Source organism: Arvicola amphibius, chromosome 6 (genome assembly GCF_903992535.2).
Source record: "Arvicola amphibius chromosome 6, mArvAmp1.2, whole genome shotgun sequence".
Classification (NCBI taxonomy): domain Eukaryota; kingdom Metazoa; phylum Chordata; class Mammalia; order Rodentia; family Cricetidae; genus Arvicola; species Arvicola amphibius.
The window spans coordinates 106,421,524-106,565,702 of record NC_052052.2 but is presented as its reverse complement, the minus strand read 5'-3'; the positions used below and the strand labels follow the sequence as shown (position 1 = coordinate 106,565,702).

General features: G+C 43.8%; 2 protein-coding genes and 1 long non-coding RNA gene across 3 annotated transcripts; 2 read left to right on the top strand and 1 right to left on the bottom strand.

Annotated features, from left to right (window-relative positions):
- Positions 1 to 26,954: 26,954 nt before the first annotated feature.
- LOC119817379 lies at positions 26,955 to 34,751 on the top strand. Its single transcript, XR_005285891.1, has 3 exons — positions 26,955 to 27,309; positions 33,805 to 33,952; positions 34,428 to 34,751. It is a non-coding gene; the product is annotated as an uncharacterized LOC119817379 (long non-coding RNA).
- A 7,795-nt stretch (positions 34,752 to 42,546) lies between these two features.
- On the bottom strand, positions 42,547 to 140,310 carry Itih5 (inter-alpha-trypsin inhibitor heavy chain 5). The gene is made up of 14 exons (XM_038333708.1): positions 140,162 to 140,310; positions 123,421 to 123,465; positions 106,340 to 106,503; positions 105,182 to 105,283; positions 101,224 to 101,474; positions 88,051 to 88,220; positions 87,100 to 87,216; positions 60,354 to 60,522; positions 57,749 to 58,058; positions 54,800 to 55,359; positions 53,354 to 53,407; positions 50,488 to 50,604; positions 47,145 to 47,522; positions 42,547 to 45,069 (listed from the first exon to the last, which is right to left on the bottom strand). The coding sequence occupies exons 1-14, from the start codon at positions 140,249 to 140,251 to the stop codon at positions 44,738 to 44,740; spliced, it is 2,859 nt and encodes a 952-aa protein (XP_038189636.1). The 5' UTR covers positions 140,252 to 140,310; the 3' UTR covers positions 42,547 to 44,737.
- LOC119816761 (protein transport protein Sec61 subunit gamma) lies at positions 61,442 to 61,859 on the top strand. The gene has a single exon (XM_038333707.1). It carries the CDS (start codon positions 61,493 to 61,495, stop codon positions 61,697 to 61,699), a length of 207 nt encoding a protein of 68 aa, XP_038189635.1. The 5' UTR covers positions 61,442 to 61,492; the 3' UTR covers positions 61,700 to 61,859.
- Positions 140,311 to 144,179: the final 3,869 nt, after the last annotated feature.

Genomic DNA, 144,179 nt, shown 5'->3' with positions numbered 1-144,179 from the left:
AAGGAGCTCCTTGTGCTTCATCGCCAGGATGATGAGATGCAGGTGACAGCTCTCCTCAGACCACCCTGACAGCAGTCTGCTCCAATTAATATCAGCGCTGTGATGGCGCTGCCTCTCGGGTCCTCAGGAAGGGGACCCAGACACACTGAAGAGAGGAATTCAAGCAAGCACACCCCTCTTCCCACCTCCGCGTGGCTCTACGCAGGGGAAGAGCATCCCTTGCTCAGGTTCTCCTCCTCTGCCCATCTCCGTCTTTTCAGGGCACCTTCCTATATGTGCTGTCTTCACCAGGGTCCTCTGCCCAGGTTCCCCAAGAGCACCATTTAAATTACTTTCACAAACTCTTTTAATTGTTCCCTTACATTTACTTACTTTAAAAAAAGATTTACTTTATCATTGTTGCTATTATTATTATTATTACTGTTATTATTGTTGTTGTATGTGAGTGCAGACTTGGGAACGCACACATATACGTTGGATACACTAGAGATGGAAGTACAGGTAAACTGCTGCTATGGGTGCTGGAGACTAAACTCTGGCCTTTTACAGGAGCCTCAAGTGCTCTTATCAAGATGCTGAGCCTCTTCAGATCCTCCAAAGCATTGTTGAAAGATACAGAAGAGGGAAGGATGTAGTGTAGGGACAAGAAAGAGTGTGTACAGCCTCTGAGACAGGGGATGCAGCTTCCCAGCATAAGGAAAGTCACCCGAGACACAATCGAGGTTGGCGTTTAAGAAAGACAGACGACAGGAAGTAGGTAGGTAGATGATGATTGATAGATAGATAGATTACAGATAGATAGATAGATGATAGATAGATAGATAGATAGATAGATGATAGATAGATGATAGATAGATAATAGATGCTAGATGCTAGGTAGAAAGATGATAGACAATAGATAGATGATAGATAGATAGATAGATAGATAGATAGATAGATAGATAGATGATAGATAGGTAGATAGAAGATAGATAGATGGATGGATGGATAGATAGATAGATAGATAGATAGATAGATAGATAGAAATATAGATGATAGATAGAGATAGATAGATGAGAGCTGTGGTGGGCAACTGGCTATTGAAGGAAGACAAGCTATGTTGACTAAGAGTTTAACTGATAGAGATTGGACCCCTTAGTTCAGAAACTAAAATATTCAGCTGGAAGTCATAGCAGAAAATGCCTTGGCACCTCTTCCTGGAGGTGTTAGAGACTCCTGCAGTTTACCCCAAATAAGCCATTCTAAAATCATTTGTGATTACTTACTGACTTCACCCTGTCACCGTGCTTCTTGGAAAGGACCCTGGACAACAGTCTGTCTTGTGCACTGGTGGGGCTACCATGGGCTCGCTTAATTACAATGCCACATGCTTTAAAGATTTTCACTGAAATCGATTAGGCCACAGGGAGAGAGAGTCTGAGTAACAAGGGGAGCTGGGGGAAAGGCCCTGGTGGGGGGGGAAACGGAGATCTCTTCAAAGGCTCCCTCTACCCCCGACCCCAGGTTGTGATTAAGAAGTAGGAGGAAGGAAAACCCTTCACAAACAGACAGGATAGAGGTTCTGATCTTTGCTTCACACTCGGGCTGACTTTTCCCGTGTCAATAAGTCTGAGAACATAATTGCGGGACTCTGATTTTTTTTTAACTTTCTCTTGAAGTAAACCCTATGAAGGCAGCAAAGAACAAAAGATGTCCTTGGAGACTGAGATTGATCGCTTGATCCAATACACGGGACTGATGGTGACCCAAAGACTGCTGGCTGGCAGAGTTTCTTCCTCGGTGACATTTTTGTTTAGCTGCATGTTAGTCTGGAGGGGTAAAAGAATGGTGGGGGAGGGGTATTCATTGCCCTTAGATTATACAATAGCCTTCTATCAAAATAAGTTGTTCTGATTCTTGTTATATGCCAAACACGGAAGCCGAATGAGATAAAGCCAGTGTTTACAGAAGCACAAAACTAGTTATCGTTAGTTTTATTCTTATTATCCCTCTACCCCCTCCCCCGCTATTTTGACAGAGTTTCACTGTGAAAGTCAGGTTGGCTTTGAACTCAAATCCTCCTACCTTAGCTTCTCAGGGCTGGGAGGACAGCCGTGCTCCATGGCACCCAAACCGTCTGCTTCTTTTGAACTCTCATTGGTCTGCGTAGCTTTCCGATTGTGCAGATGCTACTCCACCTCAGCCTCCTTATTTTTGTGAGAGGAAAATGGCATCATTACATACAACCAAGGTTATTGTGAAAAGAAATAAAACACACATCTTTCCATCTGGTTCCTACAGTGGAATCACTGTGGCAGACAAAAAAAAAAAAACAAAACAAAAAAAACAAATCTTTCCACAGAGAACTGTAATACATAACCAAAACTGGTTGAATTGTCTGTATACATAAATAAGTTTCAGTCATTACTACAGTAGGCAATAGGCTAAAGTAGCAGTCGGCATCTGAAGTTCCTATGACTGACACAGTAGCGCTTCTTCAATGGACTGATCCTACCCCGTCATGACACGCTTGCCTTTCTTATTCACCCTTACCAGGTGAGGAGTCTTCAAGAGAACACCTCAGAGGGTGCTGCTCAGACATGCTCCTTCACCTTTGCTCTAGGAAGAAGTTTTGTGTGTTTCTCAGTTTTCGGCAGTAGTCCAGTTACGAGAAGCAAGACAGAACTTCACAATGACATTCAATTGTGAAAACCTGGGTCAATTCCTACCGTTTCATTGCAGAGCCTATACTAGATTTGAAGCACAGAAATTAGTCTGTGCCCTCTGCTTGTGGCTTTGTGCAGATTCCTCCCATCTTATCTGTTTGTTCCTAAGGATAGTCAATTCCTTAGTACTCCTCCCTTTAAAGAAATATCCATTCATCAATTCACTTCTTCAGCAGATCTATATGTATCATGAATTATTTGTCAGGCACCCTGTTCTGAGTTTCAGGGGGTAAAACAAGATTAAAAACACCTGGTACAAGTTCCTGGATCCGTGCATCCGAGGGGAGAAAGACATCAATCAAAGGCTCATCAGGAACAAATGCAAAATGGGCACACATGCCTGCCTGGGGAAGGGCACAGTGTGTCATGTGATCACAGGACCAAGGAGAGCAATACCAACAGGACTTGAGATCCTAAGACAGAGAAACTACATCAGCACAGAGGGGAAGTGTTTCTCCCACAATGCAGGGAAGAGCCTGGGTGAAAAAAGAAAAGCATGCGCGCAACAGAGAGACAGACAGACAGACAGACAGAGCGTTTCAGCAGGGAAACCACAGAAAAACCTCCTTCAGGGCAGGGCACACAGAGGGGGTTTCCGGAAAAACACAGACCCTCACCCGAATCTGTTACTCCAGGGATTCCATATGCCAGAGCCAGACCATGAGAATGCCCTGCCTCTTTGCATCTTACAGACGTGCTCTCCTTCCTAAGCAGACAGCAATGGCCCTCGCCCTTAAGCATTGCTAGCTGTTCTTTGTAATACTTTGTACAGAGTAGGCCGAAGCCTCAGGAAGGAACTTAACCTCTGACGGCAACAAAAAGAAAATGGGGATTTTTGTGAATTATCTTTCTACAATAAGCTATGAAAACATGCTGCAGTAGGTGAAATGGGGGAAGAAATTAATATTATGGACTTCTAGAATTCTCTTTTTTTTTCAGACTATTCTCTTCCCTAAGTCTTCTCCAGGTCTGGAAATGTTGGCTCTTTTTCTTCCTTGTTGTTGTTGTTGTTGTTGTTGTTGTTGTTGTTGTTGTTCTTCTTCTTCTTCTTCTTCTTCTTCTTCTTCTTCTTCTTCTTCTTCTCCATCTTTTCTGCATCTGAATATTTTCTTTATTAGTTTTTAAGTAAAAATTTTAATTGATTCTTTGAGTTTCATATCATGCATCCCTATCCCATCCATCTCCCCATTCCCTCATGTCCACTCTCCATCCTTGTAACCTTCCCACCAAAGCGAAACAAAATTCAGAAGAAAAACAGAAAACACACACACATACAGAGAGAGAGAGAGAGAGAGAGAGAGAGAGAGAGAGAGAGAGAGAGAGAGAGAGAGAGAGAGAGAGAGAGAGAGAGAGGGAGAGGGAGAGGGAGAGAGAGAGAGTCTCTTTGTGGAAACTGTAGTGTGGTCCAGTGAATCGCATACATATTTACTTGTAAGTATTCTTTGCAATGAGTCACTGGTCTGGTTTAAGGCCCCTGATACTGGGCCCTCACCGGGACTCCTCTTAGTTATCTTGTTTTATGTAATGGAGATTCTGCAGTGTCGGTTTTGCAGGTGTGGCTCCTTCCCATGCTCTAGAAGGTCATAGATAAGGTGGATGCTGGGCTGACCAATTGATACCATGAGGGTAAGCTCTTCAGCACTGCCCTAGGTAGCTCATTCGCTACAGCAGGCAGCGAGAAGTAGAGCCAGTTCTCCTGCTCCAAAGCCCTTCAGATCAGCTCCCATGCAGTCACAATGCCAGGGCCAGCTCTGCGGCTTTGTCCAGGTGAAGTGCAGGGCCGGCTCTTCCAAGGGCTGCGGTTGGCGAAGTGCAGGGCCGGCTCTCCCACAGGCTGCGTTTGGTGAGGTGCAGGGCTGGTTCTCCCACTCTCATGCTCCCAAAGCCAACTCTCCTGCCTGTTGCAGGTGAAAGCGGGGTCCGGGGAGCAGAGATGGCTAAGAAGGACATCTTTCCCTCACCCATGACGTGGAGCGCCAGACGATGAGGGGCATGGTTTCAGGGCTGACTCACCAGAACCGACAGGGTCAGCTCTAGTGTGCTGCCCAGGTGAGGTGGATGACGGGCTTTCCCGATTCCTGCAGCTGTTGAGGAGCAGGTTCAGCTTTCCCACTCTCATGACCCGAGAAGCAGCTTTCCTGTCTGCAGTAGGAGTTGAAAGGCAATGGAGGAGGCATCTCTCTCTTACCCACACCCCTGCATGACAAACAGATAATTGGCCAGATCTGCCACTCCCATGCCTTCAGGGCAGGCTTACCTGCACCCCCACCAGCCAACAGGGTCAGCTCCACTTTGCTGCCCAGGCAACGGTACCTCTCTTCTTTATCCAAAGACAAAAGGAGAAAGATTAACTCGTTTAAGTGGCATGAGGTGGTTGTTAGCAGGCTGGCTTCACCTATTGAGCCTTGAATTTTTTTTAAATATTTATTTATTTATTATGTATACAATATTCTGTCTACATGTATGCCTGCAGGCCGGAAGAGGGCACCAGACCCCATTACAGATGGTTGTGAGCCACCATGTGGTTGCTGGGAATTGAACTCAGGACCTTTGGAAGAGCAGGCAATGCTCTTAACCTCTGAGCCATCTCTCCAGCCCGAGCCTTGAATTTTTTTAAGAGGCTTTATGGAAAATATATTTATCCTACTTGGAAAATGTTTACAGGTATCTTTTTGTGGCCAAGGTCTGTGAGCATCCGCATAGCAGCTCCAGCCCTCTCTGCTCTTTAGTTACTGGATTTATTGTTTTCCTCCTCTTGTCTGGAGTGACGTTAACATCAGGGTGGCAGACAGAGGCGCTGTTCCTTATTGGCGTGGAGAAGACAGCAAATACCTAGGAAACGCAGTTGAGTACTTTTAGACCGTGACACACAGAAAGAGAAATGGGTGTGGTGTTTCTGTTTGCCCCAGGGCTTCAGCTGAACGCCGCACAGGGTGGACCACCAGAGCGGATTCTTTGTCTAGTCACTGCTGCTCCTGCACTCAGCTAAAAGCAGTTCCAGGGGTTTTAGTGAGCACTTGACCGTGTGGTCAGAGTTTGCTTGAAGAGTGGAGTGTGTTCAGCTCGTTGAGCAGAGAACGATTCATTACAAGGTACTAAACGAATCCCAGAATTCCTAGTGGGATGAGAAAGCTGAAGAACCTAACTGTACCTAAAGCTGTGTTGCCAAAAAGGGCCACCAAGAAACTAGTTTCATCATCAGAAAACAGTTTGTCATTGCAGATGCCCTCCAGATGTCCTGTTTTTGTAGTGTCTCTGCCAACACAGTGCCCCCTGGCTCCCTCTTTACGTCAGTTCAGAGGCTGCTCTTGGCTGGTGGAACTTAAGTCGTGTTCAAGATTTGACAGTAGTCAAGATTCTCTAGAGAAACAGAACCAACAGGGGAGTTACTAGCTCACATATTAATGGAACTTTGGCATGTCCAAAGTCTCTAGAGTTTCTTAGCTGGGTGTACACACAGACTGTTGATGATGTAGTTTATTGCCAAAGACTGTCTGCTCATAGAATCCTTTCTGACTTGGAGGAATCTGACTTTTGCTCTACCTAGGTTGTGTCCAGGTCAAGTTGACCGTTACATTCCCATTTGCCATGGGAACTGGCATGTGTCTCCATCCTCTTCAAACACACAGTACAGGAAGTTAACTCCAGAGAGTCTGCAATAGATACTTTGCTAGGTTGTCTGACACTTCCAGGCATCTGTGGCGAAATCCTGAGGATGCTGGAAAGATTCTTCTGGAAACACGAGGACCTGAGTTTGATCTCCATCATCCACGTGAAAAGGCAAGGTATGGTAATCCTGGTGCTGGGGAGGCGGAGGCAGGGGGATCCCTACTCTGCCTGAACAGCCATTCTAACTGAATCTGTGACCAATTTTCAAGACTTTGAGTGTCTCCCAAGATCTCAGCGAAATTTCTCCTTAAGCAAGAACCTTGAATTTTCCAGAGAGTTGACCAGCCCAGCTCTCAAAACTACTGTCTTAATTACTGTATAGCTCCAGACTCCATAGGCGCTAATTAAAATACACACAGTAGGACTTACCCCATCCTGGGTATGCTTTGTGTTTGGAAACAGTTTGTATCTGCTGTCTTCTTTGGTTTCCAGGCACGGCAGTCCCTGCGTTGATGTTTTCTTTCTGTTTTCTCCTCAGATGAAGAGAATGGAATCTGGGGTACCTGAAGCGTGTTCTCTGTAGTATGGTGTTCGGCAGTGAAGGCAGCGCTTCCACATTCTTCTCTACTTTGAGTCTCTTTTTTTCCTTAGCTCAAAATCTCTAGATTATTTCCCAGCACAAATCATGCAACTCTAGGCTACAAGAGTCTCAAGACAGCAACTCTTGGGGAATTCTCACCTTTAGTGTGCAGCGCCACGCACGTGGTGGCCCTGACAGGAAGTAGAACTTATCAGAAGTTAATTGAAATTCACTTTCGTTAAAGTATATTTGAGGTTAATGCTCGAGATAGACCTTTCTCTGTTTTGGTATTTCTCAAGGTACCCCACAAGGGGGCAACAGGAGTTCTCAGAAGGACCGAACAATGTAGCAGTCTTCGGACAGTTTGTTAGACATTCCTTATTTCTAAGCAAGCCAGAAAATTGTTTTACCATGAAAATTCAAGTATATTTGCTACAGGTAACTTCATATTTGCTACAGGTAACTTCATGGAAGTTCTATTTTAGCCCATTAATTTTACCATTTTCTCATTAGAAGTATATATTAAATACTAAGGTTTATGTTAAATGTAAGGTTTACACATTTACCAAACCCTTTTTCTTTGTTTCTTCCATTTTAGTTTTTGCTGGAATTATCTGATATTTTCTTATGATCATTGATAAGCTCTTTGCCACCTTTTGGCACGATGAGCCACATGTAGGACTCAGTGTATGTCGGGCAAACAAGCAAACCAAAAACCCAGACAGCTAAGATCACCATTGTGTTGATTTAAGATTGGGAGCTCCCTCCTTTAAGGGAAAGACCGCTGTAGCATGGGATCATCTTGGCATCTAGGTTATAGAAAAGCTGTCCTCAAGTAATCACTCAAGCCCTTGTAGGATGCAGAACAAAGAATAACCTAAAGAATGAGTGACTGAGTTGGCCGTAGCTCTACAGGCAAGACAGAGGAGGAAAATGGCAGACTTTTGAGTCCAGTTTCTGGAAACCATGACTACAGCTATGTCTAAAAGATGGAGGTCAAGAGGTACACCAGATTACAATTTTGAATGATTAAGAGCATTTTCTTTGCACCAATACAAAAAAGAGACTATTTTTGTTGTGGTGGTTTTTTTGTTTGTTTATTTTATTCCCTACCGAGAGTCTTCCCGCAGATTTACCTTTAACAAGGACTTTCTGAGAGTCTTTTTGCCTCTGTTACATACTGCACTTTGTGGAATTGTGGCCAAGTCCCTGGAATACATGGATACCCATAGACCCTCTGTCCATTGGTGTTACTGGATAATAAAGTCACCTGCAAATTACAAAAGACATGAAGAAGCTTCTCCAGAATCAAGCGGCACCTGTTAATATTTACTGAGCACCTTCTGCATGCTGGGCAGTGCCCTTACCACGTGACACTTACCCCTTTTAGCATCCCAGCATGCAGCAGGATAAGTGGTCTTTTCCTTATCCCGACAGATGAAGGAAGGCAGATCCTCCAGGCTCTACACTAAGGCTAGATTTCTGTCTCCGGGGCTTCTGGATCCGTGGTTCTAACTCCAGAGCTTTTAACCACTGTGCAACCCTGCTTTCTATTTAAAACTCTGTTTGGAAGGTATTTCTTCAAGCAGTGGATTTGTTTTTGAAGTTTTCTGAAACTTAGCTGTTGTCATCAAATCCAGGTAGACTTGAGCTGGCCTTGGTAGACATCCAGACCTTGGAAGGCTAAGAGAAAGACTGACCAGAAAAGCCCTGAGTCAAAAAATAAAAACAAGAGCATTATGGTGTTCTGAGAAAAGACTGAAAACAGCCTTCCTGCTGGGATTCTGACCATTAAGCCAGGTGGGTGATGAATATGGATTAATTTCTAGTTTGCCATGTAGAGCTCACCAAGCAGGGATAGCTCTCTGATACCACCAGTTTTGTTGGTTTGTTTGTTGTTTTTATTTTGAGACAAGGTATTATATTACTATGTAGACATGGCTGGCCTGGAACTTGTTATGTAGACCAGGCTGGCCTTGAACTCATCTGCCTGCTTCTTCGCCAGAGTGCTGAGATTAAGGATGCGTGCCAACACATCAAAAGCCCTGGCTTTAACCTTGCTGAGTTTTCACGTTTGTAATCAATGACATTATCATAGCAGAGAAGTGGGAGGAACCCACAGGGACTAGCAAGGGGAAGGATGTTTGGCTTTAAAAGGTGACAGATGTGACCCACAGCCAGCCCCAAGTATGCTCAAGATCTGGAATTTGCACACAACAGCAATATGGACTAAGTTGGAATCTCACCTTTATCTCTGAGAGCCATAGGAAAAGGAAAGAAAGTTTGGATAAAGGGGCAGGGGCAGTCACAAGGGTCTATCCAGAGTCCAGGGAAAGGGAATATGGGGTAGCAATGAGACTAGAAAGGGGTTGGGGTTGGGTGCTAGAAGTATCATTTTATCCATTTTTCTGGAAAGCAAAACTTCAGAACCCATTGCGTAAAAGCCTTCCTCTGGAAGCAACAATATCATTTAATGTAAAGTGGGCACCCTCAGGATAGGTAACCTTCACCATCATGAAACAGTGGCTCACTCTTCTCCAGTGCCAGCCTTCCTTTAAAGATAACACTTATTATTTCTAATTGTGTGCTTGTATGTTTGTCTATGTATGAGCATGTGCACATGAGTGCAGGTACCTTTGGAGGCCAGCAGCCCTGGTCCCCAATCCCCACTGATCTGGAGTTTCAGGGCCCTTGTGAGCTGTGAAGCATGGCTCTTGGGAAATGAAGTGGGGTCCTCTACAAAGGCAGTAAGTACTCTCAAGTGCTGAGCCTTCCCTCCACCCCCCCAGTGGCGACCTTCCTTCACTCTTTCCCTCAGCGGGGGTTAAGCGGTTCAGTCTCTCCTGCCCACTTCAATTGTAACCTTTCAAGGCTCACTCCACCTCCCCATGCCTCTTCTGGCTGCATTACTTGACAGTACTCGCTCCCTTGGTTGAACTTTGGCTCTCTAGATCACTGACTGAGCCCTACAGATGATTTCTCCTATTACAAGTTCATTTTCCTGTGTGTGTGTGTTCTCCATTCAAGTAGATAATAAGCGCTGGGCATCTCTCCCAGTGCCCTGCACAGAATGGCCATTCAATACACACTTCTTGATTAGATTATGCACTCATGACTCCACTGTAGAGTTTGTCCCCCTGGGTCACATACCGATGTGGAGGGAAACTGCAGTCCTATGACCGAATGTAAACTTCTTGCATCTCATTCGAGTGCTCAGTTGCCCTTCAAACAGGAAAATAAAGGTCAGATTTGGCTTGTTTGTCTGATCTTCATGCAACTGTGGCTTCATACCTCTGGGGACAGAAGAATCGGATCATTTCATAACCGTTTGGAGTTAAGCGTAAAACACTATGTGTGAGAAGGGAAATACCTAGGAAGGGCCATGATGAATGGAATCTGGTTGGGTGATCCTCACTTTTTCCCTTGTGTGGGAGACATGCAGATGGTGGGCGGGTGGAGGAAATGGCTTTTTCAGGTCGCTCCACCATCAGGGAGTGTGTGGGAATAAAGGTGCTAGCTGGTCAAGCTACTGCTGCTTATGGGTGCAGACGTTAATGAAGGCAAATGTTGGTGGTTATTTCTTTGGGAGAAGTTTAAAGTCCTTCTGGCAAACACCCCAGCTTTGTTTAATGTAACAATTTATCACAGGCAATCGTCATGGACTGAGGGAGGCTGTTTTCCCCGTAGACTGAAGATTGTGGGTCTTCCTGAATCCAAACAGCCCGAGATGAAGAGAATATGTTTTTTCCTCTGATTTCCATGTCTTAGGACCCTGCTCCAGCTGGCTCCAGTAATTGTCTTTGCAGGAGAGATAGCAGACACCCCTCCCTAACCCTCAGGGGCTGAAGATAGTCTCCCAGTCAGAACTGCGAAAAGGACCACGTAATACGTCCAGTATCCTGGAGATAAACAGAGGAAGAGGTTAGCTGGAGACCGAGATGACTCCAAAATACCCGAGGATTTCAGGGAAGTGGAGCAAGCCCATCACTTCTGCAAGAAGTGAAAATCCGAATTCAGTTCTTTTGGGTTTGCCATGCTACCTGATGCTCTCATGTCAGCGTTTCCTGCTCAAATTGTGCTTATTTTATGCTACAATTTCCTTGGGTTTTCTAAAGCATATTATTACCTATGGCATATGTCTCTCCTGGACATGTGCTGGATTGAGGAGAGATGCCAGTTATTGCTGCCAGTGACTTGCTACCAGTTGGAGCAGTCAAAGACAGCAGTTTTCTGCCTCTGACACCCTCCTCTCTTCATCTCTATCCTCTCCCTCCCCTCCCTTCTTTCCTGGTCCATAGGTGATGAGTATCAGCTATGAGAATCCAAAGGTAGGAACAGTCTATCATCCCAGCGTGTTATGAATGTCACTTCGCTCCTTTCTATTTTACATTTTAGAATAAACTTATTTAATTGTTCCTTTGTTTATTCACTGACTCGTTTATTTATGTATTTAGGGGACGTGACACATGTGGATGTCAGAGGACAACTTGCAGGAGTCTTTTCTCTCCTTCTACCGTGTTCATTCTGGGCACGGGTCAAAGGTTGCCAGGCTTGGTGGCAAAGATTTTTATCTGCTGAAATGCCTTTCTGTCCCTTTGCTCATATTTGTAAGATTTTATTTTAGTTTTAGTTGTGCATGCTTGTGTGTGTGTGTGTGTGTGTGCATTGCACACATGCATAGACACATACACGTGTATATGCACATGAGGACAAGTGCCTGTGGCGGCCAGAAAAGGGTGTCTGATCACCTTGAACTAGAGCTACAGGCAGCTGTGAGAGCCTTGACATCAGCGCGGGGAACCTGTGGGCTCTGATCCTCTGGAAGAGTCATACACTTTCTTAACTTACTAAGCCATGTCACCAACTCATCTCCGTATTTTTAAAGGAACATTGAAGTTTAAGGAAACTTATTGAATAGTTTGCCTTTAAATTCTTTTAAAAACATTTTTTTATTCATTATTTATTATTTATTTCAGAGGGCATTGAAAGGAAGTTGGCTCTGGCCTCTGTCGCTTAGGCCCTGGGGGTGGAGCTCAGGTCATCAGGACAAGTCATCTCACCAGCCCAGCATTTCAAAGACAGGTTAATTAAAGCAGAAGCAGTTGGTCTCTAAAAGGAAATCATATGGTATCCATACGACACCAGCATGACGGGCACACGGGTAATAGAAATTCACTCGTACCATGTACAAAGAGTAAGAAGAAAGTTTAGCACAGATTCCATTCTGTTTCCAAGAAACCAAACTCTATTTGTATAGATAAGCGCAGAACTGAAGATGCCCCTGGCTCTTGCTCATTTTGTCGCCCACAGCTGTATCTATAGGTGTGACGTGAGATCTGAGAGTCACTCGAGGTCTGAAGAACATGGGGGAATCCCAGTATGCATACAGCGTGCTCTCTGTTCACAGTTAAGCCCTGTGAGCATGTGTTCTGCCAGCTGCAGAGACAGAGGTTCTGTCAGTGCGTTGCCATGGCACCAAGCTATGTTTCCATAACACAGCCTTCCCACATGCTCACAAGCCAGCTTGGATGTTTTTGCCCTGCCTGATGTTACTGAGGCTGGGAAGTGAGAAGGGACCTTAGGGGAATGAATGATACTCTGGTTTGTGTGTGTGAAAGCTGAACTCTGGCTAAAGCCGGGCACGCACAGCCCAGGCTCATATCTAAAATGGGAAGAGCTGTGCACGTTTTTTTTCTCTAGCAGAGGCTTTGCTGAGCCTGCTGAATGTTCCAAGCACTCTGGCTGTGGGATGTGTCTGTGAAAGCGGAGTAGTTTAGGGAGAGGGTTGGAGGACAGAGGGCAGTGAACTCATGGCTGATGGGCAGGCAAGTGCTGGCTTTCATGGTCCAAGATTTTAGAAAATGATTTGCAAATTTTTCTAATTTCCTTGAATTCCTGAATTCACAAAGGAATTCAGTAACTCAATGTGAACTTGAGTGGAAGGAGATTTTTCGTGTCTTGGTCTGAGCCAACCACCCACCATCCGGTTTCCTTGTGTTATTGAAAAAAGAGTACACCTTTCTCAGAGTGCTCAACATTGCTGAACATCCTTGTGGGAGCTCATGCTGATCCACAGCTCATTGGAAATCAAAACCCAGAAAGCACGTTACTGTGCCTTCCTCAGAGCCAGAGAAAAGCTTGGACTTCGGTGGAATGAACATTTTGCTGATCAAGTGTTGGCCGAAACTTCTGTCCTGTCAGCGGGTTCCCAAATAACCACTCAGAGACTCATTATTAATTAGAAATGCTTGGCCAATAGCCTAGGCTTGTTACTAACTAAATTACAACTCAAATCAACCCATTTCTCTTAATTTATGTGTTGTTATATGACTCATAGCTTGTTTTCTCATTGTCTACATGCCCTGCTCCCTCTGCCACTGGCTGGTGACTCTGCCCTTCTTCCTCCCTGCTGCTCTCAGTCTGGCTCTCCCACCTAACTTCTTCCTGCCTAGCTATTGGCCAGTTAGCTCTTTATTAAACCAGTGAGAGCAACACATCTTCACAGTGTAAAAAAGGATTATTCTACAGCAACCAAGAGTCACCTAGAGCCTAAACAAAATATTTCTAGAATTGGGCCAAGGTGCTGTGGGATCCCTGTGGTTGTTCATGCCATTACTATCTTGGTCATGACATCCCTTCTCAGGTTGAAAGAATGACCTCTTAATTTGATGGTTTCTCTCCCACCTACCAGTTCCTGAATAACCACTCAGAGGCTTAATATTACTTATAAATGCTTATTATTAGGTAGCTCTTACATTTAATTAACCATTACATTTAAATTAACCCATTTTTAAAATCTATGCTTTGCCACATGGTTCCTGGCTTGTTACCTCATTTTCTGGATGTCTACCTTCCTCGGTAGCTGGTCGACATCTCCCAGATCCTTCCCTTCTTCTCCTGTATCTCTGTTTGGATTTTCTGCCTGGATCTATCCTGCCTTGCCATAGGCCAAAGTAACTTTATTTATCAATTAATGAGAGCAACACATATTCGCAGCACACAGAACGTCTATCCCACAGCATTTCCCCCTTTCTGTCTAATCAAAAAGTAAAGTTTATACTTTAACATAGTAAGATTACATTTAATAAAACAGTTATCAAGTAAGAATTACAGTTATAATACCTAGTCTATTTGTATTTGGAAAAATTAAAGAAAATACTTTATCATCTATCCTATCTTTGTGAGTCTAAAGTTTCGCATTTAATTTATATCTTATCATAACTAAGGAAAACTGCAACAATCCATCAGAGATCCCAGAAAGATGTAATATTATCTGAATAAACAGGAAGTTCATTGCTAGCAAACTTCCAAAACTCCAGAATTGACAGAGACATCTGGCTACCTGGGCAGTCACCCAAAGTTCTTCTGTAACATAGGCCTAGAGTATCTGACAGACTTTTTAGTAAAGCAGGAAATTTAAAGGACTTTCCTGCCTATTTTGGCAAAGTTTGTCAGTCTTTTTCCTCTGTGTCCTGCAGAATGTCTGACAGTTTCTTCTGTGGAGCAGGAACCTGAAGGACCAAACTGCCTTGTTTTGACAGAGTTTAGAAGTCATTTTCCTGTGGGTGCTGTATGTCCAGTTTATACAGCAAACTGTCAATCAGACCAGGCAAGAGCAGTTTCTTGCCCAAATGCCTAGCCTTACCACATTAAAAGTAAACTCTATAATAAGTTTCTTTGATGTCCATCAGCCTCTCTGAAGTAATTGGTGCTGCCAGAAACAAATGTGTCTCATTTTTGAGAAAAGTCTAAGTTCTTAAATAATTTTAAACGCTGTATTCTATATAGGTCTTCGAAGTATCTGAAGACTACCTATCTAGTTAAAATAAATGTTTGTATACCTAAAAAATCCTAACCAACATGACTATAAGTTTGACCATTCTAGATGGCTTACTGTATTTTTGTAAATCTGTATTTCTTAATTATTCATTAAAATTTTAATTGAGCTGTATAAACATAATACCTTAAACAAATATAGAATAATACATACAGTATAACACAATTAACTTTAAATTTGTATCAGTAAACTAAGATCCATACCAATGTAAATTGCTTTGAGATTAACAGTTGTTTTTGGATGAAAGTAGATTCAATAATCTATATATTTATCCATCATAATAATTTACCCTTTTCTTCCAAATGTCCTGTATCCCCTTTCTTCTTTTAGAAAAAATGACTATGACCAATAACAATTTATACTCAACCCCCTTTAAATGAAAACAAACATTTATAAGCAATATTTTGGTAATTTGGGTATAGTTATACAGACTACTTCCTGCTGATTGATGGGCATTGGTAATCTTATGGGGACCATGAGAAAGTTTGAGATAATGGCCAAGTCCTAGGAAGACCAGTTGTAACCTTTGTTGATTATCACCAAGGTGCGTGAGGTCTCCCTTTATTAAACCTGCTCTAAAACCTGGGATGAATCCATAGCCTCTTGTTTCCTGTAGAAACAAAAGCAAAGCTGCTTCTCCAAAGCAATGCATTATTTATGTTCCAATTTACAAATATATTTTTGACTTCTGTTTTAAAGTTAAGGCATTTTATGCTAAGACCAAGGTCCTCCCAACTCCCCCCAGGTCCAGGAAGGTGATCGACCAAGCTGAGAAGGCTCCCACAGAGCCCGTCCATGAAGAACAATCAGAGCCCAGAGCCATTGTCCTTTGCTTCTCAGTCAGCCCCCGCTGTTGGCCACACTCAGAGAGACGGGTTTGGTCGCATGATCCGTCTTAGCATAGAGTGGGGAACCCTGATGGCTCCTTGGCCTTGAGAGGGAGGGAGGGGAGGTATGGGTGGAGGGGAGGGGAGGGAAGGGGGAGAAGGAGGGGAGAGAAAGGGGAGAAGGAGGGGAAGGAGGGGGGAGGAGGAGGGAAGGAGATGGAAATTTTTAAATATAAAAAAAAATAAACCATGAGAAAAAAAAAAATAAAGTTAAGGCATTTTAAAAGCATTTAGATTGGTGCATTGTATCAGTCTCCCTTTCAATCCCATGTGTCCCAGCAGCTATCTCTTGCCTATCAGCCATCAAGAAATTCAAAATCAGCACAATCACATATAGAATCCAGACTCCCTGTGTGTTTTCCATCTCTATGTGGCTTATATTTTATTATTTAATTTCTCTCGTATAAGACTTTATTATATTATTTTTGAACTATTTGATCCTTTCTATAACTGTTGATACCTTTTTATTTCTTTCTTAAGCCTACCAACATTGTAAAGCACAGTGAAAACTGTTTAGAGGTTTTTCTGTCTGGATCTCTTTTACCATGCATAGTTTAGCCCTTTTTTTGACCACATGAGCAAACCTTTAAACTGCTAAGTGCTGTGGACCTCTGCCTGATGCTTTGGTGGCTGGCTCTGCCCACTTCTTAGGTTGTGGAGGTCTAGCCTAAAGTTAACTGTCCAGTTAGAGGTTCATGGCAGAGAATTGCATTAAACCATTCCTAGAGCTCTAGAATACAAATGCTTGCGCTATGGCAGGCATTTTTATTTAATTTTTTGTTCCTACTTAATATACTAGCTACTCATGGGCTCACTGTCCTGCAGAAACTCTTAAAGAAGCCATCTCCTCTTTTTTTAAACTTTCTCAAGCCCTATGGAAATTCAAGAGCATCACATTGGTATATGCCATTTGTATTTGGAGGTTTCTATCCCATCTGACAGTTCCCCAAAATCAACTCAGAGGTTTAATATTACTTATATATGCTTGACCAATGACTCAGGCTTATCATTAGCTAGTTCTTACATTTAAATTAATCTACAATTTTTTTTACCTATGCTTTGCCATCTAGCTCATGGCTTGTTACATCATTTTCTACAAGTCTTGCTTCCTCTGCAGCTGACTGGTATCTCCCAGACTCTGCTCTTCTTCTCCTGTATCTCTGTTTAGATTTCCTACCTGGTTCTATGCTGCCTTGCCGTAGGCCAAAGAAGTTTTACTTATCAACCGACAAGAGTAACACTTACTCACAGCGTACAGAAAGACTATTCCACAGCAGATCTCATTTCTACCTTGAGCTTCTTTAGTATTGACTGACTCTGTAGTCTGGCTTAGTTACTAACATGGGGCGGATATCTAATTTTTTGGAGTAGGTGTTTTGTGTATGATTTGTTTTGTTTCAATATTTAGCCTAGGCTGGTTTAGAAAGAACTAGTTTGTAGTCCACATGGATCTCTCTCTCTCTCTCTCTCTCTCTCTCTCTCTCTCTCTCTCTCTCTCTCTCTCTCTCTCTCTCTCTCTCTCTCTCCCCTACCACTACACCACACCCTTCTTTGATGAAACAAAGTCATATGTATGCCATGCTGTCCTAAAACTTGTTGCATAGCAAAGAATGACTTTGGACTTCCAATCCTCCTGCCTCTACCTCCCAAGTGTTGGGATTAGGAATTAGGAAGGAACCATTTACCTGATTTCTATGGTACTTGGGACTGAACTCAGGACTTTGTACATTCATCCATGTAAACATTCTACTATCTGAGCTATATCCTCAGATTCTTTTTTTTTTCATCGTTGTTTTTGAGACAGGGTCTCTTGTTGCCTAGGATAACCTCAACTTTGCTATATACTAAGACTGGGTTTGAACTACTGACCCTCAAGCATCCTTTTCCTGTGTTGGGATGACAGGTGTGCTGATTTTAGCTTTCAACCCTTCTACCTCATCTTCCTGAGTTCTGGGATTATAGACATGTGGCATCACGCTTGACTCTGTTTTCTCAAACTCTCCCAGTTAATAGGGTATCACATAACTGTTTATTAGTCTTTTCTATCTACTATATTTAGCAATAAGTTTCTTGAACACAAATACCATTCTTGTCCATATTTGTATCCCCTAAATAGATTTTGTGTTTAAGTAATAAGCATATGGGGAGCATCTATTTCAGTAGCATAAGCCAGTGTTTGAATAATGCACATGTACTATAGAGAATCACCCAGCAGGTAACAGTGCTACTGGAGAATGTCTTAGTCCACCTACCAGAAGCATCTTGATGAGTGTGTAGATGATATTTTCCCCTCAAGACATTTGTTTTCATATATTTGGGGAAAACAACTTTATGAATCTGTCATCAGTATTTACTTTGACCGTAGATTGGGTTGATAGATTCTGACTACTTAGTTACTTTGATGCAATTCTGTTGGCAGAGTCTGCTTGTTCATTTCCTGGCACCCAGACCCGAAATAACCACATAGAAACTGCATTAATTAAAACACTTCTTGGACTATTAGCTTATGCATATTTCTAGCTAGCTTTTATATCTTAAGTTAAACTATCTCTATTAATTTGTGCATCACCACAAGATCATGGCCTACTGGCAAGGTTCTGGCATGCTCCCACAGGTATTTTTCTCCTTTGGCAGCTACATGACTTCTCTTTGACTCTGCCTACTCTTTCCTCCTCTATGTGCTTGAAATTTCTGCTTTGCCCTATTTTGTGTTGCAATAGGCCCAAATCAGATTTTTTATTAACCAGTGGTATTCACAGCATACAGAGGGGAATCCTACACTACAATTTTATACATAGACCTGGGAAAGTATCTTATCAATAAAAACAGTTAGCAGTAAGCACTGGTGGAGATTTGAGCCTGGATGCTTAGTTATTGGCCCTAACATTGCCATATTGCTCAAATGATCATTAGAAAAACAATTGCTGACTTATTCAATAGGCGACAGTGATGGCTTTTCTCTATCCCCATATAATTAATATTCAGTCTATAAATGACTTTGGGAATCCAGAAGAAAAGAGTCCTGAAATGCCACTTCTCTAGTAACAACATAATAAATGTCAGTTGTGTCTGGTTCAAGTTCTTAGGCTTGGTAAATGGCCATCAATGAGTCTAAAAGAATGAACAAATCAAACTCTCAAACTGACAGCATGAGTGTGGTGTCCTTATATTTTGGCCATCTGGTTCTTCTGCACATACACAGCTTTGGGAGACTTCCCCACTTTGCAAGATTTGCCTCCCATGTGGATGCATTGGAGGAAGTTATTTCCAGGAGTCAAGATGAGTCTGAAAGTTCAGTGCTCTCTCCCTCAGTGGTCTGTATCCCAGGGCATGTTCCTCAGGAAGCTTTCTTGAAAAGAAAGATTGCAAACTCAGAGTATGCCCATATATGTGATGTGAGTATACAAGTACATATATACATATGTGTTCACGTGTATAGAGGCCAAAGGTCAACATCAGATGTGGTTAGTTCCTCAGGAGCCACCTACTTTGTTTCTCAAGTTAGAGCTTCTCATTTGGAACTGGGACCCATGGGTTTGCCTCAACTTGTCCAGCAAGCTCCAGGAATCTTCCTGTCTCTGCACTGAGATTACAAACAACGAGATTACAAGGATGTATCACCATGCCTATATTTTTTGTAGGTGTGGGGATCAAAGTAGGACCTCCTGCTTATGTGGCAAGCACTTTACCAACGGAGACACTCCCTAGTCCTAGAAGGATGGATTCTTAGGAAAAAGTTTTAATCTTGACACATTTTGATATTTTTGGAGCTCTACAATCTTGATTTTCATTAGCAGGAAGCAGAGTTGACAACTTCTTGGAATTCAAGAGATCTTGAATTTATCTGTCTTTCCATGGTGGTTTGAATAAGAATGACCCCATAGGCTCATATATTTGAAGACTTAGTCTTCAGGGAGTGGCATTATTGAGGATTAGTAGATGTGGCCTTATTGGAGGAACTGTGTTATTGGGGTACAGGCTATGAGGTTTCAAAAGTCTAAGGCAGGCCTAGTATCACTTTCTTTGCACGTTTCTCAGCCCATGAATCTGTGTTTAAAACTTTCAGCTACTTTTCCAGCACCACGTCTGCCTGTGTGCCACCATACTCCCTTCCATTATGATAATGGACTAAACTCCTAACACTACAAGCAAGCCCTAATAGAATGTTTTCTTTCTTAAGAGTTGCTATGATCATGGTGTCTATTCAAAGCAATAAAACACTGTCTAAGACAGAAGTTCATACCGGGAGCAGGGTTTTGCTTCGACAGGCTGCTTGTTGGAGAAATATGGAAGACTTTGGAACTTTGGATTAGAAAATTGGTTGGACGCATTAAGCAAGTTTTAATGGGATTATCCAAGTAGGAGCAGGGAAGACAGTAGTGCAGAGGGTTCTGTGAAATGTGGAGGCCTTGCTCAAGAGACTACAGAAGAGTAGACTAGTAGTAAGTGGTGGTATGGGAGCCCCCTCTGTGTGTTGCTTGTATTGGTTAATGAATAAAGAAACTGCCTTGGCCTGATCGGGCAGAACTTAGGTAGGAAAAGAAGACAGAACTGAATTCTGGGATGAAGAAAGCAGAGTGAAGAGAAGCCATAGACCCGCTACTGAAACTTTGCTGGTAGGCATGACCTCGTATGATATACAGATTAATAGAAATGGGTTAAATTAAGATGTAAGAGTTAGCTAATAAGAAGTTAGAGCTAATGGGCCAAGCAGTGATTTAATGAATACAATTTTTCAGGGCTAAGCTAGCCAGGCAACCAGGATGAACAAGCAGCTGCTCTCTCTGCCACAAAGTGGCCTAAGGATAATTCTTGTGATATATTGGTAATGAATGTGACTGCTTTCTGACATTGTCTAAAAAAACTCTGCTTGAGGCTAATGAAGTGTTTTTGGATTAAAGATGTTGGCAGAGGAGATTTCAAGGCAGCCTGGCATTGACTTTGTCATGTGGTTATTAGTATTACGAAGACCTGTAATGAAAAGGAGCAAACAGTGAGTAATAATGCAAAATTTACACTTTGAATAGAAAAAGATCACCAGGAAGTATAATGGAACTAAATCCAATGCTCAAGGAGATAAAAAAAAACATATTTAAAGAAAAGCCTGATGCTAAATATAATAAAGGAATTAGTGACTTTGGGGCAATACCCCACCCAGCTAAGCTTCCTATTTGTGGGTTAAACTTTAACCCATAAAGAAAAGTTTAAGCAGTGAAAGAAACCAACAATGGAAAGTTGAGGCAGATGTAATTGAAAGAGGGAGTCAGGTTCTATCCCAAGCAAGCAGCAGAACTTGGTAACTCTGGCCACTTGGTTCTAGCTTTAAAGTCAAGGGTACAAGAAAAAGCCTTAAGGAATTTCCCTCTGAAGCTAAGGAAATCCACTGAGGCCAGCATGTGTCAAGAATATCCCTGCATGGTTGCCCAGAGAATCCATTATGTAAAGTCTGGATCGTCTTGGATACCTTAAGATATTGGAGATGCCAGAGTCATGGAATACCTGCCAAGGAAAGCTGATAATAGGGAGTGAAAGAAGCCAGAAAGAGAGAAGTGTGTTGCTGTCACCAAAGCTGAAAGGAGTTGGAGATCTGACGTGTGCTTTGACATACGCCAGACATGGAGAGGCAGAATTTGGAATTTGCTCTGCTGGTTTTCATTCTTGCTTATGATGCAGTACTTCCTCACTGTGTTCCCTTTCCTCCATTTTGGGACAGCATTTGGGATATACATTCTGTGCATGTTGGAAGTATGTGATCTGGGTTTTTTTTTTATTTATTTACAGGATGTTACAACTAAGAGATTGCCTTGTGTGGCAGAAGAGACTTGGAACTTTGGACTTTTAAACAGTTTTGAGACTGTGAAAGACTACGGGGACTTTTGAAGTATGAATGAATTCATTTTTAGCATTATGGTGTTGCTACAAGTCTTTGAGGACCAGGGAGTGGAATGTGGTGGTTTGAATAAGAATGGCACCCATAGGCTCGTGTATTTGAATGCTTAGTCATCAGGGAGTGGCACTACTTCAGAGCAATAAGAGATGTGGCCTTCTGGGAATAGGTGTGACCTTGGTGGAGGAAGTATATCACTCGGATGGTCTTTGAGGTTCCAAAAGCTCACGCCTAGTATCTCTCTCTCTTTTTCTCTCCCTCTCTCTCTCTTCCTGATGCCTATCTAGTTGTAGGACTCTCAGCCACTTCTCCAGCACCATGTCTACCTGTGTGCCGTCATGCTTCCAGCCATGATGATAATGGACTAAACCACTGAAACTGTAAGCGAGCCCCAATTAAATGCTTTCTATCATTAAGAGTTGCCGTGGTCATGGTGTCTCTTCAAAGCAATAGAACACTGATGAAGACACCTTTCCAACCCCAAACCATAACCTATGCTTTACCATTTTCTCCGGGTGATTATAGGCATTATTAACATTTGAGAGGACTGGCTGAGAGAAAAACCCAGGCAGCAATCCTCAGACTAATGGGAAGTGGTTACTTGACCAAGTCAGATGCAGACACTTGGCACAGCCTCACAGAAGACAAAAAATTCCAAAAGGATTTAGCAATAATGATGTAGTTCCAATACAAAGCATCATTGTAGAAGCTACTGGCTCCCTTACTTGCAAATGCTGGACAAGTCAACAGTTCGATTAGCCCCTGCCAAGTCAGGGCAACTTGTGAAAGGGTGGCTGGGAAAGAGAAAAGGGAAAAGACTGTGATGATTTTCTTATTGGTTCTAAAGCAATTCATATGCACTGTACATTTTCCAAACTCTAAGCAAATATGTAGTATGCAGCTTCAACAGAAGAATTGCTTCCTCCAAGACTGAACTAATCACACAAAAGCAGTTCAGGCTGCACGCGGGAACCAGCGTGCACCATGGGAGCAAGCGCTTTGTGTGACTTCAAGAGTTCCCTGAGCTGTAGAGTTAACAGCTGGGGTGTTGAGATGATTCCAGTCGAAGCATGTAAAGTTCTTTTTCATTCTGGTCCTGGGGTGGCTGTTATTCTAGTAGCTGAATGATTTTTCACATTGAAAACTTTGATCCGTGTGGTATTTCAAAGTAAGAATGACAGTAGGGTGTTAAGAATTCCTTCACCCTCTCTCTAGTTTAACGATTTGTCGGTTCGACCACCATCAATAACTGGCTCATCTTTCCGCATGTCTTATGCATGAATTATGTCATCCCTCAAAATATGCTGATTCTTGTACTAGAGATTTCTATTGCTGTGAAAAAGTATCTTGACAAAACCAGCTTAGGGAAGTAAGCTTGTTTTGGTTCACAATTCCGTGCTATGGTCTTTCATTGCAAGGCAGGGAATTCAAGACAGCCAGCATTTGAAACAGTTGGTCACATGACATCCACAGCCAAGAGCGGAGAATGAATGTATGCATGCTGGTTCTCAGATCACTGTCTACACTCCTACATAGTTCAGAAGGAAACCTAGGGAATGGTGCCTCCCACACTGGGCTAGGTCTTCCCACACTAACTCATGTAATCTAGACCAACCCCAGTAGACACATCCACTGGCCAATCACATAAGGCACTCCTTATTGGGAATCTATTCTCAGGTGACTCTAGACTATGTAAGTTGACAGGTTAAAATGAACCATCACAATGTCCAAACTCCAGTATTGTGGATTATGACCTTGTTTATAAATTGGGTTCTTAAAGATGTGAATCACTAAGATGAGGCTATACAGGGACAGAATTGGACCCCTATCCAATACCAGACTAGTCTCTTTATAAGAAAGGAAAAGATAGAGACATAAGGGAAGACCGCTATGGTAGAGATAAAGGCAGGCATGAGAGTGATTCTGCCATAACCCAAGAAGAACCTGGAGCCCCCAGAAGGCATGCCTCTCTCCAGTTGGTGGAAACATGTAAAAACTGCTAAGGTATAGGGGATAGTTTATAAATTCAAACCACAGATAAAACCGAAGGCTGTGTTGGGAGAGAACGAAGTCTCAGTTCCCTGGCTTAGAATATGTGCTTTATAAGGAGTATTGGTGAAGTGGGTAGAGAAAGTGCCAATGCCAAGTTCTATTTCACTAGAGGAAAGCAAACCAGCGTGAAATAATGAATGACAATCCAGGAAGTAGGAAGCCTCCTGGGGGGCTAAAGGTAGCCTTTGGGGCTTAGCATGTGACCTCCTTTGTGGTATAAACAGGGATGCATTTCATAGCATCTAAGCACCAGGAAATATGCTTTTAATTATCACTTAAGATGTAACCTGTCAGGGGTATTCCTATCACTTATATTTAATGAGAATTGATTTTGGATTGTATTACCCAGGAAGCCGAGGATAATGGAAAGTTCTGGATCTTTTCTGAGACCTTCGGTCACAGACATGTCTCTGTGCTGATGATTCCTCCACCTCAACCGGCACCAGACATTTGATCTGCCCACAGGCATCCTAAGCAGAGGCCCCCTAAGCTTGAAAGTGGTTTTTAATGAATGAGAGTCCTCAAAGCCGAGCTCAGCCTGAGGGTCTCATTTGCAGAGTGAGGAAGCCCCAGGGAAAACTGCTGAGGTGTTGAGTTTTCACTGAGGTCTGCAGGCTGGTCTTGTCAGTCTGGGGGCAAAGTGCAGAAGTGATGTGTTAGTAGAAGTGTCCAAACAATCACAGCTGAACTGACCTTGTGGTGCGTGTTTGTCTGCATCCCTATTTGCTTTTGCAGTGCTGGGGGTGGGGTGGGGGGGGGGGAGGGACATCAAATGTGGGGCCTGGGGCTAGCACTCTACCATTGACCTCTAGCCCTGGCTCTTCTGAGTCTGTGCTACTGTGTGTTAAATTGCTCAAGCTGTTCTTAAACTTCAGAGCCTCCTGCCTTGGCTTCCCAAGTAGCTAGGATTACAGGTGAGAACTTTTTGACTTGCCCAAAATGGTGGGTAGTTCCTGTAAAAAAAAAAAAAAAAAAAAGACCAGGGTAGCTATGCTGTAGACACCATAGGGAAATAAAAAAAAAATACATGATTATTTCCAGTGTGTTCCAAATTCGCCACTTTTGTTCCATCTGTCCTTGATTTATTTTTCTTGATCAAAAGGTAATACTTCCATAACTATTTGGCTAATATTTCCTCAAGGGTGGCTTGGCTAGCGTTTAAATTTTGTCTTGCAAGGGCGATTTAAATTGTGATGTTATGGAGGTCCATCCTACACGTCTGAAGACACAGCATCTTTCAGCTGCAGAGGGATGTTGCTGAAAGCTTGTGGTTTTGCCGTATGGGTTTAGTGATTCCTTTAAGGTCATGGATATTTGAGAGGCTCTAAGGCATGGAAAAGGGACCTGGGATTTCTCTTTTTGTCTTGCCAGATTTAGAAAGATTAAAACTTATTTCAAGGAGAGCTTATTTACCCTGGGATCCCATGCTATTGGTATCTGTGTGTAACATAACAAGATTATGCTGGGGGTGTCAATATGAGGAAAATAAAATCTGTGTATGATTGTGTAGGGACCATGATGGAGGGCTATATACAAGGAAGTTGGGAAAGGTGGACTTTCAAAGACAAGATGAAGAAGTAAGAGAAAGCAGATCCCATGCATCAAATCATAGCTTTTCTCAATCATACATTAAATAGTTTTGTTTTGAATATGCATTTGCATGTATGTGCATTTTATGTACATGCATGTATGTGCAGATATGTGTGTGTGTGTGTAAACAGAGGCGAACCTCAGATGCCTTTCCACTTGATTTGACAGTCTTTCATTGAATTTTGAGCTGGCTATTGGACTATGCTGACTGACCATCAGACCCCAGAGATCTCTTGTCTCCACCTACCCTGTTCCAGCACTATAGGCACGTGCCACTGTGTCTGGCTTTTTATGTGGGTCCTGAGGTTCTCAGTTTAAGTCCTATGCCTGTGCAGCTGCTGTAGTGACTAAGCCATATTTCTAGCCCAGAAATGCTGTCCTTAAAAGAAAATGATAGGATCTGGAGAGATGGCTCAGTGGTTAAGAACACTGCTGCTCTTCCAGAGGACCCGGGTTCAATTCCCTGCACCCACATGGCAGCTCACTGTCTATAACTCTTGTTCCAGAGAATCCAACACCCTCACATAGACATATATGCAGGTAAAACACCAATGTACATAAAGTACAAATAAAAAAAAAGAAAATGTGCTTGTTTATAAGCCTAGAAACCAGGAGGGTAGGGTAGGAAGGTAGCAGGTTTGAGGTCAGACTGGCCTACCAAGTGAGACTTTCTCAAACAATAAAGGGGGAAGGAGAGAGGGGAGGGAGGTAAGGAAAAGAAGGAAGGAGGGAAGGGAGTGGGGGAAGGAAGAAAGGAAGGGAGGGAGGAAGGAAGGAAGGAAGGAAGGAAGGAGGAAAGGAAGGAAGGAGGGAAAGGGGAAGGAGGGAAGGAAGGGTGAAAAGAAAGGATCAGAATTTAAAGTTGTCCTCAGCTGATTCTCTTGAGCTCTCAGTCCAGGTTATTAGATTCACTTGGTATGTACTAAGGGCAACTATGCTAATACAACTATGCTAATACAAGGCACTGTTCAATATGCTGGAGTCATAAGGATGTGCTGTCCTCAAGGACCTTGTACATTTCACAGACAGACAGACAGACAGGGTAGATGGAGAGCCATGAGTCTAGCCAGGAAGCCGGTTGAATCCACTTCTGAGCATGGAGTGAATACTCTAGGACAGAGTGGTTTCTAGGGTATCATGATGATGATCTATCCTTGGTATGGGGAAGTAACATTCGTTGCTATAGCAACATGGGCCCACTGTCTCTGGACTTTCTAGATAAATAGACAAGCAGTGTACCCTAATTTTGTCAGTATTTTGTGAACTGTTAAAATGGTACTCGGGTATTTAGTTTAAGATTTATTAAGAGGATTAATTCCTTGATAGGCTGCTGGAATAAAATGCTCTGATGAAACCAATTTAAGGATGAAGTATATGCTTCGACTCATAGGATGAGAGTACATTCCACAGTGGAGAAGAAGCCATGGAGGCGGTTGGTCACATTGCATCCTCAGTCAGGAAGATGAATGAGAAGGTTGAATGTCCCTGCTCAGGTAGCTTCCTCCTCCTGTGCCATTCAGGACTCAAGCCTGGGAATAATGCCTCTCTCACCTTTAAGGTGAGTCTCCCCATCTCCAGTAACTTTGTCAAGATAAACCCTCATGAGCAGGGCCGGAGACCAATCTAATCTAGATAATAGGGATTCCTGGAGGCTTGTTTCCTGGGTGACTCCAGATTCTGTCAAGCTGACAACAAACACTGTCACAGAAGGCCTGGTTACTGAAGTTCCAAAGCCAGGTGGAGTGATTTCTCAATACTAGGCTGAGCTCTGGGACTCCTGATAGCTTCTGTAAACGCACCCCTGAGCGTCCTGCGGGGAGCTACACTGCAGGAGTCAGTCAGTGGCACCTGCCAGGTCGCCTTCCTTACAGTAAGAGCATCATGTCCAGCAGCTCTTGAGGGCGCACCCACCAGCTCGCTGGGCTCATCTCAGGGCAGGCCACAGGAAGAACACTGGGTAGCATTTCTGCCAACTTTGTAGCTTGCTGTTCAGAAGGTGGTGAGCTTCAGGACCAAGAAAGGGATGGATCTGCCAAGCTGTTGACTACTTAATCACAAGTCAGAAGGATTCGGCATGATGCTGCTATTTAGACCAATTCTGTTCTTAAAATGGATTGAAGACACTCCATTTTATTTACCATGAAGCGGTTCTACATATTAAGGTAAAAAATGGGCTATAATCAGGGTTCCCTTGAGGTTGGGAGGCACTTGCAGGCTTCAAGGCTTCCCCTAAGGGCTCATGTCTTTGGATAGCTGGGAATTTCAACTGCTTGATTTCAATGAATTGTTTTGAACACCACTGCTTTTGTTGGTTGTTTTCTGTGTGTATGTGTGGGTCCGTGTACATGTTTGTGAAAGCAGGGTATACATGTGTGCAAATGAATGTAGAAGCCAGAGTTCAGCTTTGGATGTTGTTCCTCAGAAGCTGCCCATCTTTAAAAGATACTACATTGACTGGTTGGTTTGTGTATTGCTTTCTTTTCCAGTCAATACACATGCATCTCAACCCATGTTTTTGAATAGTCTCTAATAATAAAGTCTGGCATATAGCTATACCTTAGTCAATGCTCCTCATCGCCTTTTGGTAAGATTTTGTATTGGAGTTATCCCTACTCTGGCTAGAGTAGCGGCGTAAGATGAATTTTTGGCTCACAAAATTACAGACTACTTTTCTTGAAGCAGGACATAAGTCAAGAAACAGACATGTGTTAGAGATGAAGCTATGGCCAAGCTGCTTTTTGGACAGATGGCAACAGTTTTCCTTCGCATCATTACAGTCTCCGACTATCCACTCTGTTCTGTATGATTCCATGTAATGGTTGCTAGAGAGGGTTTCAAAAGGGAGGCTGGGTGGTGATGAGGAAGGAAGAGCTGACCAAACAAACGTGTGCAGACTCTAACTTATGTGAAGACTGGAATAGGAGCCAAAAGTTCTGAGTTCAAGGCCTTTGCCAACAAGTTGTGTGATAACTTCAGTTAACTTAATTTTTCTGTAGTTTCAAGTCCTCCTTTTTTCAAGCGTGCATGTTGGGTGACGTGTGTGTGTGTGTGTGTGTGTGTGTGTGTGTGTGCACCACAAGCATGCCTGTTGCCCAAGAAGGCCAGAAGGAGTCAGACCCTCTGGAACGGGAGTTACAGATGATTGTGAGCCACCATGTGAGTTCCGGGAATGAATCCTAGGTCTTCTTGAGAGCAAGCTGTGCTCCTAAGCACCGAGACATCGCTCGAGTCGTGACCTTCAGCTCCTCCTTGGTTCTGGGATCAGAACCCCAGTCCTCACGCTTGCACAACACCTGCTTCGTCTACTCAGCCATCTCCCTGGTTTCTTCAGTCTCCTCTTTAATGAGATAGGTGACGAAATATATGGCTTCTCTCAGGCAATAAGACTTCCCAAAGTTAAACTTCTACCTGCTCTGAAGAGTCTATGTATGGGAGCTGCTGAGCCCTCTTCTACTGTGGGTAGATGGCAAGGCACCATGACACCCGTTCTCAGTGTCCTGGTCATAGCATACTCTTCAGGTTTCTGAAGACTGGCTTCCCTCCCTCTCTGCTGATAGGCTCCCATCTTGGCAGGAATATTCAAGTTCAGTTGGCTTATAAAGCATTTGTTACTATGCTAGTATTCCCTTCTAAACTGAGAGAGACCTGAAGGGCCCTGAAGTATGGGACAAGCTGAAGAATTCCTCCTGTTGGTGGTCACAACAGGACCCCAACCCTCCTAGTTCCTATCTGGATGCTTTCTGTGTATGGCTTGTCGCCTAGAAGGCTCTTCCTTGACTGCTCTGTGAAATTTATAGATTCAGCAAAGAGGCCGAGTCTTAACCACGCGTGAATAGTACTCAGGAGCTCTCAGCCTTACCCAGGAGAAATGGGGTCTCCTAGATGCTTCAGTTGCAAGGACAAAAAAGACAAAGGCAGAGCATCTCCGTTTATATGGTAGAGAATGATGAGGTGAGGCAAGGGGGGGGCAGGTCAGGCACAAGGGGTGCAGGGTTATACTTCCCCTGTCTACCCCCACACTCTCCAGGTAGAATGGGTCCTATGCATTGCTTTCTTCTCAGCTGAGCAGTAGACAGAGGGTCTTCTCAGTCTGTCTCCGGATGTGAGTTTCTCAGGACAGCAGCAGTATCATTTGGAACAATGTGTGGGGATAAAGTATCTTCCCCGAGCTCAGCCTGACCAGGAAATACTCATTCTCATCTGCTCAGAGGTACGTGAGAATTCTTTCTGGTGGTTTGGTCCAGAGAGTCACACCCTTCTTTCAGTAGAGCAGAAAGATAAAGACACAGGGAGGTTTCCCCCACATCCTCACAATTCACACTGTTGTGTCTCCCCCCAAATCAGTTTCCCAAGAGGCAAACGTGTGATAACAGAAGCCAAGTCAACAACAACAATAATAACAGCCATCCAGGAATGAGCCGGTCATTCCTTGGCTATGGCCAAGGCTTTCATCAATGTAGACTATGACTAGCGCCCTAATTACCCACAAACCTGGGATGACACAGCGTTGTGCGCTCAGTCTGCCTGAATGGAAATTCTGCTGGCCTAACATGTTCTGATTGATGCCCGTCCTTTTTTTCTTTAATACTTGATCTGCATTAGGCTCTCTCTTTACATTGACTCATTGATTTTTATCCACAACTAGAGCACAGCCATCAACATGTTCATGGTATTCATGAGGACACTTTCAAACTGTTAAATGACTTCCCCAGGTTGGTTACTGCTTGGGTAGGAATAGGAAGCCTGCGCCTTAAGTTGCTTCTTGAATGCTCTTGCTAACACAATTTCTTTGTCTTTTGTGTGCGTCATGAGGGGCAGTTTCCAGATTACTTTGATAAACAGAAAATCCAGTAATATTGGTCTATTATGACCCAAATCTTTGTTTCACAATTTAGGTTAAATGTCCGGCATCTTACTGTATCCTTTTGTTTGTTTGTTTAACATTAGAAAGAGAACCCAGGGACCTGCTAGGCAAGTCACTGTGTTTTATCTCCAGGCCTGAATCTCACTTCTGGCCCCTTTTATAACCGCTTATTGGGTGTACTTATTCCCACTGTCAGGCCAGGTGTTTTGTTTCTCATAGATAGTCTGGAAACAGATCTCCATTCAAAGCCTTTCCCCCTCCCTCCCCACAAAAGTACCTAAAAGAGAAAAAAAAAATACATCCAAAAAGAAACGAATTCTTTGCAATCATCTGTATTTTCCAAGGCATTATTCTTTCCTAAACAATGAATATGTATTGTTCAGCTTCCCCGCGCGCACACACACACAAGCTCTGCTTTGTCTGTCATTGAAAACGGAAGACTGTCTATCAGGCTGCCTTGTAATGGAAGCAGAGCCGCAGCTCAAACCCATTCTCCGATTCCACTTCTCAGGTGCCTGTTTCAGCCCGAGCTCTGAGGTCAGCAGCGTTGCTGCAGTGTCTTCCGAACAGGAACAAAGCAGCTTCTCACGTTCATTATCGCCTGAAAGCTACACGTGGGAAGAGAGCGACGCCGAGTTAGACACTGAAATATTAGAACGGAAAGCCTGCGGGGGCGGGGGGTGTTTGCAGCCTAACCTTAGGAGTAGCGCTGAGAGTCGGAACCGCTGTGGGTCTCATTTCACTATCTGTATGGACTTGGAACTTTACTAGCTTTCCGACAAGGGAAGAAGGAAGAGAGGGGAAGGGAGGAGAGAGGAGGGGAAGGGAGAAGCTGCATGCATCCTCCACACTAGCTTATCTCTGGTCAGTGGCCTTTGTCTCCCTCCTCTTAGTAATTACAATGACTCTGCTAAGGACATACATGTACGGGTACATGGTAGCTGTCACTTACCATGCAATTCAGGACATTAAGCACATTCACATCGTTAGCATGAACTCCCAGGACTGAGATTAGTCACTTAATTCTGAATTCCACTGACAGAGATGACTGCTGTCACAGCCAGACCAGGCCAGGGGAAGTGGGACATTCGCAAGGCCGACTGGCCTCCCGCAGGAAGGTTTCTCTCTAGTTAGCATAGGTGAGTTTGGCAGGCAGAACCATCTCTGGGTGGCTCCAGTCACAGCCACGAGTGGCAAGGTCTGCAGCATCTCAGATGCAGGTCTTAACTCCAGGCTCAGCGCTTTCTGCGCAGACCTCATTAAGTCATTAGAGCCTGGTGGGCTGGGCTGAGCGAAGTTGCCTTCTGGCAAATGTTCCCCCACCAACCACTCCGCTCACCACTCCTCGATTGCCCTCTCCTGTCTCCAGGGTGCTAAAGTTTCCGACTGTATTGGGAGAGGGCAGTAAAGTGTTTCTGGGTTTATCAGAGTTCATCAGGCTGCTGAAGAGCAGGCGCCGGGCTGCCAGCATCCCCTTGACTTGAATTTCAACCCCCTTTCTCTGCTTAACACCTCCCAGGTCTCCCCTACATAATAAACTCCATTCTTTACCAGAAAGCTGGGAGCCACAGTAGCCTGGGATCTACTTTGTGGGGATAGGAATTGGCTCTACTTAACCTGCTGAGTTTTTTCTCCCCCCCTCCCCCAGCTCACTCAGCTGTAATCCTAGTAGACCCCAGCCACAGGGGGCACAGAGGCATTTGCCTCTGGGAAGGATTAACCTCACAGGGTGAGACGCTGTTAACTCAGCTCTCCTTTGCACTGGCTGTGTGGTCATCTGTGGGTCACTAGGTGTGGCTTGAACCTTGACCCTATAACCTAGAAAGAGTAGGCTTGCCTCCCCTGACCTCACAGGGAGGCCTTTGGAACTGAGGCGGTCTGGTCTAAACGCTAAACTGCCCTGGAGGCAGGTAACCGAAGAGGTCTGGTGGGGGGAGCAGTGGGGGGTGAGGTTGTCTGAGGACCTACGATGCTGGATGGATTAGGCTTAAAACTGGACGGGGAGGTAAGGCTGGGAGTTAAGTCTGGTTGTCCTTAGACTACGGCAGCAAAGAACCCGCTGCTGTAGATAGCTTTAACAGAATGCCTTTTAAAGTCCTTTACCTAAGAGGCCAACTTGCTATTGTGTATATCTCGAATCTCTAGACTTCATACCCCAACACACGTTACCCCAACAAGCTTTTTATTATTTTTAACATGTATTCTGGAGGGTCAAGGTCAGGCACTCAGGCTAACAAGGCGAGGATTTAACTGACTGAAGGAATTCTTTGCCCTCTAGACTTCAGATTTCCTCAGATACTGAGACAACTGCCCAGTACACAAAGGTGGCTGAACATGACATCATCATCCCAACTCCTTTTTGCCCTTTGAGCCCCTGTTGCCTAGTGAAAACTAACTGGCTTCTTTTCCCTCCCATTGATGATCGCTTCACTCAGACCCTAGGACTGTTTCTCCCAGTGGAACCATCGGCTGCTGGGCCTTCAACGGAGGCATTGGACAGGACTGATTCCCAGACAAGGGTACGGGAAGAAAGGGGGAAATAACTATTGTGCATCAGCCTTGTACCAGAAGCCAAAGCAGGGGTTCCTTATAGATCTTCAGAGACTGGTTGCAGTTTTCAAATTTGTTCCTTGCCAATTTCATTTGGCAGCATTTATGTGAGGGAGCTGTGATGACCAAAGGGAGATTAACAATTCTGCCTTTGGATCACGGCATTCTTTCTACAGTTATTTAACAGGTTGTGGGGTGTGCATGAATGTATATGGGGTACATATATATATGTACACACACATATTGGTTTTTTGAGACAAGATCTCTCTATATAGTCTTGGCTGTCCTGAAACTTGCTATATAGCCCAGTTTGGCCTCAAACTCACAAAGATCCTCTCGTCTCTGCCTCCCAAGATCTGGGGTTAAAGGTGTAAGCCACCACACTTGGCCCATGACACTCTTACAGCATGCCTTGCTCTTCCTCATTCCTGCCTTTCCAAACACTGGGAACATAACTCACGAACATCCAACCCCATCTCCAGTACACGTGCACCGCCTTCGTCTCTTCCTGCAAGACTACCGGGGACTTGCTTATCTCTTCCATAAAAACTAGGGCACAGCATGTCCCACAGCATAGCTGCATGGCTGACAAGAAAGGAAGTTCCTCTGGCTTCTAAGGCTCAGCCTCTCAGCCTGCTGCCCTCTCTGCCAGGTGCCTCCCAGTGCTCTCATTAATCATGCCAATAACGGCATTGTTGAAGCTTCTCACTGGAAGACAAGTGACATTTCAAAGGCCTCTCAATATGCATATGAGCCTGTCTGCCTATTTCTGCATAGCTAGCACTTGGCTTGCTCTCTGTGGCCTCCTTCCCAGCTCTTCCGTGTGTTTCCATGTCCTTCCATCTTGCAGTGCTTTACTTCCAAAATCCTCAGAGTGAAAGACATGTCTCAGATGGTGCGTCTGTGGGAAACTGAGAGCGAGGAGCTTCCAGCAGGTCTGCAGTACCCAAGTCTCCTGGGACCTGAGGGATTAAGTTGAGAGAGTACCAATAAACCATGTAGCCGGCAGAAAGGTCTAGCTGCCTGGATGAGGCTTCTCTACCCAGGAGCCACATTGTTCCCCCCTTTCCAGTCGGTTCCTCCTTCATTCAACAGCAAACACTTGGAAACCAGTGGCCATCCTTCCTAATAACTCCTCGTGATATTTACCTGTCAGAACTCATGGCAAACCCAAGAGCAGCAGAGTGGTCGCTGGCTCGGGACACAAGAACACACACTTACCACATCTCCCTCACTCTCCTAGACCTGTGATGAAAAGCACTGGGGTCAGCTTGCTCTAGACGCCAGGACCCACTGAAGCCAGAGAGAAGCTCTTGGTGTGTTGTGATTCCCCCCCCAAAGAGGACACTCACTGCAACCAGGTTGGCCTCAGCAGGGGATCTGGGTCTGAGGTGAGGGCGGTTCTTCACATTCTCTGCAGTTTTGCCTCTTTTAAGCAATTTATTTCCCTTTTCCTTGGCGTTCTGTGAAGAATCTGTAACATCCCTGGGCATTGCCCCTTCCAAACCAGTTCAGGAAGATCTAGATCAGAGGTTCTCAATCTGTGGGTCTTGGCTCCTTTGACAAACTTCCACCTCCAAAAATATTTATATTGCAATTCGTAACAGTAGCAAAATGTTACAAAGTAGCAACTAAATAACTTTATGGTTTGGGGTCACCACACCATGAGGGACTGTATTAAAAGGTTGCAGCCTTAGGAAGGTTGAGAAACACTGTGATATATGAATTAGCAGTTCTTCTTTGCCTAAGAGTATAAATAATCACTCCACTTTAAATTCTTATTTAGCCCCCTATTTCTTTGGTGCTCTGTAAATCGGACTGCTGCCTGTTACCCTAACTAATTAAGTTCTTCTCTGGGCTGCGCAGGAAGATCAGCTTACACCCTCCACTCACTGAGTGCTCCAAACATCCCCCTGAACGGATGACGAGGAAGGATGTTCTGAGGCGCTTTCTGTGGCGGAAAACTGCTGGAACAGAACAGAATGCTAGTGTCACTGAACGATGTGCAAGCTTTTCTTCTGTGTTTCCCTCTGCACCACAGGCTCTCGGGGAGAAATGCTACAGTGTCCCAACCAGGCAGACGAAGAATTCAAAGGAAAAGTAACTGTTAACAAATTCTAGAACATTCAGCTTCTAGAACATGCCCAAGCTTAAAGTTTTTTTTAATAAAAATAAACACATTTCACTTCATAAGTGTGTGCATATGTTGATTCTGTGTGCACACGTGTAGAGAGGTCAGAAGTCAACCCAGGATGTCTTTCTCATCACGTTCCTCCTTGGTTTTGGAGACAAAGTCTCTCACCTTCTCTCAGAGCTTGCTCACCCGGAAGTCTATTCTGGGCAGCAAATCCAGGTCCTCACACTTCCTGGCCGAACACTTACCAACTAAGCCACCTCCCTAGGTTGGCACTTCACTTTTGAATTGAGTCTTGAACTGTTTTTGCCTTTCTGTGGAGAGGTTTGCTTCTCTTGTGGCTTTCCATATGAACCTACAGCATAGAAGCTGGACTTCATTGTTCGAGCATTTATTTATTTATTTTTAACTTTTTTTTTTTTTTTTTTTTTTTTTTTTTTTGGTTTTTTCGAGACAGGGTTTCCCTGTGGTTTCTAGAACCTGTCCTGGAACTAGCTCTTGTAGACCAGGCTGACCTCGAACTCAGAGATCCGCCTGCCTCTGCCTCCCGAGTGCTGGGATTAAAGGCGTGCGCCACCACCGCCCGGCCTATTTTTAACATTTTTCTGAGCTCATCTTAGCTTCACGCCTGAAAGATCACGGGAACAAGGGCAGACAGGAACAGGAACAGAAACCTAATAGGATGAACAAGCATGTGTCTATCCTTCGGGCCTTCATTTGCACCAGTGATTCTCAACCTGTGGGCCAATGGCCCCTTGCGGGGTTCACATATCAGATGTCCTGTGTAACATATGTTTAAATTACAATTTATAGCAGTAGTAAAATTACAGTTATTAAGTAGCAATGACATAATTTTATGGTCGGGATTCCCTACAGCTTGAAGAACTGCATTAAAGGGTCACGTTACTAGGAAGGTTGAGAACCATTGATTTACACTAAGCTATTTCAAATACTGTATTTTCTGCCCTGCTTTGTAAGTTTGAAAAAAATGTTTTAAAATTCATATTAAAATGTTTTCAACATGTTTACACTCATGGTTCAATGAAGTTCTTTTGTAGCCATGTCAATAAACTTTAAGTGAGATTTTCACCTTATATAACCAGAAATTCCCAGTACGCTGTCAGAATCCTGAGTCTTCTCTCAGACAAACACAGCTGTTGTCTGGAGAAAATAAAATGATTAGGGAGAGGAACAGGAGGAGGGAGAGTCAGCCAAAACTAACGCTGTATGAAGAAGCCTTAAGGAAATCTGATACCTGAAAACTAATTAAAAGATAAAAATACTAAAAATTAAAAATAAGATAATACAATTAGCTGAGAATTAAGCTCCCTATGAAATGCACCCGATCATAAATATGAATAGTTACCTTTACTGTAATATTAAAAATAGCAAAGGATAATGCTGGGATTTTTCCTTCCTTTCGACTCAGATTCCCAGATCCAAGGTCTCACTAAATTATTGGACACTTTGAAGAAGGAACGTTCGCTTCAGTTCCTGAGTTTGAGAAAAGGACAGCAACTACTGGGAAGTGATATCTGAAGTCCACACAGCAGAGCAGACTCAGGAGCCAACTGTGCAGAGAGAGTGGATCAGATCACTGAGGGGTGTGGGTAAGAGGCCCAGGAGCAGCCCCGGGGCAAGCGCAGTCAGAAAGAGGAAAGAAATTCATCAAAGGAGACTAGGAAAGGTGTAAGAGACACTGGTAAAAAATAAGAGACCCAGAACCACAGGAAAGAGGAGATCCCAAATCCAGCTGGAGTTGGACATGATATCAGGGATTTGGTTCCATGAATATGAGGGCAGAAGCTTGAATCTGAGCTGTAAACAGTGGGTTAGGAGGTGGGAAAAGAGGAGGGTTCAAATGCAGCCCCCAGAACAACCGTGATGCAGAAGTAAAAGGAAGAACAAAAGTGACCGGAACAAGAGTCTCAGGCCGGAACAAAACTGTCATGGTAGGTGCACGGATCCTTGGCTGGAAAATCCGACTTCTAATATGAGATCCATCTGAAGTCTGAGTCTTCTAGGCGAATGAGAGATGATCCATCTGTGTTTGAAGTCAGGGGCCCCGTACCTAGTAGGGAGCGAGAGTCGGAGGGAGAAACTGAGAAAACCCCTTAAAGTAACAAAGATAACACCTCTTACGGAGGGGACTGAAGGAGGGTGGACAGCCATGCTGAGAAGGAGGAGGGCTGGGGCTAAGGGAAGACAGGATGGTGCAAACAAAGGATCTCCTTCCTCAGTTTCCTCGCAAAGCCAAGGTAGGGTTCCTGTGGACAGCTAGTGAGAAAGCAGGAGCCCTTAAGACCGATGCCCTAAAGGATTTTGGGTAGTTGCCGTTTTCGCATGCGTTAGCAGGAGCCCTGTTGTCAGAGCCAACCTTCCGTGGAGTTGTGTGTTCTCCCAATCCCAGAAGCAGGAGACGGTGGGTGTAATGTGGACATGGACTGTGATTCATCAGGCACAGAGTAGGATTCCATTCAATGCCCGCTATTGTGGCTTCATGGAAACTGCCAAATAGCTACATTTCAAACTGAATGGAGTAAGGAGATTGGCTCGTGTAGGCGATGCCCTTAATTGTCTAGCATCCTGGAAAACCTATCTTAATCTAGCGTGTCCGTATATGCCACTCTCCCTTGCGACTTAATTCTCCACCCCTTGGGCCATTTCTCTGGTCCTATTCTCCTAACTGTCCCTACTCTGTGCTCAGCCTTCAGCAAAGTTGTCATCTGTTATTGCTCACGCTGTCCTTAAGCTTCCGCTCTCTGTGTCCGTCCTGTTCTCTGAGCTGAAAATTCTGCTCGGGAGGGACTGTGGTTCTCTAGTGTTTCCCTGAGCCTGGCGTAATGAACCTCGAATGTATCAGGGCTACTGAACGAGACTGTACTACTTACCACGGAGCAGCTCGGGAAGCCGCTTGCTTCATTTGAAGGCAGATGATGGCGTCGGCCTAGCGCTCGCAGCACCCCGAGTTAAACCCTCAGTACAGAAAGGAGAAAGAGTCAGGGGAAGGGAACCTAAAGCAAAAGACAATGAGCAGGGCCAGGGAGATGACTAGGATGTGTTCGATCCCCAGAACACATGTAAGAACGCCAAATGCCGTGGCCCACATCTGTAATCCCAGCACTCCTACTGTGAGATAGCAAGTGGAAACAGGAGAATCTGCCTCAAGTTCTACAGTCCACTAGCCTGGAGTACGCAGCCAGAAACAGAGACCCTGCCTCTGAAACAAAGAGACCCTGCCTCAGAAACAAAGAGAGCCTGCCTCAGAAACGAACAGACCCTGCCTCAGAAACGAACAGACCCTGCCTCAGAAACAAAACGGAGGAGAGGAGGAGAGAATTGACTCGAGAAAGCGAGGAAACGTTCCTCTGACCTCCCTGTGTACACTGTGAGTTTGCGTTAGGTTTTTGTTTATTTGTTTGTTTGTTGTTCAATTGTTTGGTGGCTTGATACAAAGGAGAGTCACCTGGGAAGAGAGAAACTCCAATTTAGAGATTGCCTCCATTAGATTGGCCTGTAAGCAATTCTGGGGGAGGGATTTTCTTGATGCTGTAGGAGGGCCCAGTCCAGTGTAGGTGGAACCCACTGGGCAGGTGGTCCTCGGCTGTATTCAAAATCAAGGAGAGCAAGCTACAGCAAGCAAACCAGTAAGGGATATTTGTCTGTGGCCTCAATTTCAGTTCCTGCCGCCTGGTTCCTGCTTGAGTTTCTGCCCTATCTTTCTTGCGATATTTAGTGTCCGCTGCAAGATGAGATAAAGCCTTCCTTCCTCAAGGTCTTAGGTCTTAGGTTGTGCTGCTTATCACAGTAGTAGAAAAAAAAAAACAAATGAGGACATCATTGCACACATGTATACACACTGTGCATGAACACACACAGGTGCACACCAATAATGTCTTTTTTAAAGATAAGGATCAAAAGGTCTCAGAGCTTATCTAACCCAGGTCCTTCATTTATAGCTGAAGAAGCCGAAGCCCAGAGAAGTCAACTTGATATCAGTCAGTGGTTTTCTCTTGACAGAGCCAATGGGTGATGTCACTCTAGTGTTCGGTGTTGATTTTCATCCTAACCCAGTGTTGCTTTATTCAGAATTTAATATACTTCGATGAAATCTAAACCAAATTTGGCTGAACTACTCAGACCTGGAGGCAACAGTGTCAGAACCAAAAGCTGGACGTACCCTGAATGGAATAAGTTGGGAGGAGAACCGTTTGTTTTGGTTCGCAGTCCCTGGGGGATTGAATACATGCTAATGGGGAAGCCATGACAAAGACAGCGGGCAAGCGAAGCATGGTGGGAAGAACAGAAGTTGGATGATCACATCCAGTCAAACCTAGGAAGCACAGAGAAACAGCAAGAGGGACTGAGCTCTGAAACCTCAAAGCCTGCCTCCAGGGATATACTCTCGCCAGCAACCTCCAGCTCCTAAAGATTCTAGAACCATCCTGAACAGCAACATCATCTGGAGACCAAGTGTTCACACACATGAGCTAGTGCATGACAGGGACTTTCATATTCAAACCACAACAGTGTCCATGGAGAGGAAATTACTTGCTTGGAAGAAGCACCAAGCAAGATGATGGACATAGTGTGCGTGACTGACTGGCCCAATAAGAAAGGGATGGGAGTTGGTCCCTCTCATGTATTTGGCAGATTTACATGAACACAGGGAGGATTGGAGAAGAGATTTAGCAGTAAAGGGAACTTGCTACTCTTCCAGAAGACCCAGAATCAATCCCCCAACACCCACACTGATCTGCTCACAACTTTCTGGACCACAGCTCCACAGGATCCAATACTCTTTTCTAGCCTCTGCTGGCATCAGCAAACATACACTTGTGCACACACACAGGGACACACATGTACATGAATAAAAATAAAAGATCACAGGGATAGCTTCTGGAAATTTTCTGTTCTCTACATTGCTCTTCCAATGTCTCCACTGACGCATTGGATATATAATTGCATGCCACTTAGTGATGAGATGCATTCTGAGAAATGCGTTGGAAGGTGACCCCTCTTGTGTTAACATCACATAATGTACACATCCATGCCTAGATGGCATTGTTTATTATTCACCAATGCTACATGGCATATCTTATTGCTTCTGGAATATAAACATGTATAGCTGCAATTATGAATATGAATCCTTTAAACAACTAGAACACAATGGTAAATATCTGTGCATATGTATACATCTAGACATTAAAAGTACAGTAGCAATACTGGGCAATAGAATTTTCAGCTCTCTTATAATCTTACAGGACCACTAACACATATACGGTCCATCACTGACACGAGAATACTTATGTTCAGGACTGTAGTTCAGAACTTTCTACAGACAAGCAGTGCGGTTAGAATTATCAAGTTTTATTCTCAGTAGCCCCGGTTGCATTTTCCCTTAAAAAATAAACATACTATACTGTTTGCTTTTAGACATCATTTTCTTACAAGCTCTTAAGAAACAAAGCCCCTTGAGATGTGGACAATCTGTACCCTACTTATTTAAAACAGGCTAAAATAAATATTTAACATTGCATCTCTAAGTATTTGGTTAGCTGTGTTATTGTAATTGCTGTTTATTTTAGCTGGATCGTGTCCTTATGCTTCCAGGAGTCTTTCTGATCTTAACAACAGCTTTGCTTTCAAATTCTGGATAGCCCAAATAGAGGTGAAAACTTGTACTTTTGATGCTTTATTGTTTCAGCAAGCCTGGGTTGCTATATGAAGAATACTAAAAATTGGGTGGTTTAAACAAAAGCATTTGTTGCTTACAGGTCTGGAGACTGAGAAGACACGAATCAAGGCACTGATCTGGTGTCTGCTGTGGTTCCTGGCTTCCCCACGGACACCATTGTGTTATATTTTTACATAACAAGGAGAAACAGCTTCATGCCTTCCATGTCTTCTGTGTGCGTGTTCATATGTGTAGGTGCACATATGTGTCCTAGTGTGCATGCACAGGTGGAGCGCAGAAGATAACCCAGGTTTCCATTCTGCAGATGCCATTTTCTTTCTCTTTTAGAACAGATCTCTCACTGGCATGGAATTCACCAAGTCCACTAGATTGGCTGACCAGCAAGCCTGAGGGATCCACGTACCTCAGCCTCCCCAGTATGAGATCAAGGGTGTGTACCCCCATGCCCGACGTCTTTTGAGTTCTGGTGACTGAACTCGGTTTCTTCTGCTTGCAAGGTGAACACTTTACCAAATGAGTCCCTCGCTTATTTTTAACAATGATTTTGTGTGTGTGTGTGTGTGTGTGTGTGTGAATTTCATATGCGAGTACTGTATTTATATCATTCCCATCTCTCTCTCTCCCACCACACCCTCCTGTGGTATGTCTCTGCTCACGAACACTCTAAGCCATGTCACAAGTCCTTTCTTCCTGGGAACTGATTCTTGCTGAAATATTCCATCTGCAGGGACCATCACAGTGGGGATGTACACTTAAGCATGTGGATTTGGGAAAGATGCTTTCAATCCATAGCATTCATTTATACAAAGAACCCTGCTCTGATCTATCTGTGAGGACACACAGTTCAGCTTATAACGCACAGGCACACATGTGCATATACACACACATGCTCACATATGTGCTGATTTTTTTTTGAGACAGGTTCTTAACATAGCCCTCTCTGTGGCTGTCCTATAACTCACTATGTAGACCTGGCTGGCCTCAAAGTCATAATTCTACCTGTCTCTGCCTCTTGAGAGCTAGGTAAATATTGACTATGACTCCTGATAAGAACCAGGAACTGTTGTCTCCATTCCCAGCTTCCTGCACCATCAGGGCGACTTCTGGGCTCTCACAAGGGATGTCACGATGCTTCACCCTGCCAAACATCCTTAGCTTCCATGGGATGGGTGGATAGGGGTATTCAGATCATTTCATATGAAATGTTAATGAGAAGACTCTTCAACATGACCCATTTCTATGCCTTTCTTCATTAAAAAAAAAAAAAAAAAGGCATGACGGGGTGGCTGGAAGCCAGAGCCTGACTTTACCCAACAATTCAGTCCACTGATTCATTAGCGCTAGCTACTGCAGTAACTGCTTGATTTATCTCATTTAACTTCAAGATTTTCCTCCAGCCCAGTCAATTGCTTATTTAGTAACCCCCCACTCTAGCTTTTACAAAACACTCAAGGAAAATAAATGGTTGACCAAACGAAAAAAAAACATCAAATCTAGCATGTGAATTCGGCGGTTCAGCTCCACTCCTGTTTTGTGTCTTATATAGCTTGAAGAAAGTGGCTCAGCTGCCTCGGGTTCCCCTTTGGAAAGCACCGTCCTCTCCTTCGCTGTCACATGAGTTTTCTATCCATAGCACGCATGCCCAGTCAAATGAAGACTCTCCCGTTGTGTGGTTTGGGGTGCCCAGACAGGACTTCCTAGCTTTATCAGATAATTTAGATCATTGAGTAGTAAAGCTTTTTGAAGAAAGAGAGGAGAGAGAGAGAGAGAAAGAGAGAGAGAGAGAGAGAGAGAGAGAACTGTTGTGAAATATCTATCTAAAGTTGTTTGTTTTTTTAAAAGTAACTTCTAAGTGAAATCTGTCACCTTTTAATTTGATTTCTTTGCTAGAAAGGAGAGGGAGCCATGGGCAATGAGTGGTGGGTGTCTCCCTGGCATCTCCCGTGCGCTTCTACTCTTAGACAAAAGGCATAGAAACTAGGCATAGAAACTGCTCTTGCCTAATGATATCTTTCTGTCAGTGGTGAAGCCACCATCGAGAACAACACACCCATATCATCGCTCTGAGTGCAACCCAGTGGGCTGGCCCTCCCACCCCTGGACTGCCCCTCCCACCCCTACCCCTACCGCCTACCCCTGGCTCCAGAGTTGTCTCTCCAGCTGGGATTTATGTAATAAGAAAGTCCCTGGAACATGCAATGGGACCAGCACTGGTCCCTGAGATCCTCTCTTTCTCTAAGCCTGAAAAGATGGAAACATCTGGCAGCCACACGGGTTGCTCATCTTTGCACTCCTGGCTTGAAAACGGACAGATGAGCCTGGGAACGCAGCGAGTTAGATAAATAGCACAGCTGACCCGCTGTGGCCTGGTGGGTTCATGGACCAGAAAGAGACTCACGCAGCCCTAGCTGGCTCTTGCGGCTGCTGTGGGGTCAGACAAGAACATGTGAATGCCATTGTGCTCCCCAAATGCTTCCCACAGGAAGGAGAACAATTTTCTTGATGCGAATTTCTCTGCGAGTGCCAACCAGCCTTCCTGTTTTACTGCAGAGGTCGCCTTGGCGCGGTGCCTGATGGGAGAAACCTTCTGTAGGGGACAGCAAAGAGCCTTTTTCATTCCGGTCCACATCAAAACTCCGTTTCCCCCAGGCACGTTCTTTGCCTTCCTCCATTGTTCGTTTCCATCACTGCCTGCTCACCCCTTTCCATGCCGGCCCCTCACAATCAGCCCCGAGAAGCCCAAGCACAGCAAAGAACGGCACGACGTGGAGGGATGGCCGCTCCAGGGGCTCCCGCATCTTCCTTGCTCTTGGATGCCATGGGCAGGCTTGTTGGAAGAGAGTCATGATAAAGCTACACTTGCTCATCTTTTGAAGCCTCCTGACTGTAACCTTTTTCTTAGGGGGCTTCGAGCCATCTAAGTCCGACAACTAAAGCTCACACTGACCTCCTAGCTTGTGCCCATCTGAGACTGGGAACTATTCTTGGGTTTTCTTTTATTTAGTGTATTCATTCCCAATTTCAGCCATATCCCTAATGTACTCTGATCCCACTCTGACACTTCCTGTGATCTTTCCTTATGTCTTCCTTCATCCCCATGAGTCTCCTCTTATTTTCCTGTCTCTTACATGGATGTGATTCACTGTATTCAATTAGGGTTGTTGCTTGTTGTAAACTGGTGGTTATTTTCTTGAGCAAGGGTACCTTACCAGCAGATATTACAACTGAGAAACACAACACCCCTTTCTCAGGCAATTACTAACTCTGCCCATAGCTCTTTCGGCAGGAGTGAGGCCTCATGATCCCGCCCCATTCGTGGATGGAATATTGACGGGCCCTATCTTGTGCAGGTATCCAGTACTGCTGCTAGTTCATGGAGCGACAGCCATGCTTGCCGGCATGTATCCACTTTCTTTCCGAGAATGTAAAGGTGATTCTTCCCACAGGTAGGCTGAGCCGATCACCCTAGGCTAGGTCTCTCTCTGCCGCCAGCACTGTTCTCATAAAATTTACTAATTCCTGGAATCCAAAGGCAAAACCACAGGTGTTGGGCTTACAGAAAAAGCTGAAGTACTCTGAGCAAAAGATTTATCTTTTAACTAGCTGGCTCCCCAAGACAGGTCAGTAAAAATCACCCACAGGGAGTTTTCCTATTTATTAAAAGCATTTAGCTTATTAGAATAAATGGAAAGCACCCACCAGCCAGGTCAAGAGACCTGGATAGCCAGTCAGGAAGAGATTGGGATCTGGGATATTGAGTTTCCTATTTTTAACCAAATTTTTTACAATGGAAACTAGTTTTTAAAGGTAAGATTTCACAACAGAAAAAAAAAAACAATCTTCTGCTAAGAAAAGACTTAGGTGTTCAGAGCGATCCAATATGTGGATTACTGATTTGCAAGATTGGTGGCCTGGCCTCAATGTAAATAACCTTGAGAGAAGAAGTTGAGAGCACCATCTGAAAAGGGGAACTGAAGAGATTCCTAAGCATGAATATAGGGCAAAAAGCAGAGTGCCCAAACTCGGACAACCCTCAGAAAGGGTTACTTTGCGGTAGACTAAAATGTGCTCGATCCAGATGCTACACAATTTTACTTAATTAGACCTCCTCTCCTCTTGGTGCCATCATTGTTGTCTGTTAGAGGTGGGGTGAGGAAGGTAGGAAGGGGAAGTAGAATGTAGCGTTTTCACTCCGGCTTCCTGTCCCGACTCATTGCTCTAGCAGACACTGGACCTCCACTCCACCAGGGGGCAGGCTACAGAGTGCGGCTCATAGCAAGAGCTAAGGCAGGTGCAGGTAACTAGGCAAGCTGCATCCAGAGTAGACCCAAAGTCACTTCCTTGTTAGACTCTCTCCTCAAGAAGACTGCCAGTCTCATCTCTCTGAGACTTTCTCAGGCCCAGTGTATTCTCTGTGTCAAATGGGTGAGACGCCAAGTAGTCCTTATACGCCCCGTCAATCAGCTTGGCGGCGTTGTTTCTGTCAAACCAGCAGTCTACCTGCTCTTGCCCATTATAAATCTTCCTTTGTTTCCAGACCACTGGCACTCGGCGCCCCTTCACGTTTAGGATAGCCTCGGGCACCCCTTCTGCCTGAGGAAAAGGCTGATTACTGAGATTCTTGCCAGACACTGCAGGACCTTCTATGAGTTTGGCATCCTGGTTCAGGAACTGACCTGCGAGAGGGGAAAAATGGATTTAAGTTGAATTCAGACAGCAGCTGCTACCTAGTGTTGGTATCAGGGGCAGGAGGGTTTTTCATGGACCACTGTCTTAGGCTAGGCCCCACGCCCCCGGCACTCATTTATTGCCCAGGCTGTAACAAAGCCTGTGTACCAGACATGGGTGGAGAGAGTGAGATTCTCCTCATCACGGTCTGCCCCTTCTGGAAACTGCCCAGTTGCTAAAGGCTGAGCCAACAAATGGAGTTAATGCAATCTTGGCTAAATTGGGAGGACAGCGTGGTAGCTGATAAGTAGGACACAGGGCCATGTCTTTCCTCTGCTTTCCTTGGTAACAGATCCCCCTCACATCATCCCCTCACTGCTATGTACTGGGGTAGAGTAGTGGAAACAGTCAGCTCAGTTCGTCCCTGACACTCAACCTCAGAATTTTCCAGGTCAAGCGAGGGCATTGCTCCGGCCAAGAAAACGTGGATCTGCATCTGTGAGACAGTGCTTGTGCTTGGCAGCCAAACACAATGAAATACACCAAGCTCAAGTGCCAGGAAATCCTGCCTTCTAAACCGAGCTCTGAAAATGACTCAGTCTTTAGTTTTGGGCAGAGGGCCCACGTGAGATTGCACGTTGAGGAAGGCCAGCCAGCATGGCCTTCCCGCCGCTCACAACAACACAGATGACTCCTGGGAAAGGCATCCGCCTCTCGTGCTCAGGGCTGGACTGCCCTGGATCTGCTTCTTCTTGCAGAATGGCAAGAAACCAGCTCTTTGGATGACTGCTCCCATCTCTTTAAGTTCTCGGAAGTCCAGTGAGAACTGGTGTATAAGACCCACCCATGAAACAAGAAATACACTTTTCAGGGCTGGGGAGATGGCTCAGTCAGCAACGTTCTAGCTTCACAAGAATAAGGACTTAAGTTTGGTCTCGGGAGCACATCATAAAGGCGGGCATGGTGGCATCTGTTTGTAAATTCCAGAGCTGGCTGGGTGTGGGGTGGAGACAAGAGACTCCCTGGAATACCACGAGCCAACTAGTCTATAGCTACACAGAAGTTCTAGGCTGGTGAGAGGCCCTGCCTCAAAGAAAAAGTAGAAGGCATCTGAGAAACGATACCAGATTTGTTCTCTGACCCCATATGCACATGTAGCCCACACATACATGAACACATGCATACCAAAAAAGTAAGCTAATTTTCCCATGATATATGAAGTCGGGCTTTCTGCATGTGAGGTTCTGGCATCTTTGTCAATGCAGATTTAATATACATGGGGGAGCATACAGTGGTACTGAAAGTGTGGACTTCCTTCTTGTCATTATCCCATAAACAATGCAGTCCAGCAACTACTTGCATTGGACTCACAGTGCTTTGGGTATGGTAAGTAATCCGGAAGTTATTTAAAACGGAGAGAGGAATGTTAGTAGGTTTGATGCAAATACTTGATGGAGCATTTATTTATTAACTCTCATTGGTTAATAAAGAAACTGCCTTGGCTTTTTGATAGGGCAGGATTTAGATAAGTGGAGTAGACAGAACAGAATGCTGGGAAGAAGGAAGTGAGGCAGATGGCTCAGTCTGACGCATGCCTCTCCTCTCTGAGACAGTCGCCATGAAGCCAGCCACCAGGTCAGACATGCTGAATCTTTCCTGGTAAGCCACCACCTTGTGATGCTACATAGATTATTAGAAATGGGTTAAGAAAAATATGAGAGTTAGCCAAGAAGAGGCTAAATATAATGGGCCAGGCAGTATTTAAATAAATACAATTTGTGTGTTGTTATTTCGGGGCATAAGCTAGCCAGGCAGCCGGGAGCCAGGTGGCGGGAAGCTGCCCGCAGCTCACATCACTACAAATGCTGCATGTTTTATACAAGGGACTTTCAAGCATCCTTAGAGTTTAGTCTCTTGAGAGATCCTGGAAATACAGCCCCAGAAGATGCTGAAGGATAATTTAACACAGAAGGACCACACTCCCGCTGTAATTTTCTGTCAAGCTCATATTGGCCACATGAATGCCCTTCCAGGAAACCTAGTTCTATCCTTTGATTACAGACTGAGATATGCAGCCACCTACCTAACAGGCCATGGCAATTGTTGGAAAGTCCTTTGCTATTGGCAATATAGAAGCCCAGGTGGTTTCGCTGGAAGGGTGCTGGCTTTTTGTAGAGGTGAATGAGGATGACGAAGGCAATGGTACCCTGGATGGTGACAGTGACGTTGGCGTTGGCAGACACCGACACCTCCAGTCCCCGGCTCCCTACCACCACACTCTGGTTGCAGGGGAGGACCAGCCTGTCTCCGCCATCCAGGACGACCCTGTTCGGTGTGATCTCAAGGTAAGATCTCTCCGGCCGGTTGATAAGGATGGTGATGGTTCGGAAGTATGTGCGCTGTTTCTTGTGACCATTTGGAGGTGCTGGGGCCCCAATAAGCTCTCCATTCACAGTCACACCTCAAAGGCCAAAAAGAGAAGAGTGGTTAGAAAAATCATGCCCATTTCCTGGCTAAAGGCATCTGTTATGGTTTGCATTTGAACTGCCTCTCCAGAGGCACATGCCAAGGGCCAAGCTCTCAAATCATGCTTCTATTTTAAGAGGTCATAGAAATTAGGAGGTAGGGGTCACTTGGAGGGAAGAGGGTACTTGGAAGATGAATCCTTGGGAGTATCTTGTGCCACTCTATTATTTCTCTGACTCTCTACTTCCTGTCAGCCATGGTGTGGAGACCCCTGTGTCTCATTCTTCTACTACCATGATTCTTTGCCTCACCGTGGGCCCAGAATTGATGGAACCAAGTTATGAACTCTGAAATCAGGACCCAGAATAAATCCTTCTCCCTTAAGTTTTTGATGTCACGCATATTGTCATTGATACCGAAAACCATTGGCAGTATCCAATGAATGTTCTTCTACCTTTCTTATCTTTCTATCTGTCACCAAGACTATTGTCTGGACTATACCTCTGGGCAGCTTAGTGGTTGCTGACTGAGTAAGTGAATGCAGAAAAGGCATGAATGTGTTTCCTTCCATGCTGAAATATAGGATATAGGAAGGGAGATGTAGGTTTGGGTCAAACTGTCATAGAAAGTGATGAATATCTTCATGCACTTGCATTCTTGTGACATTCTAGTGTCTGCTGGTGTCGTTCGGATGGACACTGTGTCTACAAGCTGTCAATAATCATAATTTAGATCCTTTGATGTCGCTGAGCAGGATTCAAAGCTCAGATGCCTTATTTTTTATTCAGAAGGCCACTTTCTTTTACCTAATATGAGTTCGCCCTTGGAAAAGTCAGCTAAAATTTGAATCTGAAGCTTCTTGTCTTATAAAATGTGGGAGGAGTATAAAACCTAAGAGAATTGGGAGGTGGTATCACAGAAAGAGGCTTGTGTGAAAGCCATTAACTGCCCTTGAGTGCACCTTCCTCTCTGTTTACTATATCACAAGCACTACTGTGCCTTTCCAGCCTCTGTGAGACCTGGGAGCTGGATCCCAGCGTTCAGCGTGGTGCCACTGCACAGTGAACAGATGCCATTGCACATGGGGTGTTTGGAAATGACTTTGATACATGTTGTATGCTTTGATTTCAGGAAAAGTAACTTTCATTAATAAAAGGCTGGTACATAATTCTCATTTTTTTTTGTTTTTAGATAATCTTAAATAAATCTTGGAAACTCCTTAGCTATCCGATGACAAAAGGTTCTTTGATGAAGCAAAGTTGTGGGAAATTCCAGCCTGAGTAGAAACCCTGACCTTGGGCCTCATGGTCTAATACCTACAAACTTACTTCATGTCTTAAGACACCACTGTGAATATAAAAACCAGAAAAGAGCTCCTTTGGCTACTGTAGCAAACGTCTGTGTGAAATCAGAATGGTTTCTAAGGAATAAGAGTGGTTTACTTTGGTTCACGGCTTCAGAGGGATTTCAGTTCTTTATGGTACAAAAGGCATGGTGACTCAGTGCTCTTCATGGTAGCGGGACTGTGTGGCAGAGAATCTCAATGAGGGTTGGGACCAGGAAGCAGATAGCATAACGGCAAGGAGCCACGTAAAACATACGTGTCCCTTCCCATAGACACAATAGTTAAAGTGACCCACTTCCTCCAAGTAAGCCCTATCTCCTGAGCTCTGTAGCTTCCCCCAAACAGTGCCATCATTTGAAGACAAAGCATTTAAAACACAAAGGATGTTACACAGTCAAATCTTATTCAGCTCTTTAGAAGGAGTGTCTCCAGGGAAGGATATGGTTAGATCACTGACTCAATGCCAGCTGCCTTTCTATTGAAAAATATTAGAGATTTAACTTTGAGGCTAGAAAGAGCTATGTGATAAAGAGCCTTGTCAAGCAGACACAACCTGGAATGACCTGGGAAGAGACTCTCCAGGACAGACTGTCTACATTGGGTTATGTGGGGGGGGGGGCATGTCTGCAGGATATTGTCTTAAGTTGATGGATGTAGGAAGGCCCAGCCTACTGTGGGCAGCACCATCCCCTAGGCAGAGGGTCCTGAACTGTATAAGAGCGGAGACATTTCTTTCTGTTCTTGACTATGGATGTGCTATGACAAGCTTCTTTAAGTTCCTTCCTCTTTTAATTCCTCACAGTAATAAAGTATAACCTAGAATTATGAGATAAAATAAGCCCTTTCTCCCCAGGTTACTTTGTTCAGAGTGTTTCAGCACAGCAACTGAAATGAAGTGAGGACAGCTTTTAAGAAAACCATCTGATAAAAGAGATCGGGAAAGCAAACTTCATGTAATTCCATCACAAATGCCACCTGTGGGCTATAACCTGACTTGCCAAGACACTTACTGCTGAGTACCGAGCAAGACTAGAAGGCGCGTGCCCAAGCCAGTCCTCACTGTGCTGTGCTGTATTGCTGTCCCCACCCATGTCACCCACAGTGTGCTCAGAAAGCACTTCCTATGCTCATTTCTTTTCCTTTGTCTCTCAAGAGACCTAAGGTAGCCAAATCTCTGTTCATATACATTCATAAGCTGTGCATTCACTGTTTGGGCTTTCAACAGAAGTCTCCAGGGACTATGACCTCCCTACCACCACAGCTTCTGAGTGGACAGATGACAGTAAGATGTGATAAATTACTATAGCACTTGAGTATTCTTACCCATGATTCAATAAAATCTACTATGTAATAGCCCATGAGACAGAACATTACAACCTCCATTTCACATGATGGCCACTACAGCTGCTAAGGTGCAGGCCCAAGGCCACAGTGGGGTATAAAGTAAGGGTTTGCTTCTGTGTCCAGAAACCTTGTGTAGTGCCCTTACCAGTCAGTACAGGCTGAGCATCCAGGATGTCTTTCTTCTATAATTGGCTATTCACCTTCAGCACAGAGAATGAAATGCCCCATCCCCGGGCTTTGCCTAGGTACCACAAGGGAAGGTAGAACTTACCAGAGTCCAGGTGATCAGAGACCAACCGTAGGATGTCCCCAGGCTCTCCGTCAATGTTAAAGCAGACAGTGAGTTTGCTTAAGGGGAAATCCACAACAAAATGGGGATCACCATCCACTACCAGGAGCAAGAAAAAAAGAAAAAAATGTGTTTTGGATAAATACTACTTTATGTTATCAGATGGATCATTTCTTTAATCATAATCAGAAGGCTGAAAGAATAGTATTCTCAATTCTAAAGAAGGAAAGTATGCAGAAGTGTAATGATACCCCAAAGTTATGCAGCTTGTACATGGTGAGGGCAGACTGACTCCTGGTCTCCTGAATTCAGATGTAATAGTGTTTCCATTGTATTTGAGACAGTTAAGCCTTGAGAGGTACGAAGATAAGAAATGAGAAGGGAGATGTTTTACACATTTCCAACTGCTGCCAAGTCTGACTTCCCACTGGTATATGCCTATCATTTCCCTTGTCCCTTAACTGCCTCGGTGAGGAATGACCAGAGCTGAAGGGATGGGTCGGTGGCTCAGAGCAGTGGCTGGCTTGCCGAGGATTGATTCAGGTCAGTTCCCAGCACCCACATGGAGGTTCACAGCCACCGACAACTTCTGTTCCAGGGAACCAGACACCCTCCCCTGGTCTCCGTGGGCCCAGCCTGCTAGTAGTACATAGACATGTAGGCAGAACTCTCAAAGTCATAAAATAAGAATAAATACATCTAAAAGAATGAAAGAGTGGAGATCCTTTCTCGTCTATGCCAAGAGTGCATGGGGAATAATCCTTCACCAAGGAAGTCTGGAATATCCAGTCCTCACCCTGAGGATAGGTATGAATCAAGCCAACACAAAGTTTAAACTTACTTAAATTATTATAGTTTTTTGAATGCGTATAGCCAAATTCTCCTGTTTCTGTGCCCATGGCACTGGAAATCACAGGTATAGTGTGGCCACATCTGGATTTTGACACAGCTGCTAGGATTCAAACTCAGCTCCTTAGACTTGTGCAGTAAGTGCTCTTCCCCACTAAGCCATCACTAAGCCCATCTCCCCAACCTCATCAGGGATTTTTCTTCCCTTTCAGTAACCCACCTGTTAGTTCTAGACTGTGACTCTGTAAATTCTGTAGACCGCACATCATGTCACAATGTCAACAGGTTGGACACTCCCGCTACACAGTCTCATTAACTACGTACTGTGGGCTGCTTGTAACACGTGGCACTCATCAGTGCCAGGCAGAGTGTGAAAATCACTAGAAGGCCATGCAGTACCATCAGTGATGATGGCAGAAGTCTCCCTTTCGGGTCACAGAGATGGTATAAGCCTCGGCCCTCTAGTTTCCATCTCTGCTAGAAATACGCAGTGTTACCTCCTCCTCAGCAGACCCTCCTGTGAGTCAATACCCATCGTCTTCTCTTATTTCATAGGAAATTCAGTTTCTCTCTGACTTATGCATAAGACCACGTGGTTGGGAATATCTCTCTGCTTGGTGTGAATATGTGGACTTGCCGCGGGTCGTGCGGGGGCGGGTCGTGCGGGCGGGGCGCGGGGGCGGGGCGCGGGACGGGGCGCGGGGGCGGGGTTGGAACTGTGTGTCTGGAGGAGTTCAGTCTTTTCAAGCTGCAAGGAAATTCCTGTCTTCCCTGTGATTGCTGAACCCCCCTTTCCTCCAGGACTGTCTCTCAGGAAAGACAGAGAGAATCCCATATCTCTCACTGTGACGAGCCTCAAGTCCCACGTGCATGGAACATAAAGAAATACAAGGTGAGGATGGAGCCATTGCCTCCCAAGTCTAGGGGCCTGAGTTCAATCCCTAGAAAGCCAGGTGTGGTAGCCTGTGCTTTTTAATCTGGATGACGGTGAGAGAGGTGGATCCCTGTAAGCTGGACATCAGCTACTCTCCCTACCTGAAGTCCTGAATCAGGGGAGATCCTATCTCAAAAGAAAGGTGGAAGGTACCTGAGAAATGAGTCTGGAGGCTTTCCTCTGACAGCCACACACATGTACACACACACACACACACACACACACACACACACACACACACACACGAACATATGGGGGTGGTGTTGTCGGAGAATACAAAGTATCTGCCTTGATGGTAAAAACAACATATCTAAAAGAGAGGCCTTTCTTGCTGCCTTTGGCACAGGTGTGTAAGACATAGCTTGCCTGAACTTTGTCTGGCAGTGTCTACCACACTGAAAACATCATTTCCACCCTGATCCAGTACAAGGGAAGTTGTTGCTTGTTCCAACAGTGTGTGGAGGAGTCCAGCAATCATCACCACAGACAGCGTCCCAGAGAAGGTTGACCTGCATTCCACAGCACATCTGCGCGTTAGAAAGTGCATTCTCTCCGTGGGACACTTCGTGCTTCTAGCCCCACAGCTAATCACTGCGGTGTTCCTGGCTTTGTGAACATGCACGTCTGGCCATTGGGAGAATAAAGCCCAGATATTCTTTCATCCAGATTCTTACTATATTATATTCTCAGAAGATGCTGCCAAAATTTTTTTTTTACTATGTCTTCAGTCTCTGCTTCCCTTCAAAGCCAAGGATTCAAAAATGGCAAAAAATTTAAAAAGAAAAACTCTGCCTATACACCATTTTTATCTTTGGGACAGCAGAAGCTGGATGCATACTTCAGCTTTCTAAAACCCTGGGTCCTTTAAATCCAACAACGAGCAAAAGAAGCTTCCGCGCGCCATCTCCTCTCTTGGGTCACCTCTGTGGTGTTCATAAAATGACTTGTGTTGGTTCTAGTTCATGTGCTTCATACTGCTGAATGAAACAGGTTATGGGGACACATTCTGTGAGCTCCTGTTTTTACTGGCTTCACAGAATTCCAAAAATTCCTTACTCATCTTACCTGATGTTTTAGTGATTTTAATTCTTGGGCTATATGATTTCTTGAGAGCAGGTCCTGAAAAAGACACAGAAAAGAATAGTTGTTATGTACTAGAGATGTGTGGAGAGGCACAGAGAACAGCAGCTGGAGATGAGGAGCCCGTTAACAGGTTTCAGATATGTGTGTAATAGCTGTAAGCATCAAAAAAGACAAAGATCACAAATTCCAGGCTAGTCTGGGCTATATAGCGAGACCCTATATCAAACAATGAGACAAAAATAAAAGTAAGAATTAAAAAGACCCTGTACATGTAATCTAGGGCCAGCAAGATGACTCGGCAGGTAAAGGCACTCATGTTGACACCGAGCCTGACAACCTGAGTTCAATCCCTGAGACCCACAGGATAGAGGGAAAAACCCAACTCCCTCATGCTGTCCTCTGACCTCTCCTTGTGTTCGGTGAACCACCATCCCACAGGAGCGCACACACAATAAATGAATGCGATAAAATAAATAAACAAAATAACATTTCAACTAAGTAAATCAGAATAAAGAATCCCTAACTTTGCCAGCCGAAGCTGCATCTGAGACAGGAAGAAGCTTGCACTTGTGGACCTGAAATCCTCAATTCCTTTCGAGAACTGCACACCCCAGGGGAGAGAGAGACTGCTAAAAGTACTAGAACACTCATTCTATGCCAAAGGACTCGGAATGAATAGTCAGTCCTGCCAATGGACCTTCATGGAACTTATTATTATCCCCACTTCTAGGCAAGCAACTGTACTCGCGGGGAGGTCCACAAGTGTTCTGGATTTCACAGCTGCATAGGAGGGTCCAGGGATCCTAACTTCATGTTCTCTCTGCCATTGAATTTTGTCAGAGCTTAATGTGAGAAATAAATTAGCCAGCATTTGTGGGATTCTGGGAGGGCCTGGTTAACTTCTGTCTCCTCTCTAAGAGATGAGCATTTGACAGGAACAATAAAAAGCGTTATACATGAAAAGCCAGGCCGCTTTCCATGTGCTGGTGGTAGTAACATTGCAACCCTTGGCTTTGTTTAAACTTCCTCCTGTCACTTAGGACTCTGTCAACTGGCATCAAATGGCAAGTGTTCACACGTTTTTTTTTAAAAATGCATATATAGTATTTGTTTCTATTTTGTTGAGACAGAATCTGACTACATAGGCCAGGCTGAGCTTGAACTCACTGTCCTTCTGTCTGAGCCTGAGGCGCTGACGTCAGTGGGCAACATTTCTCAGCCTCCTGCCATTCTTTTCACGGCTCTTATGAGCTACGCTTTATGACGAGTTTAGCTATTTGAGAGGGCATCTGGTGAGTGTGCACTTCATATATGGGCATTGTTTATAAGAACTGCAAGATGTGAACAGAAAACAGACTTCTGTTGAGGTTTCCTTGGCCTTATAAGGAATTTGCACCCACACACAGGCTACTCCTGAGGCTTTGCTACCTGGCTGCGTGTCGGCTCCTCTCAGGCTCTGCACCACCGTCTCAGGGCCTGTGGCTGCAGACATGCCGCGGCTCTCCTCCAGCCCGCCTGTGTGGAGCCCTGGCCTCTTCAGCTTCATGGAGGTGAAGGGGGTCAGGAAGTGGTAATTCAAGGCTAAAGCCTGGGCCTTCTGCCTCAGCTGCTCCTTCTCTTGCTCGCTGCTGCTCTGCACCCAGGAGCTCAGCAGTTCCTTCACAGTGAGGTAGCTCCAAAGACGCTCGATGTGGTTGGGGTCCTTCCCACCATCACTGGTAGGCCCAGGAGCCACTGTGACGTCATTCCCCAGCTTTTGAGACTCCACGGGGATGTCTTTCTTCAGGATGACAAATTTCTTACTGTTGCTTGCAGTGACCTCCACGTGGAACTGATCAAACTTCCTGTCTACCATCTTCCCAGCAATGATGATCTCAGAGCCATTAAAGTAGTTGGGAAACAGGGTTCTGGTGGCATGCTCCACTACATCCGGGGGATAATCGATGCGGATGTCAGAGAGAAGCGGGGTCCGAATCTCATCATAGAACCTGTAGAGGAAGGACAGAGAGAATCAGGAGTTGGCTGGGCTACAGGCGGTCTGTCCAGGAGGAAATCGGGCTTGCAGAGGGTGTGGGTCTGACTATGCGCAGGATCGTCCCCTGCACTACACTTAGCGCAGGATTCTGATAGCAGATGGCGTAGCAGTCTCTGGAGCCCCTATACTGAGTGAGCCTTGGCGCCTTTACAAAGCGTCCTGGGGCAGCAGCCTCCTTGGGATTAATCAAAATCTCCCACTGCCTACATCACCTACATCAACCTTTGGTTTCTTGAAATAGTCTTCATGGGGCACAACTTCAAAATTCCTCAAAACATTTGCTATATTTCCTTTCTACACACCTAAGTTTCTCCGAGGTCTACGCATCATTTCTTTCTTGAATTCGAATGCGTGTTACGAAGGTACTTGAAGCAGCCCGTTAATCTTGGGAACTCTTGTCTTGACTCTAAGAGCTTCTGAGGGACACAGCATGTTTCCATTAGCATTTCCTGTGGGCCTGAAAGGACGTGACTGACACTCCCTTTTCGAGGACCTAGACAGTGAAGGCTGTGGGGTCTGTCTCCACCACCCTGTCCTGGGACATGTGGCCCCATTTCCCCCAATGTCACCGGTAGGACTGCAAAGTTAACAGTATCCCTTTCACAGCTACTAGCTGTCTCCCTAAGTCCATCCTCTCCTTTTTAAATCGTAGTTTTCTAACAAGGCATATGCACATCTACCTACAAAGGAAAATCCCCAGATTCTGTTATGGACGGTTATGGCCATGAGGTCACACGTTCACCCATGAACAAGAGCTAGGAATTGTATGTACATCTTCCAAGACACTGGCATCCAGGAAGATAGCTTGTGCTCACTTTTGTGGCTTTTATTCTTGTTCGGACAAAAAAAAAAAATCAGAAAGGACATAGACTTAATTACAACATTGCAGATAAGGTAAACTCCTAAGGAAGTGAGGCACAGAGCGATGAAGTCCTGGGCCCCAGAATGACTGTCTGTAGTAGAGGCTAACCTGCATCAACTCTTAAAGGAGCGTTAAATAAACCACCTAGAAAGCCTTTACGGCCAGAGGTGTCTGTACGGCATTGTAACTTCTACCTTATCTACTTATCTTCTAGAAATCTATGAGGATCATAGAGATGATGGAAATACAAAAAAATGTGTAGCTAATTGTTTCAATGGAATTGCTTTTCCCTGTGACCTCCTGATTTTTGTTCTGTGGTGCAATAAGTTTTCTCTCTTTAAATCTGGTTTTGAATAATTTCCTATGATGTAGGAAGCAGATCTATGTGCTCACTTAACTCTTTCATTGAAATCCTAGGAGAAAAATGGTGGCCAGTCCCTTAGCAACCACCTGTGTTGATTGCATAGCTCAGAGACTGTCAGTCGGGCTTACGATTCATAAATTTCTTTGATTGTGGCTACCAAAATCTAGATAAAGCGGGCTTTTCCTTTGAAATACACCCCATATTTGGACACCGAAGTTTGAGTTACATTGTGCTGAACCTGGAGACAGCACTTAATTCAACCAACAACAAAATCATATGTTATGATCAATAACATGTTATCTGAGAAAAGGTAATTCTGTCTTAGGAAATCTAAGTTCTAGATTTTTCTACCACTATTTTTTTCACAAAAAATTGTTTTGAGTTTTCATCAGTTTTAATTGATTATTTTACTGCAAATTATAACATCATTTCACCAGTTATTTAAACTATCATGCTATCAATTATAACCCTACATGACATTAATGTGCAATAGTCACTGTGCCAAAACTTTATTTAACTTTTCTCATTAACAACCATCAGTTATAACCCTTATGTTGCAGAAGAAGAAACTGAGGCACTGGCAGTTTTAAAAGCCTGCCTAAAGTCACATATAAAACTCCAATCAAACTGGTTTCAAAGCACATTGTGAGGGAGGCAGGGTGGTACACCCAGGTAATCCCTGGCTACTGTAGGAGCTGAGATAGGAGGGTCACAAGTTCAAGGCCATATGAGGAATTTAGCAAGACCCACATCTCAAACTAAAATAACAGAGGCATTACCTCATAAGTGGGTGAATAGTTTACTTAGCATACACAAGACCCTAGGTCTAATTACTAGTACCACAAAGTAAATAATTCTTTAAAAGAGACTAAAACACATTGCAATATTCCTCAGTGCAGTGAGCTGTCTTCATTTCCAGCAGATGTGAGGATAAGGCCCAGACAAAGACCTCCTCAGCCTCTGGTTACAACATTATCCTTAGCTCTGAATTCTTAGTGCATCTATCCTCAGCCCCTGCCCTGGCCTCTGGTTACATTATCCTTAGCTTTAAATTCTTAGTGCATCTATCCTCAGCCCCCGCCCCAGCCTCTGGTTATGAGAAGACAGACAACAGACCCAATGAGTTGTGCTCCTGCTTTCTCCTCCTCATGAACGCGCCGTGTAAGGCCACAGTTCTCCAGCGAAAGTTTCTCCAACAGTTTGAAGTCCACGTCATTGCCGATGCCGATGGTGAAGATGCAGATCTGACCTCCAGTGGCTTCCTTGGTGTTGCTCAGAATCTTCAGGGTATTGGTCTCCCCGAAGGTGGGTTTCCCATCCGTGAGGAAGACGATGAGGGACACGCTCCGATCTTCAATGTCGTTCTGGGCCACGTAATTGTTGAGCAGTTTGATGGCCTTCTGCAGGGCCCCATTGATGTCTGTACCTGGAGAACACAACACAGGACAGTTCATAGCTTTGCAGTCACCTTCTCCCTCTGAATGTACTGTCACATGCATGTAGCAAAGGCCTATCAGGGCTCAGAATCACGGCTGTTCTGAGGCATGGCATCTTCTGTCCACTCACCAGCACTGGGTCCTCTCAACAGCAGAGTTGCCCAACCATTCCTCTGAGAGCTCACTGGATGCCCAGGGACCAGAAAGGGGACTATTCAGTTGGATAAAAATCAAGACCACACCTGACACTTAAGGAGAACAGACCCCTTATCTGCTGAAATAGTTAAACTATCTCACTCTGAGAGCCAGGTTCTTGCCACCCTCTCACTTTATGATGAGGAAAGAGGTAAATGGCTAATAGATGGTGGAGCTGGAGTCAAAGCCAGGAAACCAAGCTTCAGGAGCTGTGCTCCAACCTTGAAAGTACATTTCATAGAGAATGTAGAATCCTCTGATGTGCTCAGCAAAGGGCTGGGCAATGAAGTGTCAAGAAAAGAAATAAATGAGAGATAGCTTAGTGGTTAAGAGCTCTTACTGCTTTTGTGGAGGACCCAGAATCAGGCAGCTCACAACTGATCCAGGGAACATTGCCCTCCTATGGACCACATGGGCACCTGCACACATGAGGTGCACATAAATTCCTAGTTATACACAAATACATATAAGAGAGAGGGGAGAGAAAGAGGAATAAAGAAATAAGAAAGAGAGAGAGAGAGAAAGAGAGAGAGAGAGAGAGAGAGAGAGAGAGAGAGAGAGAGAGAGAGAGAGAGAGAGGAAGAAAGAGAGAAAACAAATATGGATTCTTAGGTTTGGGTTCCAAATGAATATAATATATATTAGCTATTTTCTAAAGATGTTTATTGCCTCTCGGTGAAACACACCATTCTAATAGCAAGCAATACCATTAGCGTAAATCAAATTAGCAGCTAATCACTGAGCATGCATCGTGTGTTTAAAAGCATGTTGAGACTTAGGGACTAGAAAGAGGAAGGACTTCACAGTCTTGTCAGTTTCTGCTAGAGATAATAACTATGATATTAAATCTAATATTTAATTTCCCCTGTCCAATGATAAAATAGTTCCAATATCTGGATGGAAAATGACTATGAGGAAATGGAAATCTCCAGATGGAGGAAGGCTGGCCTGAGTGTTTTGCATACTGTTTCCATATACTGAAAGTAGAATTAACAGATGTGAGAACTCCACAAGATAGCGTATCTGCCTTTGAGAAAGGGTCAGATGGGAGCTGGTGAGAAGGCTCATCAAGTAATGGCATCTGCTGAGCAAGTCTGACAAGCTCAGTTCAGGTCCTGGAACCCACATGCAGGCTGAAGGAGAGTCAACTGCAAAGACATCCTCTGACTGCTGTGTGACTGCCATGTTACACACATGCTCTGCCCTCACATCCTCTGACTGCTGTGTGACCGCCATGTTACACAATGCTCCGCCCCAATAATAATAAATTTAAGGTGTTTTTCTTTTAAGGAAAAGAATCACATACAGCACAGTGGGCAGCAGAGTGCTCGGTTCTGGAATCTTCGAAAGTTCGCTGTCTCCATGCCCCTGTCCTAACCTTCTACACACACAGCAGGCACCACACTCAAGGTGTGTGTGCAGTGACCTGGAGACCAGCCCTCTCCTCCTTCCACTCTCTATCCACAGCACAGCCCAGGGCATCTGAGGTTCATGCTCTCTCACCATGTTGCAGCTCGGGCAAGAGCATAGCTTGTTTTACAGGGCAGTTCCATCTGCCACTGTTCAAGTACCTAGAAAACACTGGGTCGCGCACTTGGCTTCAATTCTCCATCTTAGGGAGAGATGACTCAGCAGTTAAGATCACTTCCTGTTCTTCCAGAAGATCCAAGTTCGGTTCCCAGAACTCACATCAAGTGGCTCACAACCTGTAATGCCAGCTCCAGGGGATCTGATGCCCTCTTCTGGTTTCCAAGACACTCCCACATAGGTGTCATCAATTTATAGAAACAGGTGCATACAAGTAGATTAAAAATAAACCAAAAAATATTCTCCAACTAAGAACAATTTACCAAGACCAGTTTCCTTGTTCAGGATCCAAAAAGGGGATGGATTTTTCCAATTATAACCTGACTGAAGGTCTAGGGGTTGAGAATTTACAAACTTGAAGAAATATAGGCACCTGAGTATATTGTTATCATTGCTTTCTTTGTTAGTATCAGCTTCAACTCTCAAAGCCTTGTTTCTTTGCAGAAAACAAACCTCTGATCCTGTCAAGGCTGGGAAGAAAGGCTGGGAGAAATCGTTCTTACCTCCAGTGGGAGACAGGTGGTAGATGTACAGCTTGCCATTCCTGATGTTATCGGGAGTCACTGGCAGCAAGTGGTCCTTCCACGCTTTAATCCGGTTGGAAAACCCAATGATATTGAAATGGTCCTGGGGTCGGAGGTCATTGAGAATTGTGACGAGGGCTTCCCTGGTCTAGGAAGAGACAAAACTCAACTTGGTCACATCTGGACACTTGTCACTGGCTGGAACATGGTATAAATATGTGTCAACTGAACAGGAGACATGAATGAATGTTTTACTCAATACTAGATCTCATGCTGCTACCAGGCATGGTGAATCAGATCAATGCATCTTCACATTCTTTCCTAAACCTTTCAAACTGAGGTTTGATTTTGTATATGAGTGAGTGTGTATCTGTGTGTCTGTGTGTATGTGTATGTATGTGAATGCACACTTGACATGTCACACGAGTGGGTGTCAGAAGACACTTTGTGGAAGTTATCTCTTTCCACCATTGTTGACTGAGGTTTCTGTCCTGTCCGGTTCCTGCAGTTGTTAAATCCCAAAGAAATCACACAGAGGTCTACATTAATTATAAACTGATTGGCCTAGTATCTCAGGCTTCTTATTAACTCTTATAACTTATATTAGCCCATAATTTTTGTCTGTGTTATCCATGTGGTTTGGGACCTTTTTCGGTGAGGCAGTCACGTCTTGCTTGCTCTGTGTCTGGCTTCCTCTCTGCCTGGGTGACGACTGCAGACTAAAACTTCACTCTTCCTAGAATTCTTGTTGCCCCATCTCTACTTCCTGCCTGGTCACCCCACCTATACTTCCTGCCTGGCTACTGGCCAATCAGCATTTATTTAAAATACAAGTGATAGGGTACAAACTATTGTCCCACATCACACCATATGAGTCCTGAGGGTTGAACTCAAGTTATTAAGTTTAATAACCTTCTGAGCTACGCACAGGTCCCAACCACCATTCTCTTGAGCTAGAATGTTCTTCCACATTGTTTTGTCCCTATATTTCACCTAAGAAGCCACTCATCATTGTTAAGTACCCAGAAAGATGGGCTAAATTCTCACTATGAAAACTGTCGAGTCCTCTCCTAAGCTACGTGTCTCTACCTTCTCAAGCCGCCGTCCCGCAATCAGTCATGGATCAGGTAATGCAGTTTGTTGAGCCAAGTCGGCAGTTCGTAAAGGACTCAATTCGGCTGGTTAAAAGATGCACCAAGCCCGACAGAAAAGAATTCCAGAAGATTGCCATGGCCACAGCCATAGGATTTGCTATCATGGGATTCATTGGCTTCTTTGTGAAACTGATCCATATCCCTATTAATAACATTATTGTGGGTGGCTGAGTGCTTTCGCTTCGCTGGAATTAGGAACAAATGAGGGTGTGAGAAGCTTATGAAGTAAAAAGTTGCCTGTATACTTTGTGTTTTTCTCTCCTTTTCCCCTCCACAAGAGGTTTTGTATTTCTAAACTAAAAAGGTTTCAAAATAAACATTTTTCCCATGACAAAAAAAAAAAAAAAAGAAAGAAAGAAAACTGTCCTCACTGTTCCAAAGAGACCTGCCCTTCCTTCCTCTAAACTGGTCCTCAATTTACCATACTGCTGTTATAAAGCACATTTCAGAGTAATGATGGCTTGTTTTATGTCTTTTTCCTGGAACAGATGTTAAGGTTTCTGCAGGTGGGATTCACTCATTACCCTATCACCCAGTAACATTCAGGAAGTGGCAGACACAGGTGTAGTGATGAATGAATTATATAATAAGTAACAAATTATAAAATTAAAGATAATAAGTATATTTGTATTAATTTGAATGAAAATGGTTGCCATAGGCCTTGTTGTAGTAGGTGTGGCCTTATTGGAGAAAGTGTGTCACTAGGGGGTAGGCTTTGAGGTTTCAGAAGTTAAAACTAGGCTCAGTGGAGTGTTCTCTCTCTCTCTCTCTCTCTCTCTCTCTCTCTCTCTCTCTCTCTCTCTCTCTCTCTTTCTCCCCCTTTCTCTCTCTCTCTCTCTCTCTCTCTCTTTCTCTCTTCTTGCTGTTTATGTATCATGATGTAGAACTCTCAGCTACTCTCCAGCACCATGTCTGCCTGTATAACATCATGCTAATTTCCATGATATCAATGATCTCTAAACTCTAACTCTAAAATCTAACTCTAAATCTAAAATCTAACTCTAAATCTAAAATCTAACTCTAAATCTAAAATCTAACTCTAAATCTAAAATCTATATCTAAAAAAATCTAAATCTAAAAATCTAAATCTAAAATCTAAATCTAAAAAATCTAAATCTAACTCTAAAATCTAAAATCTAACTCTAAATCTCTGAATTGTAACCCAGCCCCAGTTAAATACTTTCTTTTATTTGAGTTGCCATGTTCATGGTGTCTCTTCATGGCAATAGAACTTTGACTAAGACAATATTATTTTACAAACTTTTATGACATTTATTTATTTATGTGGGCATATTAGTTGTGTGTGCTTGTGCAGTATCATGTGTAGAGATCAAAGTATAATTTTCAAAAGTCAATTCCCTCTCCCCACTATGTAGGTGCCAGGGATTGAACTCAGGTCATTGGGTTTGGTGGCAAGAGCCTTTATCCACTGAGTCATTTCTTGTGCTGCTATCATGGAATTTTAAAATATTATGAAATCTCTGAAACAGAGTGGCATGGGGGATACTCTATAAAGAGATGAATTTGAAGCTGGACATGGTGGTGCACTTTTAACCCCAGCATTGAGGGCTCGTGTCAGAACGGAGGCTAAGGCCAGTTTGAGCTACATGGTGAGGCTTTGTCTCTAAGAGCTGAGAGAGAGAGAGCGGGAAAGAGAGAAAAGATAAGAGGATGAGGAGAAAAGAGGAGAGGGGAAGAAAGGGGAGGGGAAGAGAGGAGAGGAATCCAAGACCAGATTCCAGACAGAACTAGGTAGCATAGAGAACAGAAAGCAAAAGGGCTAAGAAGGCAAACACCTCAAGCATAGCAAAGAAGGAGGCCAAGCGAATTTGAGGGGTGATAACTGGATAAAGGTAACTTGAAACCATAAGAATCCGAGAAACAGCTGAAGCCTGGAGAAGAGATTGTATAACCACGCAGAGACAAAGGCTGCCAGGCCTCGTGAGCACTGCCATCAGACATTTAAAGAGGTTTGGTGTATGAAGTTAAGGACCCGCATTACACAGTCACCATAGCAATCGCTCTGGGCATATTATTTACCCTCGGTTCAGCCCTGTACAGGACATTCCATGGCATACAATGCTGCTCCTAGGCTATCTTGTCAGCAGACTCAGGATAACAGTGCCTGCCCCATCCATCATGAAGGTTAAATCAGGGACACAACGAAAGGTGCTTGGAAGGGAGTAGGGAAGATGGTCAATGTTATACTGGGTTTACTATTATGTGGTTCCCTCCAGGAAATGCAAGGAGAATACAGAGAACCAGTGGCTTCTGGTGTGTGTGTGTGTGTGTAGGGGGATGTTTACAGAATAATGCACGGTATAGAATGCATGTTTGCTCTAGCATCCCGCCGGCCTTTCCCTGGGTTTTGTGGGACTTGCTGCATAGCCTGGATCAAGACAGTACTGTTCTTTCCACCCCTGGGAAACCCCCACCACTTTCAAATTGTCCCTTCTGTGTGTGTCCCTCTTTCTCACTCCCCTGCCATCTTTCCATTCCCAGAACCAGTGCCTACTCTAAGATCTCACAGTCTAACTCTTGTATGTACCCTGAAGGAACCTCCAAAGTCCACTGGGTGTGTCTATGCTAAAACTCTCCATTACACCCTCTCTCACAGAGCTTATGAATGGAGAGCTTCTATTCAGAGCGTGTGTCTGCTCAGCTCCCTTGAGATCCCTGCTGCATTAGTGCTCCTTACCTTCGCACCATTTCTTCATTCTGAAAGACTGGGAAAACAGCAGAGTCTAAAGATATCACTAGACGTAGCCGGGCGGTGGTGGTGCACGCCTTTAATCCCAGAACTCGGGAGGCAGAGGCAGGCGGATCTCTGTGAGTTCGAGGCCAGCCTGGTCTACAAGAGCTAGTTCCAGGACAGGCTTTTAAAAAAAGCTACAGAGAAACCCTGTCTCGAAAAACCAAAAAAAAAAAAAAAAAAAAAAAAAAAAAAAAAAAAAAAAAAAAGATATCACTAGACGTATGGAGAAGACAGTGACGGTGGCAATATTAGCAGCGAGTATCAATGCCCACTAGCTAGCATGCTGAAGGCAAGATGATCAGCCAGCTCACGGTCACCTGCGGCAAGGCCTCTATCAGTATTCCCACTTTACAAACGATGCAGCTGCGGTGTGGAGGGATTAAGAATCACACCCCACAGGACGGTGGATTAAAACGCAGGGAGTCTCATGCCAGGGCCCACACTGGCATCCAAGACAGTGGCATCTGCAGTTTCCAAACCGCTGGAAGCCAAGTATCCTGAGAGCCTTTCCAGTGTGCAGCTTGTTTCGGGAGCCCTTCCAGTTCTCCTGCCAGGCTGTTTCTTTCAGTTCAGTTTTTGGTAGCAGCTAATGAACTCATCCTTTATAGCATCCCTGCAGAAAGCACTGCAGGAATTCCATATCCAGCCAGGAATGAGAACAATGGCACAGTTCCTTCAGCCCATCTCGTTATCCTTCCCTGGGCTGCCTCCCACTCCCAGTTCTTCCAGGAAAAGGGAAGCAAGGAAACACTAATCGTCCCTCATAAAGTTAGGACAGCCCCCGTTCTGCCTCTTCCCTCTTCTGGCTTCTCCCAGCTCAAGGCCTTTTCTTCATGCAGAGGGTTTACATTCCCTTTCTCAGTCCTGAATCCCATCCCCAGGAAATATGGCTGAGTGTCCTGAGGCAATACACAGAACCCACACTCCAACAAGCCAGCACTGCCTCAGAGACATCTGTGAGATGCTCTGCCATGAGGGAGCTCTGGTTTCCGGAGGTTCCCTCCCACACTGGTGATTCCATGGTCTTCCCCCCAGCACGTCCTCTTGTCCCTTTGATGGAAGAGCCATAGAATGACTTTTAAAGCCAAATCTCCAACTCAGTCTTAGTTCCACACGCCAGCAGATTTATCAATATTCAGGGTGTAACCACCAATCCTCACCTCCCAGATTTCCAGATTCCCCTATGGAATGTACTTGTCTCTAAATTCAGGACAACCTGCCAATCAGTTCTCCAGGCAGGACCCTTGGGCAGCTCAGACTCAACTTGGTGAAACTGGAAACTTTATCTTCTTCCTCAGATCCTCCACTCTTTGCTCTTCTTTCTCTCTCCCAAGCAAAGGAACCTTCAGCATCCCTGAAGTCCAGCTATGGAAGGTGGATATTGTGTCCAGCTTTCTTCCTGCCCTACCTGCAAGTCCCAAGTTCTTCAGCACTCAATGCTGGGATTTCAGTAAGCAGAGTGTTCTCCATTTGTTCTTGTCTTTTATTCTGTTTAATAACTTAGATACCTGTTCGCATACCTTATTGGAGACAATGTCTCACTACGTAGTCCAAGCTGGCCTGGAATCTAATATACAGCTCAGACTGGCCTCCAACTCATGGATTCTCCTACTTCAACTTCCCCAGTGCTGAGGTTCCAGGCATGTGCCAGCATGCCTGGTAGTGGTGGCAGTGGTGCCAGCTCCTCCTTTTCTTCCTCCTCCCCTTTCATCTCCTATTCTTCATTTTCTTGAGTCTCACTATTTATCCCTAGTTATCTGGCTAACTCAGAATTGCAGAGATTTCTTTCAGCCCCTTTTCCTTCTTTCCTCTGACTTCCGAGTTCTTCGATTAAAGGTGTTATGTTACCATGCCATCTTGTTCCTTATTTATTTATTTATTTGTTGTTTTTTCGAGATGGGGTTTCCCTGTAGCTTTGGAGCCTGTCCTGGAACTAGCTTTTGTAGACCAAGCTGGCCTTGAACTCACAGAGATCTGCTTGCCACTGCCTCCCAAGTGCTAAGATTAAAGGCATGAGCCACCACCACCCCAGCTTTGTTCCTCATTTTTAAAGGAATAGAAGAAAAACGTAAAGCTCACACAATCCCACTCAGCTAGGAGTAACCACTGGTAAAATGCTGCGTGCTCCATGGTCCTTCAGAAACTTTCCTGTCTCTCTGTGTGTACAGGAGGGAGACCAACAACAAAAAAAAGAAGAGAAAAATAAATGGACTTAGGAACAGAGAGAAAAAAAGACAGGCAGTTTTGTTAGGGAATGCAATGAGTGCAAGAGAGAAAACCAAACTGATCTTTTGGAACTGTGGTAGTTAGTGGCCATTGTTAACTTGACCGAATCTATAATTGCCTGGGAGATGGGCCTCTGGGCATGCCCATGGGTAATTATCTTGATTATGTGTTGAGGTGGGAAGACCCACTCACTGTGAGGAAGTCAGGACTGTAAAAATGGAGAAAGAGAACTGAGCATAACAAGCATAACAAGCCTCCCTCACTCTGCTTCTTGACAATGGGCGTGATGTGATTAGCTGCTTCAAGCTCCTGCCGCTTGACCAGCCTGCCATGGTGGCTGCACCCGTGAACTATGTATGAACCAGAAGAAACCCTTCTGTCTCTGGCTGTTTTTGTCAGAGTGCTTTATCCAGACAGCAACAGGAAAAGAAACTAATTCAGGGACCACGATCAGAGAACACTGAGCAAAGTCACAAGTCACTGAGATGTGAGCAGTAGGCTCATGATGGTTGAGGCACAAGCTTCAATAAGAATACGTAGTTAGATGTCTGTACTCTGCCCCTGTGAATGGGGAGCCCCAGCACGCACATGGTGGCCTCGTGCAGAAAACGGATCATCCTGCTATTGTTCTTGTTGCTTTCTTTTGTTTGTTTGATCACTGATTTTGTTTTGATTGACAGCTAGCTCACCAGGCATGAACACAAGTCATCAGGAGTCCTTCCCTATCCAAGCATCTAGACCCCTGAAGGGTCTGTAAGGCCCTGGCAGAGAACGTCAATAACCAGGTATTCTCGTTATTTAGGCTGTGTCTCTGGGAGCTCAAATCCACAGCTCTGAGGGATGTGGAGCTGGCTAGGCTGTGACTCATGGGCCCTTGTCAAAAATAGCTGTTTGTTTAGCTGCTGGTATCTCTAGGGACTCTTAAGCAGTATCCTAAAAACCTTGGGAGCAATCAGCCTGTCTCCTTTGTGGGTATTTTCCCCATCGTGCCGAATGTTCTCTGTAGTCATTCGGTCTCCCTACCTTCCTCTTGGCTCAGTTACTACTCATTCCTCATTACCTTGTAAGGCCTCAGCTATGACTTACCCTCATGTGAACCCAGGGAAGGAGGGCCAGCAGCCCATAGTCCCTCCATTTCCAGTCCCATTAGAGCTGCCTGGGGGAATTTCAGAGGGGCTCCCACAGAAATCCCATCACTATTTAAGATCTCAAAAGTTAAAGATTATTCTCTATTTAACAGTATTTTATTCTGACAAATTCCTCGTCCTGTGTGAACTCTCCCTGGATTAAAAGAAGAATGAACCATTTTCTTTAAAAACAACATCTTAGAAATCTGTTCCAGGTCTGCCTTAGGCTGACTATGAAGTAAATCTTTCACGCTCCATGAAACTCATGCAGGCACTAGCCAGGATCTAGATAAACCAAAGCACACCCTTGGCTTCAAATCTTCCCCCCGTTCCTATGGATGGCAGGGGTCCTTCTTGTTCCAATGGATGTAGATGAGGAACATCCTTTGGTCTTCTCAATGGTACCCATGGACAGTCGAGCTGGGCTCCTATACATCAGCCCCCTGTTCATTCATGGAAGGCAACATTTAGAGACAGCTCTGTCTTGCACACTGTAGGTCTTGTACTAAGCTACACTGAGAGACAAACGTTAGAGCTTGCATTTCTCTTCCTGTTCATCTTTCCAACAAAACTGCATCCATGCAGCTGCAGGCCCTTGGCACAGTCCTCAAAGACGGAAGCAATTCCCTATGATTGCTATTGTGCAGTGAATGACATCAATGTCCAATAAGACCCTCAAAGAGAGGTCAGTGGAGCCCATGCCAAGGCCAGCTGCTGCCCACTCCTCCCCAGTACTTCCATCAGGGTACCCACTGACACAGCTCTGCTCAGATAGCTCTGCATCTGTGTCAAAGCACATAGGAACCGACACAGAAGCCTTTTGTACCACAAGTCCTAGTTTGCTGGGCAAGGGCAAGGAAAACCTGTGACATCATGGATGAACCCAAGTTCAAGGGAATGAGTTATTAGCCACACTGTGTTTTCAGTACAATGACAGTGTTGTCTCCCCCAGTTAGTCACCCCCCACACACCTCATTCTAAAATGTTTACCAAGGAGCTGACACTTTATATTTAATTGGTTCCCCATGGCCCGTTTTGAACCAACCCAAGAGAAAAAAAAATTAAAGGGCATAGTTTAAAGTAATCCCACAAAGAGGTCAAAGACTTTGTGGAAGTCTGATCAGAACCATAGAAAGGAATGGTAATCAAAAAAACATACACCCCCATGACTGAGAAGCAGTGGAGGAAACGGATGCCCCCAAGATGCACTGGACTTCAGATCCAGATGCATTTTAAACACATTTGAAATGGATAGCGTGGACTAAAAGCCGTCAGGTCTCCAAGCGTTTGAGAACAGTGTGATTCGTCTGCCTCTGCTCACTGAGTGCAGGGATTATGGGATGTGCTGCCATCATTGTGCTGATTTCCTTTTCAGCCTCACTCCACTGTGAGCATCTCCTGAAGTGGAGTACATTTCAGAAAGCAGTCTCTCCATTAAGCACTGAGCCTTCTCCTCTGCCCAGGTCTGAATGTCAAAATCGGTTCAGGACCGAGTCTAAGCTAGAACGACAGTTGGACATAAAATTCTGCCTAAATTCAGCCTTAACATTTGTTAAAGGCTGAAAATGTTTAGATCCTAGAATAATTTCTGCAAAATAAGTGTAACTCGATCTTTTTAGTCTTTGTGTTTGAATGACATCATCGTAATGTGAGGGACAGATTGTCTCATCATCCTTCTGGCTCTCATTAAGACAAGCTTCTATTGCTTTGACTTTGCTTCAACAAATGTGTCAAACATTAACCTAATGATGTCATGGTACATATTTCTAGAAAGTGCTTTGCCAGTAATATTTCTTTACATCTTGACAACATGCTGGGAATATCCATGGCTTTCATATTGGATATGTCAAATATTCAAACATCCTAACAGTTCTGCTTTGGAGACAAGGTCTCATGGATCCCAGGCTGTCCTCAAACTCATGTAGCTGAGGAGGATGACCTTGAACTTTTGATCTTCTTGCTTCTACCTCCAGAGTGCTGGCATTAGAGAGGTACACCTCCATACTCGGTTTTATGCAGCGCTGGTTATCAAAGCTAGGGCTTTGTCACGTTGGCAAGCACTCTACTAACTGAGAATGTGTGTGTGTGTGTGTATGTGTGTGTGTGTGTGTGTGTGTGCATTCCCTAGAACTGAAAATAGGTTCCTTTCCCTGGTTCCCTTTTTGTGGAAGGTTAATGCTTATGACAACTTATTCTCATGGTCAATTTCATAGCTCTCGCCCTAGCCAGATTTTAGCCTGACCATATGGTCTTGTTTGTCCTATCAAAAATACAGCCCATCTTTATCTTTAGACTTGTTACAGTTTGAATATTAGATACCCTCCACAAGCTTCTTTATTAGATGGTTGGTCCCCAGCTGGTGACACTATTTTGGGAGACTATGGGAACTTTATGAAGTGGGCCCTGGTCGGAGAAACTGGCCATAGGTGAGGGTGGCATACATTTGAAGGTCGGGCCTATTCCCAGTCTCTTTCACTTCTCCTCCTCCCAGTGCTCCTGGCTGCTTTGACACTACCTCAGCAGAGGCTTAGGATCAGCGTAGCCACTGGGAACGGAACTGTCTGAATTATGAACATAAAGCTTTCCTCCTTCAAATTCTTCTCTCAAACATGCAAAAGTCATTCACTCAAGGCTGTGGGTAGCCTTCCCTGGGTATGGCGTCTTTCTTCAGCAGAGTGCTATCAAGAGAAATTTGCTTAGGGATGAGCAGATGGCTTGGCCTGTAAAGTACCTGTTGTGAAAGTATGGGCATACGACTTTAGATTTCACAATATTGATGAAAAGATGTGGGCGAGGCATCATATGCTTGAATCCCCATTGCAGGGCAGTCAGAGACAGGAGGATCCGTGAGGCAGAACTGGTGACTCAAGGCTCAGTGAGAGATCCTGTCTCAAAAATATAAGGTAGAGGGTGACTAAGAAAGATACTTCATATTACCTACATATATCTGTACACACACATACACACAAAGAAACACACACCTAAACACACACATGGTTTCCATGACGTACAAACCTCCCTGGTATCAACCTGACAAGCGTCCTGACTGAAATTATGAAATACCTGGTCCCTAGTGTCTGTTCTGAATCCCGAAGGCTATACTGCCTAGCTGCAGGCTTGGGCTGTGGACCCCTGCCTCTTTCATTCTGCAGATTTTTGATGTCTAACTCTGCAGCTGCATCTGAGCCATTCGACTGGCCTATGCCCCATTCAACTTCCCCTTAGGTCTTGCATTCTCATGGTTCCTGTTTCTCTGGTGTGTGTCTACGCTTGGGTTCTCACTCTAGAGTCCCAGGATGTGGAATGCTGGAACCATCAACGAGGGGAACACAGAGGCTGAGAAAAAGCCACACTCAATGTGAAATTGTTGGACTATTATGTAAGAAATAAACACAGTTTACCAAAGACTTAGATTGTATATTCAGGAAATAGTTAGAGGACGTGGAGCTCTCGTCTGTCAGGCAGAGAGAGTGACGCAATCTCTGAGTCTCCATTCATCTCATGCTCTTAAGGCCGCCACAAAAGTTGGACAAGTACGACTTTTGTTATTGAAGGGAAAAGATCATAAGGCCATTTTAATCGTTAATAGAGAGTTAATTGTTTTCCATCTTCTGCTTTTGTTCTAGGGGACTGAATCCAAAAAGAAGAGGCAAGGGTTTTCTCACGTATATGGAGGGGGCGCAAAACTGAATCCTTACAGACGTGAGCTCCCTGACTCAGCTGCCTGAGCGAAGTGTATTAGTTATTTTCTTGTTGCTGTGTCAAAATACCTGATAGAAGAACATTCAAGATTTCTTTTAGCTCACAGTTGGGGGGTCTCGTCCACTGTGGCAGGAAAGAAGTGGCAGAGAAAGCCGAGAAGATTCCTGATCTGCTGCTATAAAAACAAGCTTTGGTCATGTGCTCCCCACACCTTGATCCCCACCATGTCTCCTCTGTGATGAAACTGTGAGCCCAGATCAGCCCTTCCCCCTTCACATTGCTCAGCCGGGGAACTCTGTCACTGTGATCCAAAGGAAACGAATGTCCCCGGGTTTGCCTTCTGGGTACCCGCCTTGTTCTCAGGGTCTTGCAGACGAGGAGAGGTGCCTGGTGATCAGCTGGCTTCTATTTGGTGGTCAAGTCCTACACTTGTGAGTAAAGAGTTTGGTATAGCCTGAGGGAATTGGGATGGGCTCAATTTTTGTGTATCTGCTCCTCATACTTACATTATAACCACGCTCAAGCTAGAAGGAGATTTCAGAGGATCAAAAACACAGTGTCTAGCTCAGGAATTATATAACTCATCTCTTCTTTAATCCCAGTTCAGACTAAGGGCCAGCTCAATAGTGGTGTTGGATGGCAAGAAAGTCAAATGCTAAATGTTCATCCAGGAGAGGCAGGGTTTGGTCCTCACGGAAGCAGACCTGCCGGAGCCAGACTCTAGAAGATTTTACCCAGAAATTGGGAAGTCATAACATGGCTGCTCTAGAGCCACGATTTTGCCATGGATTGTTGTGGCTTGTGTGTTACACAAATGTGCTTGTGTGAATGTGTGCACATGTATGTGCAGCCATGCATGCAAGTGTGTTCATGCATGTGGGAGCCTTATTTTTTTTGAGACGGGGTCACACATTGACTCTGAAGCTCAATAATTCACCTAGGCTGGCTGACCAGTGGACCCGCCCAGCTCTACCTCCCCGGCACTGAGTGACAGACCTGTAGAGTCACAGTCAGCTTTTCTCATGGGTAATGGGAGCCAAGTTCAGGTCCCTGTGCTTGCATGATAAGCACTTTGCTAGCTAAGCCATCTCCCCAGACCTATTCCTGGTTCTTTAGCCTCAAGACACATGACTATAGAAGCCCCAGACTTCTCTCTAGTGTATCTACACAGCACTGTGTGCATCAGACACTAAGCAGGTTCCATGCTACAAATTGAGAGATACAGAAGCAGGCTCTGGTACTACTAGGGGCATGGCCACATGAATGCACATGGCCAGTTCCACAATGGAGAAGGGAGTTCAACAACCGGATCACCACCACTGGACAGTAGTGCCATGAGAAGGGCTTTCGTTGTCATACTAAATTCCATTTCCAAAATATCCCTTCATTCGTTCTAGAATTATTCATTATACAGACAGCATTCCTTTCCTTCATCTACCTTTTCTCCTCTCTCTAGAACCCCTCCATAAGGCCTAGACTCTCTCCCTCCCTAAAGGGATCTCATCCATTCTTAGCTACTACGTCTGTTTGGAGATTTCTCAAGTCTACACTCCAGGCCTGATTTCTCTTGTTCTCCTTTCTGGATAATCCTGTCACCTTTATCTTAGTCTTCTGGAGACATAATCCATGATATTCCTAAACACAAAGCATTGCCCTGCTACCGGCTTCCATACATTAAAAATGGTTCCAAAGTCTGCAGCAGCCTCTTTCATTCTCCCGTTCTGCTGTAGCCAGTTTTAGGGGAGAGAGGAGGGACATCTGTGGTTTAATATCTTCCGAGAGGATGTCACTAGAGAGGAAGCATGGACATATATTTCCCATAAGCTTCTACTAAGAACTTCTGGCTCAGAAGCCCTTTATATATGTTTTCAGAGAGTTCCTTGACCATATGACTATATAGCTTTATCACCAGCTACAGGTCTATTTTACTTAAAACTCATGGTTATGAGTAAAGCTCCCTCCCCCATCCAGGCAGGTCCACAGACTAGACAGGTAAAGTGTCATTTGTGACACATTAGTGAGTAGAAGTTTTTCATATTATAGGGAGGGGTGTGATCCTTCAAAGGAATCGGGTCTCTGCAAGGTCTCCGGCTCAACTCTTCATCTCAGAGGGTGCAAGGTCTTAGTATCTGCTGTTCTTATGGCGATGCTTAAACCTTGAACTCCTGAGACTAATACCCTAGAGAGGGACATCACTTAGTTTAGATACTCACCAACTGCTTTTCAGTGATCCTTCCTTCCTGCTTTCCTCCCTTCGCCCTCCCTCTCTCTCATTTTGAAACAGGATCTCACTCAGAAACCAGCCTTCAACTTGCTATGTAACTCAGGCTTGCCTCTGACTCATGGCACTTCTCCTGCCTCAGCTTCCAAAGTGCTGGGATTAGAGGTGTGAGCCACCTCTTCAGTGGTAGATACTATGACGTTGTTTGCTTGTCTAGCAGCCCAGCTATACACTTGAGGTCTTGTTCTGATTTCACTTTCTTTACAAATGTTCATGTCAAGAAAGCTTTCCTATGACCTGCTCCAAACCTATCACCCAAGCCTTCTGATTACAACATGTTCATTCTTGTTTTCAGCCTTTCTCCAAAGTCATCCCTGTGCTGCCAAGAAAACTGCACCCAACGACAGCCCCTTCTTACTCCCCCGTCATTCTTTTTTGTTGTTGTTTTGTTTTTGCTGCTCAGCTCTTTCTCATCCCTAGAATTCTTTCACTGTCTACGTGGCAGAATAGATTTGAATAATGTACAAATGTTCGGCATTTCTCTTCACCAGCAAAATGCTGTCCTGCATTAAAGTGGCTTACAGTTGGATAATCTTTCTGAATCTCTGTGGATCAGTTACTCTTCCTGCTGCTATGATGAAGCGCACTGGCAAAAGCAACTTCAGGTAGAAACTGTGTATTCTGTCTCAGAGGTCACAAAAGCAGCCACAGACAACAGAAAGTGATGAATCTATGCATAGTACATGGCTCGCTTTCTCTGTTTTCTGCAGGATCCCCTGTGTAAGAAACAGCCCCACCCGCAATTAAGATGGGTCTTCCCACATCAATTAACATGTAATCAAGATAATCTCCCACAGACATGCCCAGAGGCCCATCTCTCAGATAAGTTTAGAGTCTGGGATGTTGGTGATTAACACTGGCATCTCCCTCCCATATTCTCGTGCATGCTACCTGTTTGTTGGCCCAGGTCTTCCCTCCCATCCTTACCTCACTTGCTCAACTAACTTCCAAGGACCTTCTAGACTCACCTATGCCATCCCCTAAGCGTTCCTCTCCACCTCCCACCACACACATACACCACTTTTATTCTTAAGAACTGGTCCCCACCTTATGGCACAATAACCAGAGCTTCCATCTCTATTCTGCTGACCACTTGGCTGTAGTGATATTTTCTTTGTATTTTAATAAACAAAGCTTGCCTGAAGATCAGAATGCAAAACTAAAGCCACTGCAGGCCAGGAAGTGGTGTCACACACTTTTACTCCCAGGACGCGGGAGACAGAGGCAGACGGATCGCTGTGAGTTCAAGGCTACCCTGGGCTACACAAGGTAGATCCAGAAACAGATCCAGGTGGTGGTGGTTCACACCTTTGACCTCAGGATTTGGGAGTCACACACCTTTAATCCCAGCACTAGGGAGGTGAAGACAGGAGCAATATGGCTGGTGGCGAGAGGAACATACAGGGAAGAGACAGGAACTCAATGGCGTGTGGAGTCTGAGGTTTGGTGGAGGTAGGATGGCTCATTTCAGTCTGAGGTAGAGGTAAGAGCCAGTGGCTGGCTGCTTTGCTTTTCTGACCTTCAGCTTGCACCCCTCTCTCTGTCTCTGGGTTGTTGTTATTCGTGCTACACTTGCCCTGTCGGTTTTCTCTGATTCTCGGTTTCTTTTGGCTTCTTATGAGAAGAGGCTCTCCTTTTTATCTGCGAATTTCCTCATGCCCCACAGTACACAATCACATGTTTGTTTCATTCTCGAAGAATCTGAATCTGGAGTCAAAGCCAAGATGAAACTTAGGGGAGAATAAGGTGTCCTGAACAAGAAAAGGGGCTGGCTGCACTCTGGCAGCCCTGAGGAATTTACCCAGCTGCCATTCGAATCACCCAGCCAAGGCTGTGAAGTCCCTGGATTGGCAAAGTCTTCGGACACCCAGATAAGCACTTCCAGCCTGGTTATCTCTTTTAATTCTCTCTGACTCGCAGTGTTTATCTTTCTGTTACCTGAAGTGGTTTCCTTTCAGCCTCTCTGTAGCCCTTTTGTATAAAACCCTGCTGATCCCAGCTAGAGAGCTGGGGGCAGACTTTTCAGGAAGCCGAGCTCTAGGTCCAGACTTTCCATTACCAGCTGGTGCCATGATTTCAGACGCTGACAAACTGCAACCTGAGTGGCTTTGGGCACCTCTCCACAAGCTCTCTTTGTACAGCAGCCCAAGGGTCTGTGCTCAGAGACGCTCCGCGTTTGTAAGCCAGCCCTCATTTAGGGAAATCTTCAGTTGCCTCAAAACCAAATTTTTAAATGGGGACCTCCCAGTTATTTAAAGTTAGTTGCGCTATTGCAAGATGGGTTGGTGGGTAAAGGCACTTGCTGCCAAGCTGCGTGACTGGAGTTCTAATTCAGGAACCCGTATGGTAGAGAGGGAGAGAGCCTTCTCCAGCAAGTTGCTTTCTGACCTCCCCTGCAGTGTTGTTCACACTTGCAGACAAACACACACCCACTGAATAATTAAGGTTAAAAAATTAGCTACAGAGCCAGGCGGTGGTGGCGCACGCCTTTAATCCCAGCACTCGGGAGGCAGAGGCAGGCGGATCTCTGAGTTCGAGGCCAGCCTGGTCTACGAGAGCTAGATCCAGGACAGGCTCTAGAATCTACAGGGAAACCCTGTCTTGAAAAAAAAAAAACCCAAAAAATTAGCTGCAGTGTTGTTCACACTTGCAGACAAACACACACCCACTGAATAATTAAGGTTAAAAAAATTATCTATCTTATCAATGTGGGAGAACAAGTTTTTCTTGGAACTACAGATCTCAGGGTTTACAAATGACCCAAGGAAAGTATTTTGCCCTCTGCTCATATATTAATTACTTCATATCATGGCTCAGACACAAACACACACACACACACGTTTTCCTCACTGTCCTCTGTACCCTGCCCTATGTCCCAGATCTCTATTTTGAAATATATTCCTGAAATATCCATCCCCTAGTGGCAAGGGCAGCTAAATCAGAGCATCGAACTGAAATGACTAGTCCCGTGCAGTCAGTCATTGCACTAGGTGAGAGGTCAGAGAACTGCGGCCCACAGCAGAACCCGATCTCAGCTTGTGCTGGGAAATGAAGTTTTACTACAATATGACACTACTATCTCCGCATGTTGTCTGTGGTTGCAGGACAGTAGCAGAATTGCTGGGCTGGAATCGCAGCTCAGTGGTAGAGTGCTTGCCTAGTATGTGTGAAGTCTGGGGTTCAATCCTCAGTACCACCCAAAACAACCAAGCAGGCATAAGCAGTGGTGGTAAGTAGTTACAAAGACTTCCGGGGCTGCAGGCAGGGCTCAGAGATCCAGGGTTCTGGCTGCTCTTTAAGACCTCAGTCTAGTTCCCAGAACTCACACCAGCTCACAACCATGTGAAACTCAGTCCCAGCAGACTCGACTTCCTCTTTTGGTGTCTTCAGGCACCCGACAACCATGTCATGGACATACATGTATATTCAGGCAACCACTCATACACATGAAATAAAGATAAATCACTTCCAAAAGTAGTTACAATGTAATAACCGGCCTGAAGGTATTACTCCTTTCTAGATAGTTCACAAATCCCCAGAAACCAAAACCAAGGAGGCTAGGCTCCTTTGTTATTTCCTAAGGCCACAGGACTGCTTTCAATGTAGATACTTCCAATGAGGTCTAAGATCTAAACAGGCCCTTAGGATACCTGGTACTTCATACTAATTTTCTTTTGTATGATGCCACAGTCTTTGTCTTCTAATCCTTCCCAGGTTTTTTTAATTTTTAAAATTTTTTTAAAAGATTTATTTATTTATTTATTTATTTATTTATTTATACACGCCTGCACACCAGAAGAGGAAACCAGTCTCATGGCAACAGATGGCTGTGAGCCACCATGTGATTGCTGGGAACTGAACTCAGGACCTCTGGAAGTCCCTAACCTCTTAGCAATCTCTCCAGCCCCCTCCCAGGTTTTAAGACAAACTCTCATTTGATACACTTGCAACATGCCTTCTTTCTGAGTCTTCACACATTCTGGAAGCTTCATCTTCCTGAGCATACCACAAGTCTGGGGAGGCCCTTTGAATTCCACTGCTAATGCCCTTCTCACACCTCCCAGATGTTAGGTTACTGCACACTCCCTCCCTTGATCCCCAGATATTAGGTTACTGCACACTCCCTCCCTTAATCTCAGATGTTAGGTTACTGCTCAGTCCCTCCCTTAATCCCCAGATGTTAGGTTACTGCTCAGTCCCTCCCTTGATCCCCAGATGTTTGGTTGTTGCACACTCCCTCCCTTGATTCCCAGATGTTCAGTTGCTGTGCACCTACCTCCCTTGATCCCCAGATGTTAGGTTACTGCACATTCCCTCCCTTGATCCCCAGATGTTTGGTTGTTGCACACTCCCTCCCTTGATTCCCAGATGTTCAGTTGCTGTGCACCTACCTCCCTTGATCCCCAGATGTTAGGTTACTGCACATTCCCTCCCTTGATCCCCAGATATTAGGTTGTTGCACATTCCCTCCCTTGATCCCCATCACCTAAAAGCTACTTCATTTATACCCTGGTAGCTTCCAGAATCCTCCCTTTCAGAATGTGGCAGGCTCACAGTTTCGTGAAGACCTGTGTGCTAGAGTTCTAGACATTTCTGGACTCCACAGTCATGCTCTCTCTTAGCATCTGCATGGTCTTCATGCTCAGCTACAACCTGGCCAACCAAATCACAGAGGAGAAAGAAACAGGCACCCTGTTTTTACCCAGGTGTGCTTCATGTTAAATAAGAATAAGTTGTTCATTTATTCTGTGCATCAAAGCAGAATCACATCATTAGTTATTTGTAGTACCCAGCTGCTGGCTAGAACCCTGAGAAAGTGATTTCTGTGTGCATCTACCTGCACCATGCAGCATTCTCCATTACTATGCGCCAACAAGAACAGATGGGGGCTCAAAGTTTGAGAGGTGGTCCACGACTAAGGTTACCTTCAGGGGCTTAAGAGTGAGCTTGGGGTAGATTTGAATCCTAGCTCTCTTCTTTTTAACTTTGTGTATTGCAGATGGGTATGACATCATGTTCCTGCCCATCACCATATCATAGATGTAAAGAAGGTGATAAAATCAATTTCTTCTTTGACTTGCTGAAAAAGTAAATGGTGAATTCACTGTGGAACAATCTCTGTACACTGTAAATTTGTATTACTCTTATTGGTTAATAAAGAGCTGAATGACCTGGAGCTGGGCAGGAGGAGATTGGGCTGGAAAGCCAGATTAGGAGAACTCTGGGGAGAAGAGGGATGGAGTCTCAGGAGCTGCCAGTCAGATGTGGAAGACGCAGCATGGAAAGTCCATAGATGAGGTAAATGAGCCTTGGGGCAGCATACAGATTAATATAAATGGGTTCATTTAAGTTATAAGAGCTACACAAAAACAAGTCTAATCTATTGACTAAGCATTTATGGTTAATATTAAGTCTTGGTGGTTATTTGGGACTGGCTGGTGGGACAGAGCTGATTGTTGGTCCCAGAAAAAATAAATAAATAAACTTCACCTACATGAGGTGTATAAAAAGTGATGCTGGGGAGATCATTCAGTCAGTATGGGCTCGGCATATAATCATGAGAACTTGTGTTAAGACCCTAATACTCACATAAACACACAACTGCCCATGTCTACAATCCAGGCTGGGGAGACAGAGGGAGGGCCTCCAGAGCTTGCTGTCCAGCCAGTCCAGTCTAATAGCAAGTCCAGTCCAGCCTCAGTGAGAAATCCTATCTCAAAAAGTATGATAGAAAATGGTTGAGGAAGACATCCAGCATTAGCTTCTGGCCTCCATAAGCACATGTACACATATACACATACACACATACATATACATAAAACGTGTGCTTGGTTAGTAAGTACTCAATTATATGCATTGTACCTTTAAAAAACACGCAAAGTATTGCTGGGTCTTGAGGAAGGTTGTTTCCCAATTTTCTGAGGAAATCACCACACTGACATCCAAAGGGGTTGTACCAGCTTGCATTTCCACCAGCAATGCAGAAGTGTTCCCTTTTCCCCACAACCTCTCCAGTATAAGTTGTCATCAGTGTTTTTGATCTTGGCCATTCTTACAGGTATAAGATGGAATCTCAGAGTTGTTTTGATTTGTATTTCTCTGATGACTACAGATGTTGAACATTTGCTTAAGTGTCTTTCAGCCATTTTAGATTCCTCTGTTAAGAGTTCTCTGTTTAGGTCTGTACTCCATTTTTTAATTGAATTATGTGTTCCTTTGATGACCAATTTCTTGAGTTCTTTGTATATTTTAGAAATCAGCCTTCTGCCTAATGTGGGGTTGGTGAAGAACTTTTCCCATTCTGTAGGCTGCCGTTTTGTCTTGTTGACCATGTCCTATACAGAAGCTTCTCAGTTTCAGGAGGTCCCATTTGTTAATTGTTTCTCTCAGTGTCTGTGCTACTGGGGTTATATTTAGCAAGTGGTCTCCTGTGCCAGTGCATTTAAGTGTACTTCCCACTTTGTCTTCTATGAGGTTCAGTGTGGCTGGCTTTATGTTGAGGTCTTTGATACATTTGGACTTGAGTTTTGTGCATGAGGATAGATATTGGGTCTATTTTCATTCTTCTACATGTTGATATCCAGTTATGCCAGCACCATTTGTTGAATATGCTTTCTTTTTTCAATTTTATATTTTTTTTGCTTCTTTGCCAAAAATCAGGTGTTCAAAGGTGTGTGGATTAATATCCAGGTCTTTTGGTTCAGTTCCATGGTTCTCCCGTCTGTTTTTATGCCGATACCAAGTTGTTTTCAGTACTGTAGCTTTGTAGTAAAGTTTAAAGTCTTGATGTAAGGGATTGTGAAGCCTCTAGAAATTCCTTTATTGTACAAGATTCTTTTGGCTATTCTGGGATTTTTGCTTTTCCATATGAAGTTGAAACAATCTACCTCAAGACCCAGCAATATCACTTTTGGGTATGTACCCAAAGGATGCTCAATCATACAACAAGAACATGTGTTAAACTATGTTCTCAGCAGCATTATTTGTCACAGTCAGAACCTGGAAACAACCTAAATGCCCCTCAACAGAATAATGGATAAGGAAAATGTGGTGCATTTACACAATGGAGTACTACATATCAAAAAAAATGACATTTTGAAATTTGTGGGCAAATGGATAGATCTAGAAAACACCATATTGAGTGAGGTAACCTAGACACAGAAAGACAAATATAATATGTTCTCACTCACAAGTGTCTTTTATAATGCAAAAAAAAACCAGCCTACAGTTCACAATCCCAGAGAACTTAGACAACAAAGAGGACCCTAAGAGAGACATACATGGATCTAATCTACATGGGAGATAGGAAAAGACAAGATCTCCTGAGTAGATTGGGAGCGTGGGTATCATGGGTGAGGGTTGAAGGGGAGAGGAGAGGAAAGGAGAGGAGAGGAGAAAAATATATAGTTTAATAAAAAAACAATTTTAAAAACCATACAAAGTAAATCTAATGCTTGGGTGATAAACGCTGGGAATACATTCTATAATAATTAAAGCCAAGATGCCCCCAAGTCCAGGGAGCTCAGACTGTTCACCTGGAAGGTAACATCAAAAATAATACAACTAGCTCCTGGGAGCTGGATATCAAATACTATGGAAGAAACTGATACAGTAAAGCATAACACATGCCCATTAATGGAGCACAAGCTGTTATACAGGACACTAGAACAAGTCCTCCCCCTGCTAATCCATACTTTCCCTAACTTCAAGGCATGGATGACAGCCAAGGGATGCTAGGCATGTTGCTTATCCTCTGATTTTGTCTACCAAATTAATGAGAGAATGAAGACAACTATCCAAGCTACCTGGGAACCCAGGACTGGCACAGAATGGTGCAGAGTGACAAGGGGGTCCCAACATGAAAACATCTACGAAATGATCCGTTCATCACTGTATTTGTTAAAGAGATCCCAGAGCCAGGCCTCATGATGAAGAGCAACGGATCCAGTCGTACAGACTGGAGGGCTAGAGAGGTGGCTCAGTGGGTAAGGTGCCTGTCACAGGAGTGTGGAGCCCTGAGTTCAGATACCCAGAACCTATACAAAGCCAGATGAAGTAGTGAGCAACTGTCACACCAGCGTTCCTATGGTGAGGTGTGAGGCATAGACAAGAGAGTCGCCAGGAGCTCAAGGGTCAGCTAGCCTGGTACATTCGGTGGGAGACAATAAGGCAGTTTCTCAAAGGAAGTAGAAGGGAGGGGCCAACATTTAAGGCTGTGCTGGGATTTCCACTGTGCCCCTGGCACCTGCACTTGTGCGCTCTCTCTCTCTCTCTCTCTCTCTCTCTCTCTCTCTCTCTCACACACACACACACACACACACATATGTACCAATAATAACAACAACAATAACAACAATATCAATAGTAATAATAATAATTGTACAAAGTTGAAGGGAAAGTGTGGGCTTTGGTCAAGAAAAAATGTAGTTTTTGAAAACATGCTTACATTTATTTATTTGTGGGAGGGAGTGAGGTTTAGGGGGGTCAGAGGACAGCTCTCAGGAGTCAGTTTTCTCCCTCCATGTAGGTCTCAGGGACTCGAACTCAGTTCATCAGAAATGACAGCAAGTTCCTTCACCCTCCGAGATGTCTTGCCAGCCCAGAAAACTCTACCTAGTGGCCACAGTGTCATGGCCAGTGTTCCTTAGGACAGACATGTTTGCAGATGCTCATGTCTTAGTTGTGTAAGTCAACTAACAAAAGACAAGCACCAGGCACATGGCCTCTCTTCCTGCTCTCCCTCCTAGCTCCCACTTCATTGAGCTTTTGAACTGAGTAGCAGAAGTCTGTCCGACCCAATGTCAGTCATCTCTCAACACATTCACATGGGAGAGGAAAAGCCAAGTGTGTGCTGCGGCCAGTGGGAGGCCCTGTCTCTGCTCTCACACTGGGGAAGCCTTAGCACATTTCCACTGCACTAGGAAAAGAATCCGAAAACTCTGGATGCATACAGATTTAGGGGCTCCCGGGTAAAGACATGCCCCCTACGGAGTATGCTTTTTTTTCAGGTCAAATAAACTTCACTGTTTGTGTGGGGAGGGTGTGTATGCGTGCATATGTATTCATGTGTGTACTCACAAGTGTGGAGGCCAGGGGTCAGCAGCACACGACTCCCTCAGTCATTCTTCACCTTATTAATTTTTTTCTAGATAGCCTTTTACTGGGCCTGGAGCTCACCAATCCTGCTATACTATCTTGCCAAAACCCCACAGAGAGCTTCCTGTCTCTGCCTCCCTAGTACTGATAGTATAGGCAAGTGCCACCATACCCAGCTCCTTTTACAGAGATGCTGGGAACCAAAGCCCAGGTCCTCATTCTTGCATGGTAGGCACTTGGCTTACCAAGCCTCCCCCACCCCAACTCAATCTTTACAGTTCTTTAAAAGCCAATTGTTTGAGTAGTTATTTTTTAAATTAATTTTTGTATGTGTATGTGTGTGTGCATACGCACCTCCATGTGTCATTGTTCCTGTGTAGAAGTCAGAAGACAACCCTAGAGGGACAAACTCAGATCATCGGGTCTGCATGACCACAGCCTTCAATCAATGAACCATCCCTGCAGCCCTTGAGAAATTATTTAATACCAACTATACTCTTAACCCCATGATAAGAACAGCAAAACTGTTCAAGTCTGTCAAAGTTTTGAGAAGCCAAAAGCATGGAGAATGACTCCTAACAGGATCCAAGTGGACCTGTGTCAAATGTCTCATGTTGCCAAGCCTATTGACCGAATACGAAATCCCGGTGCTTGGGAAAATTGTCTTTTTCATCAGTTAAACAACATCGTTTATGAGACTCTCCCACAAGCCAGCTGAGCTTTTCACCCAGTGCTGTGGCATTGGAGAAATTACGGATTGCTAAAATAGGACTTGCAAAACCACTCAAGGCAGCAAGGGGCTTTGCAAATTGCTCAGACATGTGTTTGGCTGTTCCAGGGTGGTTCTCCTGGAAAGAGGCCATGCTGTTGCTGAGAAGCCAGGAGAAAGAAGCGTGCCAAACTGACAGTGACTAGCAAGGAATAGGGTTTCAATGTCCAGAAATGACAGAAGAAAGGAGCGTGGCGATGGTCTCACATCAGTCATTGGATTGTTCTTGCATAAGGAGGAAGCTCATGCCTTCCAGAGTGCAGCCTTCTCAATGAAGTCTTAAACTAAGAAATAGCACTGACCTTGCATCCATCCACACCTCTCTTGGCTGCACGCTATTGCTCGCATAATGGTGTGATAGTTTCATGGTTTGGTTTATGGGCTTCAGGGCAGACCTGGAACCAAAGCCTGAACCTTAATCCACTTACAGGCCAGGCTATGCACCTGTACAAACCCTAGGCTTTCCATCAATAAAGTGGGATGATAGACTACTTCCACAAGACATAATTCATGTACTACACTTAGGATAATGAATATCATGTTGAATATGTGCCCTGTTATGTTTTTAAGAGGTCTTCAAATGTCTGGAGAGATGGTCGAGTCTGTAAAGCGCTTACCAGGCAAGCATAAAAACCTAAAGTTCATCCCCAGCTCCAACATAAAATCTGCACACGGCAGCACATGTGTGTAGTCGCACCCCTGGGGAGGCAGAGACAGGAAGATCCTGGCAGTCAGTCTAGGCATTCAGGGAACCCCATGCTCAATGAGAGACACTGCCTCAAAAAGAATCAGGTGTGGAACGATTAAGGAGGACACTGTAAGTCACCTCCCACCACAGTGTGTATACACACAGGTGTATCGACATCCACATGAGAGGCCCCTGCTTATTTTATTAGTAAAGGTGAATTCAGAAGAGCCTTGATTCATACTTTTATTTGTTTGGTTGATTGGTTGATTTCTCTATGTGGCTTGAGTAGGATTTACATTTACTTTTCTGGAAGTTTTTTGGCAAGATTTCTTTCTTTCCCCTCTTTTATTTTATTTTATTCTATTTTTTTTTTATTTATTTTTTTTTTTTTGGTTTTTCGAGACAGGGTTTCCCTGTAGTTTCTAGAGCCTGTCCTGGAACTAGCTCTTGTAGACCAGGCTGGCCTCGAACTCAGAGATCCGCCTGCCTCTGCCTCCCGAGTGCTGGGATTAAAGGCGTGTGCCACCACTGCCCGGCTTTCCCCTCTTTTAGTATTTTAGACGGTGTTGTGCTACATAACCCTGGCTGGCCTTGAACTCACAATCCTCCAGCCTCACTCAGTCTAAAATACTGGGATAACATGTCGACAACAACCATGCTTATAGATAGGAATATCCTTGACCATCACCCGGTCAGCTGTGGAGGATCACAGGTCCGAAAACTAGCTGGTCTTGGACTCAGGCTGTGAAGTAGCTCGGGTGCTCAAAGATGAGCCCTCTGAGCAGCTTCAGCCTTGGGGACAAATGATCTGAGTGAATGGGATAGTGACAGTAGATTGGCCGAGCATTTTCCCACTTCGGTACTTCTTAATACTTTATTGAGAAATAATGTAAAAATGGTACTTGTGTAGTACACTAAAATCCACATTATTCAAAGTGTCCTTATAAATAATAATATTTATAGTTTAAAACTATGGAGATAAAAATAGTATTTCTTTTTATGTTTTTTTCTTCTGTTTTTCAATAAGCTCCCGTGTATCCTTGACTGACTTGGAACTGCTATGTAGCCTTGAATTTTCGATCCTCCTGCCTCCACCTCCTGAGTGCTGGGATCACAGGAGTGTGGCACCACATCCTATTTATGCCGTGACGGAGGTTGAAGCAGGACTTAATGAACGCTAAGCTTCAAGCACCCAAGACCCCGTCAATAGCTTTTCTTTAATTGCTAATATGGTTGCCTCCCTTTTCCAGATTCTTCATGATTTTTTTCTGGGATTGCCTCACATCATTTGTTCTCTTTCTTATGAAGGTTTATGTCTTATTGATATGAATAGTTCATTGACTATGGATGAGAAACACTTGCCTTTTTCCTGCATACAACTTTCCAGTCATTTATGATTTTTGTTTTTCATTTACAACAGAAATTTACATTTTTCTTTTACCTGAAATAACTGTTTTTTGTAGTCATTTTTATCTTCTATTTTTAATCTTTAAAAACTTGCTCTTTGCCGGGCGGTGGTGGCGCACGCCTTTAATCCCAGCACTCGGGAGGCAGAGGCAGGTGGATCTCTGTGAGTTCGAGGCCAGCCTGGTCTACAAGAGCTAGTTCCAGGACAGGCTCTAAAAAAGCTGCAGAGAAACCCTGTCTCGAAAAACCAAAAAAAAAAAAAAAAAAAAAAAAGAGCTAGTTCCAGGACAGGCTCTAAAGAAGCTGCAGAGAAACCCTGTCTTGAAAAAAAAAAAAACTTGCTCTTTGCTATAAACTAGTTAATAATGAACCTATTTTTTATAGCTTTAAGTGTGGTTCATTTATTGTCTTTACTTAGCTCTTTAGTACATCTTGAACAGGTTTATGATTATTGTTATTATTTTTGTTGTTGTTGTTATCATTAATAATCAATATAGTCTTTCTAAGAATGAATGCACAGTAAATTCCTTTCTTCCCTCTGAAATGGTTCAGACTCCCCTAGGGAACGATACTGCCAATAGTGGGGAGTATCTTCTCACCTCAGTTAGCATAATAAAGATTCCATGAGAGATGCATACAGGGCAACCTCATCCATCCAGATCCACGCTGACCGTGGCTCCCTTCCTAGTTAAGTCTAGATAGAGACCAGTTGTCAATGAGAGCTAACATCACACCCATGAATCCACAATTTCATAAAGTATGAAAAGAAAACCTCTCAGGAAGAATAAATAACAATCCATCATTCTAAAATTGAAGAAACAAATATGAAAGAGAAAATCACAAAATCAGACACCAATAAATAACGCCTCCAAAGAGAACAAAAGTTAAAAAATTTACTGTCTTTCAACAGCAATGCAAATGTCTTCTTGTGACCCCTCTGAACTTGGAGCTGTGGGAACAGCTGCAGATTTTGTTAGAACCACTTCTGAATTATCGAGACCTGGATTCTTTGATGTGTGAGTATGCCAAAGGGACTGCTAAGGGTTCTGTTCCACTGTTGGCCAAGGAATCCCCACTGGACATGTTTTTGTTGATGTGGTACTATTCTGTCTCGTTTCATTTTGCCTTGTTTAAGTCAGGTGTCTCTGTGTAGTCCAGACTGTCCTGACACTTACTGTGTACCACAGGCTAGTCTCGACTTTGTGTTCCTCTGCCTCAGTCTCCTAAGTATTTACATTCCAATATACCTCACCATGGTCAGGTGACAACACTGTTGAGTGGCCCTCTCATTGTGTTCCTATATCACTCGCATTATCCTCTCTAGTTCCCTCTAGCCTGTCCTTCTGCTTTCTTCCATAGAATCTGTCAACGACTCACAGGAAGCAGTTTAAGGATGCCTGTAAGGAGGAACATCTGGATGGTAAAACAGACATTTGACATCAACTGAATGCCATTCACAAGGCAGATCACCATCCCAATCAGAAACTTGAGCAAGCAATGGGCAGGCAGCACTCACTCACCTGCTGGAGTTTAGCTCCCACCATGGAGGCACTGATGTCAAGCACGAAAACCACATTCTTGGGTAGAGGAGGAAGGTCTTTGGGAGCAAAGTAGTGCACAAAGTAACCATTCAGAACCTGGTGGAGGAATTCAGAATAAAGAAGGAGATTACAAGAACAGTTGTTAGAACTTCTAGAACACAAAGATGTCATGAAACACAAATATGACCTGAGACAGAGTGTCTAGGCTTCTACACCAAGAACAAAATTACTACAGTCTTGATTCCTCCAAGAGAACTAGCGTTAACTAATATAATAAAGTAGAATCATCTCTTTTAAATGTATTCATCATGGACTGGGGTGAAACTCAGTGACAGAGCGCTTGCCGAGGGTATGTAGACCCCTGGGCTGAATCTGCATCACCTTGAAAATAGTATAAATGTATACATGGCTATAGATACATAGACCATGACAAACCACTGACTTTAATTATGCATCTTCTTCTGACCTTGCTTCTTGAGAACCCTGCTTCTTTCATTATCTGTTTTTTACTAAGCGTCCTACACAGGGAGGTGTCAAGGTTGTCTGCATTCTCTGCGTACATCCACATATTTTAATATTCTCACCTTGTCTCTGCAGCAATACAACCTGAAGGGAAATAAGCTCCGGAACAGTCTCTTTTAATTAAAACTGAAGAGGTGCTAAAATTCTAACCTCATCTAAAACACCACAGGGAAAATTATATTATAGATTTCATTTGCTGTCCAGGTTACTAAAGCACGAAATAGGTACCCTTGGCAGCCAACAAGGGAGCACCGCTGGTCTCTTTGAAGACATATTTGGGGTTTAAACCATTTTACCGAGAACCAGAAAGATCTTTCACTTTCAGGTAAGTATTGGAGTCCATAGTTCTGAATTGAACAGAAAGGATCATGCTCCACACACGGCGGCATCACGCACGGAAGCCATTACCTGGATATCACCAATGCTCTGCTCTCTCTTCACATCGTATCGAATGATGAAATCTCCCAAAATTCCATTCTGGGCAATCTTAGCTTGTTGGACCACAGTCGGCTTAAAAATAACTTTGGCAAAAGTTTCATTTTGGTTGATGACTGTAGAAGGGGGAGGACCCGTGTCGCCTGCAAGTAAGATAGAAACACAACAAATAGCTGAAATTATAAAGCCTTTTCCTGAAAAGAATTACCTTTTTGCATAGACGCAGGATGTTAGACTTCAATCTATTGGATGTTTGAAGACCTGGTATCTTCTAAGAATGTCTGTCTATTTCTCAAGGCCGAAAGGGTTTGTTTGGGCCCATCGTTTGTGAAGACACTTAATGGAGGGGAAATGTCACATTGCAGCCAAGATCAGAAAGCAGAGAGATGAATGCCTGTTCATCCCACTTGCTCCTTTTAATCCAGTCCAGGACCCCATCCCATAGAACAGTGTCACCCATAGTGAGGGTCATCTTTTCCACCTCAATAAAGCTAATCTAGAAGATAGTCCTTCACAGGCACGGAGGTTTGGTTTGTCTCTTGGGTGATTCTGGGTCCTGTCAGATCGACAATATTAGCATCACAGAGAGTCAGAAGAACTTGTGTTAGGATACTGATTTCCTTTGCACTGGGTATGAGTCCTTGCATAGGCTACCAAGCCATCTGTAAAATACGTTAATAGGAGTACCGATGCCATGCTCTGGAGAAGCTCCAGTGATGTGATGTACTTATGTATCACCATCCTAGCTTGTGCTAAGCACCACACCGAGCAATGCTATTACCAAACTTAAGCATCTGCAAAGTAGGAGGAATTCAATATGGCATTATGGACATGTCACACTTGGGATGACCCATGACTGCCACAATGAAAGAATCTACAGGTGATGCTGACAGTCTTGTTGAGGGACAGCGTCAGAGGGTGGAGAATATATTCTCTATTCTTCACTTACATAGAGTTCAAAGTCAAATGCAACTTATCCAGAGGCAAGTGAAGTAGGGCAAGTGCTCCTTTGGGAGGACAGGTGCTAAGTTAGATAGAATACAAAAGAAACTTCAATGGGAAGTATCCTGTTTGATGTACACAATGTAGCAATATGGGTGTACTTAGTGTAACTGTGTGAAAGTGTGTGTGTGTGTGTGTGTGTATAACTCATCAACACTTAGGCATAAGTTTTATGTCCTTTATTCTCTTGTTTTACTTTAAACATGGGAGTAGGAGAGCAGAATGGACTGAACATAACCAGCATTTTGCCAAGTGAACACTTCTCTGTTCTTTTCCTTGGAGTAAATGTGCTTGTGGAGCCTCTTTTATGGGAACTAGGGGGAGGGACCCACAGACGTTACAGCTGGCAGAAATGAGATGGGGCTAAGAGTTACTGGGAAGCACTTGCCGTGCCTTATCAGTTACATCGGGGACCATCAGCTGCCACCCCTCACTTTCCTAGGGTCCAAGCAAAGGCTGAAGAGTCACCTACAGTGCGTCAAGCAGGCCTCAGCCTCAGAAGAGTAGCATTAGCAACGCCTCGGAACCTTCTAGAAATGTCAGTTCTCAGGCCCTTCCCAGAAACTCTCAGTCAGAAACTCTGGAGAGAACTTTAACAAGCCCTGTATGTGACTCTGGTTTCTGACAGTGGAAAATAAGGGACATGCCTTTCACCCAGATCTCATACCATATATGCAGGTCATAGCCATGGCCTTTGCAGTATGTAAGTAATCCTAATATTCTGCAATAATCCAATGTATTATCTTTAAACTACCAGCATGCACCCACTTTTTCTTGCTCCAAATCTCTCTCATAAAAATGTCTTTTGACAAGTTCCCCAACTTAATCCGTTCATAACAAAATGAAAGTCCTGGGAATTTGAAGACTATAACTTCTTTCTTCTGATTTATTTGACTAGGTTCTTTGATACAGACCACGAGAAAGGATGTGTATTATTTTTGTTGCCTGTTGACCTCTGGTGTTCATTCATGATGAAAATTCATGAGTTTCATATAAATGCTTTATTTCACAGGCCCAAAGAGTGGGTGAATTCTGTTTGGCTCTTCACCAAGAAGCCGAATTCTTGAGACTGGCTCCCGCCCACTACGTGCCATACAGTAAAGGTTTTCTACCACTATGGGGAGCAACTCAAAAGCAGTACCTCTTAAAAACTATTGTTGTGCAGGCATGCACAGGTATGCCAGGGCACAGGTGCAGAGGTCAGAGCTCAACTTTCAGGAGTTAGCGCTCTCCTTCCCTCTTTGACTCCAGGGATCAAACTCAGGTTGTCAGGATTGCAGGGCACGCTCTTTCACAGTCTGACCTGAGCCACTTGCCCATATCTCTAGAAAATGACAGTGCTCTGGGCTAGGAAGGTGACACAGCATGAAGGCCCGAATGCCCATCTTCAACACCCATGTAGAAAGATGGGCATGACAATGAGTGTCTGTAATTCCAGTGCTGAGGTGTGGAGATGGGGCTCCTGGGGATCTCTGACCAACCAATCTCGTCAATCAGTGAGTTCCAGGTTCACTGAGGAACGCTATCTTTAAAAAAAAAAAAAAAAAAAAAAAGGTGTACAGCAACAGAGGAGTTGACTTCTGACCTTCACACGCACAAACCTGTGCACAAACGCAGGTGTGCACACCTACATACGCAAACACAAAAGAAAGGGGAAAATAAAATCCTCTGTTCATTAGAGAAAGGGAAATCTGATAATTCTACTAATATAGACTTCCAGCTACTCATGTAAACCCCAAAGCAAAATAATCCTATTTAATACTATTGGCTTTTCCTTGCTCTGAACTAGGGCTCACGCTGCTGGCTGTCACACAGGACTTCATAAGCACAGTGAGCTGAGTTCGCAGGGCCCTTCCCCGTGTTCTAAAGACAACGAATCCTGGAAAGGAAGGCCTTGCAAGCTGACCAGAAGAAGGAAACCGCTGCCACACCTGTCTACTAAGAGGCCTTGTTTGTTTCCCTCCTCTTTGTTTTCTGCCCACTTGGTTAAGGGGAAGGAGTGAAGTTTGGCAGCTGCCACAGTTAAGGGCACTGTATCTTGTCAACTGCCATCAGGAAAATGTACTCGCTGCTCTCCGTGACCAGGGACTCCTCTCAGGCCAGCAGCCTTCCCGTGAGGCTGTCCTCCTGTGTACAGCTTGGACTTCAAAAGCAAGAAACAGTATTGTCTGTGGGAGCCATGCAATGGCAAAGAAAGTCGGTGCTTGTGGTTCCCAGACCCGACGCCACTGGCTCAGTGTTTCAGTTTTACGTCTGGCAAACTGGAGCGCCACCAGCATGCACCATCGCCAGGACAATGTTGATCATGGCTCCCGGTACGTAATAGCTGTCCAGTACATAACCACCCATGTATTCATTAGTTTTCTAGTATAGTGTGAAAAAAATGCCTGATACAGCAACTTAGGGCAGAAAGGCTTCATTTTGACTCAGTACTAGGGTACAGTCCATCACCGGATAGGGTATACAGTCCATCACCGTGGAGGAACCACAGCAGAGGAGGCCAAGTAGCTGGTCACATTGTATCACTTGCTTTCTGCTTTTCTCCTTTTATTTTCTACAACCCCAGCCCACTGGATGGCACTGCCGCCAGCACCCTGCAGGTTTAGCCTTTGGTCCTCAGAGGAAGGACCCTGGAAGCCCCTCACAGACATGCCCAGAGCTGAGTCTTTTGGCGACTCTAAATTCAGTCAAGAGAGTGATGAAGCTTAACCACTACAGACCCTCTCTTTTGGAGTCATTTCCTGTACTCTGCCCATTACAAAAGACATATTAAAAGGAAAAAAAAAACTATTATCTGTTGATGACTGCTAGTCTGCATTTGGAATCTCAGTTTGTTTACCCATGAGAGCTTGATGAAAACAATAATTTGGAAAGGCCTGGTAAGTCCTTATGAACATTACTGATCTGGAATTTAAGAGTGTCTATATAAAGAATAATTTTATAAAGTGCAATGAAGGTAGCTGCTTCTTAGAGAGCCCCCTGAGAGGGTGTGCAGAAGTCTCATATGAATGCATGCATACTCTTTTCAGAAATGAAGATTCATAACTTCTGCTAAAGAAATTCAAGTTTATAAATGCTATTTCATTTTCTCTGTTTGATTCTACCCTTTAGAGACAAACCACACTTTTGGTTGGTATATATAATATATTATATATTGTTTCATATCTAGAGAGAGGTTCAGAGGTTCCGAGGACACAAACTTCCAGTCTTGGCGTTATGCTAAACCACGGATGCTAGTCACAAACAGATATTCTTTTAGACAACCACAAACACTGGGGGAAGGAAGCCAGTTCCTACATAAAGTGTCTAAAGGTGAAAATACATAGGGGCCAAAGAACCATGCTCAAGGACACCGGCTGGAAGCTACAGCCCCAAGAGCTGATGAGCTGAGGGATTTCCTGGATTCTGTTTCCTGTGGGTTTTGGGTTTGGCTACTGTCAACCCCGAAGCTGCCAATACCTGGGCCCTCTACAAAAGGATTTCCAAACAAACACTGCCTGCTCATTTCCCCTGAAAAGAGGCTAAATGGCCTAGGTTTGGTTATAAAAATTCATCAGCTGAGACACTCAGTTAATTTCCAGGCAGTCAAAAATACCGTGACTTACTGGGCAGCTACAATTTCATGGTTCCAGTAAAGACAAAAGTCACGCAGATCAGCTGAGTATTGTAATAAAATTAAAGCAGAGGCAATGAGAAGAAACTGGTTACTTTTTACAAATCTCTCATTGAACAGAGTTTTCTTATTGGAAAGGATTCTTCTCATTTGTTTGATGTGATGGTTACTATTGATTGTCAGCCTCCCAGGACCTAGAGTCCCCTAGGAGACACACTTCTGGGCCTGTCTGTGAGGCCTCATCGGTAGTGAGCTGTGATATGAGAAGACCCATCCTGAACATGGGAAGCACCATCCAACAAACTGGAGGCTCAGGCTGACTACAAAGGATGAAGAGAGCCGAGATCTGCTTTCTGGTTCCTGACTGCAAATACAATGTGACCATCTGCCTCACCCTCCCATCTCCATGGCTTCCCCACACAGTGAACCCAGCCCCTTGAACGGGAAGCTGGAACAACCCCTTCATCCTACACTGCTGCTTGATTAGTTAGTCTTAGCAATTAGATAAAAGTAACTTACATTGTCGGTGTGGTTTTTTTTTTCTTTTTGGAAAAAAACATTATATAAGCACAATAGCATCATATACATAGCATAGAAGAATAATGAAAATTTACATTTTAGAACTCAAGAGGTCTTTTTTATAGTTAAGTGGTGTTTGCCCAGATTTCTTAACAAGTTCGCATTCTTCGCTACTTCTTTAAGTTTCTTTCTCCCTTAAATAATATATTGCAGACTCTCGGTTTTCCATAATCGAATGTGAAGAAAGCTCATTCATGTTGACCATTTAACATGAGGGAGATTGCCATATCCATAGGTGGTTTCCATGAGACAGCTGAAGACACTGATTGTGGAACTATGTAGGCAGACACAGCAGAGGCCGGCCTGACTCTAGCCACAGCTGTGACTAATGGCATCCACCTCACACACTAGAAGAATCAAGAAAACAAAGAACCAAAAAGTGAAGTCCTACAGGAAGAACAGGCTGTTCCCACTCCCTACCTAAAGAGAGAACGCCAGGCTTTGGTGACACACTCATCTCTTAGCATGCTGTCCACAGATGGCCCCAACCGAACTCCAGTCAGAACAAGGAAGGTGACATGGGCTTCCATGCCAGGATGAAGAAGGAAAACAAAGCTCACTCTGGAGCCAAATGATTCACACCTGAGTCACCACTGAGCTAAACAACACCGAAACGCTTCGCATAACAATTGCTTGCTTTCCTGGCAAAAGTTCAGAGATCTCACCAAAGCCTAATCGGGCTATGCCCTTCAGCTGCTGAAAGGCAGCCGGATCCGAGGAAGAACATAGAACTGGGGGTTTTGTGGTGAGTCACAATACTGTCCTTTAGTAACGGACACTTGCCGGATTTAGAAAATCAAAATACAGGATGTCCGCTTCTACTTGAGTTTTGGACAAATCGCTAATAGCTTTCAGTATGTCCAGAGTGTTGTACGGCATCTGTGGCTTCCCCACAAATAAAATGTAAGTAGGCATCAAGATTTCACCCAGCAGTCCTAGCAAAGAGAGATTTAATTTAGAATTTTTTTTGAACCAATTTCTTCTAGAACCAAAATGGGTAATTAATATGTCTGCCCTCTAATCCCTCCATGATAACAAAAGGAGAGATAGGCCCAAGACCTGGCAAAACTAAAACAGTAAACTGTTGAAAACTTAATGGCTCTTTAATACAAAGCTCTTTCTTTCTTAATTCATTGAACAAAACTTCATGGGCATCCATTCCATGCCAGGCACTACCGCAGAGGACTGAAAATATACTCTCAAGAGCCCTGACAACCAAAGATAAAGTCAGTTGTAAAGGCAATAAAGAAAAACATTTATAAAAGTTGAGGGATAGATTTGATTCAACCCTCCTGAACACATGGCACTGTGTTGGTCTCAGGTCAAAGAGCATAGACCTTGCAGCACAGTGAATCTCTGCATCTCAGATAGATGTGTCAATAACTTCTACTTCCAGAGCAAAGGGGAGTGAAGCTGTCATTTAGTGATTCTCTTCTTTCTAGTTAAGCTACTCCGTCTCCAGGGTTATTGAAGTCAAGAGAGTATAGGAAGTTTTGAGGGGGAGGGATTGAGACAACTAAACACAGGCTCATCTCAGATCTTTTGCTTCTCTGTCTCTAGTGCCTATGATGTTGAGTCAAAGCTGGGATAGCAAAAGGCAACTTCTATAGGTTATGTAAGCAATTCTGAGTTGACCTGATTCCAATAGTAAAAACCTTACTGGTAAGAAGGCGAACAGCAGCCAGGCGGTGGTGGCGCACGCTTTTAATCCCAGCATTTGGGAGGCAGAGGCAGGCGGATCTCTGCGAGTTCGAGGCCAGCCTGGTCTACAAGAGATAGTTCCAGGACAGGCTCTAAAGCTACAGTGAAACCCTGTCTCAAAAAACAAAACAAAACAAAACAAAAAAAAAAAACAAACAAACAAAAAGAAGGCGAACAGCAGATACTTTTTAAAAGCTCTAGAGGCAGGTTGGGGAAACAAGGGATTCAGCAGGATGGGGGAGTGAGAGATGGAAGGGATATTATGAGAGCAGAATATGCATTCACGAAATTGCGAACACACAGGGTTGTTTTTTTTTTTTTTTAAAGATCTAAAGTCAAGATTATTGTGAGGGTTTCATGACATCCCAAAACAATGCTGCTTCATTTAAAAGCTGCTTCTTTTGGTCAAAATCCTGACCTAGTTGATGTTCCTAAATTCTGCTGGGAAGCCCAAAGTCGTGACTCCAAGCCTTTGCTTGAGAACGACAGTATAGTTATGAAGACATCTGCCTGATATCTAGAGGACAGAGAGATGAGTGGGTGCCTGGGGTTAGGGTGGTGACCGGGTGACTGCATATAGATATTAGATATCTGGGGAGTGCTACAAGTGTTCTAAAATTAGTTTGTGGTGATGGTTGTGCAACTATGCAAACACTAAAATGCAATGAATTTCATCCTTAAGGTAAGAAATTTTTATAGTATGAAATTAAACCACAATTAAATAAGATGGACATAGCAGTGCATGCCGGTAAACTCAACAGTACGGAGGTTGATTTAGGAGGATCCTTTGGTTCCTAAGTGAGATCTATCTCAAGGAAACAAAACAGAAAAAGGAAAAATTGGCTGGGGTAGAACCCTGCTAAGAGTAGTAGGTTAGGTGCTATGAGCCGAAGAGAAGGCTGATTATGAGATGAACGTGTTAGCATGCTGTGTCAGTTACTTCTCTCATTTCTTTTTTTTTTAATTTTTTTAACATTTATTTATTTATTTATTATGTATACAATGTTCTGTCTGTATGCCTGCAGGCCAGAAGAGGGCACCAGACCTCATTACAGATGGTTGTGAGCCACCATGTGGTTGCTGGGAATTGAACTCAGGACCTTTGGAAGAGCAGGCAATGCTCTTAACCGCTGAGCCATCTCTCCAGCCCTACTTCTCTCACTTCTGTAACAAAATACGTCACTAAAGCGACTCAGGAGAAGAAGGTTGACTTTATCTCACAGTTTGAGAGTACAATCCATCACGGCTGCGGAGTCAGGAGAATGAAGTGGTTGGTCACTGTGGTGGATGCAGAATGGCCCCCACCGGCTTCTGTATTTCAATACTTGGACTATTTGGGAAGGATTCGAAGGTTAGCCTCATTGGAAGAGCTGTACCATTAGGGGTGCCTTTGAGGTAGCTTCTCTTTCCTGCCTCTAATTTGTGGATTGGGATGTGAGCTCTTAGTTCCTGCTCCAGCACTCTCCCGGCCTGTCTGTGGTCATGCTCTCGCTAAGATGCTCATGGACTCTAACCCTCTGGAACCATGAACCCCAATAAATATTTTCTTTTATAAGTGTGTCTCTTCACAACAATAAAAAAGTAATCGTCCAGATTCAGGAAGCAGAGGGAGATGAATGCTCATGCTCAGACTTTCTCCTTTTCATTCAGTCTAGGGCCCCAGCCCACGGGAGAGTACTGCCACGTTCAGAGTGGATCTTCCCCACTCTGTTCAACTTTTCCTGGGAACATCCTCATAGATAAAGACAGAGGTTGCTTCCAAAGTGATCCTCAAGCCAGTCGAGTTGAATACTGTGATGACTCGCCACACAGAGAGAATGGAATAGAGACCCCTGAACCCACACACATTTGAAATATATGCCTCAGTGCACACCTGGAAGAGCATTCATCCCAGCTAGCTATGTCCCAGGAAAGGCTTCGTTTCAAATGCTGACATGTGCTGCATAATTAATACTGAGGCACGTAACAGACCATGTGCCTATGTGACAGTGGCTCTGTAAATGCTGTGACAAAGCTGAGGGACTCCTGCCACTTAGGGACACTGTGGTCTGCGATCATTCTAAAAGTGCAGTATACTTCATGACCCACGCTTACAAACCCATCCATCTGCCACCCCCTCACACACACCACACACCCCATGACCAGCTGCACAAAAGTAGAACATAGACAATTATGCATGTTGTTCGAGTAGGTGTGGTCTTGTGGAAGAAGTGTGTCATTGTGGAGGCATGCTTTGAGGTCTTGTATATGCTCAAGCTGCACCCAATGAGACAGTCTATTTCCTGCACATCAACAGGTAGCAGCTTTTTCTCCAGCACCATGTCTACCTACATACCACCATGTCCCCCTAAGATGATAATGGACTAAACCTCTAACACTGTAAGTCACCATCTCAAATATTTTCCTTTATAAGAGTTGCTGTGGTTAAGGTGTCTACTCACAGCAATAGAAACTCTAAGACCATAACCCCAATAAAATGAGTGATTTCTTAATCACTCATTGACTCACCAAGTTGGACCTTGGTGGTATCCATACTTTGGTCTGCTGTGGGTCTCCTATCTAGGGTGAGTAGACGTGTGTGTTGAAATACCCCGGGGGACAAAAGTTTTTCAGACAACATCTGTAAGGCTTGCTTCTTTATAAAGAAAACAAGCATGAAAAGATATGGACTAACGAGGTTGTTATAAAAACTGAATGAGACTACACCATAGGCAACACTCTAACAAAATGATGCTTAGGCCAGATGCATCCTTCAAGACCAATACAAGCAAAAATCATACTATTCATTGAAATAAGCCAGACTCAGCAAGATTAATCTACGTGGCATTTCTTACATGCAAAATCTAGATTTAAAATCATACATGTTTGCATGTGTGTTTATGCGTATAAGATATGGAACTGGAGAGGGAACCCTGAGAAAGAAGAAAGAGATGCTGACATAGCCAGAAACTACAGAGAGTAATGGAATATTTGTGGGGGGGAAGGAGAGAGGGAGACTAGCCTGACGGATGAAAGGGAGAGAGGGGTGTGAGGAGAGGGGAGGAAGGAACAAAAAAGAAGGAAGTCTAATGACACATGTGCACGAAGATGCCATGATGAGACACACGGCTTTGTGTTCTGATCTAAAAATAAATAAATCATTTTTTAAAAAGATGAAATGGAGCCATAGGTCAGAGACTCATTTAGACAAATTGCAAACATCTGATTTCTTAATCACAGATAGAACTGTCTGAAAAATGAACACCCAGCCTTGGGCCAGGCTCTCTCCGTTCCAGCTCACGTTCTGGGGCAAGCCTGACTCTAGTGTGATCTCTACCCTAGATTTATTTTGGAAACACACAAGGGTGTCCAGACAAAACCACAACATCCTGTGTTCCTTGCTGCTGGGGTCACCATTCTCAGAACAACAACAGCTGAGCTGGAAAGACCAACGGGGAATGTTAGTGAGCAAGTCTGCCCCCTGCGTGGGGCTAAAGGACACCCCAGTGAAATCTCCAGGTTCCGGAAGACAGAGATCTGCTTTGATACAAGGAGTTGGGGGGAAATCTTAAAAATAAACAGGCCTGAAGAGATCAATGGTCAAGAAACAATTCTTGGAGATACTAAGAAGCTCCAACTATAAACAATAAGCAACCGACAGTCATAACTCATACCCTGCCCAAAATACACATGAACAGAGGCACGCAGCACATATTCAGCTCTGTAGAGTCATGGGGGTTCTGAAAATCAGGCAAGCATACATTTCAGTTGCCTTCAGTTCATCCTGAGGTTATATTTACTAACCCTGTATATTCATGGAAGGCGCACTACACAGGCATTTCACTGCTACGAGACTCCACCGCCACTGGAAGCTTCTTCCACTGAATAATAATTCTTCAAACAGCAAAAGCTAGAAAAAGTTCCCTCTAAAGTTCCTATTAGTGAGGCAGTAGTTTCGAAAGCATTCTCCACTTTTTAAAGTATTTGCTTTTGAAGATGCCGTATTAGTGCTAAGCACTGTTTAAAAGGCATTAGATTAGATCCTGCAAAGAGACAAAGGTTGATGGAAGACAGATAGACCTCTGAAGGCACTTAATATGTTTTAAGATGTCTAGAGGGAAAACATAACTGTAAGGAACATAATAATGATAATAATAAGACAGTAATTATTACGCTCTTACTCTGGGTCAAGAGGCTTCTGTATGGTGTGTTTCAGGTCACCCTGAGACAGCCTCTGCCCCTGCTGCAGTTGCGGGATCTGTTTCACTCAGTTGCAGTGATTTCCTGATTTCCTTCCAGTTTATACCAATAACTGAACCAAAATCCGTGAGCCGTGTAACCACTACCCACAGGGCATGCGGATGAAGGCTCGGATTTCCTGCCATTTCCGAATGTCAGACTCCTTGACAACAGTTTGGCTTTCACAGTCGGATGGGGCTCCCAAGGGTCAAGTGTAGCTTTTGTTTTAAGATGTGCCTGTTCTGGACTCTGCTAGCAGCCTCGGGCTCTTAACTCAGAGTCTGCCCTTTCACCTGTTCACGTCTCATTGGCTGTTCCCCTGTTCCCAAGGTCACAGATACATGAAACTTTGTACTCCATCCTGGTGTGATGTTTGAATACGGTTATCTTATTACTTGATTGGATTTGACATTCAGCCGTACTTGTGTGTCAAGCATAGAGACAGACACAAGTAAGTGCTTCATACAAATTATTATTTGGAATTCATGATGATTTCTGAATGGCAGAATGAGTGGGTCTCTGTTTCTTGTGCCTTTTTATGAACTCTTCCTTCTGCATGTTTGTTTCATCCAGTTTTAATGTGTCAGTTTTTGTTTTGTCTTATATTATATTTTACTATTGTCCCATAGAAGCCTGTTTGTTTCCTAATGAGAAACAAAAAGGGAATGGATCTGGATGGGATAAGAAGGTGGGATGAAGCTGGGAGGCGAAGCGGGGAGAAATCCATAATCAGGATATATTATGTGGGAAAAATTATTTTCAATAAAAGACAAATATATAATACATATGAAAGCATCTACAGTAATAGGCTTCAGTTTTTAAAATATATATCACCTTAAATCTTTCATAATTACTTCAGTAAGTTGAATGCTATATTTAAAAAAATCAGAATTTAAGAAAAGCCTGAATTTAGAGTTCCTACTATGTTAAAAAAAAAAAAAACGGCTGTTTAATATCTCCTAGAGATCAGGACACATTATTTTCAGTACTGCGATTGAGTCTTGGACTTCACTCGGCCTCGTAAAGTCTGGCTCTCTGAGCTCTAGCTTAGCTGCCCTCTGACTTTTCGCTTTGAAAGTTTTACTGTGCTGTCCAGTCTAGCCTTGATCTTACTCTGCAGCTCAGGCCAAACTTTCAAATCTCCTCCTTCAGCCTCCCGGGCACCTGGGATTATAGGTGAGTGCCGCTGATAATATAACAACGTTAAATATTTCAGAGAAGATTGTTGGGGCTAGGAGAACAGGTCAATGGCAGGGCTCTTGACTAACATTTTCAAAACCTTAGCTTCCAGCCCACTCACCATAAAAAAAAAAAAGATGAATTGTTATAGAACATAGCCATAACCCTATGCCCTTAATATGAAATGATCGGTCTATGGAACTCTCTAGTCTCCTGCTCTGTCTGACATGTTTAATGTCATCATGTATGTTCTGTCCGACATATCTGATATCACCATGCATGCTGATGTGCTGATGTGGTTTGTCTTTTCCCCATCGCATCATGAGTCACTTTGATCCTTGCTCATTACTAATTGCTCCTAGATCGTTAAATATTTAGACTGATAAGATGTTTTGTCTGTTAAATACTATCAGCTTTCTGGGTGTAACATCCTCAATATTTTAGAAATTTTACCTACAACCAGCTCCTCAGAGGGGGTAACACTGTCAAAATACTTAAACATTTATTCATTTCTTGACAGACGATGGGTCTTTAAAAAAATATACACCTTTAATCTCAGCACTAGGGAGGCAGTGGCAGGCAAATCTCTGTGAGTTTGAGACCAGCCTGGTCTACAGAGCGAGCTCCAGGACAGGCTCCAAAGCTACACAGAGAAACCCTGTCTCAAAAACAAACAAACAAAAAACAAACCAAAAAAGAATTATGCAAACCCTTGTCTTTGTTGACTTCCTTCCAATTCCCATAAACATGCAACCTTTGGGGAAGGGGCACGATTTCTTTTACAGAGTTTGGGAAATCCCAGTCCCAGCTGTGAATGTCCCCATAAAACCTGAGCACCATCAGGCAGGACTTACCTTCTGCCGTCCCACTGCCCTTCTTCCTGCTGTTCTGAAGAGGCAGCACCTCCAAGGCCGAGATGCCCGACCTCTCCAGAACATTCACCTCCACAGTCAGCCTCCCCACCAGCTGCTGGGGGCGCACGCTGATGGAATGCTCGTATTTCCCCAGCCTCCTCTGCAGAAGTTCCTCATAACTGAGGAGGAAAGCGGCTTTGTCCTTGCTGGGAATCACTAAGGAAGCTCTGAACATGTCAGCACCCTTCTCCCTGTTAGGAAGTAAAAATGGATCATAAATAAGCTGAGGGGATAGAAAGGCTGTTTCCCTCCTCCAGATACCTGGCATACTTGCCAAAGAGACTCTTAGGCCGAGCCCTATGAGAGCCCTAAGAAAAGAAAAGGGAGAGTCATGGGTGTTCTTCAAGGGTGGAATGTTTGTCCAGCGAGCAGGAAGGCCTAGATCTAATCCAAGTATCATTAAAAAATTTTTTAAAAAGAAAAAAATAAATTTTAATTTTGGAAGAAGTATAGACCTATACTAGAAAAAGGCCACTGTCATGGTTTGATCCGAAGAGCCTGTCCCCCATAGGCTTCTGTGTTGGTCACTTGGTCACCAATCAATGACACTGTTTTGGGGAGTTGTGGAACCTTTGAGTTTAGCTAGAGGAAGTAGGTTATCAAGGAAAGATCGCTGAAAGATAATAGCCCAGCTCAGTTTGTGGTTAACTTTCTCTGATGATGCCACGCGGGGCGCCCCTCCACAAACTCCTACTTCCCAGACAGTGGCTCCCACTGTGTGTCTTCCCTATTGTGATGGATATGACCCTCTGAAACCAGGAGCCAAATAAATCCTTCCTCTCCTTAGCTGCTTCCATCAGATCTGTTTGCCTCCTACCAAGGGCCAAGGAATACTGAGTAGGAGAGAATTCGAATCTGGCCGCCTCCCTTAACTCTCCCTGAGACAGACCCAGTGGGATGCTATAAAGAGTACAGTTCAGAGGTGAATTGTTGGAACAGTGAGCTTGGACAAGATGTGGACGGGGTTCTCACTGTTACAGGTGTGGCCAAGAAAATGGAGACATCTTACATAATTGTGAAGTCCATAATACATCACAGTTTTGCACCTTGGTGATTGTGTTTGTCAGTAAATAAAATAAATGGCCATGGAAGTTATAACAATACTAGCCATGGCAAATGTTTTCAGGACTTGGAGTTCAGGTTGTCTGCATTAAGGTGGCAGAATACCAACAGTGGTTAAGACACTCAAGAACATTCTAAGAAAATGTGTGTGGGGCCGGGCAGTGGTGGCGCACGCCTTTAATCCCAGCACTTGGGAGGCAGAGGCAGGCGGATCTCTGAGTTCAAGGCCAGCCTGGTCTACAAGAGCTAGCTCCAGGACAGGCTCTAGAAACTACAGGGAAACCCTGTCTCGAAAAACCAAAAAAAAAAAAAAAAAAAAAGAAAGAAAAAAAAGAAAATGTGTGTGTTGGGGGAAGAAACCTTTAAACAAGAATTCTACAGCTCAGAACATTCTGGAAGAAGCTGTACAAAGAAGAGACTCAAACTGTCGGGAGAAATCTTAGCAAAACTACAAGCTCTGAATTTGGAAAAAAAAATATATCAGAAAAAGAAATTTTTAAAAAGGGTCCAGCCAGGAGAGACCATTCCAGTTCCCATAGGAAAGGCTTACTGTACTCCCCTCCTGGAACTGGAAAGAGATACAAATACTGAGACAGAAGTTTCACCCCACACTAGGCAGATAAAATGGAAAAGAAATGACGGCAGATCCCGTTAAAGTAAAATGGCAGAACATGTGATAGAGGGAGGTGGTGAAGGAATGGTATTAGATCACCTTCAATCCATCACTAGTAAAACCAGATTTGATTACACAAGACACTGGAAGAGCAACCCAAAGTTCAGAAGGAAGTTGCTTTCATCTTAAGTTCCACTCACAGCCAAAACATTGAGCCAGGTCTCTGAACGTTTGTCCGTCATGCACCATGCTGAGAAAGTTACTTCAGAATATACTTTCAACAAAGATGAGAACCATAAAAGAGGAGGATGATACGGAAAGAAATAACAAAACCATCACACAACAAAAGCGAGATCCCCGAGCAGATGTTTTACAGCCGAGCTGCAAAGCAAAAGCAGTTTGTTGCAGAGACAGGACTTGGCCATGTGTTAGCGGTTTGTGGAACCAGAATTTGCCCTCATCCTTTCATTTGTCTTGTAATTGATGTTGGCCAGGCATCCAGGGTGTGGACTGACTGGATGCCATTGCATCCAGAAACCAGGTTATAACTATTCATTTTGTTATTATTTCAAACAAACTATGTGTCTTCGTAGATGCTAACTGTGACAAAATTAAATCCTATCTCCTAAGAAAAAAAAGAAAAGCAATTAGAAGTTCCAGGAGGACTTATGGTTCAACTAAATTAAACAGTGCCATCATCCTGAGCAATTCGGATAGAGACACCTCGGGACACAGCTGTAGCTCAGCACCACCAGCTTTCAATAACTTGCTGCACCAAGGGAGATGGCATCCAGACGCTTTGTGCAGCCTTCCACCAAACAAAGAGATGGAGCATAGGATTGTGGGAAGAGGGAAGGGGAGAGGGTAGGTAAAAGTTCAGCCAGTAATTGTTTGAACAGGCTCAAAGCAAGCAGGGTGGTGTGAAGCCATCAATGTCACCTTGACTGGAATGCTTCGCCGTTCTGTGTCCTTAAGAACTGTAATGTTAGGATAAATGTGGAGTCGTCTATCCATATCTGAATATCTGGGCTGGCTTTACTTTTCAGAAACAGAGTGAAGCCAAGAATCAGGTCTTTCACACAGAATGAGCTCCTTCGTTCTCACTGATGGCATTTCTGACTACCAAGTCCTGTAACTTTTAAGAACTAGTTTTGCCCAAACAATGTCCCTTTATGAGTGAACAAAATCAGGTTTACAAATATGCAACCTTTTGTCTAGATACTAAAATGGCTTGTCTGTGAAGGGAAAGGAAACCTTCCAAATGGGCTAGTGGGAGAGAAGGATAAAGTCTTTGTGTACTAGATAGTGCCCGTCGATATCAGTCATCATTACAAGGAAATGCTGGGACTGGAAAGACGGCTCACTGGGTAAAGTGCTTGCTGAACAAACACGAGGACCTGAATTCAGACCCCTAGCATGGACAGAAAAGCCAGGTAAGGCTGTGTTCACCTGTAATCCAGGCGTGGGCTTGGGGAGACAGAGGTCTCCTTGAGTGATCACTGGCAAGCCGGTCTAGCCAAAACAGCAAACTTCAGTGAGAAATCCCTTCTCAAAAAACTAGGATATCTGAAGTCTTCCTCTAACCATCACACACTCACATGTGAGTGCCTACACACACACATGCACACACCAGTCACCCATAAAAGTGTGCGCACACACACACTTAAGAGCATAGGTATTTTGTTGGTCTCAAAGAATACAATTATCATTTCAGACCAGAATGTACATGTTAATAATTCTGAGAATAAAAAAATAAATTATATATAACAAACAATGGGTACAATTGAGAAGAGGTAGTGTGAGGGTGGCGAAGAGTATTACCATTTAAGCTGCTGGCCATAGCCTACCATAGTCTACTGATGGAGAAAGAAAATGACATTTTAAAATTTTAGCCTTAAAAATGGTATTGTAACTTTATAGTAGAGTTTGTAGATGATATTTTGTTTTTAATGAAAAAAATCAATTTAAAACCATAGTGTTAGGGAGGAAACCAAGAAGACAACTGTACACAATTTTTTAGAAAGACATATTCTAGAAAGCAGGAGGGAGGCATAGGCACAGTAAACCTCCCTTATTGTAAGTGTTTGTTGCTGCATTTTAATTAGGTATACTGATTATTTTGATTAAAATTAAAAACATTTGGAGAAAGAGAACAGCTAGAAAAGAAGGCACAGGAAGAAACTGTTTGATTGGATGTTAGTTGCTTAATTAATTGGCACTTACTCATTATTCTCTGTGGTTTTGTTTCTTTTTTCTTCTATCCTCTCACGGCTTTTCTTTGCTTTCTCTACAATTTCACTCTGATACACTTTGTCTCCGATAAGCCTAAAACACAAGACATAGCTGTGTGTTACCAGCTCCAAAACGAACTCCAGCACAGCTCTCAGATCCATGACAACCCCAGAAAATGTGGGTATGTGCCTCCTGGGTATGCAGATAGAATGTGTTTCAGACGCAGCACCAGCCTTGAAGCATTCATTCCACTCAAGAGCAATTTTCATCAAGACCAAAGGGCAGCACCCCAACCCAGAGTACCTCCATAATTCTATAGGAGAAAACCCTGAGATCTCAAACTCCCACAGGAGCCCAGCAGTATGCATCTTTCCCAGATCCAAAGTTAAACAGAAAATATCTACCATGATTATAACTCTGTTTCTTGGATCAGAGTAAGAGGAAACATATTTGATCTAATAGCTCTAAGGTTTGATACTATCTCACTGTTCAGGTCTCAATTTAATCATAGCCCTCTCTAATCTACTTCCCTGAGTTCCCATGCCAATGGAGCCCTTCTTGACAGACATGATGGTAATATTTATAATACCAGCCCTCAGGAGGCTGGGGTGTGAGCAATGAGTTCAAAGCTAGCCTGGGCTACACAGTAAGACTTTGTCTCAGAAAACACAAATGAAAGTCCCTCTCAATCCTTATACTGAAGAGTTCACTGCCATCTAAAATGATCTCATTTGCTAATTCATTTGTTTAATTACTGGCTATTTCTCCTTCACTGGAATTTCTGGAGCAGAAGAATGTTCTCCTTTCTTATGCCAATACCCTCACAGAGTGTCTGCCCTAGAATGGACATGAAGAATTGAGAGAAGAAAAGAAAGAGGGGAAGAAGGAAAGTAAAAGATGAAGAATGGAATGAAAGAAAACAGAGGAGGAGAAGAAGGAATAGAGACGAAGAGGGTGAGAAGGAAGGAGGGAAAAGAGGCGAAGGGTGAGAAGGAAGGAGGGAGAGAGAGAGGAAGGAAAGCACGCAGGCAGCCCTTTTGTTCTTAGACCACCTGCAGGACATGAATCCTCACAGTTTGATGAGCTGTGGATCCCAATCTCTCTCAGGTTCACCTTGACCATCTGCAAACAACTGTCTACATCACTTACATGGTGAAGTTGGTGATGAACGCTGCTTCTGGAATCTGCATCTGGAACTCCACATCCTGGTCCTCAGAAGCTCTGTTGAGCATTCTGCAGGAAACTGTGGTGAAGGCATAGCGAGAAATGATGGTCGACTTCACCGAGAACTCCGTCATCAAGGGCTTGGCTTTCTGGGGAAGTTAAAATGCACACTCTTCTCAGGGATGCGTGAAAATGGATTTAAACACTTGAGGTTAGTAGGCATGAGTCTTTTCCCATATGGGAAATAGTCTTCAAATGAGAACCTTTGGAATATTAGTCCTCTGCCCTTTCTGTATCTTGTCCTTAATTCTCCATTTTAACTTATTTCACTTGTAAAACCAGCTCTTATTGAAAAATCGATTCATGATGTAGAACCAACTGTTCAAAACTAACTTTAGCCAAGCAGTGGTGGCATATACCTTTAATCCCAGCACTTGGGAGGCAGAGGTGGGCGGATCTCTGAGTTTGAGGCCGGCCTGGTCTACAAGAACAAGTTCCAGGACAGTCAGAGAAACCCTGTTTTGAAAACAAAAACAAAAGGCAACCAAACAAAAAAAATTGATAAGAGGACACAATTTCCAATGTAACAAAAAAGTCATGTTGCTTAAATAGCTCAATAAGTCATTGAAATTTTAAAAGTATGTAGCATCCATAATTTGTGCTACAAACTTTTAGATGACAATACAGGACCACTTAGCTGACCACAGCTTCAGAGTGTGCCAACCGGCGTGCTCAGATTTTCAAGCTTATTTTTATATTCACTCAAAGAAAACTGTAGCCACAGGCTTCCCCACCTGGATTACAGCTACCTAATTATAAATGAGTTATAGAAATTAGTACCAAACTCGAAAGATTATCTAGATTTAGAACCTAGAAAAGAAGAAAACCTAAGTTTGTGATAGTTGCATTTACCACAAAAGCTTCTTTCAAAAAATATTTTTATGTGTATACATGTGCTGGCATGCATGACATCATACATGTGGAGGTCAGAGGTAACTTATAAAAGTTGGTTCTTTCCTTCCACCATGTGGGTCTCAGGGTTTGAGCTCATATCAGCGGGCTTGGAGGCAAGCCCCTTCATCGGCTGAGCAAACTTCTTGCAAGGGCAGTAGCTGCGGTGTAAATTTAAGAACTCAATAAAACTGTTCCTCGCTTTGTTTTTGTTTTTCGTAGCTACATCTGGTGACAGCTGGCAGTAGAAGTCTCCCAAGAAAGGAAACCTTTATGAGGAAATGCACTACTAACCTTGATTCCCTCACCCTTACTCCAGGAACTGGCTGAGCAACTGACAGGATTATGTGTTGATTGTATGCCCCTCCCCTTCCAGTCCGGCTGGAAGGCTTAACCGCCCGCCCACATGATGATATTCAGCTGGATTTGGGTGGCTTTGACAACAGAAAGTCCAAGACCAGCGTTTTGTCAGGGCTCAGTGTTGGGGCTCCCATCCCAGTTTGCAAAGAGCCAGGTTCAGATGTGTGTATGCATGTGTGGCATTTTCAGTGTGTGTGTGTGTGTGTGTGTACATGCGTGTGCATACATGTGCGCGTGTAAAGAGAGAGAAAACAGTACAATGAGAGAGAGCAAGAGAGAGAGCAATGAGAGAGATACAGAGAGTTCTAATACCTCTTCTTACAAGGACATAAATCCTCTATCCTCACCATCTTATATAACTGTTTTTATCTGTCAAGACCACCCAAAGTGCCGGGCGGTGGTGGCGCACGCCTTTAATCCCAGCACTCGGGAGGCAGAGGCAGGCGGATCTCTGTGAGTTCGAGGCCAGCCTGGTCTACAAGAGCTAGTTCCAGGCCAGGCTCTAAAAAAGCTGCAGAGAAACCCTGTCTCGAAAAACCAAAAAAAAAAGAAAAAAGAAAAAAAAAAAAAGAAAAGACCACCCAAAGTGTGGTATTTTATTATGAATATTCAAGTAGACAATCAGTCACCCCGTTTGGTCTTTGAAGAGATGTCGGAAGCATCTCATTCTCACTCCATAGACTGAGACAGCCAATCACAAGCAGCGATGATCCCATTGGTGATCACCTCCCAGACACAGAAACAGGACTTGCTTCTGCCCACTAGTATCTGGACATTCAAACCTCTCCCGCTCAGTTTCTTTACAAACCTAGAGACATTTCCCAAACACACATCAAGATGTAACAAGTCCATGTCAAACATATTGGTCCCTGATAGAGAAGGTGGGTAGAACCCTGTTTCTAAGGAGCTCTTTCATGGGCTTCTATTACTCAAAATCAGCAGAACAAGAAAAAAAAAATGTATTTAAGAAGTGGGCATGCATAACGCATTGTGAATACAAAGGGAATGTATACCCACAGGAAGACACGCAACAAGATCCAAGTCAAACATGTGAGCAGGAACAGGAAACTTAGGTGTGCTTCACACAAGGGTGTCAGTAATACTCATCTTTTTGTCAGTTGATAACAGGAATAAAAAGACTTCCAGACCTTATAGCTCTTGGTGGGGGGAAGCTGACAACAAATGGAGGGATGAGAGGGTTACTGTGTCTCTCTGAAACAGGTAAAAGACAAGATTGGCATGAAGCTTTGTTAAGTAATCATTAAGTGTGTTGGGGGAGGTGAAGCATACTTGAAATAATTTTTACTTAAAGAAGAAAAGAGATTCCACAGTTTGGTCCAAGGAGGAGTTATTTTTAAATCTGTGGGTGTCTTCTTACAACCTAACCTGGGAGCTGGGTTTAGGAGGACCACATGTTAAAGCTGAAGGTTGGCAGAGATGGGGAGGGGGCAGAGAAGGAGGGGGTAGAGAGACGGGTGTGTGTGTGCTTGTATTTCAGCATGTTACATCGACAAGGCAAAGCAGTGTACAGAAGCATGTGTATATTAGATTGTCGCTTATATAAAAAGTGTGTCCTCATGCTCCTGAGTGTGTGCAGAGAAAACTGACGATCTAGTGGGAGATAACTGAGTGGCTAGAGGGGACAGAACAAGGGCTTGGCTACTCCATGCTCTTTGCTAACTGAACAATGTGATTATACTCACTCGAAAACAAATAAAATTTGAATTTTTGTAATTACAGCATAAAACAATTCATCAAAAAGACTTTTGCAGAATCCTATTGGAATTTCATTATATTTATTATTTGAGGAAAATTAATATTTATATGATATTTATTTCAATTTGTTCAGAGTCAGTTTTGTCAATAAAAAGAATGTACTCCATACTAGGGGAAAAAAAGAGTGAATGCCTTTTGAAAAGTTTCTGCACCCCAAAAAACCTCTCCACTGATGCAGTAATCCAAATCAGACCAAATCAAACCGAATTTTAAAAAGCCCGGGTTTAATGGATGCCAACGCTCCCTGGTGGCCTTCCAACCCCCAAAGAGGAGATGGGGAGGAAGACTGGAAAACCATGTGCTTGTTCTCTGGGGTACAATTTAAATACCCTGTGGGAGTGGTCTTGAGCATCTCTGGGGAGGGCGTCATCATTTGATGGGCTTTCTTAGAGGTGGAGTCTGGACTGAGGCAACTCCCAGGAGGTAGGGGGGGCTTGAGATGGAACTTCCACCCAAACACTCCAGACTCTTTGGATATATGGATGCCAAGGTCTGGCGTGAAACCTTAACCCAAACACCTTTAATCCCAGCATTTGGGAGGCAGAGGCAGGCGGATCTCTGAGTTCCAGGCCAGCCTGGTCTGCAGAGTGAGTTCCAGGACAGCCAGGGCTACACAGAGAAACTTTGTCTCGAAAACCCTAGGGAGAAAAAAATGGTTCCCAAAGTATTGTCCTCTCACCATCAATGTCGCTAAAAACATATCAGGAAGACAAAGTCTCCACCTCACTCCAACCCCACAGATCCAGGAGTTTGGAGCTGTCCATCATAACAAGCTGCCCAAAGGGTGAGCGCTTAGGTTCTAGTAACTTAGAGTATCTGCCTTCATCTGTGAACTGAGATGGCTTGAATAAGCCACTCAAATCACCTCCACTTCTGAGATTCGTGAAGCCCACGGTAAGCTAAAAATAAAAGATGCTAAAAATTGGGGTTCAAAAAAATCACACCCCAATTTAGAAACAACTGCATTGCACAACACTCTTTTATGACCATCTGGTATCTCTGCGCAGAGGTGATTTGGATTCGAGAGAGATTCCAGATGTAGTTTAACAAAATGCTTCTGTCAAATGATTTTATTAAAAAATCTTTAGTACGTTTTATAAAAACAAGAATTAGGCCCGAGAGAGAGATGGCAAGAATGGTGGTCTCAGCAGCATGACATCCTGCCAGGGGTATGAAAGTTAAAAATCTGTATCCCATCATCTTTCAAAGCAAAAACCCTAACATGAAGCGTGAACCGAGATGAAGTGTTCCCTTTGATCTGTTACGCCTGGGAGCGGGTTTTCTTACTAAATTAAACATGATTAACTATATTCTTTTTCTCTCCAAATCTGAAGGCATGTAAGAAACTGTTCACAGCTGTGCTCTGGGGAATTCATGAAAAGATGCTACTACACACAGTTCTGCGCTGACTCCCACAAATGCGCTGGGAAGAAAAGAAAAATTGTGGAAACCAAAGAACAAGTACTGGGAGCTAATATTTTTTTTTTTAAATTGCTTTACTTAAAATCGAAACTGTATCACAAAAAAGCTTTCAAGATGGGGACTCAGAGTGCTTAGCACTCTTCGGAGGACACAGGCTCAGCTCTTAACACCCATCTCACCCATCAGTCCTTTGTACTGTGAACCCCATGGGAACCTGACACCTCCGGCTTCCACAAGCACTCATCTGCATAGACACATACACATAATTAAAAAGAAACAGTTTTTTTTTTTTTTTTAATGATCAAGTCTCAGGGCTGGAAACATAGTTTAGCCATTAAGAGCACGGCCTGCTCTTCCAAAAAGCCCAGGTTTGGTTCTCAGCACCCTCATGCAGCTCACAGCCATATGTAACTCCAGTCCCAGGAGATCCAACACCCTTTTCTTCCTACCTCAGGCACCAGGCATGTGCATGTGCACAGACATGCATGCATGGATGCATGTATGTCTATACCAAAATAATTGCATTTTTATCAAGTATCAATTTTTATCGAGTCTGGTGTACGTGGTTAAAACTTCATATTACACCAAATGCAAGGCTCCCCCTCCCAGCCTGGATTCACAGCTCCGCTCTCCAGATGTAATACTTAACAGTTTGGGGGCTACCCTTCCACAAATGGGTACAGTACTCATGTACTTAATTGTTGTATTTTGCTTTTTTTTTCTAGTGCTGTAGTATCTTTATCTCATCTTTATCTGTAAATTCCAATTATCTTGTGCAAAGAACAAACCTGTCTAGAGCTTGGTAGCTTAACAACTGTGTCTCTTCACGTGCGTTTTGTAGACCAACAGTTCAGACAAACATGAGAGGGGTCTGGCTCCTTCACAGCCCAATGGAGAATGGAACTAGAACTAATGCAGAACTGGCTGCAGTCTTCCTGTTTTGTGCTGACCCAACAGCATCCCAGGGTGGCCTTTGACATGCGCAAGTCTAGGTTAATCACAGCCTCATCTGCGCCTGTGGTAGCTAGAGACTTCACTATCCCTGTGATAGTTTCCCCAGCAGTGAGATGGAAGGTACCTTCTGCTGTGTGCTCTAGCTTCCAAAATAGATTAGCTAGCTGGGCCTGGTCGAATTACTTGCAATGGGGAGGCAAGAGAGTGGCAATTTCAAGGCCTGCCTGGGCTTCCTTGAGCCCCAAGCCATCTGAGACAACTAAGTGAAATACCATCTTAAAATTAAAAAGTGTAAAGAATACGATATGGCTCAGTGAGAAAACCTTGCCTAGCACATGGGAGGCTACAGGCTTGAACTCTAGAAACAAAAAACACATAGTATCATTATTAGCTTATTCAGTTGACAAAAGCATCCTCAGTTTCCATGGCAAAGAGCACATGTACCACCTCAGTGGGAGGAATGGTGAGTCAAAGTGCCGGCATCGTTGGAAAATGCTACTGAACAAAACCATCTACCTGTTCTTGATAGTTGCAGAGCATCACATGCTATGAGTGCACTGCATCTTAACCAGCCCGCTCAGTACCATCCAAGTACCATCCATCAAGCCTGTGTGTTTAATTTCATTGTGTTTCAAACTCCCTTCAGATCCCTCCGCCCTGTGGTTCATTTACAGGGATGGGCAATCTGTGGTAGGTAGACCACCCACTCCTGTAAATGAATGCTTATTGGAATACAGCCACAAACCCATTCATTTATGTAAGATCTAAGGATGCTCTGGAGCTAATATTATAGAGTAGAGAAGAGCTTACGTTGCTGTAACAGAGAATCTAAAAATTTACTGTCTGCTCTCATACAGTTTGCTAGTCCAGCGTCCAACATCAAAACAGTTTAACCTGACTAAAGGTGTCAGCCAAACACCTTTACTGATCAATGTGTTTTAGGAGGAGGTCTCCAATTATTTGACTCATAATATTTTAAAATGGTCAAGTTCAGAAGATATTTAACAGTTGAGAAATTTTCACACAAAAATCCACAACTAACAAAATGTGAAGCATCTCTGCCTGGCATTTGTATATAGCACTGTAGTCGGCCAGCAGTGATGGAGGCTGTCTCTCTCAATCTAGCTTCTAGTTCACATACACATTCTAGTTCACTGCAGGCATTATCAGTCTGAGATTGTAATTGTATTCCAGTTGTATTTCACGCATTTCCGTCCTGCATGTCTCTAGATTTAAAAAAAAAACAACTGCCATCTATTCCCCCCATATTTAGAGGAGCATTGTCCTAACACAGTAGAAATACTGTGTAACAAAGTAGAAGCATTCCTAGGTCCATCAACAGATGAACTGGTAAACAAAATGGGGAATATGATACAATGGAATCTATGCACCCTGAAAAAGAAAGCCCATCCTGTCACACCCTCCATAAGAGCAATGCTTGAAGCCAGTATGCTAAGTGAATATACTACACACAGAAAGACAAGTACTATATGAAGTCATATAAGCCACCTACAGGGAGTAGCTAACGTGGTCAAAGAAAGGAACTGGGATTTATTAGTGGTATAGCATTTCAATTTAGCCAAGCCTTCTGGAGATGGATGCGATGCTAATTGATACACCTAATGATACTGAACTATAGTCTGAAAAAGGGCTAAGATGGCATCAGTAAACCTATGTTACCACAACAAAAAATAAAAGGGAAATGGAGTTGCTACCAGTCCTGAAGTGCAGGCTGGAGCGGCCCATGAGCCATGATGGTCTCCTTGGCTATTTATGAATTTTCTTCAGGGCAGATGATATAAATGTTAGTACTATAATGGGAAAGACAGATAGAAAAATAAGTGTTATGGGGACAATAAGTGGTTTGTTTTATTGTCCACTGGCTGGTTGTTATATAAACCACTAAAATAACTGGCAAAGACCCATGCTAGGATGTGGATGGACGGAAGCATGGTGCCCCCTCAATGGCATCGTTGGCTTCACTGCAGGACTGATGGTCCTCTGCCAACAAAACCACGTGTTCATAAATCCACTGGAGCAAATAGTAAATTCAGCCTGAGTAGCACTCCAAAACAGTACGCACGTATTCTACCACTAGACAGAAAAGTCAATAAGGGGTCCCACCTTCTGCACTACATCAGTAAAGATGGAAGACCTCCTTCAGCACAAACAATACATGACATTGTATGGAACTACACTTTTACTGCAGACCAGGAATGCCTTTGTTTCTCCTCCCATTGCAAACTGAAGTTACCTCTCCTATCGCATCTGGACCCCAGTGGTGTGCATCATCTACAGAACACTCTGGAAATTGTGTTTGAGAACTCCAGGGCCAGGCCATAACAAATCCCAAAGCTTTGATACAACTGCCCCAGAACATTCCTTTAGAGGTCTGAAGTTAACCAGTGTCCTGCTACAGAGGCTAGACACAGACATCAGAGTTCTCAGACTTGCCTACCATCCAACCATCATTTCCAAGCTCAGCATGGAGGGAAACTGTTTTGAACTCTCTACATCAGCTCATGTATCCTGTCTAAAGTGTAAGATTATTTCTGTCTAAATTCCTGCTCCAACATCAGGCTAGATGGCTACTGCATTAAGCCACTGAATTTTGCATAAATGTTTTTACACACCGGTGGAAGACAGACGCATCTAAGCAACGTCTGTTGCAAAGTATGTGAGCTTGCTGTTCAGTGTAGCTTGACCTTGAGCATAACTCAGTCACATTTTCTTGGTTATTTCAAACTCTGTGTTATTCTACACCAATAGCACTGGTCCTCAACCCATGGATCCTGATCCCTTTGGGGGTCAAGTAACGCTTTCACAGGGATTGCTTAAGACCATCAGAAAACACAGGTATTTACATTATGATTCATAACAGTAGCATAAAATTACAGTTATGAAGTAGCAATGAAAATAATTTTATGGTTGGGTTCACCACAACATGAACAACCATAATAAAAGTGTAGCATTAGGAAGGTTTAGAACCACTAATCTAGAGAGGTTTAGGGTGGCATATTCTGTAAACTAGGCTTTTACACATCAAAACTGCACTTGAGGGACTATGTAGATGGCCCAGTCAGTAAAGTGTTAGCCACACAAGTCTGAAGATCTAAGTTCAGGTTCCCTAACACCCACTTAAATAGACAGCATGGTGGTACACATTTATAATCCCAGCTGTGTGGAAGTGAATTTAGGAGAACCCCTGGAGCTCACTGGCCCGCCAATCTAGCTAAATTGATGAGCTCCATGTTTACTGAAAGATACTGCCTCAAAAATAAGATGTAGAACAATTGAGAAACATAAAAATCAGCCAACACTGATGTCTGTCCTCCACATGAACATGGACACACATGTACACTTGTTACACCTACGTGTATGCACACATACTCTGCCACCATATTCTCACACACACACTATAATCCCCTTGAAACCTTTAAAGGTACAAATGATAATGACAAGGTATAAAAAGGATGCTCTCCAGATGGGTCCTTTTCTGCCATTGAAGGCTAAAGTCATTTACTCTATGACTTCACCAGGTCATTAACACAAGAAGATGACCTTCGGAAGCCCTGGTTCCCAATCCTGGCCTCCTCCTTAAAGGATTCCAGAGACATCCCTCCTGCACACAGCCTTCACGGTGACATTTGTTAGACAGCCAAGAAAACACAGAACTCCCAAATGAAATAACTACAACCTGGTCTTTGCTGCTGACTCGGAGGTCACTTCTGAAGACAGGACACTGACTGAATCTGCTCCTTGCTCTCAGTGCAGTTGCATGTTATCCAAAAATTCCTGGCCACTTCCATCGAACTCCTTTGCCTGAAAGTCTTGGTACTTTCTCTAGGACAAGGGATTATTAAGTTTACAACTTAGTTAAACAGGTTTATAGCTCTCTAAATAAAATTTATCTCCTTTTGGTAGAAATTTCTGGTCCAGTACTATTTTTAAATAATTAAAAAATTTTCTTCCTTTAGTAGTGTAATATTGTGGTTGTCTGATTCTTGCTTTTGAGATAAACAATGTTGTTGAATTTTCAATGTTCAGAAGTTATTGACAACAGATGGCTGCCAGGAGACGGAGCGTCAGCTTCCTTCACGGGTGTGACCACTGGTAGGTCCTCCATGGTAGAAGGCCACACATACAAGAGTGTATGGGCAGCATAAATTTGACTTGATGGATTTAGAAGAAGGCAGAGAAAGAGGAGGGGAAGGAGGGGAAGAAAAGGAAGAAGAGGAGGAAGAGGATGTCACAAACTTACTTGGGTGGTAGAGAAGTCCGGGTGGATCTGGGAGGAGTTGGGGGAGGGAGTTGGAATATGATCCAAAATATGTTGCATGAAATTCTCAAAGAAAAAATCTTAATTACTAAAAAATGCAATAAAATGAAATTGCGGCTAGAAATATGGCATAGCACTTAAGAGCACTCAAGCTTTTGCACAAACTCAACTTTGGTTCTCAGAACCCACCACAGGGCAGCTTACCACCTCCTGTAACTCCAGCTGCTAAGGATCTGATACATCCTCTTCTGGCACCAAGAGCAGCCACACACACGTCTCTCTCTCTCTCTCTCTCTCTCTCTCTCTCTCTCTCTCTCTCTCTCTCTCACACACACACACACACACACACGTGTCAGACAGACACACACACATGAAAGTACATTTTTAAATGCAAACAAATGGAACAGGAAAATCAGGACTAGAGAGATGGCTTAGTGGATAAAAGAGCCTGTCACCAAGCCTGGTGGTCCAAGTTCAATCCCTGGGACAAAAATGTTGAAAAAAGAGAATTGACCCCTACAAGCTGTCCTCTGACCTCCACATGTGTGCCATGGCACATATGTGCCCCGAATATACCAAATAAATAAGTGAAACATAGTAAAAGTGAAAAATCAGTAGATGCGCAATACAATAGTAAGTTTATTTTCAGTAATTTAGACTGAAAATTAAGATTATGGGTACAGTTGATTTCCTATAGCATTACTTTGAAAATATGAGCCATTTGAAAAACAAACAAGTTGGGCAGTGGTGGCGCTTGCCTTTAATCCCAGCACTTGGGAGGCAGAGACAGGCGGATCTCTGTGAGTTCGGGGCAAGCTTGGTCTACATGTGCTAGTTCCAGGACAGGCTCTAAAGCAGCACAGAGAAACCCTGTCTCGAAAAACAAACAAACAAAACACACAAAACACAAAAAAACTAAAACAAAAACAAAAAAAGGAGTATGAGCCATGGTTTATGAGCCCAAGGAGAGGGGTTGGAGGAGAGATACATCTATTTCAGTTTTACAGCATCTGCCCAGCTACCGTTTTCCCAGGAGTCCCTGCAGCTACCCCACAACTCTGCCTCTTACTGCGTTAGCTCTGGTCTAGAACCTGTCAGAACCGTGTGCGTGTGCAGCTGTTAGCAACCCCAGCTACTGGCTCTTAGCCCCGCTCCTACTGTGTGGTAAATACATAATTACATGGTAAATGGAAACCACACAATGGTGACTTCTCTGTCCCTCTCCCTTTTTTTCCTTTCCTCTCTCACTCGTTCCTCTCTCTCTTCCTTTCTTCTCCTCTCTATTGCTCAGATTTCAGCACAGAACCACCTCGGGGCTGGAGAAATGCTCCAGTCAGTAAAGTACTGGCCACATCAACATGAGAACCCAACTCCCATCCCCAGAACCCATGTAAAGAAAAGCTGGCGTGGTGGTGACTGCTGGCAGTCTCAATGCTGAGGAGGCAGAGAAAAGGGGAGCCCCAGGCTGGCTGGCAGCCCATCTAGCTAAGTCAGTGAGCTCCAGTCCAGTGAGAGACGATCTCCAAACACAAGATGGCCGATGGGCAGCTCCTGAGAAGCAACAACCTCTGGCCTCCACACATCTATGCAGAAAATTGCATGGGCACCCTGTCCCCAACATACACATGCACCCGCAAACACATATACATGTATACATACACACTAAAAGGAAAACATCTGTAAAAATATTTGTGGAATTGAAATGAATTTTCTGATTCTTGTTTTTGTTTTTTGTTTGTTTGAGTGGTTTAAGGGTTAGATTTTTGTTGTTGTTTGGTTTGGTTTTTGGTTTTTTTTTTTTTTTTAGACAGGTTTCTCTGTTGCTTTGGAGCCTGTTCTGGAACTCGCTCTGTAGACCAGGTTGGCCTCGAACTCACAGAGATCCACCTGTCACCATCTCCCAAGTGCTGGGATTAAAGGCATGCACCACCACCACCCGGCGAATTTTCTGACTCTTGAACAATTAAAAAGAAGCATACACCCACTAAAGATGAAATGTAATAAGCTAATATTTCCTAAACACTCCTTCAGACTATATTTCATGAAAGTGGAGAAGAAACATCCCAGTTGGCAACTTATCTCAAGACATTTGCAACTATATTTGGAAGAAAGGGGGAAATACAAAACGATGTACAAAGATACAGGAGGGACACACATGGAATTTGAGAAGGACAGGTAGAGAGATGCACACTCACAAAATGGGATGTTGTAGGGACCATGACTGTCAGACCTCCCAGAGCTCAGAAGAGAGGTCAATGGCTGTGGGTTCAACTCAATGGGAGAGCTGCTCGCGTGCACGGGGCCCTGGGTTCAGTACTCAGGCCCCACAAACAAACAGGAAAGGGAATAAAACTTCAGGAAAAAGATAATTCAGTGACATCAGCAAAGTGTGAAAGAAGCTTTTTTAAAATAAATAAATAATAAATAAATAAATTCCAAAATGGTGGAATGAATGAAAAGGATGTTCTGGACTGAGACTAGAGTGCAGTGAGTGTCTACCTAGCATGCATGAAGTCCTGGGTTCAACCACCAATAAGGGAGAAGAAGAAAGGCACAAAAGGCATGAAATAAACCATGACCGTTCCGGGAGTGGTGACTACACCAGGCTAATTAGGAAAGGGCACAGGGGGACACAGGAGACAAGCAGGCGAGTTAGTCAGAACCTGACAGAAGAAAGCAAACACAGAGCTTCGAACGGCGGCAGAAGTGTATGAAAATCTGTCATAAATGGGAGCCTAAAAAAGAGTTGTCTCAGATTTTCCCAATATAGTTCTTAAAAACTCAACGTGGGCACCACATTTATATATAAATAATTGTTTTGTTTGGAGACGTCAACTGGAAAATACAAAGCAAAAGAAATCTTTCTGTGACATAATGTAGTTTCTTCAGTATTTTTTCCCTGCAAAACCAACCCAGATGGAAAAGTAGTTTGAGGCAGGGCGTGTCTTAATTAGCTGCCCGAGGGACCAGAGGTTCGGGTATGACTCACGGGAGTCCCTTAACATCAAGCCACCCAGAGGATGTCATGAATTACCCAAGTTGCCATCTGGAAATGTCGCTATGGAATGTTTGGGACACAGCCCAGCTCCCCTCTTCCTAGAAGACTATTAACACTTCAGTGCTTGGTTCTTGACTAACCGTTTTTCCTTTCTTTCTTTTTCTAAAAGACTTATTTAGTTACTTTTATTTTGTGTGTCTTGGAACTCAATTATTTTCCTTAACAATTAACCTAAGTCACAGTCCATGTGGCCCCTCAATAGAAACTGATGTGTTCTAGCCGTGTGACATTTCCTTGTTTTATTTTTAATCATTAAAACTCTAAATTTAAACTAACATTATCATTAACAATTCCACAGTACAGCTTAGGAAGGAATCATCTTCATCATAGCCCATGGGTAAAAATGCCCAGTAGAACAGGATGTTTCCATGAGATAAACACACTACTTTACAGGCAGTGGGGGTCTCCCCACACCCATTCACACCGTGCCAGGTACTAGAGAAAGATGGCAGCAGCAAACATGTGAAGACACAGCAGAAAGAAAAGGCATTCTGGAGTCTGTGGTCTTGGGACCTTTCCTATCCGAGATTTAATAGTCAGAGATTTTCCTTCTGTTGGGCTGACATCAGAACTTAACTGTCACCTGCTGCTCCTGTGACACTCAACCACTAAGCTAACATCCCAGCCTTTGGCTTTCTGAGACAGACTGGTCTTGAACTCTTGACCTTTCTACCCTAACTTTCCCCAATGCCAGATGGACAGAAGTGTGCCCCCATGCCTGGATTGTAGCAGTACATTTTAACAGATTCCTGAAGACATCAGGAGGCTCAGTTGATGTCCATTTTGCCTTGTTTTCCAGAGGTGAACAGCAGCAACAACAAAATCAGACCTTGAGTTTCACTGTCCGGTACTAGCTGAAAAGAGACAGCTACCATGTCTGCTAAGATCTGTGTTTATAAGGAATTCAAAGCCAGGCTAGTAATTCTGCAGAAACATTTGCAGGTGAGCAACCATATGTATGTATGTGAACCATATGCATGTCTAGTGCTCAGAGAAGCCAGAAGAGGACATTGGATCCTCTGGAACTGGAATTACAGAGGGCTGTGAGCGGCCATGTATGTGTTGGGAGCAGAACCCAGGTCCTCTGGGAAAGTAGCCAGTGTTCCTAAGCAATGAGCTATCTCTGCAGCCCCCTGGCCTAACCAGCATTTACAGTCACTAGCAGAAATACACTGGGAGCAGCTCCAGAAAGCAGCTAACCTCAGGCTCCCTTGTTGTATGGAAGAGAAGATCGGAATGGAGCGGGTGGCTGGATGCAAGGTCCATTGATCTTTACTCAACCTTAAGGCTTCTCTTTTAGGAAAGCTGTAGTGTAGTGTGCATTATCCCTGCTGAAGTTTCCTCAGATGCATTTACCACCTGGGGGACATTACTCCCTTCCCATTTGCAAACAGAACATGACACTAGCCCCAATTCACCTGTTGACATTCATCCAATCTCCACAGCATGGCTTCCTTACATTTAGAGATAAGAAGGAACATTAAACGTAACCATCCCCGTCTCCAGAGGGAAAGAGCCATTCTGTGATCTGAAAATGACTCTGTGATGGTTAGACTTGGGGACAGGGCGACAGACACCGGGATGTGCAGCATCCACCAGAGACGAAGGGTCAGCACCAAGCCACCAGTTGTCCTGACTATAATTTATAGTGTTACATGAAGCCATTTCCATGCAGGTAAAATGCACTTGGAGTATACTCCCCTTTGGGCCCCGCGATGCTCCTCTTTACCAGGCTCCCATCAGCCCCTTCCTTCCTCCAGGTAGTTTCTCGTCTACCTTCATGTCTTCTATTCCTAACTGATTTTATGTATCTGTAAGGTCTAGAGTCCTTGGTGAGAGACCACACACTATCCATCTTTCTGAGACTGACTTAGTTGACTTAATAAGGTTGTCTCCACTTGTATCCATTTTCCTGCAGCTGACAGAACCTGATGTCCTGACATCTGAGGCTGTGTTCCTAGAGAGACCCCTCCCTCATCCTAGAGACAGCAGTGGCTGCCCTGCTAGTACATCTTTAATACGAAAACCACATTATCGAGGTTTTTATTATCCACACTCCTGACCACTTCCTCTGTCAACCCCTTGCACAGAAAACTAAATCTCTCTTTGCCTCAAATCACCCAGAACCTGGTACTGGGCAACGAGGGACAGCGGTTACAGCCCAGAGCCTGCCAAAATGACTCCGAGTATCCAGTCCTAAACTCACTGGGCACATCCTCCACTTCACCCACTCCTTCCCATGAAAATCCTAGTAGATGCTCCGGGCTGTGCTCCACCATCCACCCCACCCACTGCTTCCTGACCTGCCCTGATGCTTCTGTGTGGGGGTTTTGTATGCAAAGCACAAGTCCTGTTACCAGGGACGGGTGAGTGTGAAGTTCTTCCTTCGCGTCAATCACATTGTATGTCATAACACATTGAAATAAAATAATTCCTGGCACAAACTTTAGAATACCTCCTACCTAAGGGCTGCCAAGAAGGACCCCTGATGTCAGAGGGCAAATGACATCCGTAAGTTGCTTTAAGAAAGCTAGTCAGTGTATTTTAACTGTGATGGAAGCTCAGATACAAAGAGTCCCCTGATGTTCAGATGCAGTGTGGGTGTGCGTGCGCGTGCACGTGAGTGCGTGTGCGTGCACGTGAGTGCGCACACACATGCACAAGTGTCCAAGGACTGCTATAAAAAGATAAATCTAATTAGCTCTAAACATAACCAAGCATATCTCTGTGGTCCTGACAATGGTGGGAAAATCCCAGTTGTGGCTGCTTAGTTTCTGTTCATTAATTAAAACCTGGAACATTCTGAGCTGTCTGTTTTCTATAATTAATTATAATTTGGAACATACTGAGAACCACAGTTGGTGGGAGACTCCAGGCAGAAACAGAAGCGAGATTATGCAATCTCACATAAATAACTACATAAGCTATATATAGATTTTTACCCTTTAGGTGATAGAGTTGTTGAAGACATGGTATGTGTTACTCCTGGAAGAACCCATCACGGAGAGAGCTCATGCTCAAAATGTGTAATGCATGAGAAAATAAGACTTGGAAACTTAAAGAGGTTTCTAAGAAAATGGAAGAGATCCTATGAACGGTGCAGGTAGTGGGGTCATGAAAATCTTTGTAACTGCTAGACGCAGTAGCACACGCCAGCAATCCTCCATGCATTTGGGAAGCAGATGCAGGAGGATTATGATTCAAAGGACAGTCTTGGCTGCAGAGAGAGTTTGAGGCCAGCCTGGTATACACAAGATCCGCTTCTCAAAACAAAACAAATCAAAAAAACAAAAACAAAAACCTTTTTAATCAGTAACAAAATTTAGAGGCTATGAAAGAAAGGACAAACATAGGAACCCAAAACATTTCCATGGCAACTACATCAAAAACAATATCAGAAAACCGGTGGTGCATTTCTGAGGGAATCTTCCAGTTCTGAAAGCAGATGATGCCAGTTGCGTGAGGATCCCTGTTGAGTTCACAACTGGGGGGATTAAAACTAATAGTAGGAAGGGCAGAGATGCAATAAGAGCATTTCAGAGACTCACTATTCCAGATGACCAACACCCTATTTTCAGATGTCAAAATTTGTTCATAGTCTGGGAATGTGTTCACAGGCTCCATCACGTATGGAGAGCCCATCCGGCTCTCATCACGCTAAGCTTCAATCTACAAATGCTGTTCACTTCCAAATGAAGGTCTTATTTCCTTAATAAAGATATTACCAAAAAGAACAAATACGCAAGCTATGTTTAGATTTTTGATTACTTAAGACAGGTACTTGGAGCTCCACATGTTCTTTGTGTGTGTGTTGGCGGGGAGGCGGTCATGCACTCATGAGCACCCAGGCAAAGGCCAGAGGAAGCTCTTGGGAATTCTATTCTATTCCATTGAGGCAGCGTCTCTCACTGAACTGGAGGTAGACAGACAGTCAGCAAGCTCTAGGGATCCTCCTGTCTCCACATTGCACAGCACTGGTGTAACAGGTCTGCATGCAGCCACATTAGGCTCTTTACATGGGTGCTGGGGATTTGAACTCAGGTCCCCATGCCTGTACAGTAAGTGCTTACCCACCAAGCTGCCTCTCTAGCTCCTCCTTTAAGAAAGACACAATCCCTTTGAGGAAATTTATAAGGGAATAGCCACACTGTTTCATGCTAGACTTCTCTCAGGAGCTCCAGGAACTTTGGGAAGCACACATCTAGGTTCTGGTTCAAAGGAAGCAGAAGGGTGAAGGAATGGAACATGGTATCTGGATATACGTACCAGCCTTTGTAGCAGCCTGAGTTGCCTGGGGACCCTGAGTGAGACCTGCAAAGACAGAAGAAATGTGAAATAAGACTGGGAAGTATTCATAACTGAGTCCTGTGAAGGCGTTAAAACCCGTTCAAATTCCCCACTAAAGATATCTGGCATGAGGTGTTTTTGTTTGTTTGTTTGTTTGTTTTGATTAGAAAGTGTTTTTCTAGGCCGGGATTCACATCTATCTTTTTTACTCTTGCTTGACTCAGAACCCATGAGGTCAAACTACCTCATCGCCTGGGTGTGCCCACAACTGTGACTGTGACGAGAGCTGAGACGCCCCCAGAACCCTTGCATTCTGCCTCATTCAGTCTTTGGGTTGCATTAAGTTCCTTGCTATTGTGCCCATTGCATCATTGTAATACAGACACTTGGCCTTCCTCTGGAAAGTTTTTAGTCAATGCAAAACTCTAGGAAAACCAGGCACAACACTGACGGTACCCTGAATTGCCTTAAAGATTTCTATTTTCTCATAGGCAAGACATGGGTGCAGAAAAATAATAAAAATTTCCTTTAAAAAAAAATCACAGGGGCTGGAGAGATGCCTAAACAGTAAAGAGTTCTTCAAAGGAGCCAAGTTCAATTCCCACCACCCACATGGTGACTCTCAACAATCTATAACTACAGTTCCTACAGATCAAATACCCTCTCTGGCCTCTACAGGCACCAGGTACACAAGTGGTATACACACATACAGACAGGCAAAACACCCATAAAGATAAAAATAAATAAATCTTAAATAAGTAAATAATTAAATATTAAAATCACAGTAATAATTAGTCAGTCTCTCTGAGCTTATTTAAAAATTCTAACAGATCTTTGAGTATCATACACAGCAAACCTCTGTTTAAACAGCAGAAACTTAACAGTTAGTGCTAGGAGTAACAAATTTTCTTTTGGAAAATATAGAACAGATACTTCAAAAGGATGCCCAGGCTTTGCACATTTTCAAATGCATCTTGTGTTTAACTGTGTGCCTGCATCTATCTGTGTGTGGTGCCGTGCCCACGCCAGAAGCCTTGGGCTCCCCTGGAGCCAGAGAGCAAAACTCAGTGACAGTAGGAAGCACGCTTGACCTTCGAGCCATCTCTCCAGCCCCTGGCTTTACAGATAGATAGATAGATAGATAGATAGATAGATAGATAGATAGATAGATAGATAGATAGAAAGGAGTAAAGGGTTTATTTGACTTATACTTTTTTCAAGAGAACTTTTTTTTATTGATTTTTATTGAGCTCTACATTTTTCTCTGCTCCCCTCCTTTCCTCTCCCCTCCCCTTCAATTCTCCCAAGGTCCCCATGCTCCCAATTTACTCAGGAAATCTTGTGTTTTTCTATTTCACATGTAGATTAGATCCATATATATCTCTTTTAAAGTCCTCATTGTTGTGACTTGTAGGCTGGTTTATGTTTAAAAACCACTTAAGAGTGAGTACATGTGATAATTGTCTTTCTGGGTCTGGGTTACCTCACTCAATATGATGTTTTCTAACTCCATCCATTTGCCTGCAAATTTCAAGATGTCATTATTTTTTCTGCTGTTTAGTACTCCATTGCATAAATGTACCACATTTTCCTTAACCATTCTTCAAATCAGGGGGCATTTAGGTTGTTAGCAGTTTCTGGATATGATGAACAATGCTGCTATGAACATAGCTGAGCCCATATCCTTGTGACATGGTTGAGCATCCTTTGGATATATACCCAAAAGTGGTATTGCTGGGTCTTGAGGTAGGTTGTTTCCTAATTTACTGAGACATTGCCACACTGATATTCAAACGGGTTGTTCCAGCTTGTACTCCCACCAGCAATGCAGGAGTATTCCCTTTACCCCACAACCTCTCCAGCATAAGTTGTCATCAGTGTTTTTGATCTTGGCCATTCTTACAGGTGTAAGATGGAATCTCAGAGTTGTTTTGATTTGCATTTCTCTGATGACTAAGGATGTTGAACATTTCCTTAAGTGTTTTTCAGACATTTTAGATTCCTCTGTTAAGAGTTCTCTGTTGGGGCTGGAGAGATGGCTCAGAGGTTAAGAGCATTGCCTGCTCTTCCAAATGTCCTGAGTTCAATTCCCAGCAACCACATGGTGGCTCACAACCATCTGTAAAGGGGTCTGGTGCCCTCTTCTAGCCTGCAGGCATACACACAGACAGAATATTGTTTACATAATAAAATAAATAAATAAATATTAAAAATAAAAGAGTTCTCTGTTTAGGTCTATACTCCTTTTTTATTGGAATATGTGTTCTTTTAATGACCAATTTCTTGAGTTCTTTGTATATATGGGAGATCAACCCTCTGCCCGATGTGGGGTTGGTGAAGATCTTTTCCCATTCTGTAGACTGTCGTTTTGTCTTGTTGACCGTGTTCTTTGCTTTGCAGAAGCTTTTCAGTTTCAGGAGGTCCCATTTATTAATTGTTTCTCTCAGTGTCTGTGATACTGGGGTTATATTTGGGAAGTGGTCTCCTAAATGTGTTCAAGGGTCCTTCCCACTTTTTCTTCTATGAGGCTGGCTTTATGTTGAAGTCTTTGATCCATTTGGACTTGAGTTTTGTGCATGGTGATAGATATGGATGTATTTTCATTCTTCTACATATTGATATCCAGTTATGTCAGCACCATTTGTTAAATATGCTTTCTTTTTTCCATTTGCTATTTTTTGCTTCTTTGTCAAAAATCAGGTGTTCGAGAGTGTGTGGATTAATATCCGGGTCTTCAATTTGGTTCCATTGGTCTTCCTGTCTATTTTTATGCCAATACCAGGCTGTTTTCAGTACTGTAGCTCTGTAGTAGAGTTTGAAGTCAGGAATTGTGATGCCTCCAAAAATTTTAGGATTGTTTTTGCTATCCTGGGTTTTTTGATTTTTCTATATGAAGTTGAGTATTGTTTTTTCGAGGTCTGTGAAGAATTTTGCTGGGATTTTGATGGGCATTGCATTGAATCTGTAAATTGCTTTTGGTAAGATTGCCATTTTTACTATGTTAATTCTATCTATCCAAGAGCATAGGAGATCTTTCCATTTTCTGCTATCTTCTTCAATTTCTTTCTTCAAAGATTTAAAGTTTTTTTTTTCTTTTTTTTCGGTTTTTTTGAGACAGGGTTTCTCTGCAGCTTTAGAGCCTGTCCTGGAACTAGCTCTTGTAGACCAGGCTGGTCTTGAACTCACAGAGATCCGCCTGCCTCTGCCTCCCAAGTGCTGGGATTAAAAGCGTGCGCCACCACCGCTCGGCTTAAAGTTCTTATCATACAGGTCTTCCACTAGTTTTGTTAGAATTACTCCAAAATATTTTATGTTATTTGTGGCTATTGTGAAGGATGATGTTTCTCTGATTTCTTTCTCAGCCCATTTACCATCTGTGTAAAGGAGGGCTACTGATTCTTTTGAGTTAATCTTGTATTCTGCTACATTGCTGAAAGTGTTTATGAGTTGTAGAAGTTCCTTGGTAGAATTTTTGGGGTTGCTTATGTAAACTATTATATCATCAGCAAATACTGAGAGTTTGACTTCTTCTTTTCCAATTTGTATCCATTTGATCTCCTTTTGGTGTCTTATTGAGCTAGGACCTCAAAAACTATATTGAATAGATATAGAGAGAGTGGACTTGTTCCTAGTTTCAGTGGGATGGCTGTGAGTTTCTCTCCATTTAGTTTGATTTTGGCTGTCGTCTTGCTGTATATTGCATTTATTATGTTTAGGTATGTTCCTTGTATCCCTGCTTTCTCCAAGACCTTTATCATGAAGGGATGTTGTATTTTGTCAAAAGCTTTTTCAGCATCTAATAAGATGATCATATGGTTTTTATTTTTCAGTTTGTTCATATGGTGGATTACATTGACAGATTTTCATATGTTGAACAATCCCTGCATCTCTGGAATAAAGCTGACTTGATCATGGGTGACTCATGTGGCTAGGTATTTGTTAAATCTGGTTCTATCATAGAATATCTTGTTTTGTCCTTCTGTGGTGATTGAAAGTTTTGCTGGGTATAGTAGTCTGGGCTGACATCTGTGGTCTCTTAATGTCTGCAAAACGCTTGACCACAACCTTCTGGCTTTCATTGTCTCCAATGAGAAGTCAAATGTAATTCTGATAGCTCTGCCTTTATATGTTACTTGGTCTTTTTCCTTTGCAGCTCTTAATATTCTTTCATTATTCTGTATGTTTAGTGTTTTGATTATTTTGTGATGAGTGGACTTTTTTTTGATCCAGTCTATTTGGTGTTCTGTAAGCTTCTTGTATCTTCATAGGTATATCTTTCTTTAGGTTGGGAAAGTTTTCTTCTATGATTTTGTTAAATATATTTTCTGTACTTTTGAGTTGAACTTCTTCTCCTTCTTCTATACCTATTATTCTTAGGTTTGGTCTTCTCATGGTGTCCCATATTTCCTGGATATTCTGTATCAAGCTTTTCTTATATTTAATGTTTTCTTTGAGTAATGAGTCTATTTCCTCTACTGTATCTTCAGCACCTGAGATTCTCTCTTCTATCTCTTTTATTCTGCTGTTTATGGTTGAATTTGTGGTTCCTGATAGTTTTCTCATGATTTCTGTTTCTATAATTTCCTCTGTGTTTTCTCTACTGTCTCTATTTCTTCAGTTTTCAAGTCTTGAATAGTTTCTTTCATATGTTTGATGCTTCTTCTTGGTTTTCTTTAAGGGATTTGCTGATGTCTTCCAATTTTTTGTTTGCCTTTTTCTCCATTTCCTTGAGGTAATTTTTCATTTCCTCTTTAAGAGTCTCAAACACTCTCCTGAAGTTATCATTTCTTTCTGCTTGTTGTTTGGTTGTTCAATTATTGCTATTGTAGGGTCTCTAGATTTTACTGGTTTTGTGTTGTTCTCTGTGGTGGTGCATGTGTTCTTACCTTGTCTACTCATCGTTTTCTCTAATTGGTGTGGTTGGGGCTGTTTGTGACTCTGGTGATTAATCTTCTAGGTGCCAGTGGATCCAAGGCTCAGATGGATCTTCGTGGTACAGTCAGTGCCACAGATCTAGTTACCCCATTGGTCACTCAATGTTCCTGGAGGTCTCTCAGTCCTCCCTGGGGGTTTGCTCCACTCCTGTGGGGTTTGCTGTCTCAGGCCTGCTCTGGTCTAGGTTGCAGGCTCAGACCTGTTTCTGTAAATGTCCCTGGTCTGAATCTGTTCCTGCAGAAGTCCCTGGCTTGGGATTGGTCCTGCAAAGGTCTCTGGCTCTGATCTTCTCCTTCAGAGGTCCCAGACTCAGGTGTGCCCAGACTGCAGGAGACCTGCCTCAGGCCTATCCCTCAGAAGTCCTAGACTCACGCCCAGACCTGCAGAGGTACTGATTCAGGTCTAGTTCCTCGGAAGTCCCAGCCTCATGCCCAGAGCCATAGAGGTTCTGGTTCAGGTCTACTCCCTCAAATGTCCCAGATTCATGCCTGGACCCACAGCAGTCTCTGGCTCTGGCCCACTTACTCAGCAGTTGCTCCCCTGTACCTGCTCTTGTGGAGTTCGCTGTTTTGCTCTGGCCCCGTCTCTGGCTTAGTCCTCAGTTTTACACATTTTTAAATAGCTTTTTGAGGTATAATTTTTATACCACAAAATTTACTCATTTTGTGCACAAGTAAAAGTGTCTTTTTCTCTAAAAAAAAAAAAATGGGCAGCCATCCCCACAGTCAGAACAGTTTTTATTAACCTCCTAAAAAAGAAACTCTAGAGCCTGGGTAGATGGTTTGGTGAGTAGTGGTTGCTGCAAGCATGAGGCCTTGAGTTTAATTCCAGGTATCCACATAAGAAGCCAGGTGCAGCAGCACACACATGGAGTCCCAGGACTTCTGCAGAGTGGGGTGGACCGCACAAGAGGATTCCTGCAGCTTGCTGGCTAGCCAGACAGTAGAAACAACAAGCCCAGCTTCAGTGAGAGACTCTGCCTCAGAAAATAAGGCAGAGGGTGATGTGGAAGGAAATTGTATGTGAACTATACAGAGAGAGAGAGAGAGAGAGAGAGAGAGAGAGAGAGAGAGACTCAGAGACACATACACACACATTCACACACATTCACACACACAAAGACACCTACACAGAAAGAGAGATACATACACACACAGACACACAGAGACACATACACACAGAGACACATACAGAGACACTCTCACACACTTTGCACACCCTGGTCAACACCCCACAATCACTCATTCCTAGGCCTTGGCAAACACTAAACTATTTCATATGGTATTCCACATTCTGATCAGTTTATATAAGTAGAATTACACACCATGTATATTTTTTGAATTTTGCATTTCGAATAATTGTTTCAAGTCATCTACACTGTAGCAAACACTACTTTATTCCTTTTTATTGCTGAATAATATTCCATTGTGTAAGTATCCTACATTACATTTTGTTTATCTGTTCGTCACCTGATGGACATTATTAGCATTATTGTTTCCTTTTGGCTGGTACGAATGATTCATAACTTGAATGAAAATTTAATTTTCTTATATAGACAATCTTTCCTGAGGATACAGAGATACCTTTATGAAGTAAATTTTACTTTTAAGAAAGTGTAAAACTGTCTGCCCACAGAAACCCACACACATATCACACCATGAACATGTACTCATATCCCTATACACACAAACATACACACACACCACACACACAAACATACACTCATACCCCTATACACACAAACATACACACACACCACACACACAAACATACACTCATACCCCTATACACACAAACATATGCACACACCACACACACACACAAACTTGCACACATGTGACCCCCACACACAATGATAAACAAATATTGAAAACTTTTCTAAAGAGAGCATACACAGCATACTTTTATATTCCCACCTGTTTGTATATCCGTTAGGTACAAACTTGACTTGCAGAAAAGTAAATAAGAGAGTGGAGTAGTTAGAAAAACAGAATGTGTAATTTAAAAATAGCCGTTCAGAGTTGGAGACAGCTTAAAGCACAGGTTCTCAATCTGCGGGTCATGATCCTTTGGGGGTTCAAATGAACCTTTCACAGGCATTGCCCAAGACCACTGGAAAAATATTTATATTACAATTCATAACAGAAGCAAAATTCTGGTTATAACATGGCAATGGAAATAATTTTATGGTTCATCACCACAGCATGAGGTTTCTAATACACAGCATGTATTAAAGGATCGTAGCATAGGAAGGTTGCGAACCACTGGTCTAAAGGAGCCACTAAACGTAGTTTGCTTAAATACACCATGATAACCTAGGGACCAGAGAGACGACTGTTGGCAAAGCATTTGCCACATAAGCACGAGAACCTGAGATTACTCCCACAACCAAAGAAGAACCCAGGTGTGGTGGTTTCCTTGTGATCGTGGTGCTGGGAAACCCAGACTCAGCAATCTGCAGTTTGCTGGCTGTGGAAGACAGACAGAAGGGTTCAGGGGTTCACTGGCCATGGGGAGACAGAAATAGGAGGATCACAGAGTGCACTAGCTAGCCAGCTCAGCCTTAAGAATTCCAGATTTCAGTGAGGGACCCTGTCCCAAGATCCAAGACAGATGAATTCCACCTTAGGTTGACCTCTGACCTCCACATGCACGCAAGAGCACATACACCCACATATAAACATGCACACATACTGCCCACCTACACATATATCTACCACAAACATGCCCTCATACCCCTATACACACAAACATACACACATACCCACCACACACACATACACAAACATACACACAAACAACCCCATACACAACAATAAACAAATACTGAAAATAACAAAGTAGATTTAAATTTATTGACCAGCAGATCTATTACTTGGCTTCAATATTGCTCATTACATGTTTTCAGCTGCTCTCTGCCAGAAAGATCACCTGCTCTGGACAGATGGGTCCATAGGACAAGCTCTGACCAATATGTTACAGATGTAAGTAACATTTACCACTTCTGGGACAAGTATAAATTACAGATATTTGATCTTTCAGCACTGCCTGCTCCTTCTGGTACAGTAATTATTCACGTTGGGGTGGAGGTCGTTCTCCCAAGTTCACAAGAGACCACATGTGCATACCTGTTCCAATGGATGAGTTGTATAAGCAAGAATGAAATATGTGTTACTTAAGACATTCATATATGAGGTTGTTAGCAATCATAACCTGCTATATTCTGACTGCCATACTCATCAAAGTTTAGGGTGTTTGGGGTTTTGTTGTTGTTGTTTTGGTTGGTTTTTTGTTTTTGATGTTTGAGGCAGGGTTTCTCTGTGTAGTGCTGGCTGTCCTGGAACTCTGTAGACAAGACTGGCCTCAAACTCTGAGATCTGCCTGCTTCTCTGCCTTGCTTTAGGGTGGTTGAATTCTTTCTATTAACATTTTTCTTTGTTTCTTTGGTTTTTGACAAATTAGCAAATAGTACTTCCATATTAGAAAAACAATAAATATATTTTCATTTTAAAAACTAAAAGCAGATCTCTCAAGATTGCTGAGTGGGGTAAAGGCACTTGCTGCTGAGCCCAGGACCTGAGTTTGAGCTCTAGGACCCACACAATCACAGAGAACCAACTCCCACAAGCTGTCTTCTACATACATGCACCATGGCATGCACACACACACATACACACTCTCTCTCCCTCTCTCTCACACACACACACACATGCAGATTCTCTCTCTCTCTCTCTCTCTCTCTCTCTCTCTCTCTCTCTCTCTCTCACACACACACACATCTAAAATTTTTAACCAAAAGTATAATGGAAGCTGCTTTATCGCCATCCTCTCTTTTAGCCCTGATCACGTGACCACTGTACAACCTCTTGTTCAATAGAACATGAGAGAGAAACTGGGACTTTGGATAGTACCAGCCACCTCCATGTGCGGACAAGATCTCCTTTAGGAGAAATCTGCTCTGGTTTCTAAAGAGAAGGGAGATGAACAAGAGACTAAAGCACAGTCCCAGTAAGAGCCCAGGGCAAGTTCTTTAGCAGTTCCGGGTTCACCCTGGGTGTTTCCCTCCCTGGAATTGCAGAATAGGCTGGGGAGCACTTAAGACAGCTGCTGCCAGAAGGCAGCCCAGCCTCTCTCAGGTATTAAGTTCTTTGCTTGATCTAAAATACGTTCTTTGAAGTCTCTTTTGCAAAAGAGGTTTTCCAACAAAACAAGCAACTTGAAGGAAAACTAGAGAAGCTGCTTTTTCATTTCTGAGATGCCTATCTAGCATCTCAGGGGATTGCCATGGCAACAATTCAGTCCAAGTTTAAATTCAAACTGACCCAGTACTGACTCTTACTGGTACAGGCTGACTACTGGTGCCAGCCAGGACAGGAAGTGGAAATGACATTGATGTCACCATCATTGTTTGCAGTTAGGGATTTTGATTCTTATTGTTGTTTGAGGATTTTTTTCCTCCATTATCTTCAAAGAAACTAGGATTGAGAAATGTGGAGAGAAAAGGAAGGGGCTCCCAAAGCTAAGGCAACGACCATAAATAGTAGCCTAGGAGCTTCCAATGACTTCTTTGTAACTCCAGACCAGAGACTTAAGAGATGGCTCAAGTGGGATTAGTCAGATCTAGCAAGTAGAATATTTCTCCTCAATATCAGAACTCAAAATGTCCACACTACAATATTTATTAAGAAGTGTAAGTCACGGCCAATGAGATGGCTCATTGGGTAAAGTTAGTTACCTGTGGGTGAGTCTGAAGACATGAGCTCTATCCCTGGTACTGACACAGTAGAAAGAAAGAACAGACTCCCAGTGTTGTTCACTGACCTCCACACACATGCTGTGACATATGTGCAATCACACACTTACACACGAGAGACAGAGAGAGAGAGAGAGAGAGAGAGAGAGAGAGAGAGGTACTACCAAATAAATGTAGGTTTTTAAAAGCACTTAGAATCTCTGCCATCAAAGATATATTATATAGTGTGCAAGTGAAAGTGGAGGGAAGGGAAAAGGAAGGGAGAAAAGAAAGGGAAGGAAGGTAAGAAGATAGGAAGGAAGGAAGGAAGGAAGGAAGGAAGGAAGGAAGGAAGGTAAGAAGATAGGAAGGAAGGAAGGAAGGAAGGAAGGAAGGAAGGAAGGAAGGTAAGAAAGAAGGAAGGAAGGAAGGAAGGAAGGAAGGAAGGAAGGAAGGAAGGAAAGAAGAAAGGAAGGAAGAAAGGAAGGAAGGAAGGAAGGAAAGAAAGAAAGAAAGAAAGAAAGAAAGAAAGAAAGAAAGAAAGAAAGAAGAAAGAAAGAAAGAAAGAAAGAAGAAACCCATGAACACATAATAACAAACACAGTACAATTACATGGTATAAGTTGCAAAGAAAACTGAAACAAATCAAGTTCACCACATCCTTGAGTAGTGGCAGGCTTTGGGGTATCAGAGTACTACTAGAACTAGCTATATGAGGCATGATTAATAAAATCTCAGGGTCCGAAATTGGGGTTCAACCTGAAGATCTGAAAAGCAAAACAGCCAGCCACTGGCTCTTATCTCAACCTCAGTCTGAAATGGTGATCCTGCCTCCAAGAATCTCAGACTGAGATTGTGTCTGAGAACTGTCTCACCCAATCTTATGTTCCTCTCTAGAGCTGGGATTAAAGATGTGTGTTACCATAACCTGGTCTGTTAGGCTGACCAGTGGGACTGCTTTGCTCTCAGATCTTCAGGCAGTCTTCTTTATTTATTAAAATACAATTGAAATGCCATTAGATTTCCCCTTTTTGTCTAAAATAAAAAAACTAATATATAACTAATATAACTAATGTAAGAAAACTATCTACAATAAGTCCAATGATTATATACAATATATACAGGCAATAAATATATCAACAATGTCTAGTCCATTTGCATTTGACAAATTCAGAGAAAATATTTTATATCTATCCTATCTTAGTGAGTCCAAAGTCTTATATCTAACTTACTTTCTATCATAACTTGCTTTCTGCATCTGGTAAACTATAACTATAGTTACCTAATCTTCAACTCCCTCAGAGACCCAAAAAGGATATAATATTAACTAAGTAAGCAGGAAGTTCAAGCAAGTGACTTCCAAAAAATGTGAGTAATGACAGAAACAGCTGGCTGCCTGGACAGTCACCCAACGTTCCTCTGCAACGTTGGGGTATTCATCTTCGGCCTCCAGGCCTAGCAAATTCGACAGACTTTTCTGTGAAACAGCATATTCTGTGTCCTGCTTGTCTAATTAAGACAGCATAATGTCAGCAGTCAAAGCTGGGGCCTTTTCTTGTCCAGTGGCTTACTTTTGCCCATTATCTTCTCTGAAGTAGATTGGTGTTGCCAGGACACACATGTCTCATTGTCATAAAAAAGAAGAAACTAGGATATTAAAACATCTTAAATGCCATATTGGGCAGGTTTCTGAAGTGTTTGAAGATGGCCTATCTACCTAAATTATATCTTTGTTTGACCTTGAAAACATACTAATGTGACTACAGCCCCATGATGGGCATCAAATTAAGCACGATTAATAAAAACTTAGGGTCAGAAATTGGGGTTTAACCTGAAGATAATATTCTCTACTCTCCCTTTTGAGTTCTAGCCCAAGGTCCCTGAATCTAGATCCCATGACACACGTGAGAGATGAGTCATTAAGGCCAACTTCAGCAGGCATCTTGAGCATACTAAAGTCACCTTCCTAGTGGGGAAAGGACAATAAACTGATCCACCCAGCAGCTCCATCTTCTGAGTGTCTCCAGAACACTGAAAGCCAGACCTATCAGCAGAGCGACCACCGCCTTAGAGATCTGCCATAGAATCCAGAACAAAATTGAAGCTGGGTATTGGAAAGTCACTTGATGTAGCTTTGATCTCTGGTTGAGTGCAGTGAGTCTGACTCTGGAAGTGTTGGGGGAGTGAAAAAGAGAAGAAGAAGAAGAAGAAGAAGGAGGAGGAGGAGGAGGAGGAGGAGAAGGAGGAGGAAAGAGAGAAAGAGAGAGAGAGAGAGAGAGAGAGAGAGAGAGTTTACATTTCTGTTTTCCAAGGGTACCTGGTATACATATATACACTTAAGCACACAGTCACATAGACAAAGTAAAAATAATTAAATCTTAAAAAATAAAAAAAGTTAGACATTGCACACCAAGGAACAATACCCACAATTTCCTTTGGCCTCCATACGCACGTGCAAACAGCAGCTTGCGCACCTACATACACTTGTATACACACAGAAGAGAAGACAAAAAAAGAGAAAGAAAAACAAAAGAATGAGTGGTTTAGGACACGCCCATCCTTACTTCCCAGCTCCCTAGAACTCTCAGGTCATCCTGTCCTTCCTTCTGCTGAACCAGCCTTTCATACAGCAGCTTTGCTAGCCCTGCTGACTAAATTCACACTGCACGTTAAACAAAAGTTCTTTACGTCTGAGCACCCACAATTCAAGAAAATACTAGTTAGGAACACAAAGTCGCATACAATTCATCGCCCAGTCTCAGGCAGCCCCCACCCTTCCTTTCCTCCCTCAAGACATGAGATATGGCTGATTTGGGAGTGAGCACATTTCTGGAATGCCTCCCACAACATCTCTTTCCCCATTCAGTCCTGCCGTTCCATCCCAGAAACCACACCCCGTACATAAGGGAGGCTTTATGGAGAGGCCTGCAGCCTGCAGCTCTTGTACTGGCTTCAATTATTAGAAAGCTAAAAGAAGTAGCTGTCTGTATTGAAATGTGAAGACATGACAATGGGTACAACTTTATGAGGCATTTACTCTTTGGGAAGTTTGGAAATGGATCACCAGGATTGACATTTCAGACCAGCATGTGCCAAGCAGAATCTGAGTCAGAAGCATTGGACAAAAGTATCAGTCTGCAAGTTTCATGAGGAGCCCTAGCTTTGGGACTCAGCCCTCCTGAGCTCTGTGATCTGCATATACAAGCCTGAGGGCCCAGCTCCTCCTCATGGCCTATCCCGTATGGCTGTTCTTTGTAGATCAGATTCTTTGAGACCTTGGTGTGACATCTGTGGCTTTAACTCGACTATACATACACACACACACACACACACAATATCTTACTGCCTACTCTATGCAAATGCTTTGCCTGGACTGGCTCCATATTCACAAAACCCTCAGCAGCATGGAATGAATATATTTATTACTGTTTAAAATATTTATTACTAGGCTGATGAAATGGCTGCGCAGAATTTGACCCCTGGAAGAAAATTGATATCTGCAAGTTTTTCTGATACACACACACAGGAGTGCACAAATAAATGTGAAACTAATAAATAAAATTTTTATTGTTGATGTTATAGCTATCATTATTATCCGATGTTTGCACCAAACACCGCCTTGGGAATATGAGGTAAACACTGTTTTATATCATATTATTTAGACACTGATAGAGGTTTGAGAAGCCTTGGCTTGTAACAAGCCCCTGAAGCTGGACATTTAGGGTAATTGTCCTGTCGACAAAAAAAAATGTGCGATTTGTTACACATTTATCAAATGAAAGACTACTTTAGCATCTCACTTGTAGTCATAATTTCATATTCCTTCTCTTAAAGGAGCTCGTCAGCGTTATCTTCCTTCCCCAAACACAGACCCATCTGTGTCTGTGAGCTAGGAGCTAATAAGAGCCCTACACTGACGTGATGAAAATGGAATTTAAAGAGTTAAGTTCATTGCCCAGGAATACACAGTCAGGAGACGGTGGGACCCACATAGCCTGCTTCCACCTGGAATACTTTTAACCATAATATTCCATTGCCTCTTTTTGCTTTAAATAAAGCTCCTGGCATTTGGAGAGCGTTCATAGACTCAGTAACTGATTTTTTTTTTTTACTTAAAACGGCCTTTGTAATAACTTTCTCCTTATTTTCAAAGACAATATGAATTGAAGACATAAAGTGAATAAATCAGAAGATAGAAACAAGTAGACTTCATGTCACTTCCCTTCCAATACTAATTCCCTGGAACAGTCCTTTTTTAATATTTTATTAGTTTTCTATGTAATCTGGGTAGGGGCATGCCAGACTTGTAGAGAACACACTGTGGGAACCAGTTCTCTCTTTCTGCCATGTGGGTCCTGGAGATTTAACTCAGGTCATCAAGCTTGGTGACAAGCACTTTTACGCACTAAGCCATCTCTCTGGCCCCGGCAGCATCACTCAAACTACGGTCCTCCCGTCACCTGCCCCATCCCTTCCCATAGAGCAACACAGATGGGAGGGAAGCCACATTTCCGCTAGTCAATTAACTTCCCAAGTACACAGAGGGGGTTGAGAATCCCTGATTTTAGAAGTCACTCCACTAAGGGTCATATAACTTACAGATTCAGTAGGGGGTGGGGGTGGGGGGAAGAAAGTGAATCTAAGGTGCAAGCAGTACTTTTTCTAGTTACAGGTAAATGAGCAGACCTGGTACGAAAGTTGATAAGCATGTCCAATTGCATTACAACTTCCATCAAATTTACATACGTGTGTGTGTGTGTGTGTGTGTGTGTGTGTGTGTGTGTGTGAACTCATCGTATGTGCGTGAAAGGGTGTCACTCCTCAGGCACTGCCCTGGCCTGGAACTTGCTGAGCAAGTTAGGCTATCTGGCCATAAGTCCCAGGGATCTGACTGTCTCCACCTCCCTATCACTAGGATTACAAATTGGCTTCCATGTCTGTCTCCTTTTGTTTGTTCGTAGTTTGTTATGTGGGGTTTGGGGATTGAACTCAGGTGGGTCTTCATGCTTATAAGTAAGCTTTTTCTCTGACCCAGTTGTCTCCTCCAGATCCCTCATTACATTTTACAAACTAAATTTATAGCTTCAAAGGTTATAATTATTAAGACTAGAACAATGACTACAGCCTCAGATTCTAGTCTGAGATTTTACTGCATCAATTCTTCAGAATCTTTCAGTTCTTGGGATGGAACCCAGAGGCCTCATTGGTCCCAGGCTAGCATTCTACCACTAGGCCACATTCTCAGCCTATGCAGGTCACTTCCACTCAGCAACATGCGTGGGCACACGCGCGCATGCACACACACACACACACACACACACACACACACACACATGAGCTAAATTTAAAATAAATTGTGAATAGAGTGTAGAAATCCAAATTTCCACTGCAGATTTTTTTTATTTTATTTTTGTCTGATTTGGTCATGTTCAAGAAAAATATTGCCATGGACCAAAGACAACAGGAAATCACCAAAATGAGCCAAATCCATGTTTTTCTAAGAAGGGAACTTTAGAAAGTGTTAGGCCCACTTGCAGTTGTGGAGACAGCATGGCTTGAATCCATCTCTAGTCCTCAAAATGATCCTTTGTTTGAGGTCTTCCCACACTCCTTTTCCCTTACACTCTCTCCAAGCATCAAGATCTTTACCCCGAATTCCTTCCCTTAGCAATTCAGCTGTACGAGCCTCTCAGCAGACACTGTGTCAAGTGCCAACCCTGCTGGCAGTCTAGGATTCAAATCTAGGCAGCCAAGTGTTAACCACTAAAATACCTCCCATTTATGGAGTGCCTGCTGGATGCCAGGTCCTTAGCACGAGCTAGTTAAATTCTTAATAGTATGCGCAACAGAAATTACCAACCAGACATGGTACACACCTGTAATTCCAGCATTTGGAAGATTCAGGCTGGAAAACTGTGAATTCAAAGCCAGCCTGGGCTAATAGGAAGTGCCAGTCCAGCCCTAGCTCCATAGAACAGCTTGCCTTGGAGAGAAAAACTGTTGCATTCAAAACTAGAGGTTGTCCAGGTCACACAGCTGGCAGAATAGGGAGCAGCCTCTCTCTGGGTGAAAAGCCTACATTTTCCCTATGCCACCACCAAAGCTCTTGGGGCTTTGCTGGCTATCTTGCTAGCTCCTAAAGGGAACCCCACATTTCCTACCTTACAGATAAACGCCTTCCTAAAGTGGACCCCCTCACGAAAATAACCACTGCTACGGGGTGGATTCTGTCTCTCAAGTCTAATTTCCAAACAAAGGCTGGGAAGAAATGTGACTGCTTATGTCTTCCTCATCCCGTGAAAACACACTTTGAACTAAACGGTTAAATGATTGTGTCAGCACTGACATCTACAGGATCTTCACAGGGATGTTAGGACGAATCTGTTTAATAGCTTTTATAGAACCTTCCCAGTGGTTCTGGACTGAACCTCTTCATTGTCGGGGCTGTGGTCACCTGTGAGTTTAAACTGATTAAAACACAAACGCTGAGGCGTGCAGAGAGTACCAGGTCTGCTTCAGTTCTTGAAACTGACTTAATCATGGGACCGCCTGTAAACTGCTCACAATTGATAAGAACCGGAGGGGAAATTGAGTTTCCCCACGTTTAGATGGAGAGAGTTGAGGTTTCCGGGAGTTCACGACTTTTAATCAGCTCTTTCTCCCTGGATGAGCACTAACAGCTAACCACCTCACACGTCTAAGGTGAAAACTTGCAATGAACTTCTGGGTGGGAGTCCGTCTAGAAATTTGCAGGGACGGATGGGAATCTGGTAGACCTCGGCAGCCAAAAAAACACTTGATTCTGCAGGACTTTGAAGTTGCATGCACAACTCTGAGGCAAACTGGTACGGGGCAAGCGCTAACGAGCCCTCAGAAGAGGCGCAAGTGACCAACAGATGGGAAAGCTTCCCTGGAAAGGCCTGGAAAAAGGGATGTGCAGACCGAGAGACTTCCTTGCATCCCACGGGTCAGTTCCCGCCTGTCCAGAAGTCGCACGGCCCAGGGAGAGAGGGAAGGGACAGAGCCGCGGACTGCCACAGCTCTCCTACTTACTTGCTCCGAGGCGTCATCCCAGCTCCGAGCCTCTTCCTGGGACTCCGAGAAGAGGGGCAGCCCCAGGCACAATCCCAGCAACAGAAGCATGGTGAGGCCTGTGCGCGCTACAGCTCTGGGATAGGGAGGGAGTTTTCAGGGTGCTGAAGGAGCTGCTGCAGCTGAAAGACACACACGCTCCATCCAGCCCCGCCTCCAACAAAGCCCCGCCCGTCAAGGTCCCCGCCCACTTTGTGCCCTCCAGGCCTGCCTGAGTGTGTCTCCAGCAACACCGCTACCTAGGCCACGCCTCCTTGCTCTTTCGGAACCCCCCACCCCCGGTTCCGCCCGCTGCTCACAACGTAATCCCTGCCTCCTAATTTTGCCTCCCCTGGGCTCCACAACTGTCCGCAGGCCAGCTTCCTGCAGGCACCACCTCCAAGTCCCACCTCCAGACCTTGAGTAGCTAATGGGTCCCCGTGGTCCCAGAAGGAAAAAAACTCTAGAGCTGCCCCAGCTGTGTGCACAGCCAAGGCAAACTCTTCTTTGCCCCGCTTGAATGCCATCGTGCCTCCCAGGCTGCATGCAGTGAAGAGACTTCTCTTAGGTCTTTCCCTCTGCCTGCAGCTACCTGCACTATCACCTGCAAGTCTTCCTTCCCTGCTTCCCTTGGCTTTATGGACTTGCTTCATCCTTGTTGCCGAGAGATAGGGGATCAGCACATTAGGTTCACCTGAGGCCTAAAGTTGACAGGGCCTCTCCTCCCCTTACTCTTGGTATCAGCCACCAATGCTTAGAATCACAAGTAAGGGATGTTAACTGGTGGTCTAAGGCACACAAGCCGCATTGCCCCTTTTAATGCCATTCTAGTACTGGGGGACAGAAAAGAGAGGCAGAATTAGACCTGCGTGGATGTTGGCCTGGAAATGAATGTTCTGTCTCTTACTTATAAATGGCTGTTCTGTTCTTGTCTTGCCACAGGAAGGATCCTGGCCTATGGCCCTCCCATGCCTGGCCTTTTAGAACCGAAGGGAAGTCTTTCCGCCCTGTAAGTGTCTAATGCAGCTGGGATAGCGTGCTTGGGTCATCTTGCAAAAGGTAGTTGCTTCAAAGACTTATCCCATGTCTCTGGCAATTCCATCTAGACAGATAAGGTGAGAAATGGGCTGTGGCCAAAACCAGGGAAGTGGCTGCCCCCACCCCTGGCAGCACGTCCTGTGGAACATTGGACAGTCAATGATAATCGTGGAATCTATAGCAACATGGAGAGTCTTGGCAGCATAGCGGCACAGGGGTGGGGTGGGGAAGATCAGATCACAGAACTGCATGAACACAACACATTGTAGCAAGGTGAAAACACACAGGAATACACTTGACTGCAAAAAGAAATGGCAACGGTGGGTATTCCGGTTTAAGCTGTTACTCCTTCTCAAAACACCCCCACTTACTCTTAGATCCATGTTGTTTGCTCAGCAGAGAAATTAAGAGAAGTTCAAACAAGCAAACTTGCTGCTACCCTGAAATAAGGAAAGGAAGATCCTTGTTGTTAACGTTGATCGTTTAATTAATCTAATCGCCCAGAGATTTGAGAGGCACACAGTCAACAGGAAGAAAGCAGCCACTCCAGCAAGGTTTCTACACAGAACCCACATAGAAACCTGGCAACAAACAAGCTGTGTATGCCTCCGGTGTTCTCACTAAGGAAGAGAGCCAGACCACCTGCAATCAGTTCCGCCCTCCCCAACCCCCCAGGGATGACTGCAAACGGAGAGTTTGCATTGCAATGGCTATTGGAAAGGGGAGAGTAATGGCTGCCGTTATTTGAGGGCGTGAACAGGTCTCCATCGGCTTCCTCTCTCACATTCCTGTAATCCTGCCATGCTAGACAGGATCATACACAACTCCTCCCCTTGCATTTCACCTTTTATCAAACGTTCACTACCTGAGTTTCACAACTGCAACATGAAGAAGTGTATTTTGCTTTCTGTAGATTGAGGTTTCTCCCTCTTCCCTGGACCAGGGTACTTGACACAGTGCCTGGTTTACATTTTAGTCAGTTTCTGGAGACCAGAAGTTCTTTGAAGACAAGCATGTCTTACAACTTCTAGCCTTGTGCTAAATGCAGCTACCACTGAAACAATCTATGAGCGAAATGAGCCAGAAGACACGTGTGGCAGATGGTGCATGGGACGCATGTGCCAGATGGGTGGGACACATGCGCCAGGTGAGTGGGACGCATGCAGAAGATGGTGGGACGCACGCGGCAGAGGGGTTGTGCAGGGTGATGAGGAAGAAGATGGCTAGGCTGCAGTCCACATTTGCCCACTGGCTAGCTCCATGCCTGGGCAGAAGTTCTGAACTGTCTGTTAGAGGGCCTCAACTCACAAGGGTCCATACAAAGCAATACACACTAAAGAGAGACCATACTTGGACTTTGAGGATTTGTTTTCTTTTTCCCACAGACCAGCAATATTAGTTGCTGTCTATTCTATAATATAGGACATCTGCTACCATCTGTAGCTTCAGACAGCCATGTGCATATACAACCAACACTCTAGCAGGTGTGTCCAGCCTGTAGCTGAGGATGGCCAGGAACATAGCCCAACATAAAAGCAAAAGCTTAATTAAAACATTATGAGATATCTTTGTGATTTTAAAGACCCACATGAATGGCTCAGGAGCATGAATTTTGAAGATGACTACGTTGCAGTGGAAAAGGCTGGACATACCTGCCTGAATATGGTACATTGCAAACATTTTGGGATATTGTAGCTTACATTTAGCATATGATTGTGTCAACAAAATACCCATCTATATGTGTGTGAGAGCTACTCAGTGCTTCCTTATAAAATAGATGCTGGGTTGGATGGTTTAGCAAACTGCAGGCTAGTGGAAGTGTTCTAAGCATGTGTGTGACAGGGTAGACCGTGATGGTCAACACTAGGCATATTAAATACACTTCCATGTGGATGATGTTTTCAACCCACGGTAGGTATATCAGGAGATAATCTCATTTAAAAAGAATCACGCATGTTTGCAATTTGTAGTATTTTATTGCTCTATATCACACCTGGGCCTCTGTGGGATGTTTATAGCTATAATAAAAATAAGACTCAGTGAAATTTTCCAAGACCAGTTAATAGATATTGGATCCATGCCTAAAAATGTGGGAATTTAACTGCCCCTCAAATGAGACATACTTTAATAAGGGCTAAGGTGTCCCCACACGCATATGTCCTCTAATACTATGAAAAAGGGAGACAAGGAAAAGGAAAGGGGCCAATGGAAGGGGGAAAGGGGCAAAGGAGATAAAGTACGAGAGGGGAAATGGGGAAACTACATGACATACTAGAAACAAACTCTTTGTCAAGCCCATCACCATGCGCAATATACACCAATAAAGATATAGTAAATCTACACCAAATAAAATCAATATACACCGATAAAAATAAATGAAATCTAAATTAGGAGCTAGAGAGATGCCTCAGTGGGTAAAAGATCTTTCTGTGAAATTCAAATACCCACAACCCATATAAAAATCCAGGCATGATCACCTGGCCACTTGTAGTCTCAGTGCTTTGGGAGGCAAAGGTGGAGAATCACTGGAGGCTTCGTGGCTGCCAGCCTCACTCCAGGTGTGGAGAGCCCTGTTCTCGCCCATTTGTCTCCCATTACACCTTTTTCTTTCTTTGACTCCCAACTCTTATTTCCTCAAGGAGCCTCTCTCAAAATTCTACTTGAAAACAACCCCAGCAGTACTCACAAATCTCTCTCCCTTGAGAAAGGTTTATAAGATACAGGGCTCATGAGGGCCACATTGTAGGGACTGAATCTAGGTTTTCGTGCATGTTTTAGAGATGTGTGATTAACTGTTACCGCTGCCAGGGGGCCCCGCCTCCTGCAGCACAGGGCTCCAAGGGAAATCACAGAGTCCTGTGTGCTAGAAAAGACACACACTCTCTTGATGGTTTCGTCCTTTATTCTCTATTCCTCATTCTGTGTTCTATATTCTCTCTTCTTATCTCTATCCAGAACTGTC

Coding starts and splice junctions, on each gene's coding strand:
- Itih5 (XM_038333708.1), bottom strand. CDS start 140,251: ATGCTTCTGTTGCTGGGATTGTGCCTGGGGCTGCCCCTCTTCTCGGAG. Junction 105,284..106,339: donor TTCATCACCAACTTCACCAT/GTAAGTGATGTA, acceptor CTTGTGTTTTAG/GCTTATCGGAGACAAAGTGT. Junction 60,523..87,099: donor TGGGAGCTAAACTCCAGCAG/GTGAGTGAGTGC, acceptor GTCTCTTCCTAG/ACCAGGGAAGCCCTCGTCAC.
- LOC119816761 (XM_038333707.1), top strand. CDS start 61,493: ATGGATCAGGTAATGCAGTTTGTTGAGCCAAGTCGGCAGTTCGTAAAG.